Source organism: Endocarpon pusillum (genome assembly GCF_000464535.1).
Source record: "Endocarpon pusillum Z07020 unplaced genomic scaffold scaffold2751, whole genome shotgun sequence".
In the NCBI taxonomy this organism is placed as follows: domain Eukaryota; kingdom Fungi; phylum Ascomycota; class Eurotiomycetes; order Verrucariales; family Verrucariaceae; genus Endocarpon; species Endocarpon pusillum.
In genome coordinates this window covers 1-135329 of record NW_006916233.1, presented here as the reverse complement: position 1 = coordinate 135329, position 135329 = coordinate 1, and the positions used below count along the sequence as shown (strand labels likewise).

The 135329-nt window shown below is 48.3% G+C and overlaps 41 protein-coding genes across 41 annotated transcripts in view; 13 read left to right on the top strand and 28 right to left on the bottom strand.

Annotated features, from left to right (window-relative positions):
- EPUS_02926 (Urease) overlaps nt 1-1283 on the bottom strand; it is a gene marked incomplete at both ends in the record, with an annotated part of 2457 nt that extends 1174 nt beyond the window's left edge. The window contains 2 exons of the mRNA XM_007804013.1: nt 1-889; nt 942-1283. The exon at nt 1-889 is cut by the window's left edge and continues 788 nt beyond it. Of these exons, the coding sequence (XP_007802204.1) occupies nt 1-889; nt 942-1283 (1231 nt within the window). The remainder of the gene's footprint in view (nt 890-941) is intronic.
- An 825-nt stretch (nt 1284-2108) lies between these two features.
- Nucleotides 2109-3134, bottom strand: EPUS_02925 (uncharacterized protein; the record flags this gene model as incomplete). Its single annotated transcript, XM_007804012.1, has 2 exons — nt 2109-2528; nt 2577-3134. The coding sequence occupies 2 exons, from the start codon at nt 3132-3134 to the stop codon at nt 2109-2111; spliced, it is 978 nt and encodes a 325-aa protein (XP_007802203.1).
- Nucleotides 3135-5305: 2171 nt separating this feature from the next.
- Nucleotides 5306-6298, bottom strand: EPUS_02924 (uncharacterized protein; the record flags this gene model as incomplete). Its single annotated transcript, XM_007804011.1, has 1 exon — nt 5306-6298. The coding sequence occupies one exon, from the start codon at nt 6296-6298 to the stop codon at nt 5306-5308; it is 993 nt and encodes a 330-aa protein (XP_007802202.1).
- A 1012-nt stretch (nt 6299-7310) lies between these two features.
- On the top strand, nt 7311-9489 carry EPUS_02923 (uncharacterized protein; the record flags this gene model as incomplete). The annotated part of the gene is made up of 2 exons (XM_007804010.1): nt 7311-8012; nt 8062-9489. 2 exons carry the CDS (start codon nt 7311-7313, stop codon nt 9487-9489), a joined length of 2130 nt encoding a protein of 709 aa, XP_007802201.1.
- A 766-nt stretch (nt 9490-10255) lies between these two features.
- On the top strand, nt 10256-12013 carry EPUS_02922 (uncharacterized protein; the record flags this gene model as incomplete). Its single annotated transcript, XM_007804009.1, has 2 exons — nt 10256-10369; nt 10415-12013. The coding sequence occupies 2 exons, from the start codon at nt 10256-10258 to the stop codon at nt 12011-12013; spliced, it is 1713 nt and encodes a 570-aa protein (XP_007802200.1).
- Nucleotides 12014-12508: 495 nt separating this feature from the next.
- EPUS_02921 (uncharacterized protein) lies at nt 12509-13772 on the bottom strand (the record flags this gene model as incomplete). The annotated part of the gene is made up of 2 exons (XM_007804008.1): nt 12509-13661; nt 13717-13772. 2 exons carry the CDS (start codon nt 13770-13772, stop codon nt 12509-12511), a joined length of 1209 nt encoding a protein of 402 aa, XP_007802199.1.
- A 1584-nt stretch (nt 13773-15356) lies between these two features.
- On the top strand, nt 15357-16546 carry EPUS_02920 (uncharacterized protein; the record flags this gene model as incomplete). Its single annotated transcript, XM_007804007.1, has 2 exons — nt 15357-15379; nt 15547-16546. 2 exons carry the CDS (start codon nt 15357-15359, stop codon nt 16544-16546), a joined length of 1023 nt encoding a protein of 340 aa, XP_007802198.1.
- A 1465-nt stretch (nt 16547-18011) lies between these two features.
- EPUS_02919 (uncharacterized protein) lies at nt 18012-19082 on the bottom strand (the record flags this gene model as incomplete). Its single annotated transcript, XM_007804006.1, has 1 exon — nt 18012-19082. The coding sequence occupies one exon, from the start codon at nt 19080-19082 to the stop codon at nt 18012-18014; it is 1071 nt and encodes a 356-aa protein (XP_007802197.1).
- A 511-nt stretch (nt 19083-19593) lies between these two features.
- On the bottom strand, nt 19594-22278 carry EPUS_02918 (uncharacterized protein; the record flags this gene model as incomplete). Its single annotated transcript, XM_007804005.1, has 3 exons — nt 19594-19610; nt 20701-21325; nt 21463-22278. The coding sequence occupies 3 exons, from the start codon at nt 22276-22278 to the stop codon at nt 19594-19596; spliced, it is 1458 nt and encodes a 485-aa protein (XP_007802196.1).
- A 1601-nt stretch (nt 22279-23879) lies between these two features.
- EPUS_02917 (uncharacterized protein) lies at nt 23880-24829 on the top strand (the record flags this gene model as incomplete). Its single annotated transcript, XM_007804004.1, has 4 exons — nt 23880-23918; nt 23987-24059; nt 24127-24380; nt 24431-24829. 4 exons carry the CDS (start codon nt 23880-23882, stop codon nt 24827-24829), a joined length of 765 nt encoding a protein of 254 aa, XP_007802195.1.
- A 1039-nt stretch (nt 24830-25868) lies between these two features.
- On the bottom strand, nt 25869-27554 carry EPUS_02916 (uncharacterized protein; the record flags this gene model as incomplete). The annotated part of the gene is made up of 5 exons (XM_007804003.1): nt 25869-27076; nt 27129-27188; nt 27234-27291; nt 27346-27366; nt 27423-27554. The coding sequence occupies 5 exons, from the start codon at nt 27552-27554 to the stop codon at nt 25869-25871; spliced, it is 1479 nt and encodes a 492-aa protein (XP_007802194.1).
- Nucleotides 27555-28501: 947 nt separating this feature from the next.
- On the bottom strand, nt 28502-29239 carry EPUS_02915 (uncharacterized protein; the record flags this gene model as incomplete). Its single annotated transcript, XM_007804002.1, has 3 exons — nt 28502-28886; nt 28969-29072; nt 29129-29239. The coding sequence occupies 3 exons, from the start codon at nt 29237-29239 to the stop codon at nt 28502-28504; spliced, it is 600 nt and encodes a 199-aa protein (XP_007802193.1).
- A 1052-nt stretch (nt 29240-30291) lies between these two features.
- Nucleotides 30292-31179, top strand: EPUS_02914 (uncharacterized protein; the record flags this gene model as incomplete). The annotated part of the gene is made up of 1 exon (XM_007804001.1): nt 30292-31179. One exon carries the CDS (start codon nt 30292-30294, stop codon nt 31177-31179), a length of 888 nt encoding a protein of 295 aa, XP_007802192.1.
- A 979-nt stretch (nt 31180-32158) lies between these two features.
- Nucleotides 32159-33727, bottom strand: EPUS_02913 (uncharacterized protein; the record flags this gene model as incomplete). The annotated part of the gene is made up of 1 exon (XM_007804000.1): nt 32159-33727. One exon carries the CDS (start codon nt 33725-33727, stop codon nt 32159-32161), a length of 1569 nt encoding a protein of 522 aa, XP_007802191.1.
- A 1939-nt stretch (nt 33728-35666) lies between these two features.
- Nucleotides 35667-37668, top strand: EPUS_02912 (uncharacterized protein; the record flags this gene model as incomplete). The annotated part of the gene is made up of 3 exons (XM_007803999.1): nt 35667-35679; nt 35741-36188; nt 36291-37668. 3 exons carry the CDS (start codon nt 35667-35669, stop codon nt 37666-37668), a joined length of 1839 nt encoding a protein of 612 aa, XP_007802190.1.
- Nucleotides 37669-39527: 1859 nt separating this feature from the next.
- On the top strand, nt 39528-39947 carry EPUS_02911 (uncharacterized protein; the record flags this gene model as incomplete). The annotated part of the gene is made up of 1 exon (XM_007803998.1): nt 39528-39947. One exon carries the CDS (start codon nt 39528-39530, stop codon nt 39945-39947), a length of 420 nt encoding a protein of 139 aa, XP_007802189.1.
- A 6799-nt stretch (nt 39948-46746) lies between these two features.
- On the bottom strand, nt 46747-47895 carry EPUS_02910 (uncharacterized protein; the record flags this gene model as incomplete). Its single annotated transcript, XM_007803997.1, has 2 exons — nt 46747-47297; nt 47352-47895. 2 exons carry the CDS (start codon nt 47893-47895, stop codon nt 46747-46749), a joined length of 1095 nt encoding a protein of 364 aa, XP_007802188.1.
- A 4508-nt stretch (nt 47896-52403) lies between these two features.
- On the top strand, nt 52404-54502 carry EPUS_02909 (uncharacterized protein; the record flags this gene model as incomplete). Its single annotated transcript, XM_007803996.1, has 3 exons — nt 52404-52952; nt 53008-54076; nt 54129-54502. 3 exons carry the CDS (start codon nt 52404-52406, stop codon nt 54500-54502), a joined length of 1992 nt encoding a protein of 663 aa, XP_007802187.1.
- Nucleotides 54503-56579: 2077 nt separating this feature from the next.
- On the bottom strand, nt 56580-57521 carry EPUS_02908 (uncharacterized protein; the record flags this gene model as incomplete). The annotated part of the gene is made up of 2 exons (XM_007803995.1): nt 56580-57158; nt 57234-57521. The coding sequence occupies 2 exons, from the start codon at nt 57519-57521 to the stop codon at nt 56580-56582; spliced, it is 867 nt and encodes a 288-aa protein (XP_007802186.1).
- Nucleotides 57522-58977: 1456 nt separating this feature from the next.
- Nucleotides 58978-62111, bottom strand: EPUS_02907 (uncharacterized protein; the record flags this gene model as incomplete). Its single annotated transcript, XM_007803994.1, has 8 exons — nt 58978-59564; nt 59623-59785; nt 59834-60047; nt 60096-60426; nt 60478-60721; nt 61343-61555; nt 61606-61838; nt 61904-62111. The coding sequence occupies 8 exons, from the start codon at nt 62109-62111 to the stop codon at nt 58978-58980; spliced, it is 2193 nt and encodes a 730-aa protein (XP_007802185.1).
- Nucleotides 62112-64623: 2512 nt separating this feature from the next.
- Nucleotides 64624-66153, bottom strand: EPUS_02906 (uncharacterized protein; the record flags this gene model as incomplete). Its single annotated transcript, XM_007803993.1, has 8 exons — nt 64624-64988; nt 65042-65068; nt 65124-65176; nt 65244-65311; nt 65367-65681; nt 65735-65811; nt 65891-65927; nt 65989-66153. 8 exons carry the CDS (start codon nt 66151-66153, stop codon nt 64624-64626), a joined length of 1107 nt encoding a protein of 368 aa, XP_007802184.1.
- A 2377-nt stretch (nt 66154-68530) lies between these two features.
- EPUS_02905 (uncharacterized protein) lies at nt 68531-69700 on the bottom strand (the record flags this gene model as incomplete). Its single annotated transcript, XM_007803992.1, has 1 exon — nt 68531-69700. The coding sequence occupies one exon, from the start codon at nt 69698-69700 to the stop codon at nt 68531-68533; it is 1170 nt and encodes a 389-aa protein (XP_007802183.1).
- Nucleotides 69701-69807: 107 nt separating this feature from the next.
- EPUS_02904 (uncharacterized protein) lies at nt 69808-77048 on the bottom strand (the record flags this gene model as incomplete). Its single annotated transcript, XM_007803991.1, has 9 exons — nt 69808-70422; nt 70477-72457; nt 72511-72670; nt 72725-74760; nt 74818-75827; nt 75874-76105; nt 76155-76582; nt 76652-76852; nt 76905-77048. The coding sequence occupies 9 exons, from the start codon at nt 77046-77048 to the stop codon at nt 69808-69810; spliced, it is 6807 nt and encodes a 2268-aa protein (XP_007802182.1).
- A 1546-nt stretch (nt 77049-78594) lies between these two features.
- On the bottom strand, nt 78595-79058 carry EPUS_02903 (40S ribosomal protein S25; the record flags this gene model as incomplete). The annotated part of the gene is made up of 3 exons (XM_007803990.1): nt 78595-78830; nt 78945-79002; nt 79056-79058. 3 exons carry the CDS (start codon nt 79056-79058, stop codon nt 78595-78597), a joined length of 297 nt encoding a protein of 98 aa, XP_007802181.1.
- Nucleotides 79059-79502: 444 nt separating this feature from the next.
- Nucleotides 79503-80197, bottom strand: EPUS_02902 (40S ribosomal protein S22; the record flags this gene model as incomplete). The annotated part of the gene is made up of 2 exons (XM_007803989.1): nt 79503-79762; nt 80065-80197. The coding sequence occupies 2 exons, from the start codon at nt 80195-80197 to the stop codon at nt 79503-79505; spliced, it is 393 nt and encodes a 130-aa protein (XP_007802180.1).
- A 566-nt stretch (nt 80198-80763) lies between these two features.
- Nucleotides 80764-81640, top strand: EPUS_02901 (uncharacterized protein; the record flags this gene model as incomplete). Its single annotated transcript, XM_007803988.1, has 2 exons — nt 80764-81487; nt 81537-81640. The coding sequence occupies 2 exons, from the start codon at nt 80764-80766 to the stop codon at nt 81638-81640; spliced, it is 828 nt and encodes a 275-aa protein (XP_007802179.1).
- Nucleotides 81641-82847: 1207 nt separating this feature from the next.
- On the bottom strand, nt 82848-84396 carry EPUS_02900 (uncharacterized protein; the record flags this gene model as incomplete). The annotated part of the gene is made up of 2 exons (XM_007803987.1): nt 82848-83918; nt 83968-84396. The coding sequence occupies 2 exons, from the start codon at nt 84394-84396 to the stop codon at nt 82848-82850; spliced, it is 1500 nt and encodes a 499-aa protein (XP_007802178.1).
- Nucleotides 84397-84694: 298 nt separating this feature from the next.
- Nucleotides 84695-85279, bottom strand: EPUS_02899 (uncharacterized protein; the record flags this gene model as incomplete). The annotated part of the gene is made up of 1 exon (XM_007803986.1): nt 84695-85279. One exon carries the CDS (start codon nt 85277-85279, stop codon nt 84695-84697), a length of 585 nt encoding a protein of 194 aa, XP_007802177.1.
- A 900-nt stretch (nt 85280-86179) lies between these two features.
- EPUS_02898 (uncharacterized protein) lies at nt 86180-88032 on the top strand (the record flags this gene model as incomplete). Its single annotated transcript, XM_007803985.1, has 3 exons — nt 86180-86183; nt 86237-86316; nt 86377-88032. 3 exons carry the CDS (start codon nt 86180-86182, stop codon nt 88030-88032), a joined length of 1740 nt encoding a protein of 579 aa, XP_007802176.1.
- A 700-nt stretch (nt 88033-88732) lies between these two features.
- EPUS_02897 (uncharacterized protein) lies at nt 88733-91050 on the bottom strand (the record flags this gene model as incomplete). Its single annotated transcript, XM_007803984.1, has 3 exons — nt 88733-89975; nt 90094-90928; nt 90978-91050. 3 exons carry the CDS (start codon nt 91048-91050, stop codon nt 88733-88735), a joined length of 2151 nt encoding a protein of 716 aa, XP_007802175.1.
- Nucleotides 91051-93636: 2586 nt separating this feature from the next.
- On the bottom strand, nt 93637-95436 carry EPUS_02896 (uncharacterized protein; the record flags this gene model as incomplete). The annotated part of the gene is made up of 1 exon (XM_007803983.1): nt 93637-95436. The coding sequence occupies one exon, from the start codon at nt 95434-95436 to the stop codon at nt 93637-93639; it is 1800 nt and encodes a 599-aa protein (XP_007802174.1).
- A 4123-nt stretch (nt 95437-99559) lies between these two features.
- Nucleotides 99560-100468, bottom strand: EPUS_02895 (uncharacterized protein; the record flags this gene model as incomplete). Its single annotated transcript, XM_007803982.1, has 1 exon — nt 99560-100468. The coding sequence occupies one exon, from the start codon at nt 100466-100468 to the stop codon at nt 99560-99562; it is 909 nt and encodes a 302-aa protein (XP_007802173.1).
- A 2250-nt stretch (nt 100469-102718) lies between these two features.
- On the bottom strand, nt 102719-104996 carry EPUS_02894 (uncharacterized protein; the record flags this gene model as incomplete). The annotated part of the gene is made up of 4 exons (XM_007803981.1): nt 102719-103729; nt 103860-104014; nt 104255-104409; nt 104461-104996. The coding sequence occupies 4 exons, from the start codon at nt 104994-104996 to the stop codon at nt 102719-102721; spliced, it is 1857 nt and encodes a 618-aa protein (XP_007802172.1).
- Nucleotides 104997-107050: 2054 nt separating this feature from the next.
- On the top strand, nt 107051-108795 carry EPUS_02893 (uncharacterized protein; the record flags this gene model as incomplete). Its single annotated transcript, XM_007803980.1, has 2 exons — nt 107051-108146; nt 108215-108795. The coding sequence occupies 2 exons, from the start codon at nt 107051-107053 to the stop codon at nt 108793-108795; spliced, it is 1677 nt and encodes a 558-aa protein (XP_007802171.1).
- A 2316-nt stretch (nt 108796-111111) lies between these two features.
- Nucleotides 111112-113058, bottom strand: EPUS_02892 (uncharacterized protein; the record flags this gene model as incomplete). Its single annotated transcript, XM_007803979.1, has 4 exons — nt 111112-111324; nt 111378-111965; nt 112022-112304; nt 112376-113058. 4 exons carry the CDS (start codon nt 113056-113058, stop codon nt 111112-111114), a joined length of 1767 nt encoding a protein of 588 aa, XP_007802170.1.
- Nucleotides 113059-113624: 566 nt separating this feature from the next.
- EPUS_02891 (uncharacterized protein) lies at nt 113625-115268 on the top strand (the record flags this gene model as incomplete). Its single annotated transcript, XM_007803978.1, has 4 exons — nt 113625-113785; nt 113880-113961; nt 114842-115184; nt 115237-115268. The coding sequence occupies 4 exons, from the start codon at nt 113625-113627 to the stop codon at nt 115266-115268; spliced, it is 618 nt and encodes a 205-aa protein (XP_007802169.1).
- A 1249-nt stretch (nt 115269-116517) lies between these two features.
- Nucleotides 116518-118478, top strand: EPUS_02890 (uncharacterized protein; the record flags this gene model as incomplete). The annotated part of the gene is made up of 3 exons (XM_007803977.1): nt 116518-116733; nt 116791-117212; nt 117260-118478. The coding sequence occupies 3 exons, from the start codon at nt 116518-116520 to the stop codon at nt 118476-118478; spliced, it is 1857 nt and encodes a 618-aa protein (XP_007802168.1).
- A 6250-nt stretch (nt 118479-124728) lies between these two features.
- EPUS_02889 (uncharacterized protein) lies at nt 124729-126576 on the bottom strand (the record flags this gene model as incomplete). The annotated part of the gene is made up of 1 exon (XM_007803976.1): nt 124729-126576. The coding sequence occupies one exon, from the start codon at nt 126574-126576 to the stop codon at nt 124729-124731; it is 1848 nt and encodes a 615-aa protein (XP_007802167.1).
- Nucleotides 126577-128448: 1872 nt separating this feature from the next.
- EPUS_02888 (uncharacterized protein) lies at nt 128449-128775 on the bottom strand (the record flags this gene model as incomplete). The annotated part of the gene is made up of 1 exon (XM_007803975.1): nt 128449-128775. The coding sequence occupies one exon, from the start codon at nt 128773-128775 to the stop codon at nt 128449-128451; it is 327 nt and encodes a 108-aa protein (XP_007802166.1).
- A 1243-nt stretch (nt 128776-130018) lies between these two features.
- Nucleotides 130019-130975, bottom strand: EPUS_02887 (uncharacterized protein; the record flags this gene model as incomplete). The annotated part of the gene is made up of 1 exon (XM_007803974.1): nt 130019-130975. The coding sequence occupies one exon, from the start codon at nt 130973-130975 to the stop codon at nt 130019-130021; it is 957 nt and encodes a 318-aa protein (XP_007802165.1).
- A 57-nt stretch (nt 130976-131032) lies between these two features.
- EPUS_02886 (uncharacterized protein) lies at nt 131033-131478 on the bottom strand (the record flags this gene model as incomplete). The annotated part of the gene is made up of 2 exons (XM_007803973.1): nt 131033-131299; nt 131356-131478. The coding sequence occupies 2 exons, from the start codon at nt 131476-131478 to the stop codon at nt 131033-131035; spliced, it is 390 nt and encodes a 129-aa protein (XP_007802164.1).
- Nucleotides 131479-135329: the final 3851 nt, after the last annotated feature.

Genomic DNA, 135329 nt, shown 5'->3' with positions numbered 1-135329 from the left:
CCTTGCCAGTAATGCCAAAATTCAATGGCAAAGTGTCCACAGCTTGGAGCATCTGCCGCAGATGATTCTTTCCAGGCGTACAAGTTGTGGCACTTGTTCCTGCAGACGGGCCGGTTCCTCCACCCAGCATTGTTGTGATACCGGATGAAAGTGCCTCATAGGCTTGTTGAGGACAGATCATATGAATGTGAGTATCGGAGCCACCAGCTGTAACAATTTGTCGTTCCCCAGCTATCACATCTGTACAGCTACCAACTATCATGTTCGATGATACACCGTCCATAACATCCGGATTTCCTGCCTTGCCAATCCCAGCAATGACGCCGTCCTTAATGCCAATATCAGCCTTATAAATGCCAGACCAGTCAACGATTAGAGCATTCGTGATAAGAGTGTCAAGAGTCTCGTCATCGCTTCGACCACTTGCTTGTCCCATGCCTTCACGCAGAGATTTTCCACCCCCGAAAACACATTCGTCTCCATAAACAGTGAGGTCTTTCTCGACTTTGATCCAAAGGTCAGTAGACCCCAGTCTAACAAGGTCGCCTATTGTTGGACCAAACATGCCCACGTAATCTGTACGATTCATTATGAGCGGATCAATATAAGCACTATCGCCAGCAGGTTCAGGTACGTGCCCGAAACCACCTTCTTGAAGTCTTTTGACAATTTCCTCAACACGTGAAGCCTCGACATGGCCAGAAGCAATAGAGTTCCCTCCTTGAATGAAGCGGCGACCCCCAATCTCAACAAGGGTGACCGTTTTGGTATCACCTGGTTCAAAACGAACAGATGTTCCAGCTGCAAGGTCCAGCCGGTAGCCATAAGCTTTGACGCGATCAAAATATAATTGAGGATTCGTCTCAACAAAGTGATAATGCGATCCAACCTGTAAAGCGCTTCAGCACACGTACTGGCATGAGATATTGATGCCGCCTTACCTGTATTGGTCTGTCTCCTTTACTGACAACCTTGAGAGAGATTCGCTTGCGCCCTTGGTTCAGTGCAATCTTCCCATCTTTAACAGGAATGACAGCCCCTGGTGCTTTTTCGGGCTCGTACTCGCTCGGGTCCGGTAGCGTGAAAGCATCCCTCGACGGAATTGGCAAGAAGCTACCATAGAGTGCTTTTTCCAGGTCACCGTCCTCTGAGCTGATAGGATGGTGAACAGTTACAAGATATGTACCTGTCGGAAATGTCCCTTCAATCTGGATACTGGTAAGGGTCGAGACAACGGAGAGAAGAACATGACGGCGACCGAGCATGGTCTTGCCCAGGGACATGAGGTCTGCGACTGAGTGGTTGCCATCACGAACCAGCTATCACCTGCGTCAGCAAGGTGCGGGAATAGTTCTTGATATCCTAACCTCCTGAAGGTTGCTAGCGATCAGTGCCTATCAGAGTCAGAACCAGGGCGCTAGTACATTTTGGTGTTACATAACACACGCAAGCTTCGGAATGATTCAATTTCACTCCCCTGGCCAGTCGACGCTGGGCTAAAAGGCCTAATTGGGATATTACGAGCTTATCAAGCTGTGAGAGAATGTGTCAGCTCCAGTTACACTGCAGGGATGAGGAGAAGGGCAGGGGAATTTCGGCGTCCCACCTCCTTGGGAACAAGATGCATGCTGGGCGAACTCCTGAACGTGCTTATTTGCAATTGAAACCCGTAGACTAGTTCAAAAGTGTAGATAAGCTGACGAGAGGCTCATAAAAACTGCTTTGAGATGCCCGCATAATCACGTTTATAGCAAAAACGTCTGTTGTGGCCTCCTGAGTGGGGTGCGGCGTATCTGATAGCAGTCGGCGAGAAGATGATCAGCACGGGTGGGCTGGGCCTGAGCGAGATGCAGAAGACACTGGTGGAACAGCAAGCTAAACCTGCACGTTGTGGGGCTAGTTGGTCGAACAGAGCTTAAGAGAACAACAGGCAGTGACTGAATGTATTAACTTCGTTGCTGTTCTACATACACAGAGCTTAAGCGAACCTCAAAACCTCCGAGCAACCTTTACATAAGCCCTACCCGGACATAATGGTTGAAGAAAAAGACACCTTTCGAACAAGGCTGTCAGGTTCTACTGTATGAAAGACGACTTCCGACCCTTCCTCAAGCTGCTTTCCTGGACTTCTTCTTCTTCTCTCCCGTCTTAGATGCAGGCGGCGGTGTTGGTTCCTTTTTAGCTTTCTTGCTCCTCTTGTCTTTCTCCGCCGCAGCAGTGGGTTTGGGAGTCTCCTTAACTGGAGTCGCAGCCGGCTTATCGCTCGTCTTGCGCCTCTTCCCTGATTTTGGTGGAGAAGGCTCCCTGACTGGTTCTGGAGATGACTCGGAGTCACTTTCCTCCTCAACAGCCTCAGGCTCCTCTTCGACTTCTTCCTCTTCTTCTTCAACTGGGACAGCAGCGATCGTTGTATCGGTTTGGGCGATCTTCTCAGCCTCCTCATCACTGGGAACAGGTTTGCCCGCTTTGTAGGCAGCAGTCTTGACGCGATAGACGGCGAGGTTCCTCTGATATGCAGCATTCCAAACCTAAAAGAACGTCAGGATTACACGACAGGTAAGTGAGGACTGACACACATTTTTGTCGGCGTCTGGCATGATACTCCAACGTCTAGTTCCCTCATCAGCAACTTCTTTTGGTTTTGCGTTAGAACCTAGTTCCTGGGCGATCTGAGGACGAGCACTCTGCATGTACAGGAAGTATGGTGTCAAAGCTCTCTTGGGCGCGTTGGGATCGTGAGCTGCTCTCTTGCGCTTTTTCTTGGCTTCTGTAGGCGCCTCTGGCTTCATGCCAGGACTCGGTGCGCGGTGAGTCAACAAGCCGCTGTCAAGCAGCGTCGTTGTCAGGTTGAGATCAAGAGTCCCAGCACGGCCAGGATTGAGAACAGTATTGGCATGATTGATATATGCTTTGGAGAGATCTTGAACCGAGTTCTGGAGTGTTGCAAGGGCAACGATGACCTTTCCATATGTTTTAGCAAGTGAGTCATGATCAACTGAGCTTGAGACGACTGTGTCAATAAGACTCGCAAGCTGATCGGTGAGAATGTGTATCATTTCGACCGTACGTTGCTCATTGCTCACAACCATGGCAAGATGATCGCAGGAAAGGGTAACATAGCCACCTTTCTTCATCTTGACACCAGGTGAATGCAGGTGAGGTCAATGAGAACAAAGTTGTGACAAAGGTAAGCGTTGACAGTGGGCATAGAAGAGTAAGGTAAGGCTTGATGAATATGGTTTGTTTACAGGCGCGTAATGCAGGCAACCACGCGCAGGGTATGGGTGGAGGGCAGATAGAAGAAGAGAAACACACCGAATCTCGCGTGCGCTGGAAGTCAGCGATGTTGACTACAGTTGTATCTGAGTCAGGCTCTTGCGCCTTACGAGCCATCTTGGCGCAAGGAGGTTATGGTTGACGTTTATTATGCGAGGGATGGTAAAGATGCCCTATTCTGCTAACTGAAGGGCTGGAATTTGGGGCGGGCGACAGAAGGGAGGAGGGAGTAATTCAAGGGTTGGGTTTTGGGGGAGTCGGGGGGCTTTAAAAGGTGGGTTGTTGATCCCCACTAGCGCCCGTAACTTGGGCGCCGCCTTTAGCGACCGAGTGCTTCAAGTCAAAATCAAAACACAGGGCATCCGCAAAATTGACCGCCGCACCCCCAACTGTGAATTTCCGAAGCCTCAATTCAAGCCGCTTCTCTTCCACAATTTGAAAGTGACATGAACTGAGAGCACACGAGTGTTTTGTTCAACTAGGGCTGGACATCTCTGCGATAGTCTGTACTCGTTCAGCTCGAGATCAGATCTACGATTATCCTCGCTGCGTCTCTTGGAGCCTTGCCCCAACCACCCATTTCCATCCCTAGGCGCTGGCACGCATCCTTTTATGGGCTGTCATTGGGTCGTGCCTGAAGGAAGCTGCAGTGCCCCGCTTGGATTGATGATCCTCCGGACGTCTTGGTGAGCCTTTTTCCTCCATTGACGCTAAAAGATGCTTGAAGTCCCTTAAAGCAGCGGGCTTTCTATTAGTTATACCACCTTGAAAAATCACTGGGGGAGGGTGCTTGTCTGCGGTTAACCTTCCTTCACAGCCCAAGTGACAAGCTACCTAGACTTCTTGCTGCTTACCTGGAAGTCCAGCCTCCCCTGTACTCATAGCTACAATGACTCGTGGCTCAGGCCTGCATGCTTCGGAAAAGTGCCCCAAAACAGGCAATTTGTCCCTGATGGTAAGTCGGTTTTACCTGCCCACAGCTTTGGGGTTCGCATAAGCAATGGTCTCGAAAATTGGCTTCAATTGACGGGCACTCGCCAGCAAGGTGACCCTGCGCGTCCTCGCACCTAATGCTGGGTGACTTGGTCCCAAGCCTTCACGGAGGATAGGCACTCTTCGTCTAATTTAGATGTCCACAGAGATTGCACTAAGTTAGTTACTCATTGCTCCAGGCTCGCTGCCATAATCCTCACGGCTGGTCAAGGGCCGAAGTTGACAACAGGCTAACCTCTAAGCATTCATGGGTGTTCTACTATATCAGGCTGCTCCACATCGCCCTTCTGATCACTCCGCTTGTGACGGTGTTGATATATAAGTAGTTGGTAGTAGAAAGCTGTCAGCTTTCTACTTTGTGCCTTTTGGCCCGCGGGTGGCGCAGCAGCAAAAACCAACAGGCAGCAGCTCCATTCCACCGCTGTGCATTCTGATGATTTACTTGTTGCACCTGTCCGCCGTTGTTTCCTTCCACAGAGAACCTTCCCGTGAAGTGCCCCCATTTCCTTCTAATGGCGCCATAGGTTCTCTCTCCTTATTTTGCCACGCTCTAAATTCATACTCCATGTCCCATATCAATGACGTTCAATCTAGGCTCCTGTAACTCTGTCCAAATATCTTCTATTCTCCACTCTGTACAAACCTAAGATACCTTAATACAGGATACAATCATATATCCAGCCACAGCACCAGCATTTACGTAATGGTATAATTATACATTAGGTCTACCCTCACACTATGCTATTAGCTACTAAGCAATAATTAATACCATGAACTTGATTGATTGCACTTCCGTCATGCCTAGCTTCTAAATTCAGAGGGAGCGCAGATATAATAAGTGCGCGAACGACTTTTGAAGCAACCCCTCTCGCTTTCGCTGTATATTACGCATGACGCTTTTGGGGGTGAGAAGCGAGTAAATAGTCTTGTAACAGAGAAACACTTTGACCACCCACTGATTCCCTAAATGCCCCTTAACGCCATGAATTGCTTTTGGCTCAAGAGCATGTTCTTGATGGACCGTCCTCTCCCCAACCTAACTGATATTTGCGCAACGTTGTGGCGAAGGAGGTTGCACATAATCGAGAATCCTTATCTCGCTTCCCCAGCTGGCTGAGCACTCGCTGGCATTTCCCGCATTGACGTTCCTTACGATCTGGTTCCCAAGATTCCACACATTGGCTATTGCGATCTGCGTATCGTTCATCGCTGAGGCTGCCGTGGGCGCACTCGACCGGGTCTCCGAGACCGTGTTTGCAAGGCTTAAAACTGGTGGATGTACTGTAGCGTCGATGATGTGACTCGGACTGATGGCAAAAGGCCTTCCCTGCCTGATTGCTTCCAGCATACCGTCAACGCCTAATTCGTTCCTCTCCATTGCTTCTTTGAGCCATTGCTCCCATTGCTCATTTGGGACCACACCACCTTCGCCTCTGGCTCGAGCCTCCGCCGCGGAACGTAGGTGGGCGTTAAGGCTGTTGCCGTGGCTCGTAGAGAGAATGTCAATATCACCATCGGATTCTTGATTTGCTTCGACTTCATCCACATCTTCAACGAGTGGATGATCTCCCGGAGGGAGCCTTGCTGCCGCTCGCCAGCCTCTTAGATCGGGATTCATGTGGGCGACAGGCCTCCTGCTTGGAGCAGCCGGGGCAACGCCATCCATCGTTGTGTCTCTGATCAACCTTCCCACATCCGTCTCGTATTTTTCCTTTGCACTCTTTGTCCCTTCCCACTGACATAGACCTAATATCTCGTTTCTGGTCAGACATAACTCATCGAACACTCGGAAGAGTTTCTTGTGCCAGGGAAAGCGGGAAAGGCGTCTGCGATGTGGGGCGTGGGAATAGTCAAGACCTGGATATTGTGCTTCGATACAGTCAAGGGCGCCATAAAAGTTGGCTGTTTCGATTCGAACTTCAGGGACGAGATTGCGGTTTATGTGAGCGGAGAAGGTGGTCGGATCCCCTTGTCGTGGTCGGGGAAAGAGGGTCTTGTAGACAAGGTTTGAGATGGAGGGTTTGTGCATTGTGGAATACTGTGTGAAAACCAACGACTGGAGAAGGAAATAATCAGTGGTAAGGTGATGGGTCTGGGTCACAATCGTTTGCAACCACAAAGATGTTGTGATTCTCGGGATTGACTGATACGGAGGTGCATAAGTATGGTTGCTACCCTTTGGTTGAAAGAGATATGTGGGCAGGTGAACGGTGAAGGGTCATAGCATGGTGCAATACATGGCCTGGCAACGATTTTACTCCGAGAAACTACCAGATATGTATTGCGCGTTGAGCAAGATGAGGCAGGATACCCTTTGTCTTGCCACTTGCAAAGTTGTGTTTGGAACTTCTCCAGTCAAGCGGCGTTGTTAGAGGAAGCCAGCATCGGGGATCTGACACAGTGGGTCACTCCCGGTCGGCAAACGAAACGATGCAAGGTTAGTGATGTGCTGGTTTCCAGCGGGACTAGTTGAAGTGACTCTTGAAAACAAACTCCCCGTCGCCCTCGAGTAACGGCTGAGGATATCAGTTACACATGAGTTGACCTAAGTCCGAAAGTCCACAAACTCCCCAGGCAGCCAGAACTAGGAACTGAGGCCAGATACATTATCGTTTACTAACTTACTGCAGCTCAAACCACTTTCATCATCTCGGTTTACAAGGGATGAATCCTTGACAAATGCTCCATAAAGAACGTTGATAGCTCGTTTCTGTGGACCTGTATTTTGGTGAGATATGAAGCTCAAAGGCCCATTGTCGGTCAACTGCCTTACCGCACAGCAAGATCAAAAGGATTTTGTGAATCGTGCTGCGCCAACGAAAATGGTGATCAACACGTAAATTTCATATAATTGCTATGGATCTCACTAACTCTTCCTGCCTGACATACTTTACTACGAAAGGTGACTTTTCGCAGTTACGAAGAGCCCTCAACACCTCACTCCTGAAATCATGTCGCTCGGGTTGATTGCCTGCGATTCAACGATCTGGTAGACCTGAAGGAACTAACGTTCATATCGAGCCGGTAGCACCATCTCCGCCATGTCAACATTCAATGGCATAGTGAGCGAGTTTCCTCGCATTCGTATCGACTACTTCCGCATACATCCTTTGCAGCCACCTCCTCTGGCATGCTTCTTGTCCCACATTCACAGCGATCATCTCCAAGGCCTAGAGTCCTTGAAAGCGCCTTTTGTCTACTGCTCTGTGGGCACGCGGAACCTCCTTCTACAGCTTGAGAAATACGCGCATCGAATGAACTTTATGAGAGGCGTTCTGGAGAGCAGGAAGCAACATTACAAACATCTGAAACTGGTTCTCAAGGCTATTCCACTAGAGTGCCCAACTGAAATCGAGCTCAGTCCTCTGGAGAAGATCAGGGTGACACTGTTCGATGCCAACCACTGCCCTGGTGCAGTGATGTTTCTGCTCGAGTGTGACAGTACAGCAATCCTCTATACTGGGGATATCAGATCAGAGTCATGGTGGATCAATTCAATAATCCGTCATCCAGTACTGCTTCCTTATTCTACAGGCCTAAAGCAGCTAGATCGAATTTATCTTGATACAACCTTTGCTTTGAAGGCAAACATCTACAGGAGTTTCCCTTCCAAGGCTGAGGGTATCTGTGAGCTTCTCACCAAGGTACGTCAATATCCGCCAGAGACATTATTTCACCTCAACGCTTGGACATTGGGATACGAGGATGTGTGGGTTGCTCTGTCGACCTTTCTCAAGTCTAGTGTCAGTCACATCTTTCACCATATGGCGCATTCATGCTCACTTTTTGCAGGTGCACATCGATAGCTATCAATCACGTCTTTATGGTTCGCTATCCAGTGCTGATTTCGCAACCAGCATTGGTGAATACTCGGCACTCACTGGTTTCTATGTCGGTAATCATTGTAAACCAGGATGTCTAACCACTGAATCAACTACTAGGATTCACAGCTGTGAGCTCGGTACCCCATGTCATACTGAGTTACTGAAAGCGAAACATGTGCTGTGGATTATACCTATCATCACTCGATCGAAGGATGGTATTGAGGTCCCAGAGCTTGGTGCTGGAGGTGGCGGTGGAGATTTGCAGCAAACTCCAGTGCTGGAGTTGAGCAATATCAGCTCAATCTCAGAAATAGAGGAGTATTGCAAGCGGATTGTTAAAGATCCGGATGATATGAATCGACTGCTATCCCACATCGAGCTTGCACGATCATCGAGAAACGCGAAGATGTCGTTGCAAAGGCTCAACCTTGACATCGAAGACGAGATCACTTTGCAGGAGTTCGTGGAACGCCTGCTTGTGGTAGACAAGGTCCAGTTGACTAGTCACATGGAAGGCAATCCGGAGAGGCAATTCTCGAATGGCAGCCTCTCAAAAGACACGATACACTTCCCTTATTCTCGCCATTCCTCATACAGTGAGCTGTGTGAGTTGGTGGGTGCGTTCAATCCTGCTGATATTTACCCTTGCACCGTTGATGAACAGACATGGACAGAAGACGTTTCCATGAAGACGCTATTTGGTCACTTGTGCTCTGGTACAGACTTTGTTCATGATGGAGAGATGAGAATGCTTTTACACAAGAGACTCGAAACGCAAGGGGCTTCGAGAGAGAGGCTGAAGAGAAAGTTCGCCGAAGATTCTGAGACAAGGAGCTCATCCAATGTCACAAGTCAAGAATACAATACAGCCGCAACATCTGCTACACAGGCTCAGGCTCCAACTGCCACCGTGAGGCTTCCAAGCACGGAGGATACTAGTATTGACAACAAAGAGATGCCTCCATACCTCGCGGCAATCAAAGCTGTTTACGATGCCCGTATGGCAGAAGCTACCGCTGAACCACTGCTCTCATCTTTGTGCGCCGAAGAACTAGCGGAAGGAGATCTTCGAAGTCTGCCAGATATGAAGGAATTGTCTGATTCTCAACTATCAATCTCACAATCTGCATTTGACACTCAAGCACAAGATAGCGACCTCAACGCAGGCCTGCAACTCGACGGCACAGAGGATAAACAGCCTTCTACCATTGTGAAGGAGCTAATGCCCATCGCCTCACGTAATCCGTCTGATCAGCGCAGCCGGCGCAAGATGCGGGAACAGGCATACCAAGCGGCAAAGCTGACCCTGCAATCAAGTGATAGTGGAGCTTGGGACGACCTTGGCATCAGGAGTGTAGGAAGTAATGGACACTGCGAATCCGAAGACGAGCTCTGAACTTCTCAGACCAGCTTATTTATTACATGAATGATAAGGAGATTACAGCAAAACACATGTTTCTCTATCAAACCGCATACTAATTCAGCTTCCTGTAGCAGGAAGAAGAATTGGTAAAATTGCATGCTCTGATCAATCAATTTTGGTCCGGCACCAGAAAACGCTGGAGTCCTGCCCAAAGCATAATCGCAACGCATTACCGCGCTGCCCTCCCTCGTGCTCCATTTCGCAGTGTTGCCTGAACGGTATTGATGCAGATCACTTCTATGATTCATCACTGCCTAACTCTCTCGTGGTTGCCTTGCTGGTGCCTTATACAATAGCTCTCTGCGATGCAGTAATTTCTCTTGCCTCACTCGAAGCCATTAGATACTACGTAGATGAATGAGCAGAGAACCATTGTCCAGCTTGAAAATATACCAGGGGTGTGAGCTTGGGACAATAGACGCGGGGCGGGGCGCTAATTGTGGGGCTTGAGGCAGTTCCTGGCAAGGCAGCGGCTTGAAACTTTAGGGCCGGGAGGAATTGTTCATGAGATATCGTGAGACCGAAAACGTATGACCTGGAGGGCACACCGCCATCCACTCGCAGACCCCAGTGACCTCCAGAGGCGCAGTGTTCGTCTCCTGAGCACGCTTGGTGCTTCACTCAGGTCCAACCCAGGATGACTCTTGACGTCTCATCTGATTTATAGTGCTCTGCCTTTGTCAAATACCCATCTGCTATTGCAGTCCTCTACCCTCTCCGTGTCCACTAAATTACAATTATGTCGGCAACGCACAATAATGGAGGCAGCTATTGGGGATACTTGATCAATCATGAATCGAAGAGCGCAGCGCCTCTATTGTCTCAGCTATGCGATGGACTCACAAAGATAATTGTATGTTATTGCTGTCTAAGCCAGTAGACTGCTGATGTCTTGCAGGTGCAGCTGGTACCAGGCCCAGATACCGATCTCACTCCACAGCGATTGTCTGCTTTCTATCAATCGGTTGGAGGCAGTGACTATGTCTTCCGAGAATTAGGATATCCGGGTCTTTCACTGATGTACAAGACCCTTGGATGCTTCCATTCTTTACAACCTACAGCAAATCCTTTCGAGCCGCCTTCCGTGCCGTGCCTCTTACCAGCCGGTTTCGTGCGATGGCAGACGTTACAACTCCTTCTACATCCGGATGAACATGTCCAATGTTTGCAAAAAGCTGTGGAGATCTACGATATACCAAAGCCGAGTGGTGGGATCTTTCCGAAGACGATCCCACGGGAGTCATTTCCTTTGAAGCCAGACGAAGCAATGGAAAAATGGCATAATATTGTACTAGAGAAACTTGATGAAGGCCAACACCGTAGACTGAAGAACTCACCATATTGCTCTCCTTATGAAGCGCCAGATCGTGGTGATGGCTACTTCCCTCGCAGTCCTCACAGGAGACGAACTTCACGACCTCCACGAACAGAAAATCAAGATGCATCTCATGTGTTTCCTACATCTTCGCGTCGAAGAAGCAGTGTACCAGCCGCTCCGTCACCGCTTCATAATCCTGAGCACAACGACAATTACCATTGGAGCAGTGACCAGGCATATAGCGCTCCTAACTCGGCTATTCCTCAATCTCCGCGACATCGCCCTGCAAGCTCCTCAGCTTCTCAACGGCCTGTATCGCAATCACATCATCATGCTACCACTTCACATAACTCGAACACCCCATCGGCAAAGTCCTTCAGTCTGAACTTTGACAATTTCCACATCCCTTTCATTTCATCTCCGTTCAGTTCAAAGAAAAGTCGAGAAAGATCCTCAGCATCAGCTGCTCGTACTCGCGTCAGACCTCGATCGCCAAGTCGTTATGAGGCAGCTTCTACTGGAAGTGAAGCCAGTTCCGAGGACTCCATTCCTAGGGTCTCAAGATACGACAGAGAGCGTCGCAGAAGCTCCCTTGCTCCGCCAACAGACTACAATTCGTACCAGCGACGACATAGTCATGACACCAGTTACCAGGCCTCTCCAAAATACATGCCAGCCTTTCCGCCTCCATCGCCACGAGGCCAAGCAGACCAGAACCACAGTCGTCATTCACACGTGCCTGCGGCTGGTCCAGTGCCAGGTCCCTTTCGCGAGGATTTTTCTAACAATGGACCCGTAGCCTCATCTGGCCCAGAATTACCTAATAACGCATATGTGAATCCTAAACTCCGCATCATAGATCCAGTGGGGAGAGATCGCTCTGATGAACGCGGCCGCGTGCACCGAACTAGCGGAGGTGCTACTCTGCTTGAGAGACGAGCTGTCAGCGCCGAGAGACGGAGCAGGAGCAACGACAGAAGAGGCGGTGTAGGTATGGATCGGTACGGAAAAGTAGATCAGGACACGCTGACGTTGAGGGGAGAAGGCAGACCACTGCGTGTGAATACTGTAGCTGGATCCGGTAATAGGCGGGTGAGACATCCTGACGTGAGGAGCGCTGGAATGCCGAATCTGCGGAGAGCACCTCCTATGGGCCTGTCGGGAGGTGGAAGGAGATGAATTATCTGCAGTGGATCTACTCCGTACGGGAGGGAATGTTGGGCACGGCGAGAATTTCTCTATCTTAGGGGAGGCAACAAACTTGATGATATACGTTCAGGAAGAAAGCGCTTGACGTACGGAGTACCGCGCGGCTTGATGGCATGACATCAGAAACATGGGAGGAAACGCTCTTTAGCATTGACAGCCAGGCGGGCACTTACTCCCACTCACTTGTACTTGTTTAGCGATCTTCTCAAAGCTGGCGGATTTGAGGTATATAGAGCCCCTCTCCTTCGAACACAATATCATTACAGCTCTGGAACCTCGACGTTCAATATCCATGCCTTGGTATGGGAGCCATCTCAATTGAGGCCCTTTTTCTACCTCCCGAGCTTCGCGTTGTTGACGAGCAAGCCAGTTGTTACTAGTAGGACAAAGCTCCTTCTCTCCACTGCTGCTCCATCTCTAAGCTCTACGCTGCTCGACCATCCTCAACTTGACCCTAACAGCCGCCTAATGGTTCTCAGCAGCCGCCCGCAGATGCCGCACCACAGCTCCCCTTCCCTGCGGCTTAGCCATCACCTCCGTGTGCAGCGCGCCTGCAACAATCACCCTCTCTACCTCAATAGCGCTAGGTAAGTTCTCCCTGCATATCCTCTCCAGAGCTTCAGATTGCTCTGCTGGGACGATCTCATCTCTGCCGGCTTGGAGGATGAGGACCTTCCTTACGATCGGTGTCACAACCATGGCTGACGGTCCGTTGTGGGAACTGGGATTCGGCTTTGGGTGTGACGCGGCGGGGCCAGCAGCAGCAGCGGTGGCGGCTACAGCAATCTTCTTGACAGCGAGTCCGCTATCCCAGGTTGAGCGGAGGAACGGCCAGAGATAGCGGTAGGGGAGATATTTCTGAGGATAGAGGGCAGTAAGCATAGAGCGGATGGAAAGGAAAGGCGTTTCGAGGACGAGACTGTGGATATTAAGCAGCTTTTGGTGTTGTTGTCCAGCAGCATTCAGGTACTGCTGTGTAAGCAGCGTGGCAAGTGCTGTTGTGGCTACGCCGGCTCCGATTGATTGGCCCCAGAGGACGAACGTGGTGTCAATGTGCGGATCTTGGCGCACGTTTTGAATCAGCCAAGTCAAGGCTGCTTGAGCGTCCAGCTCAATGCCTGATTGAGACGCCCTGCCACGGGAGGTCCAGAAGCCGCGGTATGAGAGCGCGTAAATGCTGTAGCCTCTGTGCTCGCTGGTTTGGTCTCCAGCTGCGTCCAGAGCCTTGAGCACGGCAGAGAGATATGGCAGCCGAGGAGGCAGAGACGATGCATTCCCTTGAAAGTAGAGAACAGTTACACGCTTTCGATGCTTAGCAGCCAGGTCGACACCACCCTCAAGCAGCTTCAGTGCTGTGCCATCCGCTGCTCTCAGATCATGCTCTTTCCAGACAACAGGCCTGCATTGGTTGATATAGTCTGTCACTTTGTCGGACCTAGAGAATGGCGGTACAGAGGGCATATAAATGATCTTGTTTTGGAACACAACCATCATGATGCATTTGTATGTCCATAGCGTTAGGACGAGGCCGCCGAAGACGGCTGGTGGGAGCAAGATCGCCGATATGGAAGAAAGGGTCAACGTCCGGAGCTGTGAAGGGAGAGGAGGTGAGTTGCCTCTGATAGAAGGTATCTGATCATATCGGTTGGGCCTTGAAGTGTTGAGCAACCTACATCTTGACCCTGATACTGATCTCAAATATCGCATGGAGTTGTTGATGGCTGACCATGACGGTGCAATTATGTCCTCTTCGGCTAGTGTCTCAATGTTGATGCAATCGAGGATTTCATGGAAAGGCTGCCTGGATCAATCGGTCACGTCCTTAGCTATATGTTTCGACATAACTCCAGGCAATTCATGCGATTACTCTGACTAACTCAAAATACACTGGCAAAGAGAACTGGCACTACAAGCATCTGATAAGCAAAATGCTTGTTGATTTGGCTTGGCGTTCTGGTCCAGAGTTCGGGGTCCAACGCTAACCATATCTAGCGACTTTCGTCTTCCCTATCTTGAACTTTGTGTGGTGAAGCAGACACCACGCTAAGGGAGGGTGGGGATGTTGGTTTGGTGCTCAAAGTGTCTGGAGTAGCTGCCATCAGCAGAGATATCCATTTGTGACGTCTACTTCAGACACCTCACCACGCTCTTGGGTAGAAAGACAGAGATGGCTACCGCTCCTCCTCAAGTGGCCCATGATCCATCACTCCAAAAGGGATCATCAAGAGCTATCTCGGTGACTGCGCCTCTCCTCCACGATTTATCTCCATCGGAAAATGGCTAAAGTGGCATGACATGGCATTCACCTATGGATATCATTTTGTTCAGGTTACGTTCCCTCGAACAAATCTAAGATCGAATACTTCTTCGTGAAGTCCATGGCTCCCTTTGCCCTCGTTGGCCTCGAACATTGTCTTCGACTTGACCACTGCTTTTTATCCCTACTCCGATATCGCTGAATCCGGCTAGTGAGGTCTCATCACATTTCATATTTGATTAAGACCTTGATATACTTCTCCTTCCTTCTCATTCTCACACCCTTCTTTCTCCATATTACTTCGACTCATACTACCTTTGCTCATTACATCTCATCTTCTTCAGTATCTCTACTCGTCTCATACTTCAGTAAGTTATCTGTACTCCTCCAAGATTCGGTTCGTCTTATCTTCTCCTGTTCATCAACATACGCTTGATCTCCACTGAGCTGCCGTACTCGATCTGGCATTGCTTCATCATAAGCAGTTATCAAGAGAAACCGTCTCATCCAAACTATACTCCCAACAATTGAGGTGTGTTTCAACCATACCCCTCCTTTGGTGAATGAGCTTCCACCATCTCACCCAGTACTCAAAGCACAACTCTTCTGACCCATGCTACTATACTCAACTGCCTCAGCACATTCGCCTTTGTTTCACGTATGATTTCTTATTTCTACCTTGGAAACCACTTATCCTGTTGTCTATTGGTGGGTACTCATGATCACAGAATCTGGGGATGGCTACGACTCTCCCTATGTATCGTCTGGTGTACAAGGTATAGACGTGTAAGGCTGATATGATTGTCTTTTGGATCAGGCTGGGTCAAATAAACTTGAGACACCATCCAAATTCCGGACTTCATCACCAAATGGCAGCACCAGGTTCACACCATGGATTGACCCTCGCTGAAATACGGGCTATTTATGGAATACCGGCCAACGCTCATGACTCTGCCTTTGGAAGAATGGACTCAAAGACACGGAATGCGGCAAGATCTCGAAAACTAACCGATTTCTGCGGAGTTTCGAAGCCGAAACTACACTATCGTAGGCACAATGGCGAGCTTCTGCCGGCTGCCGTATGTATATGCGCGATCTCGACGAATTGCCCTTGCAAGCCCCCGGGCGAACAAGATTGCCGCTCGCTAGTTCCTGCACCAAAGCCAAGTCACGACAGTGCCTGGGGGCACATAGGGTTGCTTCACTTTCTTCGCCACGATCAGGATCGCTCGCTAACATATTTTAGGCCTCTCATCAACACACACATTTCGAAGGATATGCATGAGATCATCCTGACTGTGCAGTATTTCGAGAAACTTGCCCTGAGATTGCAGGACAGTCATGCAGACTTCCCCGACATCCATCAACATATGCGCAAATGGTTAAGCGATATGCGATGCTTCAGTATAGATGAAGGGATTCTAACATTGTCTAACATACTGGAGATCTTCTCGAATTTCTCCCGCTGGATTGTGAAGAACAATATCAGTTACCGCCGCGTACCTGAGGACATCCGGGCGGACGTCGTTTGGCTCAAGTCAAGATGGCAAATGGGTGACTGGAATCTGGCAGATCCACTTCGCGGGCTCAATATTGCTTACAAGAATGACTGTATCAGCAGAAGTCTGAACAAGAACTGGAAATTCTACAATCCTGCCTGGAATCGCTTCGGTCACAATGGCTTGGTACCTGGCGTCACCTGGCGTTACTATATCGCTATCATGCGTGACGGGGGCCATGGCTCTCCTGAGGCTGGAATATCGGGTATCGCGGGTCAAGGAGCAGTGTCTGTTGTTCTTAGCGTCCCTAATACCCAGGGTGAGTACGCAGATTGGGATGAGGGGAATAAGATTGGATACGTCAGCACGGTCGGCTCAAGAGACCAACCATCAACATACACTCAATTACTCCTCGACAGTCACGACTGGTACGTCAAGTCTAACAAGATTAAGATTGAAGGAGAAGACCAGCAAAGAGAAGAAGAGAGAAAGAAAGAGGATCGACCCGTCCGAGTCTTCCGGTCGTGGAAGCTGCCACCAAAGAACACGTGGCGGCCGAGAAATGGGTTCAGATACGATGGGCTATACGACGTGATCGACAAGGAGCTAATTGACCCGGATAGAGCCTTATACCGTTTCACTATGGAACGGCAATACGATCAGTGGGCGATCAGAGTCGATCAGCCTGACGATCAGACTTTATTGCTCTGGGACCAGTGCGCTATAACGCAGAAGACTGCAAAATAAGCCGCCTGTGAATCGGCCTTGGTGGAGGTAGAACGACGTCTCAATCCAAAGTAAGTTTAGGATGAAAATCTGGTCAGCAACTTTACAAGACGGAGCGATGTCAGATTGGCTGAGAGCAAGAATCTGAGCTGATTCCAAATCACTGCAAGCTTTTCTACACATTCTGAGTCATCTTCAGAGCTAAATCGGGGGAGCGTATGCGGGTTGCTTTTTGGCTGACATTTCTATTGGAACTCTTTGGGAGGGCTGGTCACCACCAGCTCCTTATTTTCTTATGTGCTCTTGGAACGATCTCAAGAAGACTTGTTGAACTCAAAAATACAGTTTGCGCTTATTTTGCTACGTGTGTCACTAGCGTTTTGTTACAGAATTGATACGTGCTTTGCCTCAGGCCCGCATGTATTTTTGGTATCCGCGTTTCGCGCTATTTCGCTTGATATAGCAACTCTGTACGTATAAATGCTCGCTCTGCGCACTGAATTAGATAGAACAACTTGCTATTTACACACTATCCACTTGATTAGTCAGCACAGTTCATCAAGACTTCACTACCACCTTGCTTTGCGGGACAAATGAGCTTTGGAGCGAGGGATTAGCGAATTTTTGGGCTTGCTTCATCCTCTGGCTTTCATTGGCCTGAGATCGAGAGCTTTGATTTGGCTCTATGTACATAGCTTCTCTTACCCATCTCTCAATCACTTCCACCAGTCTTGACCATCCGTTCATATAAGCCTTTGCCCAGCCTCGTGATCCCAACTCCAGATCTTCACGCGCACCAAAGTCAGGAGAGCTCAAGAATCACCGTCTGAAGAACGTTCGCTTTCAGATTCATACAAGCCGGAGGTCGTATCAGTGAGCCGTGGAAAGCTCAAGGGCATATCCTACGCATTTTTGGGGGGATCATACATCTCTATTACGTCAGCCCAATATCTGCCGCACGAGCTTTCGGAGTCCTTCCCAAGTCTTCGACACCCACATTCCCTCCACACAGGGTGTCCAGTTGAATCAATTTAATCAAATGAGCCAAATCCATGAATCAACATTCTGAGATTTGACAAATTAGTCAAATGGAAGTCTTATATGCGTGTAGACTCTCCCCCGACTCACATCGGGCTTACCCGAAGCTTAAATCAAGTTGTAAAGGCTACTTGTAAGAGTGCGCGAATGGCGACCAGGTTTGCATGGACAGACTGCCCATAGCATTGCCCATTGAATTATCAAGCAGCCATAGTAATCTCAGAAGAAATGGCTTGCGCTATGTACATCATAAGGAAATAAAACCTTATATCAGATTATGCTGCATCACCAGATGTATAACACAGCCCATGAACTTCTAAAGCAATGACGTACGCCCTGATATCGATATTTGCGTCCACAGATGTCCGATCCCTAGAGTCCAGTTGAGCCATGTCGAAAGAAGTGGAGGCGGAGCACTGTTCAATTGCCTGTAGAAAATCTGTTTGCTTTAGATTAGCCAGCCCACAGTTGCCAAGACTGCACAGAGGCTCATAGGCCACAACAACGGATCACTTCCGACCATGCTTGCTGCAGACTGCGCGTCGTTGTTGATCGACGCCGGCGCTCCACTGTCAGCAGGGCAGCTGAGATTGAACTTGGGGGTCGTCGACAAGTCATCTGTGATGGCAAATTTCTCCTTGTTGGCTGGATTGGAGTCGCGCAGAGTGTACCACCATACATTGGTCCTGCCGAACAGGCCGCAACCGATCTGATCCCAATATGTCTTTGCGTTTTCAATGGATGCCTCTGCCTGGCCAAACATGGGGCCTTCGGCTGGCCAGCCAGTCTCGGTGATCCAGACAGGCTTGTTCCCTGCAGCAGATAGTGTCTCGTTGTAGATGTATTCGAAGATGGTGGTGGCGTTGGAGAAGGTATTGCCCTTGTCCTTCTCGTAGTAGGGGTACAGATCAGTACCGATAAAGTCGGCCTCCTCGATGACAGCGGAGTTGGACGAATTTGCCCAAGCACTCCACGAATCAACATGACCAACAGGCTTCTGACTCAGCGCTGTATTGGCGATACTCGAGCGTACCTCCTGGATAAAGTCCACAATCTCGTCTGGTCCAGTACCGATACCCGCCTCGTTTTCTATTCCACTCTCGGAGATGCGGTAGAGGTCCTCGCTGCCGACTGAGATGCCGACGACTAGATCTGCGAATGGCTGCCCATGCTGCGAGATAGCTGATTGCAGAGCGGTCAACTCGTTCCTGATGCTTGTCGTCCCTGAACACCAGATGCCGAGAAGCATGGAAGTGTTGGTCGCGAGAGCAGCAGGAAACGCGGAAATAGGAGCGTCTGTCGTGCCGGATTGGACATTTGTGTAGAGTCTGACACTGTTGAAGCTGCCTGGAGATGATCGAAGTCCCTGCGCGGTGCGGAACTCCCTCTCAAAATCAGCCTGTTCCTTGGCCTTGCTACTGTCGAGGGTGGCACCAGAGTTGAAGCCTAGATAGCCCTGTTGTTGCGCAGTTACCAGTGCTATCCAGTTCGCCGTCACAAAAGAGCCGAGAAGATACATTTTTAAAAACGGTGAAGGAGCGATAAAAGATGGCTTGACTGATGAAAATGAACTTTTCGACGATCAAAATAAGAAGAGAGTGTGGAGTTCCAGTGGACGGCTGGTATGTTTATCATCGGAGGGGCTGCCGCCCCTGAGTGCTCGAGAAATCTGAAGCCGTGCTTGCATTGTCGTATTGTTCCCTGGCCAATGGAGGGACTCCAGCGAATCAACGGCTGTCACTTGCAAAGAAATATGCCTCGTTACTCATTAGCAGGAATTGTTGATCTGCGTTGTCCTAAAATGGGCGCATTTGAATACGAGAATACGCGAGAGTAGAACTGGACTGTAAGAAGCCAGTCAGGCCATCATCCTTCATTGGCTGAGCAATGCCCTTGAAGTCCATCAGCTAATCTTTGGATACACTACCGCTCTTGAAAGAAGGATGAAAGGCCCCTTGGACGCCTTCTTGGAAGTCTGAAGCTTGCTGCCCATTGGCAACAACCTTTGCTACTACGTAAAGGGGATCCCTTTAGCAGCGGAGCGGGTCTATAACGGTTACTGGGTTAAGTGTCGTTAGTTCGCGATCTGAATGCGCTATTACGTACTACCGTACCTGGCATAAGTATTCGTAGCATGGCGCTAGTATTAGGTGTCTAAAACAGCTAATATACTTTCATGCTAAACCGATAGTGGCCTAGCTGTACTGTATCAGGTCGATCGTGTGGACAGAATCAAGAGCAGCTTCGAGAAAGTGTGGTGGCGATGTATTTGATACTAGCTGTTCTTAGCACCGTGCTACGATTACCCGTGGCCCAATGGGTGATCTTACTTAATTAATATTCTATTATGACAGACACTCGAAGACAAAGCGATCAGTAGTATCTCAGATTACTTAACAGAAAAAGAGAATGATAGTGATAGTAATGCGCGAGTGTTACATATACTATATAAAGCGTGAGAGCTACTAGAGGAAGGAAGAGGGCAGGACGCCAGAGGCGCTTGAGATGAAGAGGGATCAACGAGATCTACTAAGGCGATCCTCCAAAGTATAAAGGACAGGCTAACAAAGATTAAGGAACAGAAATTACCTCAGGCGAACCTTTACTAGGAAGCACGCCCCCTAAAAGCGTCATACGCTGCAGCGGCGAAGCGAAACATAGCCGACGACAGGACATAGTGCTCCTTGAGACTTATTACCTCCTATCGCCTAGCACAGACAGGCAACGCCCTTAGAAAAGAGGAGAAGGAAATCATAATCAAGATATCTGATAAAATAGAGAAGCGTATAGTGTGCAAGGGGGAAGCAAAGAAACTAGTAGAAAGGATTAAGAAAAAGCAGCCCCTAGACTTATAAGGGTAAACAGAATAAGAAATAAGGACATTAAGGTTACCTGTGGCCCAATAGGTGGAGCAGTGGTAGGGCCCCACTTGCAGGGGGGGGGGCCCCCCTGGCAAGCCCGCGCGCAGCGCGTGGCCGACACCATAACGCATCAACACCCGTAACGCTCCTCAAAATGCGTACAATCAACGTAGAATGGGTATAGGCAGCATAGAATTCGCTCAATTAGGAAACTATTACTCGTCAAAACGAATGGGAAGCCATTTTCGACGCTCCACTGCAAATTTGAGAGCTTACGGCGCTCATCTTCTAACTCTTTTCGGAGGTCTTCTTCTCGCCATAGGGCCCTCTGGAGCTGTGTACCACCCTCTTCTACGCGCTGTGTGACCATATTTCGAGCCTGCGAAGCCAATAGAACTCCTCCTTTTTGTAGCTGACGTTGAGATTGAATTCTTCGTTCTCTTCGCTCTTTTTCAGCTGCTGTAGAGGCTGCTAAATCCTTCTTAATTTGTGTAGCAGTATTGACTTGAATTTGTGCCCCTTTGATGAATTTCTGTGCTATTAATTTATAGCGACTCGGAGTTGCGTTTTCTAAGCGAATAGCTTGCTTTTTAAGTGCTTGAGGCGTTAGAGGCGTTGTAGGAGGCTGAAATTCGGTTTCAGGAGGTGTAGAAGGTCGAGGAGGAGGAGGAGGCTGGTATTCCTTGACTTTTTCAAGCACAAGCTGTGGATTATATGGAATAAGTCCACATTCGCGAAATGACGAACGAATAGAGCTGTTTTTGAACGTTGATTGACGAATTCCATAGATAGCTGTAAGAAATTCAAGCTTATCAAATTTGCTGCATCCTGTACGAGTCGCTTGATTGACAGCTTGAGCATGCCAGTGCTTGTATGGCTGAAATAGCACTACATCAAGTGGCTGAAGAAAATGAGTAGTGTGTGGAGGGAACACAAAGAGATGGATATGCCAGAATTCGCAGAATTCGAGTATCTCTTGCGTTAAATGGCTCTTATAACCATCACAAAGTAGAATTCGATAAGCACCCTTTCTCGTACGTCGACTTTGGCGTTCAAAATGTTGAATATACGCAAGGGTAAGCTCGTCATTTGCGTATCCAGTATCTGACAATCCCACAAGCACTTCATCCTTTTGAGATCTCGATAGAAACGCTCCAAATGGACCTTCCCTGGCAGAATGAGCATCGGCTTAATGACAATGCCTGTAGCGCTCACAGCCTCAATAGCAGTTACGTATTCGCGGTTGTTATCCGAAACCAAGTAATGGCGTTTTGCATGCGAAGACGTTACTATCCATTGCGACTTCCCTACTCCTATTCGAAAGCCTGTTTCGTCGAAATTCCAAATATCATCATCAAATACGCCGTACGCCTCTCGAAGCGCTCGAAAACGCTCAAACCAGTTAGATATAAGATCAGGATCATGAGCAAGCTTTCTCTCAAGCTCTAGAGGCTTTTGCTTTGCTTTATGAAGCTCAGGATGTCGATTTAGAAAGCGTTTGACCCAATGTTCTCCTACAACAGGCGCTGTAGAATTCTCTGTATGATCCTCCTTGAGCATCTCATTTGCGACCTTATTAACATGATCATAGCGTATCGACTGGCCTATCTCATCCAATGATAAGATATATTGCAAAAGCGCTTGCTCCTGTATCTCTGACAGCTTATAGTTCTTCGGTTTTCGACTTATACGAGGTCCTATGCCCTTTAATCGACGTTGAACGCGAAATTTGCTCACTCGATATTCGCGCGCCTTTTCTGCAATAACAGGACGCTCCCCTGCCTCACGCTCTGCAAGAATATCTCGTACGGCATTTGCTACGCGCTCATCTATCTCCTCATTCGAATCAGGCATGTTGTGGTGGAGCTATACACAAAAGAATACACGCTATTTGGAAGAAAATCGAGAAGAGCGTTACGCGTGTTGATGCGTTATGGTGTCGGCCACGCGCTGCGCGCGGGCTTGCCAGGGGGGCCCCCCCCCCTGCAAGTGGGGCCCTACCAGGGCTCCACCCATTGGGCCACGGGTACTTACTACCTATGCCTCCCCCCGTAGTGGTCATAATACAGGGCGTGACGCTAAGTTCTGTATCATCGTCATGTCTATACAAGTATAATACTTGGTGTTTTGGGACATTTTGACCAATTTAGCCATCCTGCTCTGTTCATGCGTAGGAATCTGTGTATTAAGCCCTCTTCTACTATTGTGTATGCATCCTATCCGCGTCAGTGACTGCTTGACATGTATTGTGCAACAATGTTCGGTCGAAGATATCCGAGACATGTTTTTGTCTTGACCACAACAATTCTGTTTCGACGAGCGGGTCAAGATTGTCATACGTGACACGCGGGCATCGACAAAGAAGACCTCGTTTTCAAATAATGGCCAGACATTAAATGCATCGTGACTTGCCAAGGTTTTGTCAGCGATTCTTCAAACAATCAAGATACCAACGGTCAGGACACTCTTGTAGCAAGAATGTACCTTGGGGATCTACAGTACGATAGATCCATTGTCTTTGTAAGGTTGACAACCGAGTGTACCGCGGAGAATATTTCCACCCCGGGTAATATAGGTATAAACTGTCCCTTCTGGCAGAATTCTACCGTGGACAGGAAAAATATCTGGGTGGAGCGATGTTACAGCGTACTGTTGCGTGGAGGGGGGGGGGACTTTCCGATATGAGTCTTACCAGCTATCCGTGGGTGCCTGGATTCCAGGTTCGGGGCCAGGGTTTGGTTTCTCCTTCCTTGATGCAGAGAGTGGTAATGGATTTGAGCCTGGGTATGGGAAGAGGTTTGTTCTTTTTCCTTTCCCTCTGTTGGTCCATGAGGGTGGTTGAACACCGAGGAGCTTTGGGATGTGGTTTCGAGGAGAGGCCATGAGTAGCATGGGCGCCGGGACAGATTTCATAGTGTCGACTCCCCTCGATGGAGCTAAGTTATGCTATACGCAGAGGACGATGGTGAACCAAGGCAATGCCTGGAAACCATTCACCAGATCAACCACACATATACTAGGGACAAAACCAACAAGGGAGAACGATGCTCATCTTCTGTAGTAAGGTAATGTTCGTGTATATGCATTCTGCAGGCTCCACTTGATGAAACCTGCACCCAACGGTAGAATTGTGTTCTTCCAGCAACAGCCTATTTTGAAGGCCCTTATTGACGGATCTTGGCAATTGCAGGTGAAATTGGTAGCCTATAAGACAAATAATATTTCGCGTCTCTGGACCGGTGTTCACGTGAAATGCATACGACGGCTACCTTTCCTTTTAGGCTGGCTGATACTCCAGACATCGCACCGCGTCAAGACCATTCTGAATCTGTGAGCCCCATCTTGAACATTCCAGCCCAGCTCAGACAAGTTCTTTCGTCCAGTTTCCCACACCCACTATTCAATATCTGTGCCTGCTTCTTCTCTCTGCCAACGGATTGCGCTGGTATTTCGGCATGGCCACGCCAATAGCAAAGCTCGAGCGTAACAATCTGGTAAGAAACCGCCAGCTTCTCCATCTTGTGCATCGATCGACTGACGCGTCGTTTGACTCGTATTACAGCTGCTTCTCAAAGTGATCGAAGCCCAGCAATCTCTAAAATCACTTGATGCAGCCAAGACAGTTGAGGAATGGCGTATGACTCTCCCTTTCTCTCTCTCATCCTGATCTCATTCATGCTTCACTCTTTTAACATCACTTAGCTCCCTCAGTCGGTCCTTCTCCCTCGGCTCGCATGATAAGCGAACATCTCAGAGCCATTGCCAAGGACGCTGTCGAGAGAGGGTTGGTTCATCCTGACTTCAAAATCTCATGCTCCAACTACTATCCACCAAAGGGGCAAAAGACTGGTCGAGACCAGCGTTCTGCACCATTAGCCAAGAAGCGAGCTAGGAAAGAGGCAGATGAGGACGACATGATGCATACGACCGATGACGAAGTGGTCAAAACCAAGAAGGTACGGCCAGTCTTTCATCAAGCTGTTGGTCATCACTGATCCATATCTAGACCAAGAGAGGAGGAGCGACGAAGACCAATGACGGTTATCCCACCCCGCCCTCTATTACCAGGTTCAGATCCCGATCTACCATCGCTGATGTTGCTGGCGCCACGGGCGGACTCGACAAAAAAGCTGGCAATGATAGGAATGGTTCAGATTCAGACTCGGACTCAGACTCACTCGCCGACCTTGGTGACACACCTACCAAAGCAGGTGCAAACAAGCAGCGCATACAGCCGGAACGTCGTTCTCGAGCTGTGCGGAAAGACTACACCGATGACTGGGCCACGGGCGAGCTTGATGAAACCGATGAAGACTTTGATCCCTACAAGATGCGACAAGAACAGGAAAAGCAAGCAAAAAGGCATCGTGCACGTCGGTATGCCGATAATGACGACAGTGACTAACAGGGTGGAAAGGAGTGACTCTTGTTCCGCTCGCTTTTGTACTGGATGGTCTGGGTGAACAGCGAGAAGTCAGATATGATGTCGGTCGCTTGGAATTGGTCCGTACAGGGGTGTCGGAGCCTACGGTGTACTGCTTGATTGTGCCTCTTGCCGCAGATAATGGGGCATTCTCTGTGCATCCTGTGTTATGCTTTGTATATCGACTCAGTTTGGCAGAGCTGTGACCGTTACTGTTTTGCCACAAAGTCGGCAATATCAAGTCGAAGGCAAAAGGGATGGAGAAGTTAGCTGGGCCAAGAACTTGCTTCAATCGTCAATGATCATTCGATGCTTGCTCTCTGTTTGTCAGATGCTCATGCAAACACTGCAGTGTGCTCCGTGACACGATCTGCGTTGGTGCTTATCGCCTCTGTACCCAATGCCTCAACTAGCGTATTTAGCAAAATTGAAGGCAGATTGGGGTTGCCTACAGGAGCTCGCTCCTTCACACCAGCATTCAATGTACATGGATGTGAAACCGGTGATCAACAAAGCTGAAAAAGCCCTGCTACTAGGGATCTTCCTTCCCAAAGATGTGCTCAAACTACTCTGCTTGTGTAGAAGCTGTGGCAAGATCAAGTGACAAGATCGACCACGCTACTCGAGTAACCGAGGCATGCTGCACCCCCTACTGAGGGGATGGCTAGGATAAATACAGTGTGTTACGAAAGTCTTGCAAATCCTTGGCGTTATATCGAACATTGCCGCCACAGCGTTGTCAACACAGAAACAGCTCTTGAGGATCATCTATGGATTTGTATCAATATACCAAAATGATGCTGAGCTTCGTTTCATTCTTTTGATATGAATAGATAATAATATAGATTTTATTTGATAGAGTTACATAATATTAATCGATAAATGACCCTCATGGAGCTGTTTCTGTTTGACAATACTGTGGCGGCAACTGAATTGGCAGTTCGATATAACGCCAAGGATTCGCAAGACTTTCGCAATGCACAGTAGCATTCAAATAAGACGGTGACGTTTTCCCTCTTTGTTAACTACCAGCAACACCACCATCTGACACACCATCGACACGTTCCGTTTTCCTTCTCCAGATATAACCACCCGTGCAAAGAACTGTTGGAATCGTACTGACAACAGACGTGATGCCTAACACGAGAACCATATTGCTCCAACCAGCAGCCTCGTAGGTGAACCCTGTAAGAAGTGGACCCACAGTAAAACCAAGCGAGTAGAAGAAGTTTGACAGGCCATATGCCTGGCCAACAGCCCCACCGGCGCTATATTGACGAGGGTTGGCCATGGTCCAGATCTCTGTACACCTGAAGATCTCAGCCCAGATCGGAATCTCGAAAAGTGTGCCAAAAGCTCCAAGGAGGGCGAGAAGAGCACCAAGTAGTACTTTCTGCTGGGTACTGTCGTGATCGACCAATCGAAGCAATATCAGAGGGATTGCGCTGAGAAGATATCCAGCAGCGGTGTACCATCGGGGCCCATGCTTGTCGCTGAGCCAGCCAATGATTGGAGATATGCACGTGGGAACGACCAGGGCAAGAAAAATGAGACCGGCAGCCAGGGAATTCCAACCAAAGGTTCGGGAAACAAAGATGGGAATAGTGGCGTCAAAGCCTGACATGAATACAGCCTGCAGGAAACTACCCCAAAGAGCAACATCTAGGCGAAGATCAGCTAAGAGAGTAATGACCGGGGGGAGGCGCCGATGTACTCGGTGTGCATATCTTCGGAATGGCGATGCTTCTGATATTGAGGATCCCCGTCTCACTGGCTTGTTTGGTTCCTTCTTGGTAGTGGTCTCGGCTAGGTCTTCCGTGTTCTTGGTAGCCAACCATTTGCTTGCTGTGCGCGCCTCAATGAACGACAGTCGGAAGACGCCGTCAATTGCGAGGAATACGAATGAAAGGGCAAACACCGAGTAGTAGCCGGTCCGCTCATATAATACGCCACCTAGCAGAGGGCCCATGACAACGCCAAGACTCCTTGCGATGGCAACGTAGCCCAAGGCCTGTCCCAATCCAGCAGATTCGACCTTGTCTGTCATGATAGTCAAGGAGACTGTCCATACCACGCCTCCAGACGCGCCTTGGAGAATCCGAGCGGTCAGCAGTGCCGCTGTAGAAGTAGCCAGACATAACATCAACGTCGCTGCTCCTTGTATCAACAGCGCACCAAGAAATGGCCATTTCCGTAAATGGATCCTGTCACAAAGCCAGCCGCTGAAGACTGCATATTGATTAGTAGTTGAGCGGTAAGAATTTGATAAGACACTTCTTACCAGAACATACAAGCAGTGCACCTCCAAAGGTCGCGAGAAGAATTGATGTCCAGGCTTGCACTGCAACAGCATAAGCCTACATCTGGAGAAGGCGGTTAATCTTACCTCTTTCAGGTGGAATGCCAATCCTATGGTGTAACGCAAAAGGAATGACTGGTACAATCTGTCATGATGGTGAGCGCAGGTGCTCTGGCAAAGCATGCGACGGTGTACTTACCACGCCATACAGGAAGATATCCTGGGTGAGTCTGTCTTAGCCCATAGGTTGTACCAGAAAGCTCGGGTAGCACCTACGGTAAAAATTGAAAAGGCAACCGTGAGAACAATGAAAAATTTGGACGACCTCTGATATAGAGCTCTCGGTGGGCTAGGTGACGATCCAGTCTCACTCTTGTGAAAGCAGACCTGGGATAATTTAGGTGACATCTGCCAGTACAGTACAAGAGGTTGAAATGGCTAGTCAGAAAACTCGTAAAATGCAAACAACAAGATGAGACAAGAGCATGCAAACTTTCGAGGACAAAGGATGAGACGACGAACAGCACAATTTTCTATCGTGACACGGAAAGGGCATGATATTACCACATCTATTTACACTGGCTGGGCGGATGTAATGGTCCGTACATATTTCGGTTCCGAGAAGCAACCGCATTTTGGCGTTTAAGAACTTCTCGCAAGGTTCGTTCGGTTTGCCGTACGGTCCAGGCTTCAGAGAGAATGCGCGGTAGTATGAATGAATGCATCGGTGGCGATAGTTGCATTGCCAGAAGGTGTTCAATCCTGGATCCTTTTTTTGGCCGTCTGGGGAAATGCCAAGACATCGGGAAAGCTGCTGGGCTTGGCGCCTGAGACGAGAAAAGACTTGCGGATGATAGAGTATTTCCGCAGGTGTAGTAATAATTAGTTAAATTCGTCCCTCAAATGATTCCATTACCCACCCTGGCCAACAATCAGGATGCAAAGCTAAGGGTAAGGTCGAGGTAGAAGTTAGATGGTAATATCCTATCGTTCGAGGCACATGCAGCAACAGACACTGTGGACGAAGTACGTTGCGAATGGCATCATACTGGCGCATCGAGGCTTTTGTTGGAAGTCATTGATTGAGTCGTTAGAAGACCCCTAGTGTTTTGCGCATGGTAGTCATGCTTTTTAGTGACGTCTAATGCCTGGTACATCGCAATGTAGACCTTTAGAATCTCCGAGCAGTCCGTCCTAAGAAGCCTCCTTGCCTACCTATCCCAATCATCCGAGTGTACCGTTGGCCTACACATGTCAGGTTTCCTCAAAGCGACCGTGTCTATGTCGTAGAATGCGCAGAGCCAGTGTTTGATGGCCGAGCTCTCGAAACCTCTGCTCCGGGTTGGGTTGGCCCTTTACCTATCCTTCTTGGGTGTGTTGTTGTCCGGGTTCATTTGGTTGTACTTGACGCTTAGTTGGTCATACTCCTTTTGCAATCCTTCTGCCTGACTCTTCATAGCTTGCAACTCCTTATCTTTCTTGTGAAGATCCTTTTTGAGGCTGCCGATCTCACCAGATTCACCTGCGCGGTCTAGCTTCTCGGCACTCTTTCCACCAGCTCGTGGATCGCCCTCATACATCTTGAGCTTCTCTTCAAGGCGAAGCACGTTAAGGATCATGACATAAGTCTGGTTGAGGATGAGTGACAGGAACAGCGTGAAGCCGCAAAGGTACATGTTGCGTTGAGAATAGAACTTTCGAGCTTGCACTTCCATGCGTTCAGATCCGAGAGCAGCGGCCCTACGACTTAGGTGTTAGGCGATTAGACTCATCCTAATCGTCACAGGGAAGTGAAGCCGGGGAAAAGGAAGGTCTAGCTTACCCTGCGCCGCTTCCATCCTTTGAATAAGCTGCGAGTTCAACCTGAACTCGGTAGACTCGGTTTACACTGTCAAGAAACAGAATGAGAATGAAAATGAACGTGATCTGCGTGGGCGCGCTGTCAGTCTAGGTAAAAAACCGGATCTCGCTGGATCTCGCACCTTCATAGCATATTGAATTTTAGCCACTAGCGGGCTCTCAGAGATAAAGGTGAAGAGCCCCTTCTTCAATTTATAGGGTAGGGGGATGATGAGGCCAACAAAGACCACCATCTCTGCCACCAGTAGGAGGAAAACCTGCAAGTAGCACGGTCAGCGATGTGGAGAGACAAGTCTCGATGGGCACAACCGGCGAGTAAATAAGGGAAGGCATCCTTGTGAATGCCGAACAGTGCGTAGCTGGGGAGAAATGGGAAGTGTTACCAAACTGTAGTAGAGAGTCATTTTGGTGGTTTACAGTATGTGTGCCCTGAGTTGGCGAAATGATGATGCAAGGCCTTTCGATTGTTCAATGAAGGTAATCAACAATCTCACAGCTAGAATAAAGCTTGTGGGGAGGTTGAGAGCCTACTTTTTGAAGACACTGAGTGGAAGGTTGTAGATCCAATAATCGAATTTTAAGACGTGGCAGCAGGCTGGCGGCAGGCGGGCGGCAGGCTGGCATTCGAAGCTGCGGATTATTCACATGAAAGTGACGTAACGGGCCTGCCAAGTTTTGTCGTACGACACATCGCCAAGCTGGGAAATCCCATACTCAGCAATGTTGGCAACAGACTTTTGATTACATTATCCTGGTGTCCCTTTCATAATCATCATTATGATGTACGTTCTGCTCCCAGTTTCATTGGCTCGTTGAGGTCGTCCAAGCAATCCCATAACTCATTGTCATCAGAATATTCAGTAGATGTAGTGATCCACCCGTTGCAGACTGCCGTATATCGTCAGAACTCCATTCTTTCCAACGCCTCCAGAAGTTCAGCGAGAGCACCGGCCCAAGGACTCCTTTGAATGTCCAGCAAACGTCTAGATTGATTTTCAGTTGTGGTGGTAAAGGCGCGGTTAAGAACTGCGCGATTCGGGCAGTGACTATCCTCAACCAAGCGCATCAGAAGAAAGGAGGGACGATCAAGGTCTGTACTACGTATCAAGTGGACACGAGTGTGGATAGATTAGGATGATAAACAGAAGATATTTACATTAGACCGTATCAACTCCATCTAGTACCTTAGTAAAATAGATACAATTAGCCATAACTATCTGTGTTAACTGTGTTTATTGTGTGACACCCAACTAGCCCGACGTCATCCCTTCCCAATCTCGTTGCCATGCCCGGACGCCTTCACAACAAAACCGCTCTCATTACAGGCACCTCATCCGGCCTGGGCGCCGCCATAGCGACCGCCTACGCCCGTGAAGGGGCGAACGTCTGCTGCGTTGACCTGTACCCTACCCCGCGAAACCCGATTAACGCCTCAACCGGCAAAGCGGACTCATTCCACAACCGCCTATCAGACCAGCAATCGACGCACGAGCACCTTCAACAGACCTATGGTGGGAATATCGTACGCGCCATCTTTATTCGCGCCAATGTCACCCTTGCTGAAGATGTCGAAGCCGCTATTCAGGCATGCATCAAGCAATTCGGCAGGCTCGACATCATGGTCAACAATGCTGGGATATCGGTCGAGAGTACCCATACCAAGGTGATGAGGATACACGAGACCGAGGAAGAAGACTACGACAATACCATGGCAGTCAATGCCAAGGGCATATTTCTGGGGTGCAAATACGCCGTGAAGCAGATGTTAGAGCAGGACCCTCTGCAGAATTCATCTGCTGATGATACCTCTCCACCTTCTCGCGGCTGGATAATCAACACGGCCTCTGTCCAAGGCCTAGTTCCGTACTACGGCACCCCATCTTACTGTGCCAGCAAAGGCGCGGCGGTTATGTTGACCAAACAAGTCGCGCTGGATTATGCCCAGGATAGGATCCACTGCAATGCCCTTTGTCCCGGATTCTTGCATACTTCGATGACACAGAATCTGCAGAGTCAACCGGGGGTGGTGACGGAAATCTCGGGTAAGCATCCTTTTGGCGGGATGGGCAGAGTGGAGGATGTGGCGAGAATGGCGGTCGTACTGGCAAGTGAGGATGTTAGATGGATGACTGGCGTGCCGCTGCCTATCGAGGGAGGGTATTTGCTTCACTGAGTAAGTTTTTGTACGCCTCGGGATGTTTGTTGTTGCTGTGGCTGCTCTGGCATCATCACCCCCTCCGGTGGTGGACTTGGTCCTCAGCAGCCTGACCCGATTTTTGGACGAGCAAATGGCCAATCCTTGAAGGAAACACCCTCGTTTACCATCTTCCGAGCAATGACCTTTGGGGTGCTCGAGCCATGAGTAAGAGCTGAGACCAAGGTACCAACATGGTGTATGAGGTTCGAAGCCGACCACCTAGTATTGATATATAGACCTAATATACAGGCTTCAACGTATCACAACACATTTCTACTCCAGCTACGATACCTTCAGCCTTCTTGGATTGTGATCATAATCCACAACCTGTCGTGGACAGGCATCCTCAAGCCGTGTCAACATTCCCTCCCTTACGATATATATACCCCAATTCTCTCCCCCCTCGACATGGTTGGCCCCTACTTAGCTCAACATATAACATACTAGTCACACATTGTCGGTCCGAACTGAACAAAAGTCTATAGTGGGTGCTCTTACAAGATGTGGGTTTGATGTGCCCTACGGCGCGGACATGTCTCTCCTCTCAAGACACCTGAGGTCTAATGTCCAGATCAAAGACAGCGTACGCATACCCACATCCATCCCAGAACTATTCCGATGTGAGTATCATTGATCTTAAGGAGCACCAGGCTGCTACCAACCCCATCTTGCCGTGTATTCGAGCTCTACAAACCAGACTAGACACAAGCTCACTCCATCTATCGAGTCTATGCACTGACGACGGTAAAGCCTTTCCATCCCTCTAAAGTTCTCTCACATTCCTCCATGTACAACGGAAGCCCTCCCGTAAAGCTAAGCAATTCCCTCGCCTTCCCGGGCACATTATCTCCCATGTACCTTGAAAATGGAACGCTCGTTAGCCAGAAACCCCGTATTGAGAGCAAGCAGACAAAGAACATGATAGAGCGACCAAACAAACCCAGGAAAGGATAAGTCAAAAAGACGTAAGTCGGAGTACATACCAAGATTTCGCTTTGGGAAACAACGACTTGTCACCCAACTCCTTCACCTTCCTCTTCCACTCCTCCTCCGCCTCCCTCGTCGGATCAATACTCTTGATTCCCTCCTTGTCAATCTTCGCAATAGCGCTCCTGATCCAGTCGCCCTGAGCCTCGACACAGGTTGGACCGTTGGCGAAAGCGCTTGGCCCCTGGGGCCCGTAGAGGAAGAACATGTTCGGGTAGTTGTGGCAGGTCATGCCGAGGTAGGACCACGTCCCTGACTTCCAGGTGTCAGAAAGGGTCTCGCCTGAGGTGGAGCGGAGGCCCATGTTTTTCATTCCGCCGGTTAGGGCGTCGAAACCCGTGGCTAGGACAATGACATCGAATTCGTGCAGTTTGCCGTCCTCTGTAACGAGGCCTTCAGGGACGAATTCTTTGATCGGGTTGGGGCGCACATCCACAATGTCGACATTCGGCTTGTTGAATTGCTCGTAGTAGTCTTGTTCCAAGCTCGGTCGTTTGGTGCCAAAGGGGTGAATGGGTTCGAGCGGGGCAAGGAGGTCACGTTTCCGCGGGTCCTGGATGCGTGCCCGCGTCTTCTTGGCCCAGAAGTTGTAGGCTTCGCGGTTGGCCGCGTGGGAGAAGAGCATGTCCTGATAAGTGCCGAGCCAGAATCCGAAACCCCCGGCTTGCCAGAGTTTTTCGTAGAAGGCTTCGCGTTGTTCCGGGGTGTCATCTAGGGTGTTGCGTTTGACGAAGTCGAACGGGAATCCTGCGAAACCTTTCATGCGTTCGGAGAAGAGTTCCGGGTAACCTTTCTTTTCTTGCTGTTCCTTGGTGAGCGAGCGTTGCGCCATAGGTAGGGCTAGGTTGGGGGTCCTTTGGAACACGATCACTGAGGCGGCTTCCTTTGCCGTTGCTTGCGTAAGCTGTACACCTGATGAGCCTGTTCCGACGACGGCGACGCGCTTGCCATTGACGTCGACGCCCTCACTTGGCCAGAAGGACGAATGGTGCATTACGCCCTTGAATGTGTCCATGCCTTTCCAGCCAGGGAAATGACGCTTGGCAGCATAGCCTGTTGCAATGATAAGGAAACGGCTCCTTGCAGTGCGGCCGTCTTCAGTTCTCACAATCCATTTACCGGCTGACTGGTCGAAGTTTGCACCTACCACGCACGAGTCGAATGCAACATCCTTCTTGATATCGAGCACTTTGTCGACGTGTTTGAAGTATGCTCGCAGCTCATCCGAACCTGGGTACGCCTCAGACCACGTCCAGTCTTTCCACACTTCCGGCATGGAGTATTCGTAAATAGGTACTTGGGAATCAACGCGAGCTCCAGGATAGCAGTTCCAGTGCCAGATGCCACCTAGATCTTTACCCGCCTCGTATATCTTGCAGTCGTAGCCCATCTTGCGAAGATGATGAAGGAGATAGACGCCGCCGAAGCCGGCCCCAATGATCAGGCAGTCAACCTCAAGGTTGTCGGCATAGGAGTCTGTTGAGCCATTGATACCATTGATGCCATTGGTATCCTGCCGCGAGATTGTTTCTCGCATGCTGACTAGACGTAAACGAAACTATGTGCTAGGGCAAGAGCAGGAAAATTTGAAGACTCGGGGGAGAGGGGGAAGAGGGAGGTTTCCAACGAGATATGCCGACCTTGATGCTTACCGTGAACGACGTACAGCTCGCTTCTGAAAGAGAAACCTCTCATGTAAGCGAGGTGGCTCCTCTGATCATTGATAGTCTTGTTGGCCCGTGGAGGCAGGGTCTAGAATCTGCGAGTAATGTCATCTTTGCAGATATCAAGATCGACTCAATGCAAAATCTATCTTCTCAACAGATTGGATTGGAGCCACATATGTGGAAACCCTGGAGCTTGGTAATAAAAGGTGGGGCTGCTACTGGAGATCAGATGCCGAGATGCCCAATGTTCACGTATAGAACCAGGATAATGTGGCTCATCTAAACGATCTAGATGGTATCTGAAAACCAATAACAGGCAACACCTGGAAAAGGCTAAAACGAAATGGGTCCACTTCCTATTAGCGCTCTCATGGTCTCACTCTTCTTCGCAGAATAGTAGTCAAAACGAGAGGGCGCCAAGCACATGCAATAGTGAGTGGCAAACCACTCTTGATGTTCAATTTGTTCTTGCATGACGATATAATGAATAATGGCTGGCTCTTCATGGAGAAGCGGTTTGTGCATGCTGGCGTTGATAGATATGTTTCAGACCATGACAGTAACGCACTGCACAGCTTCCCTTGAACAGTGCCCTTCTTTGGCAATAGAGCGAAGAGCTGGATCGAGTCTCATTGCCCACAATGCCATCTCATCCACACTCGTTCGGTACCGAATTGACAGATGCATGAAGGAAGCTAGACAGAGCTAGGAGAGGACAGAAAGGACAAGCGAGTGCTTCTGGGTTCGGACCTTTCGTCAAACCAAAAGAGATAGAGCAATTGAGATAGTAGTTCATAGAATGAACAAATGAACTGTTGGGGAGAATGCGCCACCAGAAGCCATCTTGGAGTTGAAGAATTGAAAGAACCAGTCGTAGTCTGGTGCTACTTATTGTCATCTTAGATGGGTAGTGTCATTCTGCTTCGCAAATGCTGCTCGCAAGCATATGCGGTGCATGTTTAGAGCATATTGCTATTATTGGACTGCTTTCGGTGATTTGAAGCTGCACAAGTCTTGTTGATTTTCTCTCATTCCTCTCTCGTAAATCAATGACTCAGTAATACCAGCCAGCTCGTTTCTGACTGGAATATGGAGAAAGGAGTGTCCGTAAACCTTTAGAAAAGCTGTGCTAAATAATGCTATAGCTATCGCTGACTGACTATCAAGCTACTGCTTCGTAAATGTAAGGCATTTATGGGAGCGATGGGCGTGTTTTTATCTTGTTGCAATCGTTCCACGGGTAAGTCGGGCACAGGGAGGGCTGCAAGTATCTTCATTTAGCCGGATGCGGGGAGTGCTCGTGTCCAATTTTGCAGATTGCTGTAACTTAGAAGTGATGGTTACACAGTGTGGGCAAGAAATTTGGAGTCTGCCTTGCGCCTCCACGGAATATATGACTGCACTAGCACACTTTCATAGCCGGCGGATTATGCTGCAAGGTCGTCGAATAGCTTTCTTGGAATGTCAGAGCTGTCGTGTCAATGCATGTGGCGACTGCAAATAAGGATACAGGAAAAAGCGCACCAGCAGAGGGGGGCGCAGGGTGGAGGAGTTATGACCAATCTATTCTCTTCTTCTGCCCCAAGGCCGGCAGGGCTGTCCCCATCATAGCCATGCAGCTGGTGATGCGATCCATTGCCCGAGTCCAACCCCGTTCAATACTTCTTAACAGCTGGTTAGTTGTTTGTTGTCATGTCTTTCAAGAGCCTCATCAACAACTACCAGCTTGCCAGTATATTCAGGACTGCATACCACTCCCAAGCGGGTCGAAGAGTTCGCTCGTTCAATCCGAGATAGCCGTCTCCAAGTATGGCTGAAATAGGTATTGACGACTCCCCAAGCCATCCTTGCAAACCGCTGATGCTGATGCCTCGTTCCTCAAGGAATCGTCGCCTCTGTCTTTGGCGTTGCCGGCGTCGGATTCCGTCTGTCCCTCCTTCTAAATGCTGTTGGCTGCGAGATTGCGTCGGCGGGCATGGAGATACACAGCATATCGAAAAGCGTCACTCTCTTCTCCTTGATGCTCAAGCAAGTCGGACAGGCCTTACAAGCATCAGACTCCGTACACTCCTCGGAAGCCCTGGAAACTGCACAAGAGATTTCAATTGAATGTGAAAAGGTATTCGATGAGATACGGGAAATGCTAGATAAGGTCACCAGCCGGAAAAGTGATGGATCTTTATCACCATCAATACAACAGAGATTCAAGTGGTGCTTCAAGAAGGCCCGCGTGCAGTATTTGTTGGCGCAGTTGGAGTCTCTGAAAATGAGTCTTCTACTGATGCTGCAGATTCTGCAGCTGGGCAAGCTGATGGCCGCAACACCCCAAAGGTATGCGTGTCCCACCCATGCCTGTTTAAGTTGGACTTGTTCTACTGAATCGATGTTTGGAAATGTCACTTCTGATGTGCATATGGCTGATCTGATGTGCAGTGAGCAGAAAGAAGAAGTTGCTGTTAAAAATGATATAATTGCCCAAGAGCGAGCGGAAACGCAGAACTTGGTCATCGTTCGTTACTGGCAGATCAATCGCTTAGATCGTCTCTATACCGCAGCAGAACATGAGGAAGCCGAAGACCGCAAGAAGCAGATTGAAGGGAGAAACAATGGCAATGCCGAAAATTCGCAGCTCGCTATAGAGGCCCCGCCAGAATATAGCATATCCACAGCATTGATCAAGCTCCCTATTGTCTCACTGGGCGAGCTTGACGCCACCTTGAACCAGATTCGGGAATCTCCGAGGGAGATGTTGAGGGTCTCCGAGAGCGTCATCGACCCTCTTCTCGGGAGATGGACCAGGTGGCAGGAGGCTCGTGACCGACAAGGCGTTCGACTTGGTTCCCGTTATATGCCGTCTGTCCATAATCTCTACGAATCCGATGAAGAAAAAGCAAGACAATACAACGATTTTCATGACAGAGAAGACAGCTCCGGAGGGTACTATCTGGAGGGCACCACCACCGATTGGCGGAAGCCTCACTCGGCCGCTGCGAAGCAAGAAGCGGCCAAACTCAGGAAGAAGTATGCTGGGCTGCAACCGTCCATTAGTGTGGAAAGCAGTGATGCCGAGGACAATCAAGGACCTCGAAGGCCAAAGAAGCCTCCTCCAAGCCGACATGTGATTGATTCAAGCACGGAAACCTCAGACTCGGAACGCGATCAACCCCGTCAAAGACGAAGTAGTTATGCAGACAGCAGCAACGACAAGAGATCCCGCTATCTTGCTCAAAGACCAAATCCACCCCCTATGTACGGAAATGGTGGCGATGCCAGAGCAAATGCTGGTGGTAGAAATAATAGTTCCCCCAACGGCACGCCGCAGTCGCCACCTAGATCCTCCATATCCGCACCTCGATCGCCGGGAGCCCATCGACCGATGACCACTCCAGTGCAGACTCAATACTCTCATGCTTACACTTCCCCCCTACCACCAGTTCACACCTCTAACGCACCAAATCCATACGCGCCGCATAGCCCATACTCGCCCAATCCGAATTCATCCCTTCACCCTCCTGCGTACCAAGGTCACTACAACAACCCTCAACAATATCCTCCCAGGTACATGCCACCTCAGGGATATCGGGTGCCAGTGGCCCCTCAGCAGAGACCCTTCTCTCGGGAGGAAAAACGACCCCGATCGCCTTCTCGGCACTCTGGACATAGTGTCCACAGCCAGCGGTCGATCGAAGAGCTAAAGAAGGCGGAGCGCAATCGGAAGCACAAAAACCTGGGGCGTAGTGCCACAAAAGGCGTGCTTGGTGCTTTTGCCCTGGATGGATTCTTAGAAGCGCTGGAAGGATTGGAGCTCTGAACATGCCTTGACGACCCTCTCTGATTTCTCTATACATTGTTATTTTAAGTCTTTATAATGAGAACTTGATATGAGATATGAAATTGTATGACATTTTAATTTTTCCAGAACAGAATAGTCATCCATGTAGGATGTCATTTCGTCCCTCTATCAATGGACATGCCAATCATTGCCTCTGCCCGCTATATAGGCCCTCTCAGAAGATCAACATCTATTAATCGACAGTCCTTGGAGGTAGGCAGCCACCTCATCTTCGTCAGGTGTCAAGCACGCACGAGACCATAACATGATGACAGGAATCGTGATGGTATGGTGGTATGGAGGCTGCCTTTCCCACTCTGGAGGTCAACCAGCACCAGCAGCATCCAAATCCAATCTGCTGACCACCATCATAGTATCATTGACGATTCAATCCAGTACCTGCTCGTGTCATGTTATATTTGGCCCCCCACACCCTCCCGCTTACGCAGTACCCAATGGAGACAATAATACGCCCTCAACTTCTTTCCCGTCCGCTTGCTGCTCTCCACCCCCAAAACCCCGGGTCTCAGATGACATAACTGAATCTTCGACATCCATTTCCTACCTGATAACTTCATTTTACTATCACCATAAGTAAAGAATGTAGTCACTTTGCTGAGTATAGCCGCTCATCCACGGATTGCCTGGTGGTGGGGACCAAGACCAGAAGAGGCAAGTGCACCGGTTTCTGATAACTTGCCTTGGCACACTACCCCTTTCTTTACTAGTACTGGTATGGCGCATTACCCGCTTGGCCCCTTTGGGGCGGTCCGAAGGCACCCAGAACGGGTAAACGAAATCCGAGCAGAGGGCTGGGTGTCGAGACAAAGACAACAACTCTTCATCTGCCATAATCCTTTCCTATGCCCTCTACCAATATAGACGAGTCTCATTTCGTCTGAGGGTCCCTCGAGATCTATTCGGAATTCCATCTTCTCAGTGATTCTGAGTCATGCCTCGATCCCTGACACCAACAATTCACCCCAGCGCTACTTTGGTTTCATTGTGTTTTCTGATAACGGGCCAGATTGCAAGACATTCGACCATGACCAAGTTTCACGTCCCACGAATAAGTGGCCTGATGAGTTTCGTGGGCTAGATGAAGGAAGCCAATTGAGACTTTGTGGGTTTGTGCTTCACACAAAGAACGAATCTGCTTGACCAAAAGGGCCGCGGCCCTCACATGCCCGTAACCTAGCTTTTTGTCTGACAGAATCCTCCTTCGGCCTTATTCCTCCGACGGTTTTGCCTCTCATTTCATTGTGCGATGAATCAGCTTCCCCCTTGATGCCAGAGCATGGCACGGTATGAGCCGACAGGCCGAAAAGCCATCTCCTTTCAATTGGTGTTCGGCCTTCAATCCTTCAAAACGACTTCGCGTCGTTGAGCGTGTCATTGCCACCAGCCTTTCTCTCCTTTCGCAATCTTGATACTGCTCATGACCTGCTCGATCTGCCCCTGGTCCTCTTTTCTCGGTTGGATTTCATCTGTTTTCATCCTGAGCTTCTGAAACGGCTCACTGACGCAATTCCTCGTCCTGCCTGCTGCTTATTCCAATTCCTTGAATGGAAAGTCGAAGCTTTCCGAGTTTGATGTATCGGATGGATTGAAAGTGGCCTGATTCGGGGAGTGGACTGTGGCCACCGCCAGGGTGGATGATTATTCTATAAGAGTGAGCTACAGTCAGGTAAAAGTCTTTTCTTCATCGTCATAACATTGTCTCTTCTATCTACAGAACTTCTGCATTGTCCTCCTACAACTTCAAAGCTTCATCCGAAAGCCTTCTTCTTCAATCAATAAACACACTGACGCACAACCATCTCATTCGAAATCACAAGATGTACGCCACAAGCTTCCTCGTCCTCCCCCTCTCGGTCCTCGGCCTCCTTGCCCCCGCTGTGCTGGCGCAAAACCGCTGCCAACTATTCGTCACCGCCCCGACAGGAACCAGTCTCACAGGCACGAGACCTGGCTTCGGTGAAATTACCCGCGACTGCGCTGTCTCACCAGAAGGAAACAAAGGCTCAAGCCAGAATGATGATGCGTGCGCGACCCTCGGCTTCATGGACGAGTTTAACACCGACGAGTCAATCTTCGTCCCTGCCGGCTTGTCGGAGGATGTCGAGGTGCGCATGTTCAGGGACGATCTGTCCGAGGGATTCATGAAGTTTGCCGGTCAGGATTTGAATTTTGAGGGTGAGTGCGAACAGGTCGGGAGTGAAGTTAAAGCGGTGGTCAGGTGTGAGTTTGATTGCTAAGAGTTGGATCGAGGGATGATCTTGAGGTGCATAGAGTCTCTGGAATACTCGTGAGTGTTGCTTGGAATGTGTATTATATTAGTTTGTCTGAGCTCTTGCTCGACCGAAAACGAGCCTGTTTGCCGTCTGTGTAGTTCTTTGAATTAAACTGAGTCATTCTCTTGTTATCGAATCTGTCCCTATCATATGAAGTTGTCCTTGGCCTCTTTCCCTTTGCTTTTCCTATTCTTCCGAATATCTCCAAAAGCTTGATAGTAGTATCTCTCCAGGAAATTTTCTTAAGAACGAGCTTCTCAAAATCATAAACCACACCTACAGACTACCCAAGACTCTCCCCTCTCCCCTCTCCCAGTCCTAACATCCGCCCCGAACCGATATTCAAAATAATCCCATCTCCATGCCCGAGAACCTACAAACCCGCCGCTTACGGCTCGGCCCCTCGCGTTGGCAATGGCGTGAACGTTGGGCAAGATTCATGCAATCCTGCAATCCTGCAATCCTGCGCAGACAGAATCTCGAACCATCAACTACTACTACCATAAAAAAAACAACCTGGAACAAGAAAATACCCCAAAGCCTGCCATGATAAGATACTGGATACCCTCCCGACGTACAGACAAAAGTCGGAACATGTTTTCGTACAAAGAAAAGCAGTCAGTCACAAGGGACTGGGCTCAAGGGGAGGACGTTTTTTCCTGTCAGGACCTTTCAGCGCGGGGATCAATACGTCCAAGTTAAGTATAGAGAGTGCCAAGATTCTCAATTTTGGAGGGATATTTAAGTTCTGGCCAGAAGGGAGGGAAGGGGGGGAGCCAACCGGCTGGGCCGAGAAGTCAAGTCAGGAGTGACGAGGGGGAGGTGGAGCAGATTGGAGGAGCAGCAACGTACCCTTTTATCTGTAAAATCGTCGCCGCTGCGCTGCCTCTTCGGGTCTAGCCCTATCTGATCGGGCAAACGCGCCATTCTCACCGTTTGGCCCGGGCAAAAATGAATACAGAGTGTAAAGTCGGGTTACTTTTGTTAATAGTAATTGTCGATTGGGGATGTTACAGAAGCAGGGGCAAAAGGTTCTCTGAGAATACTATAAGTAAAGGTTCTGTGTCAAGTGTTGTGCAATACATGCATCGATCAAGCGAGCGGTCAGGGCTTCGCACTGGAAAGCCATGGCGATGAATTCCGTGCCATTTGGTATGCGGTAGTTAGATTTTTCCTGTTAATATTAGTCATATGGGTATTGTCTCCTGCCCAATGGCCAAGGCTTACGGCGGACTGTTATTGGGTTGACGACACATCAAAATTTTGAACTTCAAAATCAGTTTTGAGTTATTACGAGAGCTATGCAAGTCCATTCTCACAGTATGTATATATAGAAGGTATCTTAATTAGAGAGTGTGTTAAGAAGAGGATGCAGAAGAGGATGCAGAAGAGGATGCAGAAGAGGATGCAGAAGAGGATGTAGAAGAGAATGCAGAAGAGGACGCAGAAGAGGGCGTAACAAGAGGGTGCCTTAAGAGGGTGCCCCTAAGAGGACGCCCTTAAGAGAGTGCCCCTAAGGGAGTGCCCCTAAGAGGAAAGAAAAGGATGCCCTAAGAGGAGAGGGTACCGCTATCTCAAGAGGGTATCTCAAGAGGGTATCTTCTAGCTGGCTAATACTGCCCTTGTCCGTCTCTTCTAACCTATTACTAATCTCTCCTCTCTCAGGCCCTGCTCTTTAAGTCTCTTTAGTGCTCTTCTCTCTATCCCTATCCTAAGGGCCCTCAAACAGAATCATATAACCCTGTTGCTAGCTGAAAATTGATTTTGAGATTCAAAAATTTGATGTGTCGTCAACCCAATAACAGTCCGCCGTAAAGGCTATTGCTTAGCCAACGGTAGAGTCACGTGATATTACACTCCATCGGCCTCTAATGTGTCTCCGTTGCAAGTATGTACTTGGATTACGAGCAGCTCTAATTAACACATAAGTATTGGCATTGATCTGACTTCGACCGTTTGCTTTCTCTGTTGTCACTAAACGACTGTAGAAAGGAGGAGCCTTCTAGATTGGAAACAATCTCGAACGCTTTTGCCACTCTGAGATCTGCGACCTGCGACCTGGGGCCTGAGACTTGAGACCTGGATTTGGACGTGGAGAACTTAATGGTACCGAAAATACGATTTAACGATGCTAAGCATATTCGACATTTGATTCAGAATGATGATTTCTAGGTGTGGCTCTGCGATAAGAGCATGCATTTTCTACAGCTCACTCTCTTTGCATTTTCTGTCTACAAACTATTATCTGGCGTGCTCCAGTATCTCTACAGTCTAATAGTTCTGGTAGCTTGCCTTTACGCTCCCTGACCAGCTGCCGAGAGCATGCCCAATGAACCTGGTAGCCCTAACCTACCTTCACACTCATGTAACGCCCAGGACCACACCTCGCCAGCACCCATAACTATTTCTGTTCGGTCCTTCCCAGAATGCTCCCAGACAAAGAGGAGACCCAGGTGCAGAATCTAACAGCATCAATTCACGAACCGACCTCGACGCAATCCAAAATCATGAGTCAGCTCCCCACGTCAGTTCCGATGTACTCCAAGAGCAGATGGACTGCCTTCCAAGATATTGTATAGATCTTGGACATTGGGCTCCACCAACTGATAGATATGTCCATCCAGCGGATTGTGCAGGCCCTGGAAAGTCAACAACCGGCACATTAGACAGGTAGTAGGCCTCCAGAGGCACGGTTGAGTGAGGAAGATCGTCAATTAATAAGATGTAGTGGCGCATTGGGCGCCGGTGTGCGATCACTAAAATCCGGGCAGCCTGTAACAACTCGACAATCACCACGTCGGACATCCACTAGGCCTTTAGAGGCGTGCGTGAGCGATGAACACTGTCGACTTATAGATGTATCGGCACACCAGTGCCTGACGCACCATCAATATTCTCCATGCAGCCTGTACCACGTGGGATGGGTGAAAAAGCATTGCCGCACCGGTCCAGGCCCACGATTGCCGATTTACGCTTAAAAGATGGTCGGCCTGCTCAAAAGAGAATGACCCCCGAACTCAACGGGAGAGCACTTAGGGGGAAGCGAAGCCAGCACCAAGGGCTGCCGAAGTCTCTTGCATTGCAGGAGCTGTTTGATGCCTTAGAACCGCCCCGCATCAACAAGGGAGAAACTTTTGCTACGCAGGCTGTCGCCGAGCTCCTGGTCTGGAGGCAGCATCAGGTCACCAACGCGCGAAACAGCTCCTCAGAAGGAATTGAAAGCACTTTTGATTGCGAGATGTTGGCAAGATTTCAAACATCTTGTAATGATTCCACGGCAAAGCAGGAAAAAAGAGGAGTAAAATGACTGAGCCATCAGAGCGCGAACAAGAATTGAAACCGCTTTCATTATAAACCCCCGTATAGCAAGGAGTCAAGAACACGTTAAATAGCGCCGTTGACCTTAGTCATTTGATATTTGATGTTATTATGGTTTTACATGTCAAGGCCTTCGCCAGTCACCTTTGAGAAGGAAACATCATTAAGAACAGATAGTTCTAGACATCTTTGAAACACATATACTAAATGCTTGTCCGTCAAGAGATTGTTGCGAAAAGTTTTTAAGATCGCCCTAGCCATCGGAGCTTAATAACTGGATGATCTGCGTTAACTGAGGCACTGCCCATGCAGTGGATGGATCCGTCATGACCATTCCTAGGGACGGAAAGTAGTCGAGTATGTATAAGGAGGAACTGAAGAGAAAGGCAGTCCCAAGCCAGCTGTGCTAAGGCCAGTTTGAACACTCGTATAATCTACTGGAGTACGTTGCAATGATCTTATGACAGGGGAATTTGTCGAACGAGATTCGAAGAGGGTGGGAAGAGCAGTAGCTGACAGCTTGATTCTCTTGTCCCTCTTTAATTTCATATTTCTGTCTCTATTGGTCCCTCAGCGATCGCAATATGCGAAGAACTCTCATTGTGGTGGTGGGAGATACCAGCTGCCTCACATGAGTGAGAGCCATGGCTAAGGAGCGCCGTGTCAAGGAGTTGTCGATGGGAACACGGAATGGGCTGATCCGCTTTTCGTGCATCAGAACTGCACCCTCCCAACGTGATGCTCATGTGCAAGGTTGACCGAGCTAGGTAATCAACGCTTTCTTTTGCCAAGTATGGAGTATTGAGGAAGTCTTAGGTGAAGGTGTGGTGACACAACCGTTGGCGAAGCGGACCCTTAAAAGGCTACTTCTTTCCACGTAAACCTTCCGCCGCCTACTCTGCGGTCTGGAGCGGGCTGTGGGGCCCTTTCCTTTCAATCGGTAATCGGGATGGAAGAAGACTCGGCTGTTCTTGAAAATGCTCAATAGCGTAACTAAGGGATTTTAAAACACCTCATGGATGCTAGTCATCTCACGCACATAAGTCGCCGTCAATCACCTATCCTATTGCATTTTTCTATGCAAGCATTTATGGTGGCCCCTCGGCTCGAAATCGGAAAATGGTGCTCGATTAGAAGAGTAAGGAAATTCGGGTCGGAAAGGGTGGGGGAGTATAGAAGTGTGGTTGTTTGGATGCCTGCTAGACTGTGGATACAGAAATTTTCACCAACGTTGACCGATGCCACACCTCTTCTTAAAATTGTAGATCGGAGGCAAACTTCCTAGGGAAGCGATGGCCAGTTTTGATGGCTCACCCACGAGAAGAGCAACAATGGCAGAAGATTGACTTAAGGTTGCTGAACTCCGGAAAATCCTTGATCATCAGCTGGCTGCTTTTGGACACATGTTGCAGGTCAAAAGAGTACAGTTTGGAGATTGTTGTTTCTGTTTCCAGTATCACTGTATTGATAGTGTACTGAAATCTTCTCGTGCTCTGGTCTGTGGAGTCTGGACAGACATGCCTGATGCCTTCGAAGGGCACAAAAAATGTATTGCTGATGACATTAGACGCAGTACGGCCTCTGCACGCTAGATTCTGTCCGCATTCCATGTAAACGCACCGGGTCATACTAGTTATGTGAGCAAGATATGCAGCGAGAAGTAAATTTCATGGAATCATGATCTAGATTCCATCTTCAGTCGTGGAATATGTATAGGGAGATGAATGCAGGTGCAACCGTCTTAAATATTTGCGAAGTGACAAAGGGTCTCCTACGCTGAAGGATTAGCCGTATCATAGAGGAACATCTCCTACCCTTCGTGGCTGCATCAAATTTCGACTTTCAATCGACAATTTCTTGTATCTCAAGCACGATATTTGGCAACGTACGACACTATAGATTGAAGGCTAAGGGGCGGCGTTGGACCAAGCCAATAATAGAAATGACTGACATGAAGAAAAGGTAAGCATTGGAATTGCGGTACGGAGTACCAAGCTCGAATACGTCTATCTGGCTGACTCGCTTTACGAGCGATACAGACGAGTGAATCCTTTGAATGACTCAGAGCGCCTTGTGGCTCGCTGGAATGATTCGTGGAGAGCTTCGAAATGTGTCAAGCACGGATTTGACGAAGGTTGAAATGAATCAGCAGGCTTGCGGCTGACAGGGATTCGCCGTTCAGAGTAGTGATCGACATAGCGCTCTTTGGTAACACAGTCAAGACACAGTCAAGAGATAGAAATGATATGATCATCGATTCTTTTCTGAAGCAGGTTTCCAGCCGCTCGGCTGGAGATAACCCTACTGTCTTTCGTCTTGTTATCATGCGGCTGGCAGGGTTTTCGTGCGACACTGATGTTTACTTCGCAGTAGTGGTGTAACAGGAGGCAAGATCCACAGGGAATATATCTGTTGAACTGTTTGAGCGCTGTTTGACTATGCGTTTTATATACGTTTTGTAACAGATCTGATACGCATTTCGTATAAGATCTGCATGTATTTTTGGTATCTGCGTTTCACGTTACGCAGCATCTGTACGTATAAATGCGCACTCTGCGCGCTGATTTAGATAGAACAACTTGCTATTTCAACACTGATCCGTCGATTAGTCAGCAAGTTCGACAATATCTATGTCGCGAATGTGCGAAGGTGGCATCCTCGGGGCTGGGGCGATGATGATTACAGTGCAATACCCCGTACAGATTAAAGGCAGCATTTGACAAAAAGTGGCGTCAGAACAGTAGGGATAAGAGGTCCGCTTCGTTGATTGGAGTTGAAGATCAACCCTGGGGTCGGTCTGGTGTCAGTCGGGTTTGCTAAAATCGCAGCCCGTACTCCGTACCGCCACATGTATTGTCGAAGTCTGCTAATCTTTATGTATTATTTACTTGCAATAAAAGCACGTGACGGCTGCAGAATATGGATGACAAAGTCAAGCAAGTGCCACAATGCAAACAGGCCTATATTGGAGATAATGTTCGTCACTGTTGAGAATGCATGCCGATCAGCAGACTATAGTCTGCACTATTTGGCTGTACGTGTACAGCCAAATATTGCCTGACCAGGTTATTCCTAATCAGGTATAGTGCAGGATTTCCTGTGCCACCAGCACAGGAAATACCACGTGATCCGTGCGCTAGCAGGATCTGCACTTGGTGTGCAGATGCACTGTGATCTCACTCTGCATGCAAGTTGTGACCGTTAATAGTGTCGGTAGCTGTTCCAATCCGTATACCCGTTTAACAATCACGATGAAATTACTATACACACTTGCCTTCAGTACTCCATGCAGCATTAGGTGATTAGCCTTCCGCATATGATTGCTCCATCCCATCTAAGCCCATGATAAATCCTCGGTATGTATATAGAATGGCAACGTCTTGCCTCAATCACGCTGTACATCAGAACAACACCTCCGCCTTGAAATTTATCCAACCCCAGCTTCTCACTCATCCTTTGAACCGGCCTTCTGTAGCTGGTTAACAGTCGACACGACCGTCTCTTTAGCCGCTTCAAAAGCCTCCGACGCTCTTTCAGACGTCTCAGTAGCAGTTGGCACTTCTGTTCTGCTCATCTTGCTCATCGATTTTCTTGCGTTCTTCGACGCGGTCTTGCCCTTTTTGTACGTAGCTAAATAGAAAGAAACGAAGAGAACAAGGTAAGAGCTTAGAATACCACATCCCATAAAGGCAGCAAACTCCTTACCCGCACAAGAGCCGTAATTCGGAAGGCTTGGGAAATATGTGCTGGCAACATAGTTGTACGACGCAAAGTACACGAAGGCAAGGTCGAGGACGAATTGGATGATCTGAAGCCTGGTGATCCATTCTTTCCACCAAATCTTGACGCCACGAGCGGCTTGAAAGTAGTACCAGTACATTACGACATGTACAAACAAATTTAGGGTGATGGGAACCCAGGACACGGGAGTGTGTCCTAGAAGCTGAGAGAAGCACAGTGCTGCTGTAGCACCATGGTGATAAGTGTGAAGGAAGGCTGCCCGAAGATGTCAGTCCCTGCAGATGATATAAAGCATCTTGTTGGTCTTACTCAGCGGCTTCTTCTTTAACAAAAGGAAACAAGTGTCAATGAACTCGAGGTACTTGGTGAGGTAATTCAGATAGTAGAGGACGACGAGTTTGTCGGTCCAGCCGCCAGCACCACAGATGCCATCGTAGAGACCATGAGACCAAAGTCGGGGAACAAGTTGCTGAATGAAGAGAACCAAAAGACCGCCGCTGATTGCCGTGAGGTAGAAGTTGTGGATTAGGAAAAGAGTATTCAGCTTGAATGCTGGTCGGGTTCGCATCCATTCTCGACCGGCAAGAATGACGGAGTAATAGACAACGAGCATGGTGGTGGTCCCTTTCAAGGTCGAGAGAGGGGTCTGGCCCGGCGTGAACTGAAAGTCTTGAGCGTGATAGCCGAATATTGTCATCCATGCTTGATCAAGAAACTCCCAGGGGGAAGTAAATTGCAATACCGAGGTCGGAGTTAAGGTATGCTTTGTTGAGGAGAGCTCGGCCACTTTACCACCAGCCCCTACCATGAAGGCAGGAGGCATTTCAGTGCCATTCACAGAAAACATCTCCATTGTAGAACACAGCCTGCAATAGTAGAAATAGTATATCGACGTAAGAATCTCTCGTCCCTTGGTGATGGACACAATGAAGCTGCAGGACTCCCAATTGGAAGAAAGATAGATGAAGCTGACAAGGTTGAGGAAAGTACCAGTGCTATAAGTGAGTTTTTCACAGTGGGGAATGTTAATCTTTCCTGGTTTTGCCCTTGGAAAACCTCATACCAGAGTAAGCCACCAGTGATCAGCTTTGGGTATTTGTCGTGGAACTAACGTGCGCCGATCGACGCCACCATCTTGTTGGTGGTACCGGAGGTCTGGAAGACGGGCGATTGACCATGTTGTAGAATCAGCCAAGAAGTAGAAAAGCCGGTGAATTCGTAGTGGATAGGAGAGCTTTGTCTGAATTCAGACATAGACCTGAGTTGACATGTGCAGGGAGTAAAAAAGTCGCCAACAGGGCTCCTCATTGTTTACGACCAGCCCTGAAAGGAATAGCAAGGGTCACTGTGTTGGTAATGGGTTATTGGTAATTGTGTCGCTCCGTATATGTAGTATCATCCTGTGAATGGTTCACAGAGCAGTACAGCGTACGAGGCTGCTCAGTACCAGTACCTGTACCTGTACCTGTACCTGTACCTGTACGGAGTAGTAGTCACTACTACGTAGTAGGTGCCTAATAGCGCTATAGGAAGATATACTTTCAGTGACACAAGAAGAAACTTCTCAGCAGTCAGTCAGAGTGGGGCCCCTGGCCACTAGCCACAGACCCTATTCCAGTGGCTCAAATTCTAATATCTTCCCCCGGCGCCAAAATAAAAAAGCCACCAACCTTTCCCGCTTCGCTAATCTCTTTGCATGCGCTCAGATTCAGTAAATAGTTTCAGGTTATTAATGGTACAGTACTAGTTTAAAAGTATCCGACCAACCCCACTTTCGCACCCCACCAACGTTTCTCACCTCCTTCATACAAATTACTATAGCAACTCTCAGAATTTACGGATTTTGCTGAAAAATAGCTCAAACTGTGTGCTAATACCTAGGGAATGAAGCTAACCAATTTTCCCGAATAGGAAGTCAGATATCAGTATCTGGTGTACCAACCCTTTGCTGATATCACTGTATTAATGCGAGTATCCATGCTCTTAATCAAATTGCGTACAACTTCTTCGCCAATTGAGTCCCATGCATCATGAATAGCGCTAAACAAACGTTGATAGTCCTGTTCCGATTTGCCCATATTAATTAGCTCTGGGTAATGCTTGTTAATCCATTGCTTGAGTTGCGCCCAGAGGTGTTCAATTGGGTTGAGATCAGGACTATAGGCCGGCCATTCCATCACTTCTATTCCCTCCTCTTCAAACCAATTAATAATCTTTTTAGCAGTATGAATTCAGGCGTTATCCTGCATGAATTTGCGACCTGGCTTATAGATCCGAGGGATCTGCTCATGGAGAACAGTTAGATATGAGTTGGCGGTATATCCAGATTTCTCTGAATCAGGATCACGCTCCAAAAGAACGATATCCGAACGACCTTCTCCATGAATAGCACCCCATATCATAACACTGATGTCTTTGCCTTTCTTATCCAAGCTAGGCGTTTAGCAGCCAATTGAGGAGTTAATAGAGGTCTCTTTTTGCTGATCCAATTGGTAATACCCTCATTTTTGAGTGTTTGATAAAGGGTAGATCGAGAAACCTTCACCCCAAGTTCAAGGGCTAATACGTGATAGGTAATCTTTGGATTAGTTCGTACAATACATAGAATATTGCGTTTTTGAACGCGATTCAAGGCAGGGGGTTGTCCTTTTCAAGGCAAGCTTTTGCCGTTATGGCGCAGTGGATTTTGTACAAGATTATCGAAAACAGTGGTTTTGCTGCAATGCAAGTTCTCGCTTATTTGCTGATTTGTCAGCCCTTGAGCTTTGTACGCTGAAATTTGACCCCGTTGGTATGGAGATAACTCCTTTCCATAGCTTCTGTTAATTTCTAGAGGCGCCAAAGCCCTGCGTTGATTCATGGTTGTTGTTGGCAAAAGGAGTAGAAAAACGCGTGTGTAGAAAAAACGCGGTTTTGGTCGGATACTTTTCGGCGTAACTGTACTAAGTACGGAGTACCACCGCAGCATTAATCACGAGTTTCAGGGCTATTCCGAGCCTCCGATTTATTAGTACTGTCGACCATGCCGAAACACTCCCCTGGATGGTCAGCCCGAACACAGTCTGAGAAACCCAAGCACGTTGATTGGCACATGATAAGTCCCGGGCGGACGTCCCCAGAAAGAAAGCTTGTACAATGATCATTTCCCATCTCAGCGATTGCAGGGTTCTCTCCCCTACGCCGAAACCAACCTCTGGATTGACGTATGTGGTATTGATTATGTGGGAAGTGTAGCTGTCGGGCCAAGATCGCATATCTCCTTGATGGACCATCTTGTTGTTAGAGGATGTAGCAAATAGCGTACGGAGATACCAATTGAATTGATTGAGTTACTCCTATCAAGAGGAGTATTTGCTCGTACTAATAGCTATAGAAGCGCATTACTGTAACAGCTCAGAAACAGCATTTGGCGTTCAATTCGTATAGCAATGCTCACTGCCATAAATAACAGGGCGTAACAGTTACAAGAGCGTTTCGTGCGTTTTGCATGCGGGGACCTTGTACCATCATGCTAGTACGTAACAGATACGTATCATAAACGCAGGGATTCTAACAACGACTACGTGGCTTGGAAATTGCAAACCATCTAGCCCAACAGGAAACATTGGAGGATCACTTCAATTCGGACACTGATGCCTTGGGCAGACATACTGATGGGACTGGTATCACTGGAGTGGTGACTACGTTGGCGCAGCTTGGAAAACTCAGCAGCACGCAATTTCTGTGACTGTCGTTTACTAGTTTCTGACATTTTACATGATACCTACAAGACTTAGTGTACGGTTTACTACATTGTTGTCCGTAACAAATCAGAAATACTATTCCCTGTTAAATTTATGCTTCTTTCGCAAGCAGTTGTTCTACTCGCCATGTATCTCTAAGCGATGTACATGTTCTGTGGATGCGGGCGAGTCAATCCGTTATCAGATCTCGTTATCGCGGCTGAAGGCCTTTAACTACTAACTTAAAATAATGCTAGGGGAGCCATCAAAATGCGCTTAGATATGCCTAATCGTAAGATTGCTTAAAGAGTACAAGGACATACAGCTTAGTCGTCTGTGATCCAATAAAATCTTACTATCTACAACGTATTTTACTGAAAATATGGTCACAGTATGGTCATAGTACAGTCAAAATATGCTTCTCTTATCATATTATGTCAGAGAAAAGCTAGTTTACTGTCCTCTAAGGGCCGCGGTTCTTTTGGTCCAACAGTTATGAGCCTTATAATCCGCATTCAGAGCGCTAGCCATTTTGAGACACTAAACTCAACTACCTGCAAGAGGCCCCAGCGTTCGAGTCCGCGTCCCGGATAGAAGGGAAGTGAAGCGAAGCGTACAACGCGTAGTTACAGCAGCGTACAACAGTAGCTTCCTCTTCCTCTGGTGGGCCGTTGCGTGCTTGATGGGACAAACACTGTTCTATGGACACGAAGATTCTAAGAGGAACCATAAATTGGTGAGCATGAGAGCGTCTAGAACTCCCAATGATTAGCATGTCCTAGCATGATACCTGTCGGGGTTCCTGTCAATTAAGCTGCTAGAAGCCATTTTTTGCTCATGCATCGACGCATCTTTTCAAATACCTGTAACTTGGCCAATGAAGCGACCTCGGTGCAATTACTCCCCCACATTAGTATGGTGGTTATTTGACAGAATAGCTGTCATTTCCACTAATGGACTTAGCTCATGTTTTTAGCTACCCCTTCTCCTGGTACTATAGTACGTCAGTGTCACTGCCAGGCCTTAATGAGATCAACACGCTGTCTGGGGCGTCTTTGTGCTACATAGGAGGTATCAATCAGGTACGTAGTAAGTCTTCCCCCAACAACTTCCCTAAGCTAATTTCAGCCTTAGTACTATGTAAGCCCACATTCAGTCCGGTGTTCCGCATGATCTACTCGCCCCTGGTCGATCAACATGCTAGGATTTCTTCATACTAAGATATGGTAAGATATGGTGATCTTACTACGTACAACGTCTGTGCCGATCAGCCGGCCTTGGGATTTCAAAGCTTGCTGGGCCCTAAGTAAAACAAGGCTCAGCTGCGGCCGAAAGAATCTCGAGTAAACCTTCTGCACCGCTGGTACTTTTGATAATGGACGATCAATATTCCAAATCGCCTGTCGCGTCACATTGGGAATTGAGCTGGAGTGGACTTCTACTACACCCTCTCCTATCTGGGCAACGATGAACTCGTGCTCGTGCTAAAGCTCGTGCTAAGATTGGTCTGTCCGAGCAAGGTGAGTTTAGTCGTCCGCTTGCTACCTTATTCCAAGGCCGGTCGCTTGAACGCGAATCCAGGGTTTGTCCAGCTCATGGCTCTGGTGCCTGCAAGGCTTCTCCTCACCTCAATGCTGCTATGACCACGACTGACCGTTCTCTGCTTCCGGTGCACTACAATTTCAAATTCTCACTCTCCTTGTTCTTCACTGTTATTCCCGTGCTCTCTGTGAATCACAGGGTCCTTGACGATCAAGCCATCATGTTCAGCTCCAAGAAAGCCACGGAGACCAATGTCCTGGATTCTGTCTTACAAGATATCATGGTCTCTACGGGATCTCCCTTTGCACAACCGCCGGCTGTTGAAGAGGGATGGGATGAATATACTAGGACGATGTCGGCTCATAGAAATGGCACTGGGGCCAGCGGCTTCCGGGAATTTTTAGGTAAAGGGAATTCTGAACTTTTGGATTGGGAAAAATACTATGGAGAAGCTTCGTCTCGATGCAGTACAGCACGAGTGTTGTCATCACCCCCAAGAGCAGAGACAAGCCGGCTGTCAAAGCGCGAGGGTGGGCAAAAGGAGAGCTTAGAAGAGTACCCGCAAGGACTGCAGTTGGCACTGATTATCCTCGGAGTGTGCTTGTCTGTCTACATTATCGCCCTCAACCGAGGGATTGTCAGCACGGTATGATTGAGAGGGTCACTGTTCTCCCTCCTATCTATCATCTAATTCGTCCCAGGCAATTCCTCGTATCACCGACCAGTTCCGCTCCTACGATGATGTTGGCTGGTACGGTAGTGCATATCTGCTGACAGCTTGTGCTTTCCAACCATTATATGGACGAATCTTCATGTCATTTCATGTCAAGATTTCCTACCTGCTGGCCCTCGTCGTTTTTGAATTAGGATCTCTCGTCTGCGGACTAGCACCGAACTCGGCAGTGCTCATAATCGGCAGAGCCGTTCAGGGTCTCGGCAGTGCTGGCATTGTCACTGGCTCCTTCGTCATTATCGGACATTGTGTACCGATGGTCAAGAGACCTGTATACTTCGCTTCTGTCGGTTTGATGTTTGGACTTGGATCTATGACCGGTCCAATCTTCGGTGGTATTTTTACTGATCTCGTGACTTGGCGGTGGTGCTTCTTTTTCAACCTTCCAATTGGCGGTGCCACCATCGCTGTGCTTCTATTCTTCGTCAACGCAAAGGAGCAGTGCATCAATCGTCAACCATTCTTGCAAAGAGCTGCGGCGCTTGACCACATGGGGACCTTTATCCTGCTTTGTGGATTTGTGATGTTCTTCCTGGCACTTCAATTAGGCGAAGAGGTCATCGGGTGGAACTCGGCGAGAGTGATTGGACTGCTTGTTGGAGCTGGGGTGGCATTCGCTCTGTTTGCTTTCTGGGAGTGGTGGAAGAAAGATGCTGCTCTGATTCCTGTTCGCATCGCAACACAGAGAACCGTCATTGCAAGCTGTCTCTCCGCAATCTTCATTTACGGAGTCATGACGATCCATGGCTACTGCCTTCCCATCTGGTTTCAGGCAGTTAGGGGCACAAGTGCATTGGAGTCTGGTGTTAACATGATTCCTTACATGATCGCTAATGCTCTCTGCAGCCTCTCGGCCGGCATTGTCGTATCCAAGACTGGCTATTTTACCCCTCCTGCTATTATTGGATGTGCCATTGCCACTATCGGGTGTGGATTCGTCAGTACCTTGAACGTTGACATCTCCACCGCTAAATGGATCGGATATGAAATTTTGGCTGCGGGAGGCCTTGGTATAGCCGTACAGATTGGCTTTACTGGTAAGTTGAGTGGTTTGCAAGCGCTGGCTCATAGGTCTAACTTTATTCACAGCTGTGCAAACTGTGGTCAAGCCAGAAGAGATTCCCATCGCCACATCCGCAATCGTTGCTTGCCAGAGTTTAGGCGGCGCCGTCTTCGTCTCTGTTGGGAATACCATCCTTCAGAACCAACTTGTTAATGGTGGCACAACTGGAGTTCTTGCACAGATCAATGTTGGTGAAGTCATCAATGCAGGTGCTACGAGGTTTCAAACCATTGTTCCGGAGGAATTATTACCTGCATTTCTTGTTCTGTACAATGCCGCCCTGCAGAAAGTCTTCTACCTTGCCATTGGCTCGGCGGGGATGGCACTGTTGGCCAGTCTGCCTATGGAATGGAATAGTGTTAAAGAGAACAAGGAAGACGAACCACAAATAACTGTTTGATGTGTCGGAGAAGGTGTGACAGGCAGGCTTTGTATCCCATCATCATGGTTATCATCACAACAAATTATGCCGTTGCTGTTAAGACATCATCTTCAGTACGAACAAGAAGGGTCATATGAGGCAATGGGAAAGCGCTTCGTCGAGCACATCATAAGCAATGCGACACGGGAACCATGTCGGCTTGTCAGACACTGTCCACAAACAAGGAAGACTCAATAATTCCCACCCAAGAGCAAAGAAAGGTCGATTCGATCTCAAGCCGATCTGGTAGCCACTCTATCAACATCCGAATTCATAGGCGGCGAGTTGAAGCAGCCTAACTTCACGGATTCAAAGAGGACTTTCTATGACACAATGAATCAGGACGCCAACCAAGCAGTCCACCTCTTCATAAGATCTTCTCGAATCCGGTGACTAGAGGGACATTGGGACCGGCTGAGATCTTCGCGGAAACCTTCGCTACTCCATAGCCTGAAGCAATGGACACAAGCATCGTGTTATTCGTCGTCATCGTCCGCCTAGCCACATGAGATGCTGGCCGAGTCAGGTCACGGTTCTACACTAAAAAGACAGCGGTTTGATTCAACAACTAAGAATAACCTCGCTGCCGCTGTTCATTCATACCAGGCGCAACCACTGGGTCGGAGGCTACCTAGCGCTGTGCGATACATACCGCTGATCGTCTCTGTCTTAGTAGAGAACAACCCGTTCCTTGTAAACGGACAACGAATGAATCCACCTAGGAAATACTCACACTCCGGTATTGATGGTATCGTCTACAGCAATAGCATCAACCACAGCAATAGCAATAGCAAGAGGCCGCAGGGAAAAGACTAACCTAGCACGAACTCCCCATGTGACCCAGAGCAAAATGATTGATCCATGCCGCCAGTTTTTCTTTTCTGACCCTTTGAGCCAGTGGGTCAAGTACAGCAAAGCAAGGGTCTCTCGCCAGCTAAGCTTCGCGCCGATGACTTGCATCAAGGCAGATTTCCCTAGCATTGGCATTTCCCTCCCATCTAGCCCGTCTTTTTTTAAACCTGTTGATCATATACGTAAGAATGAATGAATGCAAGAGCAAACCAGCGGATGCGGCCCCAGTTTTTCATACCGTGTGCCCTGTTCGATTTTCTTACCCCCCCCCCCCCCCACAAGGCCTGCATGCGACCTAATCATGCCCAACCGTGTCGCACTTTAGTCACCTCCTTCCAGTGAGTAAGTAAGCAAGCTCGTAAAATCTTCGTACTGCTACTTTGATATACCTTGTGTTATCCCCACAGACAAACCAAGCACTAGTGCGTCCCCTTTCTCTTCCTCCTCAGGAATGGAATGCCCCTCTCGTCTTGCTTTGCCTCGCTTTGCCTGCCTGCCAGCCCGGCCATGCCCCCACCCCAATATAGGCAGGCGGGTAGGTAGCTTGATCGTCCACCCCATGGTCATGGTCATGGCCATGGTAAGGGTATGGGTGTCCTCTCTCTCTCACCTCCTTGAGGAGGGCAACCTAGCAGCAGCTCGAATCCGGTCGTCCTCCGGCCTTTGGGGGGTTTCTCCTCTCTCTTCTAGCGGGCAGAGCGGAACAGCGTAGAGGGAGAGAGGGATGTGTGATGTGTAATGTGTAATGTTGTGATCGATAGAGGAGAAGAAGTAGAGAAGATGAGTGGGAGTGGGTGAAGGGCAGTTTGGCGGGTTTTGTCCCGTGATATAGGAGAGGTCTGATCTGATCAGGTCAGATGAGGTGAGATAGTTATTCTTTGCGTTCCAGGGGGACGCAAAAACTGTCCTTTCCTTTTTTTTTCTTGTTTTCTTGAAAGTCGGGGCATCTTCGTGGGTTTCTGGGGGGCCGCCTTGCGTGCTCCTGGTCCATGTATCCGGACAATATGGCCGGCCATACCTTGAAGTCTACACGTTCCCTTTTCTTCTTCTTTATTATTTTCTTGAAGTCTTCTGCACGGGCAGAAGCTTGGGATGGTTTTCATGTCCTCAACCCCCTTTTTCAGCCCCGCTTCGGCGCCTTCACGCATTTTTTTGGCGCTTCGCTTCGCTTCTCTTCTCTTCTCCTCTGCCCTTTCCCTCAACTTTAAACCGGTTTTCCATTCTTCGGCTTGAATACCGGCTTTCCACTTCCCTTCCCAGCTTCAGCCCTCTGCTTATTTAACTGACTCCTCTTCGGCCTAGCCTTCTCCGCCGCCTCACACAGGTTCGGCACCTCCCCCTCAGCTTTACTGTTCGTGTCGACCACAACCCTCCCGACCTTAAAATATTTCTCACTGTTCGCGTAGAAGCTGCTCCACCTCTCCACCTCAGCTCTGACCTTCCTCCGCGCCTCCCTCAGCTCCTGCTCCCTCCTCACCTTCTTTTGCCCCCGAGTCAACTGTTGACCCTCCCCCTCCTCCTCCTCCAGATCTTCAACAGGGATATACATCCTCTCCACCCCCTTTACCTCCCCCCTCAAATGCTGCAGATCAAAACACCCCGTCACAAACGCCCTCGTCGCATCCCGTCCGGCAAAGACATGATAACTTCCCCCCGGTCCGTAGGTCTGCGGTGCAACGGAGACGTCGTAGATCGTCCCGTTTAGAGCCAGGTAGATCGGTAGGAGCGGATCGGTCCCGTTGTAGAGTGTCAGCTCCGAGGGGGTCAGGAGTAGAGGACCGCGCTGTACGAAAAAAAAAAGTGTTAGGATCGGAGAAGAAGTGAGATTGTTTAAAGGAGGGCAAATAGGGGAACCTACAATCCATGCTTTTAATTGAGTGGGCTTGGTGAACCAGGGACGGTAGTGAAAGGTCAGTGAGTCGCCGGAGGTGAGGTAGTAGGAGAGTGAGAGGGAGACGGCGAGGAGGGTGGTTAGGGTGCGGACGAGGTCCGTAAGACTGATACCAGCCCTGGTCTTGCTTTCTTTGCTGGTGGTTTTGTCCTGGTTGGCGGAAGCTGAAGAGGGGGTAGGGGAATTGCCCGAGGTGGTAGATTTCGTGGTGGATCTCTGTCGTGGGAAGGTCAGATTGGATTTGGACCTAGACATTATCACGGCGGAAAGCGGAAAGCAGAAAGCGCTGGGTGAGAGAACGGTAGACGGACTCTACGCCATCGCCGACCGTAGGTCTCCGGAAGCAGGATAAATCAGAGTTAAAGGGAATGGCTCGTACATAGAATTAGGAAATTTTTAAAGTAAAGACAATCAGTTAAGGAGATTATCAGAAATGTATTATAACTTTATTATTTTTTCTTTAAGTTAAATTAATATTTGACTAAAAAATTTAATCTTTAAGTTTGAAAATAAATATTTAATTATAAAATGTTAAAAGTAACGCTAAAACTGCTTCTGCTATCTATGGATGTCTGCACTCAATCAAAATGATTGATTTGGTAACTTGTGCAGAAGTTGTATCCAACTCCTGTCCAAAGTTCAAGTGCAATCTTACTCTGGTGGCTGATGGCGCTATGCCTGTTCCGGCATAGCCCTAGGTCATGTGACGACTACTGAGCTAGCGGCTTGGCAGCAATTCAACATAAAATACTAATTTAATAAATAATCTTATCAATTAAAATAACTAAAGATAATTTTTAATTTCTAATATGTTATAAATCATCTTATATTTTAAAATATAATCTATGTAGGTTATTATTTTAGAATCTTAGGAGTATAAGGGCAATAGAATAGTAGAGAGTTGATAGATTAACCTATTGAGCGCAGAGAACTAGAATCTATCCAGAAAAGAGAGAGATCTAAGTATTGTACTAAATACTACTTAAAGCCCTTTGATGCGTAGCACAACGAATCTCCTGCGTAGAATGATGCAGAATCTACCAGAGCCCTTATGGCCCTTATACGTGCGCAGGGTACGCGCTTCGTACGCGCTTGGCATGCTTAGCGCGCATCATAACTTGAAGTTGCTTTTATTGTTGAAGTTCTCACTCTGTGGTGTTGTGCATACATCTATCTAGGCTGTACATGTACAGCCAACTTCTCTTGGCAGTTGCGGCAGCTTGTGCTGCCCTGCAAGGAGGTTGCTGGCCATATGGCCGTACCAGCGTTAAGCTGTATTACTCGACATTTATTTATTACTTTTACTCTCTAGCTCTTTGGTTAGAGAAATTTATTACTTGAGCTTGGCGGTGCTTTGACATTAGATAAATAATAAATGATCAATGAAATTTCAAGGGTTTAATATTTCTTTTGTCAAGACTTATATCTAACTATCAAATTCCATTAATATGCGGCCCTTCTTGACTCCTTTTTGTTGCAAATTAAACCCTCCCTGAACACTCACAAAGCTTCCCGTTCCCGTGGCCTTAGCCTCCTCATTCTACCACATACTTCTACATCCAACTAGCTTGTGTAGCGTGAGGATGATATGGATTGCAAGAGAAGAACGATCTATAATTCAAAAGCTTTTGCACAATCTCCATGATGAACGCCGCAAATTGCAGCCACTCCTCTAAGGAACGAAACTACGCATACAACTTTATGCCTTGGATTAGCCATCATGCTTTCCCTGCACCTTTGCTCTGATGCCCTTCGAATCTAGCTTGGGAAATCCCACATGATAATCGTGCTCGAATTGGACGTCACTGATATCGGTTTCGAACAGCTTCATGTCATAGCGCATCATAGCCGCGATAACGAGGAACAGCTCTGCATGAGCAAGATTGATGCCAATACAGATGCGGCTTCCTTTGTTGAACGCCATGTGATACTTTCGTTTCCGTGGCCCATCCGGACCCAGCCACCGATCCGGATTGAAAGTCCACGGATCGGGAAAATTAGTCTCATTTGTATGTGCACAAAGAGTTGTCATGCTCACGGGCGTGCCAGCAGGTATGCAGTACCCTTTGTACATAAGAATTTCCTCTGGGGCGATGCGGCAAAGTCTTGCAGTGACTCCGAAAGATAAACGGTTGGCCTCAGCAACGACAGCGTTGAAGTACGGAAGTTGCTCAAGCTCTGCCCAAGACGGGGCGGCGGACAACGTTTGAAGTTCGGCTCGAAGGCGAGTCATGACCTGGGGATTGGCCAGAAGGTAGAAATGCGCAACAGCCATGGATTTGGCGGTAGAATCCGTTCCTGTGTAGATTCGAAGTCATCAGCTTCAGCCCAACAGACCCAGCTCCGATGGATATACCGGCCATGACTAAGAGAACTGCCTCGTGCTCCAACCGTAGTAAGCTTTTCTCTGCTGATGGCAAAGTGGGATGATCACGCAGCTCATAGAAAATGGATCGCTTGATGCCTTTCCTGGCGTTCTCTTTGTCCTCAAGTACTTGCTGGATCTCGCCACGAATTTTCTAGCCTTGATGTCAATTGTGGGGCAAGCAGCAGGTAGTAGGACCTACGGTGGAAAAGTCTACCATGTCTCTGACGCCAGGTGGCATGATTTTCTTCGCTATCGTCGTTGGAAGCATGTTCAATGCGTCAACGATCCATGGGAAGTGCTGATTGAACTTGATTCCCAACAGTAGCTCTGAATTATTACGTCGCATGGTAGATGCCTGCACTTCGTCTGCCAGAATGTTGTCATCGTGTCCAAAGCTGTAGTGGGAGACAACACTGGTTGAGGTGAGCAAGTTCCATGAGCGTTTCTATGCTTCGGCTTACTCTAAGGCAAACCCGTAATAGACATCAGACAGATTCACTGGTGTATTCTTTTTCTGGCGATCTTCCATGAGACGGCAAAGCTGTTCCACCTTTTCATTGATCGACGACTCGAGGCTCATAACACTGTTTTTGCTGAAGAACGGATTCAACGCCTCGCGTCGCCTTCGATGGAGGTCGTGTGTTCTGGTTCCCCCAATCGACAGCGAGACCGGTAGTGTTCTGAGCTGGAACGCATACTTGTCTCGTTTGCGGTGAGATGGTGCGTAAATATCATCGAGGAAGTCAACATCGTTGATATGCACCTCCCAAGGCGTAACTCGTATGATCGGTCCTGGATTTGAGAATCGGCAATCGAACGATGGAGTGGGTCTCATACACGTACCGTACTGCTCGTGTAGGTCCTTTATCTTCCACACAAACTTTCCCGGCTGGATGACGTCGAAGTAAAACTCATACCAGGAGGTCAAAGCAGCAAGCTTTGGACCGGGAAGCTTGGCGAGTGGACTAAGAAAGAGCCTATACACCACGCCATATAGGAGCCATCCAAGCTGGAGGATACATACGGCAGCAACTATCTCAGCCCAAGACGCCAGCATCCCGTTTGTTGAGGCTGCGAGAAGTGAGGCCTGGAGGCGGAATCAGCGATAAGAGGAGATTTGTTGCTTCAATGGGTGACTGGAAGTGAATAGAGAGAGGGTTACTTAGACAAGAACGTCGATGTGAGCAAAGCCAGGGTCCACTGGTTGAGGATTTTACACGACGGTCTACAGAAGAGTGGTAAATCTTTGTCTCAAATATTTGACAATGAGAACAAGAATCATGGAACGATGTTTGTTCTACCAGGTACATACTAGTGTCGGAAGCAGCAGGGACGCTTACGAATAATCTTGAAAAGTGTTCGATTGCAAGGGTGCTACAAGTATACTAGTTACGTTAAAGAACCGACAACTGACTAACCTGAATAGTGACCTTAGCTTTTGGCCCCATATCACTCGGTGGGGTGTTCATCAGATGTCCGGCAGCTAAATTTTAGGCACCCAGTGCGTCTTATCACTCTTTAGTTCCCGGCTCCCGACATGCACATCTCTCTATCACGCCAGACAGTGATTCAATTAAGAAAGTCCGATCCACGATCACATCCTGACCGCATTCGTCCAATCAATTGTTCTTCATCAATGGCCAAAGCTCTATGACTACTTTTAGACTCCGCATTTCACGGTGTTATAGCAAGCAGTATGCTGAATGACCCATTCTTGTAGGGTATTCCAGTTCTTGCAACGGCGCTGCTGTCCATCGCCAGCAAAGAAGGTGTCCAATGGAACATAAAGGGGCGTATCGTCGGCTCTACAAATGATGGCTTGCCGAAGAGCATCGTAGCAATGGTTGAGATGGCGTACCACGTGAGTACGATTCTCAATCTTTCCGTCCAGAAGATCCGCCACGGTATCCCGTATCGTAATCTGTGCAACATCAATGAAGGATAGATTGCAGTTGTCAATGACGAGCTCACCAAGCAATGAAGTTGATGAAAGCCGTCAACGACGTAGATACCCTTGTCTGTATCATCTGGCATGTCTCTGGCAATGGGCCACTGGCGATCCGCTGTCCAAGCCTTGGGAAGAGCAACAAAGCCATTGATTTTGTACCTATCCCAAGCAGAGTTCGCAGTGGCAAGATCACTGGAGCTGTACTCGGTCAAGGTTTGTAGCGTTTGCCAGGTCTCTTGCATTGACTCGAGCCCCACTGTAACTGTTTCAGCCAGTGCTTTGAGCGGCTGAAGGATCATATCGCACTGTAAGCGTTCTTACCCAAACTCTGTTTCAAGTCGACCAGTCGTATAATCATCGCAACGTTCGACAAGCCAAGGAAAACAAATAACAATGTGATGGCTCCAAGAAAGAGATACCAGCTCTTCTTGAAATGCAAGACGGCTGACGACTCCTTCCAGCTGGAAGACTCCAGAAGACGACTCTCATCGCTTTCTGTGTCGATGTCTCCCAATTGCTTATATGCCATAGTGGGCTCTCGGGTACAGAGAACAACCGATGTGGAAGGCGATGTATGTGGAGGAAGAAATTGAACTTGAATTCAGCGCTTTGTAAACTTGTTACAAGTTGGAGTAGCATGTTGCGTCTGTTCCGAGATCGATGGTCCTTTCTTGGTAGCTGCAGATCCCAAAGAACATGCTCTCAATCGAATGGCTCAGAGAGGAAGCTTCGGAGGCCCTGCGGCCCCCACATTTCATGCATAAAAGCTGCATATTTAGGCTCCCGGCATGTCCATCCCGCAGGTCCATGGTTTAAGATTAGCGCGCAGTCCCTAACGGGGGGGCGACACTTGGCGAGTCAGTAGATGAAACATCACGTACTTGTAGCTAGGTCGTAGATGTAGATCCGAGGTTAGGGTTTAATGAACAGAATTAATTGCAAAAGCTGAATAAAAGAGTATAACACGAATGCAAAGCAAATCAGTAGATGTACTTGGCTTTGCTAAGACAAGTAAAACAATCAAAGTGAAGTATTTACAGTTGTGAAAGTATTTATTAAGTATGAGAGTAATGATAAACTTGTATAAACACTATATATTATTTTAATATCTTTTATCTTTGATAATATATAGATATAAGTTAGTTAATAAACGTATTTATCAAATACTAAAGAAGTTCTAGTTGATTTAAGAAAGACAGTCTTCCCTTAAAAACTGACTCGTCCGCTGTCCTGACTCGTCCGCTGTCCTGACTCGTCCGCTGTCCTGACTTGTCAAGTGTCTCCCTCATTAGTTCTAAACTATTGATCCTACGAAAGTATCAGCCTATTGAGTAGACATATCACGATAGAACTCCAACAAAGAAGTCCCCTTTTGCACGCTATCACATGTCGATTTCGACATGCAATGCGACCTGAACTTCAAATGCGCCGAGCACGCTACTCGATCCATCGCCTATAACAGGGATAGGGCCAGCCGATCTGCAAGGCGGAAGGACCGTGCTACTACATTGCGTAATATCGGTATTTCGTGCATTAAAACTATCAAAGGTAGGCAGATCATATTCGCGTTCCAACATGGGGCGAAATTTGCCACAATGTTGGAAGCGATCGAGTGTATCTGATTAGGTTGTTGGTCTCCGGGACTTTTCCGGAAAATTGCAAGCACCCCATGATCCGGACCCCGCGGTCTAGAATTGAGAGTTCTCTATTTGATGTGCGAATTTCACATCAGGCAGCTGAGCGTCGTCTTGAAAGCGGGCTTGTGTTGTACAGGATTTTCGTTGAACATAGGGTGACGATCCATCATATCAATTGTGGTGCACATGCATCCTTGTCACAATGATGTTAAAAGTCGTACGGATTCAGCTTCCGAGACCGTGCCCACCAAAAGAATGGCGGCGTCATTATGCATATCTATCAGTTTGTGAGCACTTGGATATGATAATTAAAGAGCGAGCCCACCATTCTCTTCGAACAGCAAGGCTCGTCCAACATCAAGCTTCGCCAATAATATCTCTTGATCTCCCAGTCAAGAAAAATTCCATCTCACTTCTAGCATATTATGATGCTACCTCATTACCTACTTGCGTTGGTCATTGCCATCATGCCCTTTGGTGCTTTGGCGGGCCCAGGTCAGTTTCTTGCCGCTAGCTCCGGCAGGAGAAATCGGCTCATACTTTCTAGTTGCTCGACCTGGAGACGCTGTCGAAATTCCGAGGACTGATGGTTCAGTCGATGTTGCAGAGCTATGGAAGCGCTCTGCTGGTGTTGGGATTGAAGTAGAAATCCCAAGAAGTGATGGTTCGGTGGACGTTGCAGAAGTGTGGTGAATCAGTTTAAATTTGCTCATAGTCTTATGGACTGTGGATGAATACCAAAGGCACACTTATATGTGAATGTCTTATAAGATACCATTTTAACCAACCTGCGTAACGGCCAGATCTGGCTGATACCATTCTGGCAACAGGAGGGTTTCTAAAAAATGGACTTATTTCAGTAGTTTTTCTCATCAGGACATCCTTTGAGATGGCGGCTCTCCGAACATTGGGTAGAACTCGAGCGATATAGCTCAAGATGATCCTCTACAGCTGGATATCCTAGACGTAATTCGGAACATTATGTCTCTCATTTGAGAAAGATGTTGAATTGATACGCAACCTTGATTGAGAAACTCCACTGTTAGGACGAAAGTGTTAGGGACGTGGCTCACTCTAATTTCTATCTTATGTACACCAACATCGTTGTCTTAGCTGAGCTCGCCATCTCGAAGTCTATTGATGAAAGTTACCAAAGTACTCGGCGAGAGACGGGACTAAGGATCTTAAGTAGTATGGCTCGACTAAGCTACTCGAATCATTGCAGGTATTCTGTTCATGTCGGTGGCGCCTACATACTAACAGATTAGACTGAAAAATTCAGCTGAAGGTCATCCAGATAGGTATCTTTCAACACAGCTCAAATCTGCGAATCATCCTCGTGAGCTCTGTTATGCGAGGCCCCCGCTTTTCACGGCGGTAATGCTGCTATAATCCCGTCTTCTTCTAGCGGGCTGTAGAAGTATGAGATACGTCGTTTTTAATAATGATTCCTCTTGGATGTGTATGTTTCTGCGCCTCAATGTCATCCATAGCATAAACTTCGGTGGCGACCTTATGATCCTTCTGCTGGGCAAATTCAGTCTGTGACAAATTCGTAGTGTTTTCAGACTCCTTCCGCAACTTCCAGTTCTTGGGTCGGAAAGACCCATCGGATGGAAATGATCGCAGTGACAAAAAATTCCTGAAAATTTTCGATATATCGCCCGGTACTATTTCGCCAAACAGGGGCCGCAACGTTGGTAAGCAGGCTGCGATGATGGTCAATCCCATCTCAACCATGGACCAATACATATAGGTAGACATAAGGACTGCCGAAATCCGTGAGTACGCACAACTGGCAACATGGCGTTTGTAAACTCACGGATTCCTTGCGAAACAGAATAGCTATCTACAATGTCAGTCAGCATTAAACCGTCAATACTTTAAATGATTTCAGGTCATACCGTTCAGCTGTTGAAAAAATATCACAAGACGGGTCACTCCCGCCGCAATGGCTCTGTTCTAGTGTGTTACTTTCCACCACATCACAGAAACATAGCAGTGGAGGGACCAGCAAGACTTACAGTGCGCCCAGGAAGAAGACTGCTGTAACAGCCAGCTTGCGAGCTGGAGACATCTTCAGCTTCCAGACCTGACGCACAAATCAGCAAGATGATATCTCCCCCCATATCTCGTTCGGAGCTTACCATTGGTACCGGTAATGCCAGTATGAGACCGTCGGTGACTACGTCCGAGATCGAGAGCGCTTTCAAGAACATCACTTCGTTGGAACAATGCGTCAAGAAATCATTTAGAGTTGACCAAACAGCCCACGGATTGGTTCCGCATTGGAAAAGGACGGTAAAGAAGAAAGACACTGTCCAGGCACAGACAATGGCTATCAAGGTTTTTGAGCAGACATCAAAACCCACCCCTCGAAAGATTCTTCTATAGAAAAAGATCACGGAGAGCTTGACTGTGCCGAATACAAAAACTTGCATTAAATTGAAGGCCCATTTCATCTTGAAATTCGATCAGTCTGAATATTTGAAACAAAGCTCTCAAATCCACTGACCTTCTCTGTGATGATAATGGCTCGATTGAGAACAAACATGAAGCCCATAGGGCCATCACCCAGTGGCGTGGGTTGACCTAAGGCATCAACAGCGGAGCCTGTGGTGATCGAGATGTGAGAAGAAACAGTACTAAGAATAATGCAAAGGCCACTCACCAACAATCAACATTACACCGAGCCCAATAGTAAGTACCTACCAGGCGCCGAGTCAGCAATGAACTGATGAATACGCAAGGAAACGAAGAAAAGCTTACGAGAGAAGCCAACACCAACCAATCATCCGCGCAGATTTTGGTTGGCCTTGAGAGCCTGACGTAGAATCGAAGGGAGACCGCAATAGCAGCCAGTGAGGGTAGGACTGCGCCCACGGCAAGAATAGATCGAGGCGACACCGGCGAAAAGTTCGGAATTGGAGTCATGATGTTTGACAGTTTTGAATTGACTATTTGGTTTGAAAAGTAAAATCCCCAAGGATTACTATGGAGGCCTGAGTGAGAGAATTTGAAAAAAGCTATCATGGGATGTGTGAAAAGAAAAATATTGGAGCGACGTGCAACTTGCCTCGAAACATCGCTCGGGATCTGCAGTAGGTCCAGCATGACGATACAGCCATCCAGAGCCTTGCCAGGCACATGAAAGCAAGCTAGGCAAGCTACCACAATTGAGAAGCAGTAAGCAGATGTCGTCCCCATGATAACGCATGCAATAGCCCCGTGATGGCAGAATCATGCATACTAACTAGTAGATGTGATGGATGATGCCATTCCGTCAGGCATGGGGCCGAAGGGCCGGCATTGTCCCTTGTGGCTGCAAAGTCCGTGGGGGCCGAACCGCCGTTGGTGTAACTTACACATACGTAGTAGCAAGGAAGATGACGAGAATTCTGCGGGTGCATGGGTGAGTTTGGGAACACAATGGTGGCCTGACGTCTGAATACCACTGTAAGTACACAAGAAGGTGTGCATCAAAAGTCAACATCATTGGTGTAAGTATCTAAATAGTGCGGGAAAGTTAGTAATTAAGTCACTTCTCCAACCTGCACCTTCTCTGATTCTCCGACCACTTACAGAATGACTTCCTGCAAGACGATACGTTCCATGGCGATGCATGCTGGGATGGCTCAGGCCTCGGCCTTGTCACGCAACTCTGCTTCTTGAGGACTCCGATGTAACTCCTTGTTGCGATTTCAGCGCCGGTGTAAGATATTGACCTCGTTCTAATATCAGTACAATGCTCTTTATTGCATCTTGCTTGGTTGTGATCTTGGTTGGCAGTGATTTTGGCATGGTCTAGCAGGTTCGCTCTGCTATTGTCACTCAAACACCGTTGTCAGACGTAACAGAATTCCCTATCACCGAGAAGCAAGAAACGTGAATCTCTGATCTCTCTGCATCGCCATAATGGCGCTCTCCGATGCTTCTTACTCTCCGTTACAATGGAATGACGGTAACAGGAAGACAAACAGACTGCACACATCTCTGTATGCCCTTCATTCCTGTTGGAAGGAGACTCTTTTGTTTGTTCTAGCTATATCGACCACCCTACTCTCGATAGCGGTTTTCGATCGGCGAGTCAAGCTTGAAGCTCCCAAATCTGAATACAGTATGTGACCAGCCTCTGAGATTTTGCGAGTTCCTAAAATCCACCAGCTTCTCAGGAATTCTCATGGACTCAATTCACATGGTGGTCAAGATACAGTTCATCAAGACCTGAAGATGCCCCAGTGGTTGATCAAGCTTGGGACAATATCATCCCAGCCCATGGCATTGTCGCTGTCGACCACACTTGGGCTGCTGAAAGACATCTTCCAGCATCGCTAAGCCTACCGAGTGACGCAACCAAAGGAGTCTACATAATCGATGCCTATCACCAACTTCACTGCCTGGTACGTTGGTTTCCAGGTTTCAGAAAACGGCTGACAAGGTGTAGACGATAATCAGAAAAACATTCTATCAGCTGGCCCGTCGCGAGCCTCTGAGTTATCCGCTTGGCCATTCAACACATTGCTTCGACAGCATCCGTCAATACGTGGTGTGCACAGCTGGAGATACTTTGTTGTATTCGTGGGGTCGAAACTCGACTGGTGATGGTCAGCTGAGGAAGTGCAAAAGCTGGAAGGCACTTCGCAATTGGGCCGCTCAAAATACTGCCTGCTACCGTGATGGTACTGAGCCAGTTCCTCTCAACGAGCATTTTGGACACTGTGATGGTGGGAACGACGGTCTGGTTCTCGACAATGAATAGCGAACCATATATACGTCATGATATGTGCTGCATCAGAGGGTCGTGCAAAAGGACGTCCGTCCGCGCAGAGCCTGTTCCGCTGCTTCAGACTCTATGGTTGTGAGACTGAGTAATAAATTCCCCACTGTACTTTTTTACACTGCTCTTCGCATGCGATCCGCATGCGTATCATCTGCTTAGTATATTCAATTGGAATACATCTACTTGATCGAAGTCTCTCCACTGCTCGCCTGTCCCCAGGTTGCTCTCTGACAAAATGCTACAGGGAGAACCAGGCTCCTAGGAGAGTCAGGCTACGCAGGGGGAGAACAGTGAATAGCTCTGCTGCGTGGTCGCAATTACGAAAGATAGACGGCTTGATGATTTAAAGACGTTTACGAAGACAGAAAAGGTGTATGAGGCATTAGCCATATGTGTCAGTTGGTTTTTGAGCTATCGTCCAAGAAGCAGACAGACAAAGCAGAGGAAGCTCCCTATTGACCTTCGAGAGCACACACCTCGTTATCTAGGCTTCCTTGGCCTTCAGTGCTTGTCCATGGCGTCTCGTCGTGTTCATGTATTGGATGATTTATCCGCCTCGGTGGCGAACAAGACGGTCTCAGCATTTCGAAGGCGGTATTCCTCGCAATAATTCCTCAGGTCATGTGCGTTTGTGTCCTCGGCGATCTTGCTGAAGTCCTCCACGTTGTCAGGCCGAATGAAGCATCTGATCCCGGGAATCAGATGACGCTGCACGTCAGTGTGCAAGTCTTCCATCAACCATCTGTCTGCAGCCTCCAGAGTTGCACCGAGCGAGGCAAGCTTGTCCTCAATCACTGAAAAGTCATCGTTCTCCTTGACACGCATGTCAGCAGCCCAGTCGTGTTCTTCGTAGTAACAGAAGTCAATCAAAATCTTGAGAGTGGTGTACGTCATTTCCTTAATAGGAATGACTTCAGTTGACCCCTTGCTTTCAGATCTTGACGCCCAGGGCCCGTGGAACTGCGTCCTGCAATACATTGACCGGCTAGCCAAGATGAGTTTGTGAGCAGAAATCGTGCTCCCTTCGGCCTCGAATTCTACATCCGTCAGGATGTTCTCTTGCCATAGCTCTCGTAGCAGGCCAAACGTACTCTTTGCCGCACCAGAAGAGGGGGGCGTGATTGGTGGATAATAGAGTGATTTGCAACCAAGATCTTTGAGCAGTGACAAAAAGCGGCCTAGAAAGGGTTGGACCGTCATCAGTGGTGGTGCGTCGCACGGACTGTCCAGTAGCAACTTCTCGAGGCTGGTCCACGATGTTCTGAGAACTTCGAGAGGAATGGAGCTTGCAACTGTCGCCTCTATGTTGAGCCACATTGCAGTCGCCGGCTGGTTGAACGTTGCTTTACTTTGTTGTAAATTGGTTTGAAGAAATTCATAGGTTCTGCGCAGATCTTCGATGAAGCTTCCAACGGTAGCATCATCTATGAATCGGGCAGACTCGGCAAGGAACGCCAAGTGCTGCCACACCGTAGCGCAATTTGGTTGGCCATTCAACCCAATTTTTACAAGCGAAATCGTTGAGGGTTCAGGAAGTGCAAACGGAATCTGGCTCCAGCAGACCGCAGCGTATTCTCGACTAACAATGTCCCTAAGGCTGAGAATCCGTTTCTGGGACGCCAGTATTCCCATTCGAAGTCTTCGGAATTGTGGCTCACGTTCTGACACCGGACTCACAGGGAATATAAGCAGGCTGGCCATACTTTTCCATGCAAACGGATCCAAATCAGTCAAGGTTCCTGTGTTCGTGCAAAGAGGTTGAAGAACTGTTTCAATATCATGTGTCGATGTTTGGTCATAGGAACCGCTTAACCTGCCCTGTAGAGCAGTAGACAGGCGAGATAGTCTCTGCCTTTAAACCTGCCCTGTTCACGACAGCGGATACCAAGCTCCTTCCAGGGGGACAAATGGTGTTCGACCCCGGTCATCAAGAATTTGTCTGTGGCCTCAGCACCGAAAGCGGCGGAAAAGACAGGATCAGTGTGATCGAAGAGTTCGGAAGCCAAACATAGTCTGCCATCCCTCCTGGCAGCGAGGCGGTAGGCGGCTAAAGGTACCAACAGAGATCCTTTTTTGTTTCTGTTGCCTGTCTTACCCTTCAACGAAGTGCTATTCATTATGGCGTCCACCAATCTAGTGTATGGCTCTTTGTTCTTCCCACCTATGGAATCTGGAAGGTTCAGAAGAACAAACCGTTCAAGCATTCCGACATCGTCAATGCTGGCGTGTTGGTGATATCGATTAAACATCGTAAATTGATGGTATTCTTTGATCCACGGGACAACAAAAGCGGAGTTCTGTGCTAGAAAGGCCTCTCTCGCGGTTAGGTACCCTGATTTGGAGGAGATACGCGGCCACACAGGAAGATCTCTCGCACTTTCATCCAGCAGCTGAGGATGGCTTGCAATGATGTTCCGGAAGGTCTTGTTGAGATTATTAGTAAAGTGCTTATTATATCAGAGTTATGATTGTTTTACCTTGATGTTTTCTTCCTTCACAGTTGCCCTGACAAATTCCTTCAAGGTTTTGCCCTCTTTTCCTGCTAGCAACTTCAAGCTTCGTATCAACCGATTTATCGAAGCTAGATCAAGCAAAGACTTCTCGGCACGGCGAGTAGATGCAGGCAGGGTCCTTGAGTCGACAATACCTAGACCTTTAAAATCTGCAAGAAGATTGACCTGTTCACGAATCGCAGACTGCACAACACAGGCGTTGTTCCAAAAATAGTGGAGGCTGTTTATTGCTGCTTTGCCGCCATGAGTACGAACCAATAGAAGAGGAAATTGTTGAAGAGAGTTCAAATATGCCTCTTTCGGCTCGATGGCTGCTTCCATAGATACGGTGATCGAGTTTATGTAGTCCCAGAAGTATACAAGCCACTTTTCTGACGCTGGACCGGGTGCCCATGATCCCTTGAGACCCAACACCGTACTAACATCGCCTTCCGCCAGGGTCTTTAGATTGAGCAAGCCAGAGTCCAAGATCTTGCCCACAAAGCTTGCGTATCTTGTTTCATTGCCACAGAACAGGGAAGCAGCGAACGAAAACAGTCTTTGGCATTCAGCGTCCGCGACAAAATACACCTTGTCGCTGCTCATCCTTGACCTCAACGAAAGTGTGCCTAATCCTCCGTCCGCAAGGGGGAGAATTGGGCAACCATCAAGTTCGACAACTTCGTCTGTAGTCGTAGGCACGATGTAAGATAATAACACATCTAGAAAATCTTTGTCCATTTGCTTCGTTTTCTCAACAAGCTCCCTCGCTCGAGTAGATCTGAGAACACCTCGGACAATGGCAGGAGTCAAGACTTTGATCTGAGGGCCTTCTGGTGTAGTTTTGAAATGCCCCCGTAATCGCCAAGGTGGACATACCAAATTGTTGAGACAATTAGAAAGGATCGGCCGAAGAGCATTGGACTTCTGGGTGTCCAAGGTATCGAACAGTGCAGCCTCAAATGTGACTAAATTAGGGGGTATACGATTGCTTCGACCTCTGCTTCTGAGTTTGGTAACTTCCTCAGCCGCATTTACAACGGGAAACAGTCGATAGCTAGACGATCTTATCTCTTTCCAGAAAGAAACGCGGATGAGATCGGACAGCTGTTCTCTGCCGCTGGTTCCAGTCGGAAAATAGTTGTAGACGTCATGGCCAATCTTTCTTCCAATATCTTCGAGGAATTGGAGATAGACGCGCGGCAGTCTTTTCTCGAGGAGCCATTTGTTCCATTTCGAACCAGAATCCTGTGAGCTCTCCTCGATTGTGATGTTCTGACGGTCGCCTGAGAGCAAGAATGTGGCGTGGATATGTACTGGTAAGTTCGACTCAAATTTGAGTGGAAGGCAATTGAAGAACCGTGACGCCAAAGGTTGTAGAGGAGATATGGCTTTGTCTGCTGAAGGTACAAGTTCGGCAATGCCACATTCAACATATTTCATCCTACGTTTATGGCGGTCTTGCAGGTCTTCTTGAGGGTCGAGCACATCAACTATTACGCGCCACCACTGCTCGGTCGTGGAGATAAGTTTTCCATGCGGACTATGCTGCTCTACCAGGACATGGGCCCAGTCTGAAAAGGCACCGCTCTGCGGCCAAGTCTGACGTCCAACTCTCCATTCGAAGTCGGCGCCACCCTTGATACTGAAGTCGATGGTTTCGAGGTTTCGTAGGAACAGGAGGGCCAAGCGAGCTTCATCAAAACACTTGTGAAAGATTCCAATTGTCGTTGACACATCGGGGGGTCGCCGTGATTCTAGTAATTCAGAACCCTGACCTTCTTTACGCAGTGGGAAGCGGAATATTGTGCCGTTGTAGGAATCTTGATCGCTGTTGAAGCCCCATAGACCCTCGAATGGAGCTAGCTGGTCATAGCAGGCTGATTTGATCTTAGCATATTCCAAGAGTATACCAGGTTTCTTCTGCTTAGTGAGGTAATTGAAAGGTAAGCGAGTCTGTAGGGGGCTGGTGGAATGGTCAGTACAGCGACCAATCAAACGTCTCGGAAGTGCACTTACTCCAGGATCAGAAGGAATCTCCCGGATAGAATCATCGGTACGTCGGTCCAATGATACATTGTCTGAGACCCTCGTCCAAACTTACCAATGGAGTTTGGGTCATCTCGCTTACTTCCACGTCCCACACGCTTCAGGCCTTCAAAGTTCTCTTCTGTGAAGACTGCCATCAATTGTGTCAGTATCTATAGAGAGTGTAAGTACAGAGCTTACTTACCCCCATTGTTGTGGATCAGTAGCGAAGGTCCCTGGAGGTCCCCCAGCTCCTTGGTGAGCAAGTACTTCGTATCATAAGTATTCGGGTCAATCAAGAAGTTGGTCTCGGACGCGGTACCGCAGTCATCGGCGTTAGCAAGATATTCATGAAAGGTGGATTCTCTTGTATAACGCTCCAGAGTATCCCTAATGCCGTCCGCAACCTCCTCACGCTGACAGAACTCATCATCGTCAAGATCTGTGATACCAAGAACTCCGTTCATCAACAAGACGCTCAGCGGTTCTACCATCAATCGGTCTGCGACGCTTCGAGAGACCTTAGGATGCACTATGGCGCGTTCTCCCGCCGAGAGCCAAGGTGTGTCGTTGAAAACCAAATCACTGGTATCACGAAGCATACCATGAGTGTCAGGCATCTTCAACCCCTCGAGACGACTACAGTATAGCAAACTCCATATACGGGTCACTTCGACAGCTACATCGAGCTCTCCTTCATTCAAAGCCTTCTCAGAACCAAGAGCGTTTAGCACACTCATAAGCTGTTCAACGCTGGGATATTTGTAGATATTCATCATCTTCATAATATCTGTGTGAACATCCCAGAATCGTGGTTCCACTGTGTAGAGATACGGCCTCAGCTTTTCGCCACCTCGTCGGCACGCTCTGTCAGCACGGACCAGCTCCCCAGTACTGCTTCGGATAAAGCTCAGCTTGAGCAGGCGTTCTGCGCAACGTTCCAGCAAGTGATGTTGACGGATGTAACAGAGAGTTTGTTCGAGTGATTCGAGATCAAAGGCAGCTATACTTGCAACGAGCTGACGCATCAGCACATCAACGTCGATCTCACACTGCCAGCCTAATATTGGCCTCCAACTTTCATGAATCTGAAATGGCAAAACATGCCATACATGGCCGACGATGAGCTTCTCGTCGATGTCTCGGCACTCCGAGGGAGTTGTGAAGGAATTAGATTTTGCAGGGCTTTGTGCTGGCAGCCATTTGGTACTTCGAGCGACGTTAGCGAGGTCAAGGGCCTCTCCAGTATTAAGCAACGGCATTGTGAGAAGACTCTTGGCCCGAGAGGCGACCGCAGCAAACTCCTGCCCTGTTCTCCCAAAACATGATATGCGATCGGTTATGACTCTTTGATCCAAGGACCGCATAATCCCGCACTGTGCCAGAACTGGCCCAAACCGAGTGTAGAATTGTTTCTCGGGTAGACATATCTCATCTTCAAAGTAGAGACTTCTAAGCGCAGGTTGCTGGGGATCCAGAACATCCGTTGGGCGACCGAAATTTAGGTTTCCATCATTACTTCGTGGCGTTAATGGAACGACTTCAAGTTTTGATAAGCAGTTTCGCGCATGGGCCGAGATGTGGTAGTAGTTTTGGAAGAGCCTATTGACGGCTTCGAGGCGAAGTGCTGAACTCAGGCAGTCGTAACTGCCACTATGCAAAGCCGGTATGACCACTTCCTCCAGTATTTGTCCATCGTTCAAGCATTTCAATAGACCTAGGCCTTCGAAAAGTGTACTGAAGACCTCCTTAGTCATGTCTATAAAGACATCATTTGGTGACGATGGTATCGGCACAAGCGTTTTAAGTCCAATGAAAGTGACATTGTTGATATTCATGTTCGTCCACCACCTCATTAAGGACGTGTCGGCACCGTCCGCTGGCCACTCAACCGCTTGAAAGATCCAAAGGCTTTTTAGCACCTTTCGGTCTTGCTCGGTACTCGTGTAACCTGGGGACCAGTACAATTGCTTCAGTAAACGAAGGACGGCATATTTGATTTCTTCCGCTTCATTTCGCAGTAAGGTACCCCGTTGGGCGAGAAACTGGAGAAAGTTTCCAAATTTGTTTCCGTCCTTGATACCTAGTGATTGCTCCTTCTCCGCATAGCCAAGTAAGCGTTGTTGGATGTCAACATCGAGAAAATCGTCTGCTAGAATGTTTGGGGCGTTCTTTGGATTTGAAGCAAAGATTTTTACGGAAATGTTGTTTACCTCGCCAGGACGGAACCACGTCACAAAACTCGACGCTTGCGCAGGAACCAGTTTTCAAAAACGGGATCCTCGAAGCGGTACTAACCAGAGAGACCCAAGGGCCGCCAGGGGCAATTCGTTCAGGTGGTACTGTAGCATCCACCTCCAGACCAGATTTAGCTTTGATCTCCCGTTCTCATCAAGTACGACACTATCGCCAGATCCATTGGCAATATGTTTCAAGTAGTAGTCGCGAAGATCTTCAGGCTTCCGATAGCGAACCATCCGGTCATCCTTTCTCACTTGATCATGCATGATTTCCGACGCGGTTGCGGACAGTTGGTCTGTGTCAATGGTAGCCCCTGTTTGTTGTGTGAACAGTGTCTTCTCGAGATTATTTTTATGTAAGAAGACCGTCGACTGGTTCAGTGAACGAAATCTTCCGTCTTCAAAAGGAAATATCTCCAGAGTCCCAAGTTCTGTGATAGGAATATCGCAAACAAGGTATTCCAAAAGCACAAGTCTGGAGGGTCTGGATAGCCTGTCTACCTTCTTCGTCTGCTGAAGCAACTGGTAAAGCGTACGAGGACAAAGTGTTCGACTTCCTGGTAAACAGCGAGCCTCTTCGAAAACGTGGAGCTCCGCGAAAATGATGGGAAGATCTGCTTCACGAAAAGCTGTTCTCTCCTTCAAATGGGTTGAATTCAATGCCAGGAGCCCATCCTCGAGGGCCACGTGGCCGGCACTAGTGTACCAAACACGGAATTGGTTTTCAAACACTTGATTCACAACGGCTGGACACATGCCATCCCAAAGTTGTTGAGCATCGGACCTACTCGAAGGCCACAAGTGCGAATGGTCTTGCCTCGGGGTATTTTGGCATATATTCTGAAGGAGTTTCGCCCATGCCATTGGAATTAGTTGATCGAAGAGGAATTTGTTCCATTCTTTCGGCCTATGGTCCTGCACTCCACCATCATCAAGTCCATGCAGTCTGGAACGATCGGCAGAGATGCTAAACAACCCATGAATCTGGATAGGCATACCCGTCAAGCATGGAAGAGGCAAAGTAGAGAACAGACGTCCATCCTTGCTGTTGCTGGTGCTGCTGCAATCCTAGTAGCTGTGAGCTTCAGTTGTAAATAATGAAAGAAACACGAACCCTGAGGGGCGCCGCCACCGCAACCCAAGGAAACAATTTTTCTGAGGCGGCCCAGCTGTCAAGTGAAGGAACATTACTAGATCTTGTTACTAGGTTCAGCACGCCAAACTTTTTCTCGATTTTTCCTCCTGCGACTTCGTGTGAAAGATCCACCTCGTGGTAGATTTCGCCACCAGCTTTGTCTTCGTCGTTTATGATGCTTCTGAGAATAGTCCGGAGACGTCCTTCAGGCCTTTGGGGGATTAGCGTAAAGGCAAAATCAAACATGAAACGAGACCTACTCGGCTAAGCTATCTTTACTGGTAATTTTGACCTCAGTCATTAGCTGGTCATTGATAGACAAGACAATCCGGCGGACAGATTTCAAGAAAAGCAAGCCATTCGAACCCATATCGTCGGCGAAGCTGTCAAGCGCGTCTCTGACATCATCTGTAGTAGTCTCCTTGTTAGAGATCTCACTTACGGCAGCCTGAGAAGCAGTTCTGAGAGGTATTCGAATGATAGTCCCCATGAAAGGACGATCCCATTCAGTGTTTACTAGTGAAAAGCCATCGAGCTGGGTTATCATGGATTCATCCTCCGTGGAAGCTGATATGTCATAGAAGGGGCCTCCAGGAGGCTCAAAACTTCGTGACCAAGACTGATGCGGGTCAAAGAACAACAGATCACTTCCGGATAGAATCGAAGGACAGTCAGTCCAGTTAAAGACCTATAAATAGTTAGCATAGGAGAATCTACCTGAAAGATGCATCAAAGGCTCTCAAAAGTAAGAGCGTACTGAGCTGAACCCAAGACCAAATTTTCCAGTTGCAACCTTGTCCTGCAACTTTTTGGAGTCTCCCAGAGATGTGAGAGATTGAAAATCTTCCTCGGTGAAAAGCGCATTGTTGAACGCCAGCAAAGCCGGACCTTGGTACTCGGCAAGACCTTCATGAAGCAAGGGCGAAGTGTCATGAAAATGTGTGTCCAGGGTGAATTTCTAAACATGTTAGCATCGTGATACAACTTGGTGGGCGCCAGGTCCAACATACGACAGTCGAGGCACCAGCGTCATCGGCGTTTTGTAGCAACTCCTTGAGGATACCAGCGCCAGCCGGATAATCACGACATATCTTCCGCAAGGCCACAGTCAACGGCTGACGTTGAGGCGCCTGCTTTTTTGGCTGCGGTACCATTATGATGATGGCAGGTCTTTGAGGTGACGAGGTGGGCGAGCTGTTAGAAAGAAAGCTATACAGCTACCGCTAAAATCGAGTGGGTTGTAAAGAGGCAGGCCGATGAGGACTTCTGAAGATGGGAAGAGGTGTGACTCAAGAAAAGATTCAAGGGAATGGAAGGAAAGAGAGTGTCAAAAAAAACACCCATCAAATGGTCCAGTTAGACGTTATTCTGACGGGTACTACAAGATGGCCGACAGGGACTTCGCAGGGGAACTAGCGGACTGAAACGGTAGAAGAAGGTGGCGGAGCGTTGTTGCGGGTTGAATGTGTGCTCATTATGCCGGTGGATGTACAGTGCAATCAACCGCAGCTGTGACCAAAGAAGTTGAGGCACCTCGACCTGGGGCATCTTCGCCTGGAGTGCCATCCTTGTTCCCAGCAACACATGATATGTTAGCAAACACTCACACTGAAACACCGCCAGCAGGAAGGAAAGTTACAGTAGGCGACAAAATCACGAGCCAACATATTATAGTCGAATATCAAGATAAAGATCTCAACCTTTGACTTAAAACAGGATTGGTTCAATGTTTTCTTGTCAGTCATTTCGTCGAGGAAAAGGTCAGAACAGTCTTCCCGGTGGACGATTGCCGACAACTGAATGCCAGGAATAACTGCGCACGTGCCACTGTCAGGGAAAGGGGGGCGCGGGGGCGGAGTACTGCAGCGGCCTCATTGCCCCTCCCTGTTCCAATCACTTTCTATCAGAGGAAGATGCCTAATATGCCGTCCTGCGGCAAATGATTGACTCGTCACTACTAGGACACTTCTTTCTAATACGACGGATGGAAAGCTGGACAATCTGTCTGCTCTTGGGAAGGAGTCTGGAGCATCAAAAAGGTGCTTCTCAGTTCCCCTCCGTCCTTCAAAACTGATGGGCACGGTATTGAATTGGTCAAAGACTATGAATGCCCTCGTGCAAGTAGCACATAACAGTGAGATGTGCTCCGGACGCATAATCGTGCAGAAAGTGTGATAAATAGATGGATGCTCCGTACAGCGAGCGGACGCATACATGGCGGCATACATCTTACTACCAATCAACACGAGCTCCCAAAGCAATGCCAGGATTGACAGGTTCAGAGTATTGTGCAACCTAGGAAACGGACTTGGGATGTCCCCGAAGGGTGGAATAAGAAGGGAAAAGTGAAGTGAAGCCGTACGTGCATTGAGTTTGCAGTTGTTGTCAATTGCGCTGGAGAGGAGCGGCAGGCTATAATCCGTTTGCCGACTGTTGGACAAAGCAATGCCTTGTGTGTGCCTTGCACTCCCGTGGTCAAAGTTCTCATAATTCCGGATTTTGGAAGAGGCACCTAGAATCAAAATCACCCAATATTTCGAATAATGGATGTCATTCACCAAACTGAGCGGGACTATGCAGTACAACCCTTGAGGAGCAGGCTGATAGCCTTTTCCTCTCTGAGGACCTCCTTGTAATTGTCATGTCTTCGGTTGCTCTATGCCGTAAATACGCAACACCCGCCACTCTGTAGAGAAATCCTCAATCCCCACCAGCAGCCGCCCTTGTGTAAATGCTTCCTCTCGAATGTCCCACAACTTTCTTGATAACACCTCTTTCCTCCAGATCACTCAGTGCCTTTCTCGCTAGGCTGCCATTGATCTTTAATCTGTCGACAAGAACAGCCACTGTGATGAGTCGATATGATTGGACGTCTTTGTTCAATTTGTCTGAAGTGGCTTTGTCGAGGACGACGGCGTGGTTGGCTTTATCCTTAACTGATAGAGTGTTAGTAATGCGAGTTTTGCGAACAACCGAAGGACTCGATGATAGTCATGCGATGCACACTTGGTCAAGATGAGCATCGACGGATGGGATAATGCTTGACGTACCTTTTCCTTTAGACCACTTCTTCTTCTGCTTCTTGCCCGCGGAGGCTGCTGCTGGCGCCTACGCAGAGTATTAGCGAGATACGGAGGAATATATGAAGGCTGAAAGCTTACCATTGTTGTAATGTGGTAAACGTTGGTTCGTGATACAGTTGTTGCACCCAACACGACCTGTCTTCAAATACGGAGTGGAAAATGCCAAGCACTACGGATGGCAATGAACCCTGAGCCCTAAGACCCAATCTTGCAAAATGTGTATCACAGAAGTGTTCAGAGCTGGCTGGCTGGCAAGAGCACTGAAAATGATGAAGCTACAGCAGCCTATCACTTTCCACTAAGAATTCTACACTCCATTCTATACTGCTTTGTCCATTCTATACTGCTTTGGCATACATGTGACAGCTCGCGGACTGGGTAGAGGTAGTGGGAGTTTGGGCTTGAAAAAAGGATCACTATTCTCTTAAATGACAGGGATCGAGGCTTTCATGGAAGCACCATGCAACAATGCTAACAAGATACGTTCTTCCGATTTATCGTCCCTCCTTATGTAGGAGAAGTCATCTAGTAGAAGAACCCAATGATCTTCCCAGCAACATGTTTCCTTCTTGCCTCCTCGTGGTCCATAATGCCAGCACTCGTTGTCAAGACAATGTAACCGAATTGTCGACTTGGCAACAGCTTCACCACCCACTTTTCCAGATCCCGAAGTTGAACGTTGTACCGTGGAGAAATCACACCAGTTTTGTTGAGGCGGCCATTGAGCTGGATGACGATCTTGCCACTTCGGTGGTCGTCCACTTCCTCAAACTCGCCAATATAACCTGAGCAATGACGCGATTAGTGATGACCTTCTTCTCTAAGGGGGAGTGTAGCGGTCGAATAAACGTTTGAAAACATGAGACCTAGAAGATAACGTGTAAGATCGGCCGCTGGATGTGGAAACATTCATCAATCTTTCGGATTCTTAAAGGGCAAAGGTCGTCGAGCGCTTTGTAGACCACCACCTAGTTATATAACCCGATGTCTCCCACCTTTCAACGTTGTCTGCTGACCAGTTGCGTAGAAAGAAACTGATCCAAGGCTGATGCAGCGCTACATACTGAAACGAAAGATGTTGACTAACCGTGTTTTTGCATAACGCTCAGGAACTTGACAATAACCTTCGAGCTCGGTCTGATCAGCACCTGGCGCTTTCCGGCTTTTTCGGCATTGTTAATGCTTTTCAGCGCATCGTTGAGGACGGAGGTTTTGACCATATTGGTAGGTACGAAGGTGGTTGATGTGAATCGACGGTAGATGAGATTCTCAAGTCACGAGCGCAAGGACTTGAGGTATCTGCATAACCAGTATGAATTAGTCCTCAGTAGCCTCGAGCGCAAAGAGTGCCCAGCAAAGGGTTCTTCAGCTCGTGTCGTAAGGAGAGCACATCCGAACAATAACCGCATTCACGGTATTACGAGACATATTGCCTCAGGCTGGGCTGAGCTGAGCTTGGAACTCTACATACCTCTGGAGATTGTAGATGTCGAGTTGGATTTGCGATTTCAAGTTGATACGAAATATTGACGATGTGATAGACGACTTAAGAAAGTTTTGAGCAACGTGCACGCCAAGCACAGAATCTCGGCTAACCCTTATCTAAGGTCAGTGCTTACATACTAGATAAGATCTTAGATAAGATTCTACGGATCGTCAGCGTCATCCAAATTGCCATTCAATAGTCAGCCACGTTGTCCATTGATCCTCTTCCTCCAATCCCTTCTTCATTACATCTTCTGCGGTAGACTCATAGACTAATTCCTTATCTTTTTTTCAAAGCGCTATGTCTCCAGCCGCAGCTTGCTGCACATGCGCCACCCTGCTTTCAGATACCAAGATTCCATATTCTCTCGATTCAGAAAAGCCTTTGACCTTTGATAGAAGTCTCGAATGCTGTGGCCGGACGATTTGTGCGTCTTGTCAGTACGACAATCCTCGCTTCCAGACTTATTGTCCTTTTTGCCAAATATCCTGTGGTCCTAATCCACTCCCTTCAAATGGCTTGCGGTTGCCACCGTCATATTCAACGTCTTCAAACAGCAACGCACATCAACCAGTGGATCTACCTCCTCCGTACACATCGATCAGAGCAACAACAGCCGCTGGAAGCCAGCCACCTGAGACAGATGATGTTATTCACTACCTGACTGCGGATGACTCTATTCTCTCCCTCTCTCTGGCGTATCAAGTACCTGCAGCCGTCCTTCGGACACATAATGGTGTATATAACGACAACCTGATGGCGGCACGGAAGTGGGTTTTAATACCGCGCTCTTATTATCAAGGTCCGCCTCTGTCATCGCCTCCGGATCCAGAGGAGGAAGAGCGAAAGAACAAAGTTCGGAGGTGGATGGTTGCCACGAAATGTCCAGACTACGATGTTGCCAAACTATACCTGAAGGGTAGCGAGTACGATTTGGAAGTAGCGGTGGAAGCTTTCAAAGCTGATGAGCAATGGGAAAAGGAGCATCCTATGAAGGGAAAGCAAAGAGCTCGTCCAGGGCGACGTACGTCATGTGGATTGATAGGACAGCTGTGAATATCATTTTAAAACAGTGCGGCAGAAAATGCAAGTCGACGGAAACGGTGGAGATCCTAACAAGCAGGTTTATTGCAAGAAGTCATCAGCCAAGGCATCCTACAGAACAGGGACTCCCTAAGGGGCGTCTTCCTTTGTTGCGTGTTTGCATGAAGAAAGCAGAGGTAGAACATCGAGATGAAGTCCATGCAGACTATCAAGGAGAACCATAGCATCTACCGCTTGGGCACACTCTTCCAAGCACTACGTTGTAACAGACATACGCGGCATCTACGAAGCTCTAGCGGCCTAATATGGCGTCTGCTACTTGTGTCCGTGCCTATCTCTATTTCCTGGCACATATTTCGAATCCACATTCAGCAATCAGTACCAGTAATCGGGTTTCAAGACAGAGATATCATCACTGTTTGCACGTGCGGCCGGCTGAATGCCCATCAAGATCCTTATACAAAGAGCATATTGTCACATTGGCCGCAGGTATTTGGGTCTTTCACAGCTTTTGCAGTCCTCGCTAAATCTCACACCACCCCTAACAGTGATGACCCTGGTGATCTCTTCGAGGAGGAAAGGTTCGACCGGGATCAACGAAACGGCCAAGGACAAAAGAATGACAACGACGAAGTAATCGCTCATGATGACGGACGTGGTACCAAGATAATCACTTCTTCTCAATAACCGTTCAACTACGACCTCGGCGCCATCACAGGGAGCGTGGGGTTTGCAAATGGCTCAGACATCCGCACTTGGATTTCTGGAACGACATGCATTCTAGAGGTTGTTTATGGAAATCGAACAGGCTGGAACTTGCGAAGGCTATCCTTTAAGGAGTTTGACTATCGTTTGGCTGGCTCAATTCTCTGTTGAGAGGATCAGCATTGCTCAGAGAATGGCGGTCGCCCTGCGCGCGATAGACTGGAGGGAGCTTGTTCTTTCACTGATTGAATGCATTTACGGATACGGGGCCAGAAAGTCATTGGTAGCTCATCGGCGTTCGTTGCTGTAATATATGTAGATAGGTGGAGGCAATGCGATAGAGGTACTAGCAGCTAGTTGTTATTGATTGCTCTATTTGCCATAGACTGTTAAGCCAGGGCTCTTGTTAGCCTGATACCTACCTGCTCATGCAATACTTGATAGAGCTTAGAGCATAAGCTGTTCCCAGTCAACCATCAGCGAGCGCCATCACTAAGTTTCAATGCCTGCCCTGACTGAGTCCTAAGTTGACTGCCTTACCAAGCGCCATTCCGTACTGGATCCACGCACCCTTCTCACCCACCAGCCATTCAGAACCTCCCATTTTCACGCTCAGCTCCCTTCTCTCATCCAATTCATCCATCTGTCTCATCCTCCAACCCCTCCCTCTCCGCCTTCTCATACCTCTCCATGACCCTCTCATCCCACAACGTCTCCCCACCAGCCTCGACACTCTTAGGAACGCCCTGCCTCATCCCCTCAAAGACAGGCCCAATACAATCCTCCCAGCGCTTGCGTCGATCCATCAACATGCGTGCCGAATCACCGATATCCCTCTGTCTCGCCAGGCCTGCACCCACCTGTCCGCCAGCAACACTACCATTAACAGCATTGCCGGGTCTCGGTCGCCCCACGCCCCCACCTGTGCCTCCTTGTCCATGATGGCCCTTCTTGCTCTTCCCCAGTGTCCTCGTCCGCTTCAAATACGCCTGCTGCACCTGGCTATCCAGATCTTCGTGTATGGTGCTGTATTCCTGGTATGCCAGTCGCTCACGAGCAATATCTAGGAGTCTGGCTTTGCGTGCACCATTGGTGATCATGACTTTCTTGAGTTCGGATTGTAGGAGGCGGAGACGAACGGAGATGTCGTCGTCGTGGTGGCCGGCGAAATCGGGTTCTTCGTCGACGCCGAGGAAGCCGAGGTGGCGGAGCTCGAGTTTGATGCGGTCGTCGGGTGGGGGATGGCCGGTTCCGGTGCCGTTTGTAGAGGTACTGGCGCCGTTTGAGGTGTTGTTGCTGGATTTAGGGGCATGTTGCTCGGCGACTGAGGAGGCGGAAGGAAGGGGTTTGGGGTCGGGAAGGTCGAGGTGGCCGTTTGTCAAGGGATCGAGATCCATGCTCGTGTCATTGCCGAAGAGGTTCGTGTCGCTGGGACCTGCGCCGTTTGTTGTGATGCCGTTTTCGGTGGGTGAGCTGCGGTGTTCGAAACGAAGGAGGGAGAGAAGGCGATTGGCTAGTGGTCCACCAGAGATTTTGTCAGTGCCGACTGTGTCATCGTTGATGTCTTCAATGCTGCCATTAGGTTTGTTGACTGAATTCATGTCATTGGAAGAAACAAGCGCAGTGTTGGTATCTTCAGCAGCCCAGATCTCAGAGTAGTGACGCTCTCCACGAGAGGGAATGACAAATGGGGTTGTACGGTCACCCTAGGTATTGTCAGCAGTGTCTTACTTCGATACCATCTACTTGACCCACTCTTTCACGTAGAAAGGCAATATCTTCCTCTGTCAGTGGACGGACATAGGTTTCAACATAGCTCAAGAAAGTATTTGGTGCAACTTGATTGGTAGGCTTTGCATTACTAAAGTCTTTGTCGGGTGGGGTGCCTGCGATCTGATCACTAAGATCTTGGGTCGGAAATGCAGTGACGCTATAGATCTCTTTCTTTTCTTCATCAGTCATTCCCGGGGTCACTTCTCGTATATGGTAGATGACTGGGTCTGGGGCGAGAGGGTCAGGAAAGAATGCATGTTGAGTTACTGGCGGAGCTGGAGGTGGCTGGCGCTCATCCTCGGAGGTTTCTGCTGAAGGCTCTACCTTCTTCGGAGTTGATTTGTCGTTGACGGCAATGGTAACATCAGGTGATTGTGCCATTTCCGATAGCGACGAAGAGCCAGGACTCATTTTTGCTCTCTTAGACGGAGATGGATGATCTATAGGCGTTGGGGATGATATTGCACGAACAGCTCTCGTTTTCTCCGCCTCGTCTGTCACTGCGTCAGCTCCTCGATACGATTTCCGGCCATTCACCTTTTCTGGCCGCCGGAAACGGTTGTCGATAACAAGCCTCATGATTGCGATGGAGTACGTAAAGCATAATACGGAGAATTTGTAGTACTACAAAAGGTGTAATTTGAAGAACATGGTGGACTGTGTGGTGGAAAAGATAGCGCGGCAGCCCAGACAACAAACACAATGCGTATTACGGTACAAGGAAAGTGAACTGACCCTCTTGCTTCACATCAACCCCATCTTGTCGTGCAATTTGATGCGCCCCATGTGCCATTGGTCTTTCTTCTTTGACACTTGGCCGATCTTTTCGCTTCTTCACCTTCCCTGCCTTTCTGACAATAGCATCTTCGTCGGCCTCTTCTGCTTCCTTTCTTATTCGTGCACGCCGTGACTCTGCTTCCCGTTCCAGTCTCTCTCTTTCTCTCTCTTGTTCTGCAATATCTTTACGTTTGACTGACAGGGCGGTCATGGCAAGATAACATGCTTGCGAACGGGCCTCTGCGGCATCACTAAGTTGTCTGAGCTGCTCAACAAGTATATCTAAATGTTTTGGCTCTGGCATTCCCTGCTTCAACTCCAACTTTTCTATCATGTCTGCATATTGAGGACTTGAAGGCACGAGCAGGAGCGCCGTGCCAATGCCTAGGTAGGCTGTCGAGGTGGGTGCTGAGGGAAGTGCGCTGCTACTAATAGCGGAATTAGGAGTGGTATTGCGACTTCTTGAACGCCGAGCATCGCGCCCTTTCCCCTTGCCCTTGGTCGCAAGAGGCGGCATTTTGAGACCACTTCAACAAGATGGGGTGAGAAACGGGACAGCCAGGGTTATACTATCTCAACAGCCCAGTTGGAATAGCTGCACTTCATGGTTTGAGGTCTGAATATCGGACTTGGCATTCAGAGCCAAGATCTACTACTATAACTACGGTACGGAGTACTCCGTGCTACTAGTCACTTAGTAGTACATAGTACTACGGGGCGCCTGAAGTAATGTTGGTCTACGTACTAGTACGTAGTAGAGCTAAGAGCAGTTAGTTCTTAATACGACAACATAATGTCATTATTCATCTAACTTCTTTTGAGCATAGCTGTTCTGTACAGAGAGGGTTTACAAGTAAAGATACTAGCGCTGAGCTGCCATTACTTGAGACCCTACCCGTAGTACTACGTAAGTACTACGTATTGATGCTGATCCAGGCGATCGATCAGGCGCCAGATCGTCTTGGGCCTCTGTCCACCAGGCCTAACTGATAGACCTTGATAGCAACTGCTACTATCGTAGTAGTAGGTTGCCGATAGCGCCGAGCTGTTGTCCTTGTTGTCCCCTGTTGTCCCCGTTATCTCCGCTCCCCCCGGATGAATAAGCACTCTTGCAGTGTCACTGCACGGCCGAAGGCAACGCCGGGATCGCTTGGAGAAACTGGATTTGGCAGTCAGGACATGGTTCGTCATGCACTTTGCTCGACTCGCCTTCGTATCCCTTTCCATCGAGAACTACTCAGCCTCAATGTCCTGATTCCAAATCCCTACCTTTTCAGTCTATTGCCTATCATTCCAGTCTGCTAATATATATTCTCTTCTTTCTTGTTATCAGCTATTTACATCTTATGTTCCCTGATGCCGCATACATCCCTCGCAGCTACCCGCGCTTGATTCGTTCTTAGCCGGCCAAGTCACCATGAGTACGCATTCAGTCAGATCGTGGGTGCTCGAACGCTCTACTAACGAGCTCCAGCTGCAATGTATTGGGATGCATTCACCGTTGTGCTCCCGCAGCCCGTACAGGTCTATGCACAAAGTGCCGATCTTGTTCCAGTAAGGGCGCCCATCTTGAGTACAAGCTCCTGAATCAAGTATCTAACATATCTTCTGCAGTCCAACATATCCTTTCGAGTCGATGGCAACTCCACCATCAGTACACTATCAGATCGAGGCGCTCAAATATCTCCCGAGGGCATGGTTCAGGGACTCCTTTACGTGCCCAATCTGAATGCTTCGGACCCATGCGCCGATCTTTCATCGCAGTTTCTGCCTCAAAACGTTACGCGAAGAGCAAACATACCGAGTGTTGAGCGATATGCGCTGGTTGCAGTCGCACCATGGGTGTCGGACCATCCTGAATGTGCGTTGGCCTACATGCGCGCCACACAGGCGGACTCAAGCGCTGGACTCTTCTTTTTTCCAACACGCCCCAACGCAGCCTTCGCTGCACCCGTATGGGATACGCCAGACTGGGGAGTAAACGCATCAACGTGGAATGACTGGGTGCTTGGCGCTGAATTTCCGATATGGGCAATACCTCCGGACAGCGGAGCGACTTTGGTTCAAGAATTAGGCAAGTATTCTGGCAATGTTTCTGATGCTCCGTTCAGTTCGGAACTGGCTCGAGTTCATCCGCCAACCGACGCAGCGCGGTTACTCGCGCGGGTAGCCCTCAACACCTCCAGAGACAGCAATCCAGTTCTTGGCAGACTGTGGGTTTTCGCCATTCTCGTCCTTGCCATACTTTGTGTTGTCACAGGTTTGACGTCTCTCATCATGCACATCAATCAAAGAAGGATGCGCCGCGACCTCCGCAGGAGAATAGGAAATGGCGAAGTCGATTTAGAGATCCTGGGAATCAAACGGCAAAAAGTTCCTCAAAAACTTCTCGATAAAATGCCACTGTATGTATACACCTCAAAGCTTGCTCCAACCACCTCGCCTACCAAAGAAACAACACCCACCTCTACCCAAGGCTCGTCCCTTACCCAACGCAAAAATCTACCCAAGCGAGACGTCCCCTTTTCCCAAACCACCTGCCCAATCTGCCTCGACGACTTTGAACACGACGAAACCGTCGTCCGCGAATTGCCCTGCCAACACATCTTCCATCCGGAATGTGTCGACGAGTTCCTCCGGACCAACTCGTCACTCTGTCCCATGTGCAAGAAATCCGCCCTACCTACCGGCTATTGCCCCGAAAACATCACTACCTCCATGGTGCGAAGGGAACGCGCTTTGCGACGCATGCGCGAGCTAGGCACTGATTCTTCACCCCTATCCTCCATGCTTCCGGCATCAGTCCAGCGATTCCTACCGGGCTGGCTCCTGAGAGCACGGCTCCGTCCCCGGCAGGGCGCGGAAAGGAGAGATCGACAAGGATACCGGCCCAATAGACTAACCCGTCCAGATCGACCACAGCGAGGAACACCCACGATCGATACGCCGTTGCCAACCTCGCTAGGCCCGGCACACACTACAGATACCGCTGCATCACCCTCACCAGCAGCAGGCGTAGGGGCCGATCTCGAAATGGGCACTCTGACTTCCAATTCCAATCCCACAACAAGCCCAGACCCTCTTCCGCTACCCACACTAGAAGACCTCCCGCCAGAAATCCAGGCCCTCTCCCCCGAAGAACGTAGGGAGTGGGGCCGACAGCGTCTCGCTGCCACTCTGCCTCCTACGGCGGAGCCGGCTGTAGAGGAGATACCCGCAACGAGTATGGGGTGGTTCAGGAGGGGGTGGAAGAGGTTGTTTCCTAGCTAGTTGGAATAGCTTTCGCCAGACGAAAAGAGGCGGGGAATTCGGTTGTGGGTTTGTATCTCTTTATTGATCCATGTGATTGTTTGAGTGTCGGGTCAAGCGATGGAGTTCAGGATTATGCCATGCTTGCATCTATGAATATATGCAGGTTGGAAAGCGAGGTTGGCAGCAAGAGGCAAGAAGTGAAGTGAGCGTACATCTGCAGTAGCGATGCTATATATTCATCATGAATGACTTATCTACATGTATAAATGTACACTTTATTTCTTGACGTGGTGTGAAATGGATGACATGCATCCATCTTTTCTACGCAGCTTACATAACTTATGGTTCGAACCCATTTCCAGACCGATCGTCAGCGATGCCTTCTGTACCACTCACCATTCTCAAGCCTTGCGAGCTGCGATGGTGATCTTCTGTTATTTGTCCCGCCAGTGGCGAAGCCGACATAGTATGGGTCGATGATTTGGAGAGGCTGCGGTGTGCTGTGAGCTTTATATCCTTGCAGTAGACCTAGGACTAAGAGCAGGAGCCGTACATAGGATGGCCATGGTGCTCTGAACACCGAGCGAGTAACAGATGCACTGGAGGAGCAGTGAAAATCAAGCAGCTGACATCACTCTGTTTTCCATGGCTGCGGTCCTTCCACCATTACTGTGCATAGGCGGGCATGTACTTTGGACGAGACCTCTCCCAAAGCAGTCTAAGAGTAAGCCTCCTCCTTGTCCGAGACATCAACGTCATCTAGGCTGGGATGTTCACCACTCTCGGAGTTTTCAGAGCTTTCAGAGCTGCTTGGCCAAAATTCGTCATCCAGCTCATCCAGCACTTGTATGACATGATCTGTTACCACGCTGCCCTCCCTGCCAGTATCTGAGGCCTGTGCCATATTTTGGCAAAACGACTGCAGTGTCGAGTGCAGCTTTTTATATGCACGCTTCAGTTTCTGATGCTTTACAGCCTGGATCGGGCGCGCAACGAAATCTTTGTGTGTTACGCTTATATGGCGAGCCAATAAAGCACGAGAATAGAACTTCTGAGACGTTGAGCAGAAAGGACAGCTGTGGCCAAGATGGCTTTGGTCTTGCGTCAAAGGTGGAGCGAATTTGCCCTGAGTAATTTCTTTGGATGGTGCATTTTTCGCTGCGTTCAATACCTGTTTGGTGTGTGGTCGGGGACTTGAACGATGTCGCTCCAACGATGGCGCTGCAGCATCTGCGACAGAAGTATACGAGTCCGTGATAGTACGTTTCAGGAGATTGCCTTGTGCATCATACTCGGATATGTCAGAGTGAACGCGGTGCATAGATTCCGTCCCGTTAAAAGTTGATGATGGTCTTTGCATTACCTCGGCATTACTTGGGTTGGGAAGATCTTGATGATGAGTGGAAGATTGTGCACGCAAACGAGACCTGGTACTGCCTTGAGGGGGTGAGGGATGGTTGGAAGCATCAGTAGTTTGAGGTCGGTGAACCTTGCGTCTTGCACTGCGTTCTAGCGTCTGAGACCACCAACCTGGCACTGCATAATGAGTATGCTTAAGGTGTCGACGGAAGTCATCCGCTCGATAGAATAGCTGGTCACGATTGCAGGTATGCCATTTGTGGATATTGCTCAAATGCTTTTTTCGCTGCGTCACATCTGGTGATTTACGAACCAACTCCCCACACAGACCACATACACTCACCGATAAGTTGTATATACTGTCGAAGAATGCAGCTTCGTCTGGGTAAATTGCAGCGCAGGACCAAACAACGATGGTGTCATGATGCTCCGACATTACGCCATCAAGAGCGACCTCATGAGAAGCAGAAGATTGATGTTTGTGTGAAGAGAGCGTTGGTTGTGGCATAGGAGTGATCATTTTAGTCGTGGATCGTGGACTCGATGGACCAGAGGCATGGCGCTCTTTACTAAAATGCAAGACTTCAGATTCCGAATCTGTGCTGCAGGAATATCAGCAAGAAAAAGGGCAGAGGAAGTGAGGCCGTAGGCACCTATCACCAATATAAAACATTCCTTGTTGCTGTTAGCAGTGTGTGGGAGGCAGGCAGGGTAGATTACTCGCCTTCAGACTTATTAAGTGTGGAAGCTGGTTGGGTATTAGGGGTGCGGGTCAACAAATGTTCGTTGTCCTTGGTCAGAAGTGGTCTATTGGTCGACCCGTTCCTTGCATTAGGCGCAACGCCCAGGGAGAAGGATGTAGAAGCACCAGAATGGGCATGCTGATCCTGATCCTGATCGACCTGATCACTGTATCTACCTTTTCCCGATGCGCTATACTCTGGTTGAGAGACTCTCTGCAGCACGTTCTCGTGCGAGCCTGCTGATGTGTCACAAGAATTATCGGTCTCCAGAAGACCAGGTCCCGAAGGCAAGTCATGATATGAAGGCAATCTTTCTCGTAGGAGTGCTCGAATAGAGGTAGTGTGGGCCTCAATGTCAGTATCTGTGATGCCGTCTTCAATTAGCCTGAGTCTCAGCAGCGACCATTGTGCATCAACCTCGGAGCCCTGATGGACCGCTTGCAGTGTATCAGTGGCCTCTTGGGCTGGGCCGGGTTTAATCGTCGCCGTGAGAGTTGAGAGATATAAATTGATGGTTTGGGTTTGAAATTGGAGTTCTCTGTGGAAGCGGTCAAGTACAGCTGAGTTGGGCTTGTGACTTCTCCATATCCGCTTCTTCTTGAAACCCTGATCTTTCGTAGCAAACTGATGTAATTGATGCAGAAGAGGCCGGTAGCTCTTAACAATGGTAGCTAGAGCCTCCTGTCTCGCTTGTTCCGCACTCCTTATCTTGGAAACCGGCTTGGACAACTCGTGTTTAATCTCTTTGAGCGTGAAACGAAGACAAGTGATGTCCCACTCGACCGTGTCAAAGTCTGAGGAGGCATGTCTGCCTTTACGTTCAGTCAGTCATGTTGGGAAGTGGATTTCGTCTGGACTTACATCGATCGTGGGCTAGCAAGGCATGCGCCTCGATCTCGTCGACCAAGATGCCCAGAGATGTCTCTGAAGACATCTTAACGTAGAAGGAAGCATTTTCACCTGTTAATTCCTGGTGTAATAAATCCCAAGATGGTTCGACCGCAGCCTCGAGGCTGTGAGGAAGCTAATGCTGCATGACCGGGCCCTGGCAAAAACGATGAGATATAATACTTGTTTACTCAACCACAGCACACTTTGATAGACGTGACGATACAATCATTCCGACGGGCGTGATTAGCCACGTCCTATGGACGAAAAGACATGCTACTTAGTATCAATCAAGCACGACATCCTATATCAGCTCCTTTCCCTATTGGGTCACATGCAATGTCTCTGACGGGCGGGATCTCCATGTAGTCCAGAAAGGACCAGTGGTTATGCACCGAACACCAACAGAAATTGAACCCTGATTCGTTTTATCCCCTCTCCTTGTTCAGTCACCTTTTCCTTCCGTTCTTACAAGCCAGTCATGCATCGTGATCTCAGCGTCATGTTATGTCTTTCTGTCAATGATACCTAAGGGGCCTAGTTCATGAACTTGGGGCCCTAAATTTGTCTTATCATCCAAAAATGACCATGAGACGCCTCCACTTGTCAGTATTAACGATGAATCTTTGAGAGATAAAAGATTCTCTCGTTATTCAGTAACTCCTTCTTTAAAATGTTTTTCTTTCTCTTTACAATTTTACTTGGGTTTCAGTAATACCTCTTTTCCTTAGTTGAACATTTGCTCCTTGTCGATTCCGTGGTAAAGTCAAAACCTGCTTGATGGTATTGATTGCTGCTGCCTTCACCACTTCTTCAGTGATCCGAAATTCTCCACGTCGATCCAATAAAAGCGACATCGCCTTTTTATTGAATTGATTGCTGCTGCCTTCACTATTTCTTCGGTACTCTGAACATCGACTCCTCGTCGATCGACCAGTAGCGTCATCGCCTCTTTGTCGTTTCTCAAATTTATGGCCGCTATCTTTACCACTTCTCCGGTGATTTGAACACCCACTCCAGTCGGTCTAGTAACAACGTCATCATCTCTTTCCCAATTCCTCAATTACCTGCTACTACCTCCACCACTTCCTCAGTAATCTGGACATCGGCTCCTTATCGATCAAGTAAATGTGTCACCATCGTGTAAGATGGTCGGCTATCACGGATGATCGGGTAAATTGGACCAGTTGAAGATGGCGAGTCCCATCATCCGACAACGCTATCTGATTTAGCTCTTGGATCGGCGTGTCGAGCTCGAAGACGAGTGCAAGGTCGAGAACCGGGCTCAGAGATCATCGCACAGCATGGGATGGTTAAGTAGGACTTAAGGCGAGTGTAAACAAGCTCAACAAGCCTCAACGAGAATATTGCCTCTCAGCACTTGGACAAGCCAGACAGCCATGGTCTGACGCAGCTGATGGCAGAATGCTACCCGCGACTGCGGCCACCGATGAAAGGCCGACCCCAAGCCACCGACAAAGATTACATCGAATGTAAGACGCGGCTCCAGAATCGTCTGAAGGCAGCACGAAACTGGCGATCGCTGACGCAAGCATTTGGGATCGGATGTTGCTCCTGGTCCCCTATGATACTCCGACCAACAGGGTAGGTTTCCCACCGTCGGCCTTGTCGTCCCGTTGATCGAGAACAGTTTTGAGCGGTTGCCGTCGGAGATCGTCTTCATCTTTTGTGGCCGCATTCAATCAATATCGAGGTGAATTCCTCCGTGAGGCCAACTAGGCGTTGTCTGAACAATTTAATGGAATCCTCTACCAGGGGAGCTTCCGGCTGAAGGCTTCTCGGGAAATGATGACTTTCCAGGTTCCGGATGGAAGCCGGCCAAGTAGATACGGTTTTCTCCATACGACTGTGGAGTTCACCTGACTCAGCAATGATCCCCACCTCCTATCCGAAATAGCAGCGTCCCTCATACACATAAGAAAGAATATTTCAAGAAGCAGACGCTGCGATACGACGAGGAAGACCGCTGTCACCGTGAGGCATTGGTGGACGCCCCTCAGATCGACACTAATTTCAGCCTCCACCACGTCTGCGTCTACCCCCCTTCTGCGCTCTCTCCAGCAACTTCACCTTCCTCTCCTTCCCTTGCTCCAGCGTCAACGGCGCCACCAGCGCTCGATGAAGCTCCCTTTCACGCTTTACAGTTTTGTAGAGCTCGACGACACCTCTTACGGCAACAGTCATACTGTGAGCGTTGTCGGTCTGCGACATCAAGTGCTCAGAAACTGAAAGTGTCCGGTAGGTTGCGATGGAAAAGAGGTATTATAGACGCTGCCGGTGAGCGGATCGAGCCTGTTGAGCTGCTCATCCGTAAATGAGAATCGCCGGAATCCAACGGAGTAATCTGGCTGTGTCCGTGGACCTTCCACTGGTATGGTCCCTGTCCAGCCTTCATTGACATTCTCGATTGACCCACCCAGCTGAGTAACGAAGAAAGTGCCGGATGGCGCTCCTTAAGCCTGGCCCCCTATCTGAGATGTGGTATGGGTCGACAAGAGATCGTGTTCTGGCCTGGCTGATACATGCCGCGTGGTCACGACAGGGACCTCCGTGTGGCTGCGCTGAGGCGGAATAATGGTTGGTCCGGATCCGGTTTGGGATCCTGGCAGGATCAGGGAGATGCAGTTCGCTCTGACACCACATGCTCAAAAAAGTGAGCCACCCGATGACGACTCGAAGCATGGTGGCCAGCCTCGAAAGATGATACAATGTCAGCAAGACGCTCGATGCGTTCCAACATGACTTCTTTCTCCTGTTCTATGAGGATGTCAGCAAGAGTGGAACTATCTGGACTGCAGTTTGGCAGCAAAAATTCGAGGAAGCGAAGTTCGTCTTGCAGCGCCTTCTTGGAGACCCTCACTGGTTGGGCTAACTGGAAAAAAGGTGATATACAGGGCGGAGAAAGTACTGCAGTGCCAATAATTCGAAAAATATCCTCACGGTCGACACGTAAAACCAGTTTTTTCCCGCTGGAAAAGCCGCTAAGAACATCCCCAGCTCTTGCGTTCGAGCATGACACCCCCATGCTGCCATTATTGGAGACAAAAATTCTTGGACTTTCTCGTCCGGGACCAATATGCACTTCTTGGCGGCGTCTTTTGGTTTTCTCGTTACTGAGTTCCCCGTAATCAGTCTCCTCTAACTCGCTTCCAAGTCTGCTCTTTCCGTCCACAGCCTCTTCAAAGTTTGCAACAATTTGCTTTCTATCTGACACACCAACCTCGCAAAGACTCACTTGAATGCTGCAGAACAATATTTTATGACCGATGAAACGATTCTCTTCCAGATGTAGGGGTAAGGGTGCAGTGCCGTCAAGTTTGTTTTGTCCTTCGCCTATTCTGACTTTGTATGGAAATTCAATGCTCTGCAAAGCCTTCGCCAAGATCTGTAACTCAATATCCTTAGACCAGTCTCCTTGCACAATCACTCTGTACAGCAGGGTCTGTGGTAAACAACTATAATCGACGGGTATCCTGCTGGCATCACTTGCGAGACTTAGCAGCGAGTAGACCTTGTCATGCAGCACCTCGCAATTGGTATCCTGAAACGCAAGGAACAGCTGGCGTAAAGTATGCTGATGCATTCCTTCGCGCCAAAAGCAGCTCATCACAAACGGTATCGTCTCCGCCAATTTCCTCCTCACACCTTCACACCTGGAGCCCCTCACCTTAATCGTCACATACTCTTCCACCGTCCGCGGCACATACAGAACACCTAAATCAGCGGATTGCTGAACAAAAGCGTACATTGAAGCCCATGAGAGCTCATCTTCACCGCACATAATGCTAACCTTGTTGGCCAGCAAAATTTCCTGCACAATCCATCTTCTTGACCAATATCGACACATACACATCTGAAAAACCATACGTAACATCTCGATGTACGTCCGTCCCCCGAACCTTTCCTCAGTCTCAACTGAGCGCTGTCCAGCTTCCGCACTATTACAGTTCCTGATGAAGTTAAAGGTCATTGTAGGATCCCAGCCTTGAGGCCAACCCAACCACGCAAGGACGCAGGTTGCTTGTTTGTATATATTCCCCATCATGGACACTTGAGCATTCCGCTCGGGCACGTCCTGCTGGTTTATGCAAATGGCGTCGATCCAGAACCGTAAGTCGGTTAGTGATATATCAGAGTTCTGCTTCGATTTAATGACACTGAGAAAGAGCCATAGGTTATGCCTGATCAGGAACAACCGGCCATTGATCTTGATTTCAACCTGGGGATCTTCCTCGCCCCATTCATAAGATAAGGCGACATAACTCCCACAGGCTTTCAGGTTGTGAGATGTTATTGTGCCGCTCAACAAATAACTATCGTCCACCGGGTTAAGGCTAAAGAGCCTGATAGCGAATTCTGAAGATTGGAGCGGCTGATGGTAGTATCTATGTGATTCGCGTACTTTACTCATCTTGTGCAGAGGCTAGGTCAAGGAGGTCGCCAGTGATCCATAGGAAGAGAATCATTAAACAACAAAATAGTTACAGTAAGCTCAAAATGTTACTTCTGTCCCGGATTTGGAGGTCCTTGTGGGATTTCATACTCTATAGATGATGCTTGGAACAAGGCTGATTGCGTTTTCCGCCTTGCGAGGCTGACAACTTGGCGGCGAATTTTCGGGACTCAACGTGATGTGCAGAATAATAAGTAGATTGCTGTGGCAGTATGAACAACAGGAGCAGAGGAGTCACAATATTGCACGTGTAAAGCTTAATACAGTACTACACCAAAAGTATTGGGACACCCCGCATTTTTACCCCTTCAACATTTTCCACTCTTCCCATACAAATTACTACTGTACGCCCGGTATTTATTGAAATCCTATAAGAATCAATTAAATGGTGCGCCAAAATCTGCTCTTTCGAATAGTACTAATTTCCTAAATAGGCAGCTAGATATCAGAAGCGGGTATACCATCCTTTGGCCCTAATCACTGCATTTATACAGGTATCCATGCTCTTGATTAGGGCATCAATAGCTTCTTACCTAATAGCGTCCTAACCCTTATGAATAGTGGTAAACAGACGTTGATAATTAGCCTGAGGTTTGCTTATTTAGATTAAGTTTAGGTAGTAGTCATTAATTCATTACTTAAGTTGCGCTTAAAGGTATTTAATTAGGTTCAGATCCGGACTATAGGGGGGCTAATCAAGCAGAGATATACCCTCCTCCTCAAACCAGGCTATAACCTTTTTTGCAGTATAAATTCAGGCGTTATCTTACATGAAAATCCGGCCAGGTTCGTACGTTTAAGGGATTTGCTTATAGAGAATAGTGAGATATGAGTTAGCAGTATATCCTGACTTCTCTAAATCAGGATCACGTTCTAAAAGAATAATATCTAAATGCCTATTTTTATAAATAGCACCCTATATCATGACGCTAATATCCTTGCCTTTCTTAAATAGTTAAACTATATCCTTATCCTACTTTTGTTATAGTGTATAAAAGTTCCAAACTCACTAGGCTTTAGAGCCTCTTTTAAGAGAACATTTATTACTAAATATTATTCTGTACTAGTCATCCTACATCTAATCTTTTTGTTCTAAATATTAAGCAAAGTATTTAGCAACTACTTTAGAAGTTAAAAGAGGTCTTTTTTTAACAAGCTAATTAGTAATGCCCTTATCTTTAAGTATTTAGTAAAGGGCATTGTAATGAATAGTTACCCTAGCTTCAAGTTAAAGAGCTGCATAGGTAATTCTCGGATTGGCTTAAATAATACGTAGAATGTTTCATTTTTGAACGCAATTTAATGCAGGGGGTCTGCCAGAACGTGGCAAGCTTTTGCCTTCGTTGCGGAGTGGATTTCGTACGAGGGTGTTGAAAACAGTAGATCTAGTGTAATCTACTTTTTTGCTAATTTTCCTAATTAATAGGCCTACCTCATAGTAGGCTGTAATTTGACCGCGCTGATATGGAGATAGCTCCTGGCCATAGCTCCTGTTGATTTCTAGAGGCGCCAAAGCCTTGCGTTGATTCATGGTGGTTGATTGAAAAAGGCGATAAAAAACGCGTGTAGAAAAAAAAGCGCGTTTTGTCCCAATACTTTTGGTGGGGTACTGTAATACAAAAACGTGATCCCTTACAGTTAAGCCTTTTATTAATTAGAGTATAAAGGATCTATATTAAAGAGACGAATCATCTATCATCTATCATATGTGAACCCACCACCAAGCTCAATCAATTGACTGCAAAGTACAGTAAGCTGGAAAATCCGGGCGGTAGAAATCATCTTTTTGATTGGATAAAGTTCCCCTTTCCAGCCTTCTTGAGTTTATGGCGGAAAATAAGCAGTGTTTTAGGGTGCTACTTAAGGCTGCAGAATCTTGCCAAGCCGCACCCCATCAAAAATCAGAATGCACACATAGATGCGCACACAGAATGCGCAGAAAGAGGGCACAGAATTCGCACGCAGAATGCGCAGAAAAGGGGCAGAGAATTTATACGCATAACGCGCAAAAGAAATATCCTCCTATCCTCCTATCCTCCTATCCTCCTATGCTTCTATTCTTCTATCTTCTAAAAAAAGTTCCATCTAGTTGTTATGCCGGTGGCATAGTACTGAAAAGAGACCTCTCAAGCGGAAGTGTTGTGTAAGTCTGATTGATACTCTCGGTGGCCTATCGCCAATTAACCGATTGACTAGTGCTTTGCTATCGTTGCTGGGGTGCCGGTAGTAGGCCGGCAGAAGAGCCATCTCCAAGTGAGCCTGACCCTAGTAAATTAATTAAAGTGATTTAAGTCTCTTTTTTTAAAGCTGCTTTAAAAAGTCGCTTATACGTCTTTATAGTTCATTAAAGATAGTTAAATGTTTTAAACTTTTTTTTAACAAAGTCGCTGCACGGTGAAACTGTCACTGCACACAATGGTCATACTGAACGAATTGTGGTTGCAATCATGACTTACAGATGGTGGTTCATGAAGGATTTCATCCCCGATCCCAATTAGCAACCAAATCGTTTTAGGTCAGCTTGCATTGAAATACAGCACATCGTAATATTGCGATACCTCTCCTGTGGTGGACAGGTGACGCAAAGCATTTATTTACCAGAAGGTTGGCACTGAGTCCATTCAAGGTTAAGGCGGCTTCCAAACCACTGCATGGGATTCTCTTTGCATGCTTCAGTGTTTGACTATCGTCCAGGTTACTCTAGTTAGCTTGATCGACGGGCAGGACCTCCCGTACCACGTACAAGACACACTGGTGCGACAGGACATTTTGTGATTCAGAAACGCCTGGGGTCCCTTACGTTGGCATCCATTCAGCGTGTTTCAAGAGAATAATTGACCTCGCCAGTGTAGCGGCTGTGGCTGTTACACTCTTGGTGTATATCATGCCGGTGTATTCCGTATCATCAGTCAATTTCTCAAGATGATCTTCAGAGATCACTTCGTTGGAATTGATTCTTGTCCCTTCAAGACCGCAATCAATCTGTATATCGGCTCCTCAGGTTAGATTATCCCTTTCGTCTGTACAGTCAGATAGGTCTGCGAGCTCGGGTTGTGGGCGCCCACAACGCTCGAGCGCCGATACGAAAAACTCTGAGACTGGCTTGAGCGAATGCCCTAATCCGGCTTTGGGTGAAGGCGCCTGGTTCATAGAACTAAAGCTGACCGCCCATCCACACACAAATAACTTAGCCCACATTCGGAAACTGATCGATATGTATGGCACCAAGATCAAGTACTTGCAAGACACTCTGCCATCCCGGGCCCAGGGCGGAATGCCTGAACTGGAGACAGCATGTTCATATCTTGAAATAAATGATGATGAATACAGAAAAACGGTTAGAGCCATGTACCGACTAAAGGGGGAGCAGAGGGGCCAACTGCAGGAGCATATTACCAGGCTTCAAGACAGAAAGAGGAAACTCGAGGAGGCCTTGAGTTACAGTAGACATCATGCGATGTTTCGAGCAAAGATGGAACCTCTCATCAATGATTACGGTAAATTCTCGTTGTAGCGGATGCATGTTACCCGCATATCGCCCGATCACGGAAGCCTCAAGCCAGCCGTAGAATCTTACTGTCGCCTTTCCGCTTCGATAGCACTTTTCACAACACCTAAGGCCTCGCTCATATTCCGCAACGGAGAGGTGGAGAAGCTGCTGCCTTCTAGCAGAGACTATACACTACCACCTTGCTGTGTAAGGTGATTGATCAGTTTCGATCATCGTGATCACGCCACGTGCGCAACAGAAAAGCTCGGATGATTACCCAACCCACCCTTCCACAAGGATGAAAGGGCAATTGGCCATTCCGCCTTGATATGGAGTGTGCAAAATGCTGTTCTGAACTTCGGGTTGCCAGGTCCGGACTTGGAAGAGCGTGCAGTATTGAGAGAGCAGCACCGCTGTGAGAGTAGTGCACGAATATTATGAATGGCGTGTTGTCTTTCAGATGGTCGACTTTGACCGTACCGTGACCGAGTCAATTCTGCTGTTTTGGACACAAAGCAGAGGACCTCCTGTCTGCAAGAGCGAATTGTATAGGGCAGAGCTGAGGTGTTGTGACGACAGTAATAGCTTTCATCAGCTGGCAAACTTGTCATGTTTCCCCTTCACCCGGACATCCAGCACTTCCTCGTGATAGGTTCCATTTCTCCTGGCCTTTTTAAGCCTCTTCACTTCATCATCTTCTAACCTCCTTCCGACGGCCGTCTCCAACTCCCTCCTGCTAATCTTCTCCTTCGCCTTCATTTCCTTGTTGGCCTTTAACCTCGGCTTGAATCGAGCTTGCATCCGTATCCGTAGCATTGAAGCATCAGTAATCCCTTCTCCATCACCTCTGATCTCCCAAGCTTTTTGACTGCCCTCCCTCCTCTCTTCGACAAAGACATACCTAATCTTCTGCTCTTTCTCCTTCCCCTCCCCAGTGCCAGCATCAGTCCCAACCAGGAACCTGCCCTTCCCAACATTCTCTTCAGCATCTGCTACCGAGACCCTAAAGCCCTCACCGACCCCTACCGCAACAGCGTCCGCCCTAAGAAAGCCACCTCGGTCACACCCCAAATATCTCCCACCGGACCCCTTGAAACTCACCAACACATTCCCTCCTCCTGCTCCTGGAATCTGCGTAGCGATCCACACCTGCCTCACGTCATGCGGCTCTGCCGTCGCAGGATCACCCTCGATCAGATTCTCTAGTTGTGAAGTGAAGACCGAGCCCGCGTCGTCGCAGGCAAGTGCACAGGGAGTAGGTTGGGTAGGTAGTACGAAGATAATGGGCCCAGTGAGATCTGTTGGCGCGTCGGCGGTGACCCAAGTGTCGTCTTCCACTGGGGCGTTGACATCTGCTGGAGTTGACGGTGCGGACGTGGTTAGGGTGGTTGAAGGAGGGCCATCTAGGGCGTCATGGTGAAGGCCGGCGGCAGCGGCTTTGCGCTTCTTAGAGGACGAGGACTTCTTGTCGCCCTTGAAGGCTAGGGGCTTGATAGGCATTTTTGCTCAACTGGTGTGCGGCGAGTGTGCCTGAACATAAAGTACATAATAGTGATTGGACCGCGAAACATGTTCACATCTTCCGCACTGTAGGGCTGACTGTATGGCTAAGCCAGATCTGGTAGTAGCCGGAAGCAGTTCTTGGCCTGCATGGTGGTGGCGCCAAGGATATTTCTTGCTTGTCGCTCTTCAGCCGCCAGTAATATCACCATTGCAGCCTGTTCTTCAGATTTCACAATGCTTCAGACCACTCAATAATGTCCTGATAGTATCCAGTCATATCTTTCATCATGTGGCTGTTACTGAACTCGATTCACACAGAACCGTGCTCCGATGAACCCTCTTGCTTCGTGGGCAAGACTTGTTGCCGTCGCGAGAGGCTGGGCGGGCTGCCAATATCCATGAACATGCTCCGCCCAACCCAATGCGGTATAAAGAGAGGGATCAAGCACAGAATTATTTGGAGACTGAACATTCGGAGGGAGAAGCAACACGCCCAGATGCCGCAAACATGCATGATGACTATGAAAGCCCTCCACCAGTGAGGTCTCCGCAGCAGGAGTGGCTTGCTCAACGATCAGTCCATGCCGGTGCTCGACAGTCAAGCTTCTGGAGAACCACTCATTCGGTCTCCAGACTCTGATCGACAGAGAGCTTGCCTTCATCATCGACATTGGTTGAATCTGGTCGCCAAATTCCCCCTTCCTTGTTTAGAAATCTACTTGCTGAGGAAATTGGAGCTAACTAATCAGTAGCCAAGTGTTACCCGCTTTGCAGAATGATCGTGAACCTTTGCTTCATATAGTTGCCAGTCTCTGCTAGTGTTGCTTTTCCGCTGTTTTGTTCCACTTGCTTGTCATACGCTCACTTCCCAATTTTCATACCGTTTGACCGTCTAACTGCCAGTTATCTCGAATAATCTCATAAACCTTCTAGCTTCGCGCACTGTGAGTTTCGAGAAGTGAGAAGCCTCTAGCTGACGAAAGTATGGGGCGATGAAACTGATGAGGAACCAGGGCCCTCAACCAAAACGTCATACCCAAATGGAGGTCCAAATACGTTGACTACAGAGGCAAGTGCTTTGCCGTTGTCGATGATGCGGCCTTACTGACCACCAACAGCTCAGCTTGAGGAAACTGAAAGCTATTCGTCCAGCGCATCAGTCAATCCCCGCTAGTTAACTATTTGCTCATAATCGATCAAACCATTCTTAGCGTATCGGAGCCAGCGGCTGTAGACTCGTCGCATCTCGAATCTACGCAGCTGAGCAATATTCGCAGAAAATCGGCCTATACTCTCTCAAACACTCAGCAGCTCCCGCAGTATCACCAGACCAGCATTCGGATGATGCAGCTGGTCAAGGCTCCCAAGATTCTAACGCCGCTTCAGTCCGAGCTGGCACCAGTTCCACAGGACCAGAACATGGCTGAGGCAACAATGGTATATATCTGGTTGAAGTCGAAATCAACCGAAATCAACCGAAATCAACCGAAATCGGCTCGAACAGAAATCTTATGCTGATCATCGAGACCGTGAGGCAAGGAAATTATGTGATGATGGAACAGGCAGGCCGGGCTAAAGAGCACCTATCTCTGAGACACCCAAAACGGAAGCTTTCTCAATCGAGGACATTACTGCGCCAGCACTGATATCAACGATAGAGCGGAGGTCAAAAGGTAGATACTAACACTTTCCTACCAGAAGGTGGCGTATGCGCTGTGTTTTGCCACACTCTCTGGCGCTGTAAGGTCCTTCTTACCTGGATCCTCCCTTCTTCTCGCTTCTTCAAAATCACCTAAAATACCGGTGAGGCTCCGTACAACTCTACATATCAACAACAGTCTCCCAGTTAAAGTGAAGAACATGTCCGGGACGACGCTGGCAGTTGAGTGGGACTTTATGAATGAACAGAAGGCAAGCTGTCCTTTAACGTACTAAGAGCAAGCCTGTAGAATTCTCAGTTGGGAAAACGGATATAACAGGCCTTGGATGACGAGTGTGAGCGGCATAGGGAAGGCTTTGTTTGCATCATCACTCATTTGGGAAGCATCGCTCGGCGCTCCGTGTACTTAGTTCTTGGACATTGAGACATCCTCCCGAGGACTCTCCTCGATAACCTCCCGAGATGTCTCTAACCCATCCTCTCCGCGTGGTTGAGATCGCCGCGAACCGGGGAGGATACCAGGCACCACTACCTGATCGTTCCACTAACGCGGTCTCCTGTTCCTAATTTTCCTTGGCGGCTCGTTGTCACTTCGAGGCCTGGGTCCTGAGGGCGAGCAAGGCTCGGTCAACCGAGTCCAATCGTCTCCCCTGTGGCTGCTGCCTAGCTTCATGCTCCGCGCGTTGGCCACGGTTGGTATTAACAGCCATGAAGCCGCCTTGTCGTCGAGTTGGCGGTTTTCGTGTAAACTTATCTCTGTTAGGGGCCAGCTTTCCCCTGGCCGGCTTGCTTTGCCCGTATGGATTCTTTGGTCTCTGCGCCGGCTCGGAAAGCTTCTTCCTTTTTGGTGGGGCCGCATCCACCGCGGTCGGGTCCATTGTGTTCTGAACCCTCTTGCGGTTGGCATTCTGCTTCTTCTCCTCTTTCTGTTGCATCAGTTCTTTATAGTAACGCGCAAATGCAGGACGATTCGGATGCTGTATTGGTCCCCAGACAGGTGCAGCGTATCGGTCCTCGTCGAAGGCAAAAAGTGCTAGGTATCGATCGTCCCACCCGAACTCCTGCATGTGAGGCCCAAGCGGCATATTATTGATTTCGTTCTCCTTGAAAAACAGCTTGGGCAATTGATAGGTATTTTTCGCGTGCGTCACGGGATCAGTCGCCCCGCGAGTAATCTTAGCAACCTCAGTCTCATACTCTTTTATCTTTGCTCCAGTCACTTCCAGTATCTGCTCCACGGTTGGTCGGAGGCTAGGTTTCAAGTTCAAGCATCGCCGAACAAGGTGCCTAAGCTCATAGCTATACTCTGGATCCTTCTTGGTCACCAAATTGGGTATTGTGTTTCGACCCCAAGCGTTGTACTCGTCTTCTGTCACTGCATTCACGTGATCAGAAAAGACTTTAGCCTCCTGATGCGTCAGCAGTTCGTGCATCGTCAACCCAAAACCCCAAACGTTGTGCGAAGAGTCGACCTTCCGATTGCTGTAGTCGGGCTTGCCTTCAGCATCTTTGTAGTCGCTGCTTGTAGCGCCATCAATATCAAAAGGGGGATCTTCCCACTCCTTGTACTTATCTCTATATTCTTTAGCACGGGATTCCTGGAAGAGTCAGTGACACTAAACTAGAAAGATGATCTTGGGACGGATTGAACGTAGCAGAAGCCCGAATCCGGCTGACGCTCCTTTCGTTCTGGGCAGATATCAGACTCTGGGCTGGAGGTTCACTTACGGGAGGAAGGTACCATGCTGTACCGTTCTTCACAAAACTCTGAGGATTTCTAGGGTCGAGGTGATTCGTCAGACTAGCCAGTCCAAAGTCCCCAACCTTCACGACAGGATACACGTGCCATGGAGATTTAGGGTGTGCGTGATACCCGAGGAATACTGGTATGGGACGTGTTAGTGGGGTGTAACGTATGAAAATATGGGTTAAAATAAGATAAGTCCGCGAGGCGCCATCTTGCAGTCCATTACTCAACATTGCCAGTGCAGCTCCTTGGACAGCTGGCACAATCTCAGCATCATGAAGCTGATTCGTCGCCATCGGAAGTCTCCGAAGTTTTTGATGATATCCATCGTATCGCATCTCTTACACACGGAATCAAGAGATAGGGAGGTACTTACTGTTGGGCGGTTTGATATCCGAATGTATGAGAACGCAAGGAATTGTAGGAGCGGATTCCATGTTGAGTTCTCTGAATTTCCCATTTTTCATAAGCCTAGCAACCTCCGCCATTGAATGGAATGTTCTCCATAAGAATGCTTCAGGAAGGTAGGTGCTATACAAGATGTCAGCATTTCTACGAGACAGGAGGTTGAGGTGTACACACCCCCATGCTTTATATCGACTCTTCAGGCGACCAAGATCCCCGTAGGGACAATATTCGAAATAGAATCTCCAGGTCGCCCCCGTGTTTTCCGGGTCGATCAGACACCTGAAGGCCTTCATGAAGACTATATAATCTGAGTTCATGTGATTCAGCTGATACATGATGGCACCTTCTCTTGCATTGTGTTGCTGGTCCGGCAATGCCAATGAGAGGTCCCACTTTGACTGTTTCAGAGCAGTTTCCTCCACCACGTTGCCGAGGGAATCTCGTTTCTCCCACACTGCAACTCCTCCAAAGCCACCCTTTCCCAGAGGCCGCACAGGGAACCATTGATGGTCGGTTTCTCGTGAAAGCCCGAAGCGAGACCGGAGGAAATTGCTCATCTCAGGGAAGAGCGAAATACGTGTCTGCGTCGTCTGGTCAAGATGACTTGCTGGTTCCATAGGATCTCTGGTCTGGACTCTCTCTCCGGGGAGAGTTGCTTGCCACCACATCTCCCAACGCTCACGAAAGGTCTTTGGGAGTCTGGGAGGCATTCTGCTTGTACGTCAGACATGGACAATTGCGGACAGGCAACTATAAGAAACGACAAGATTCTGCTACCCGAGCTTAGATGCAATAAGATTGACTTGGGGGGCATCAGCATACAGGGAAGTAGCGATAGGGGACAATTGAGTGGGAAAACCCAGATTACGATGAACAGACAAAGCGTCTAATAGGTGCTTTGTTCGGAAATGGACAGAGTGTCAGTGCTGCCATATTGGCACATAGCACCATTCCATCCCAGGCACTGCTTCGCGCGAGATCTCGCTCCGGCAATTGCAGTCCAAGAACCCATTACGAGTTCCGTTCAAGCAGAAGACATCCAAGCTTGATGAAGAATCACTTGGACAATCCAGGCAGGTATCAGAAGCAAGTTTTTCACAGCAGGTACTTAGACACACTAAGCGACACCTTGGGTCCGATGGTCCTTGGGTCTGTGCAGTTGGCCGCATTTGGCCCACCTGGCAGAGTCAGAGCAAGGAGGCCGCAATAATGAGGACAATGATGATGACAGGATTTTACCCATCCATCCTTTCTTGGCCGCATTGGGAGACTCGGAGCACAATCATCAACCATCAATCATCAATTTGAACTGTAGCCACGCCGGAAACGAATCATCCATTCTTTCGTGATTTGGGAAAGCTATTCCTGTTAGGAAAATCATGGCGCCGATGGAAAATCAAGATTGTCTACAGAGTCGTGCCCCAAAAGTAGTGAAATACGCTAAGGATACTGTATGTGTCAAGAGGTACACTCTTGGCAATAATGTCATTTGACTCCTCTGTAAGCTGTGACCCCTGGAATGCTTAGAATGAGACAGCGTATTCCAACTACCTTTGGGGCACCACTCTGTAGTCAATGCGCTTTGGAGGTGTACGCACGTGCCTTGAGATCTTACCTAAAGGCGGCCGCTCTAAACTGTGATGAAATCAATGTCACAACGTAACACACTTCGGAAACACCTCTACATCTCAAATGCTATCGGTCACTCAATTGAATTCTTACGAGTGGGTACTAGGCAGAATCATTACCTAACCAAGTCGCTTTGTCCGCTGCTGTCTTGTACTCTGCCACAGTATTTCTGACTTTCTGTCCTGTTCTCAATGTGATTTGCACCTGGACACACTTCTCCTTCTTTATTCTAGCCTGGCGACAGATACTGGCAGCATTATCCGCGCTCCAACTATATTGCGATCTATCCGCTGTCCTTGATATCATGATATCTACAAGGGACAAATTCTGCTATGCTGATACCTCGTTTGTAAAGGAACGGGGCCACGCATGATGCTCAGACCACAATAGAGAGCTAATCACCCGTGGAACTGTTGCTTACACAAATCGTATTTGGTGACCTAGGTCTGTCAAGGTGCTACATATCAAGCCATGCTTATGCGCTATCAAGATCTGATAGAGTAGCCGAGATGCATGCGACCTTGAAAACAGACATTGGTATCTCTCATCACAACAAAGGATCACGAGTAACAAGAGACTGATGCACACTCATTGCCCTGAAAGATGGTTAACATTACACCCAAGGGCAGCTATCCACCAAGGGACTCTTTTATTTACCAAAGACGTTCCCGACTACCAGGTGATTGGTCTCTGAGGCGCTTGATCTCTTTCGTACAGAATAGGTCGGACAGCACATTTTGATCCTTCAATCCATGGAGTCATTTCGTCGCATTCCCCCTTGTGAGCTCGAACGCTCGAGAGAGACAGGATCTGAATACAGTCGTCTGAATCCAACCACATATTATGGGTCTACTCGTGTACTTTGTGAGTACGAAGTCAAACTCGGTCATAATTATGCTGGAATTCTGGGCCCTGCTCATTCCCTCTGAATGTCTTACCGTAGAATGTGTGGAATGTGCAAGTCTCAACCTTAAGCCAGCCTTTCCTTGGTCTATCCTCCCTTGCATTATGTACCGAAGTACGGATCTCGAACTGGAGGCTCGAATTCCAGCACGAAAAGGCTACCAGCCATTGCGGGAGGTATAAGTCTCCTTGGAGGCAGTGTCGAGGAATCTGGTGAGCTGAACACCAGAAAATGGCTCACTTACGCTCAGTCTCGGTCCTGATATTCTTATTCCTACAGTTTACATTGTGCACGTCTCATGCATACCAACACCGTCATTTGCGGCGCACACTGCTCCATCAGAATCAAAGGCATTCGGTCGGCGGTGACAAGTCCCAGCACTCCAACACGCAGCAACAGCGCATCATAAATCTACAAGCACAGATTGACGCAAAGCTCACCGTGAGAGATTCTGCAATCCGGTTACTAGATGGGGAAGGCTCAGCGAGAAAGAAGAGATGGGGGCACCGCCACCATCATCGTGACCACCACAGTGGCAATTCCACCAGTGATTCAGTTGGCTTCACCCTTGAACAACTACAGCAGACGCTCGAGGATCTCAATGAAACAATACAGTCGCTTTATGAACTTCTGTCGTCGAGCCTTGGAGGACAATCCCAAACTACGACCTTACCTGCCACAGCCATCTCAACATCAACGCAATACTACACAATCCCCACTCCAGCAGGTCCATCTACTACGATTTACCCTATACCAGCAAGCTCGAGCGGAAATGCAACCTCATCTTCCAGCTTCAACGATGCTGCTGCTTCAGCCTCTTCCACTTTTATATCCACCACTTCCACCGCCACTCGTTACTCTTTTGACCCGATGTCAACTTCCAATGTAGCTGTTTACTATGGTCAAACCGATCAGACCTCCAGGGTCCCACTCTCAACCGTCTGCGATGACCCCGATGTCGATATAATCATCCTGGCTTTCGTCAACAAGCTGTCCACCGGCCCGGCTAGCTATCCAACCCTCAACATGGGGCCTCGTTGCTGGGCAGCCAGCTCTGCTCAAGTAAATGAGGGTGCCACTGGTCTCATCGATTGCGTCAGTGATGGCTTTGCACGACAGGTCAAGACCTGTCAAGAAAGTGGGAAGAAGGTGTTATTGAGTATTGGTGGTGCGGTAGACTATAGTGAAACGACGATCGATAGCGAAGAGGACGCCGTGAGAATCGCAGACAACATTTGGAATCTCTTCGGAGCAGGAGGAATGGACAACGAGACCATCATGGCTATACGACCATTTGGTGATGTTATCCTTGACGGCTTTGACATTGGTAAGCACAGCTCATCGCCCAATTTCTTATTCTCGAGACCTTCTCTGATCCTTCCTCCACATCCACAGACAACGAAGACGGCTCCACCCTGTACTGGCCAACCCTGATCTCCACCCTCCGAACCTATTTTGAAACCTCGCAACCCTCCTACCCGAAGCCCTACTACCTATCCGCAGCCCCTCAATGTCCCCGCCCCGACGCTTCCATCCCTCTCTCCTCTATGCGCACCGCCATCGACTTTATCTTCGTCCAATTCTACAACAACCCTTCTTGCAACCTCAATTCGCCCGGTTTCCTCGCGGCCCTGCAAGCCTGGTCTGATGACCTCTCTGCAACCAATCTCTCCTCCTCCTCTCACTCATCCTCCTCCTACTCCTCCGGATTCATCGATGCCGGGAACGGTGTCACCAGTCCGAGGATGTACGTGGGTGCGCCGGCGTTCCCCGCCGCGGGAAGTGGTTGGGTCGGCGGACAGCAGTTCAGCGAGCTGATGGAGGAGGTGAAGGAGGTTGGGTTGGGCAATCTGGGTGGAGTCATGTTCTGGGACGGCGCGTATGGGGTGTTGAGCGCGAGGGACGATGGCGTGTATGGTCGGAGTGGGGTTGGGGAGAGTTATATGGCTTTGGTCAAGGATGCCTTGGAGCAATGACTCTTAGCAGGGATTTGGCTTGGACGGGATGGATGCGCAATGAATGGAGTTTCTTCGGGTCTCAAATGGATCCATGCGGGTGCAGAGGATGTTCTATCATCTTGCACACATTGGAGGGGAGGAATCATCCGCTGCGCATTCTGATATCGAAATGAATGAAGAACTTGATCGCCTTCCTACTGCTACTGTACTGCATAGACGCCTCTGTGAGCCAAGCCGGGTGGAGAAATTTCACCAGCTCGAAATGCCCATCATTTCATTTGCTCAACTCCTTGCTTATCATATCGTCCTCACTTTCTCGACCCCCATTTCTCCTGTACCACACCCGACCCCGGACAGGATCCAGTACAGCAGAGCACACTCTTATATTCGGTTGTCCTTCATCGTCATCATTTAACCTTTCTTCCTTCCTTCCTTCCTTCCTTCCTCCCTTCCTCCCTTCCTCCCTTCCTCCCTTCCTCCCTTCCTCCCTTCCTCCCTTCCTCCCTTCCTCCCTTCCTCCCTTCCTCCCTTCCTCCCTTCCTCCCTTCCTCCCTTCCTTCAGTCGCAGATCAGCACAGCCCTGTTGAGCCCGCTGAGGGGGTACCAAGGAATCCGAAAACCCAATGCGTACTAGTATTTACCGCTCAAGATCTACCCCGGCTCAGCTAACGTCCATCACACGTATGTCCAGATGATAATTGTTCGCTACCCGGGAAGGAGGTAGTTCATCCCTCCACCTTGTCTTCTGATAAATTACGGATCGATGTGGTGCGCCTGCAAATTGAGTCATCTTCTCTCGGGTTTCGTATGAGGGTTTATATATTCGGAGGGCCTCGAGCGCCTGCGGGTACTGGTGGCAGTTGGTACAGTCTGTGATATTTTCGATAAAGAACTGGATATCAGCGGATTTGGGGATGGAGAGCTGGTTAGTTGAGAGAGAGAGCGAGCGAGAGAGAGAGAGAGAGAGAGAGAGAGAGAGAGAGAGAGAGAGAGAGAGAGAGAGAGAGAGAGAGAGAGAGAGAGAGAGAGAGAGAGAGAGAGAGAGAGAGAGAGAGAGAGAGAGAGAGAGAGAGAGAGAGAGAGAGAGAGAGAGAGAGAGAGAGAGAGAGAGAGAGAGAGAGAGAGAGAGAGAGAGAGAGAGAGAGAGAGAGAGAGAGAGAGAGAGAGAGAGAGAGAGAGAGAGAGAGAGAGAGAGAGAGAGAGAGAGAGAGAGAGAGAGAGAGAGAGAGAGAGAGAGAGAGAGAGAGAGAGAGAGAGAGAGAGAGAGAGAGAGAGAGAGAGAGAGAGAGAGAGAGAGAGAGAGAGAGAGAGAGAGAGAGAGAGAGAGAGAGAGAGAGAGAGAGAGAGAGAGAGAGAGAGAGAGAGAGAGAGAGAGAGAGAGAGAGAGAGAGAGAGAGAGAGAGAGAGAGAGAGAGAGAGAGAGAGAGAGAGAGAGGTCTATAGCGCACGTCCGTGACGCGGCCAGAGGAGGGCAGAGTATGGTAGAGGTAGGGAAAGAAGAGCCGCGTATGTACGCTCCTAAGATCAGAAACGGGGTACAGAGCGTCCTGTTTGCAAGAAACAAGAAAGAAGAGGCAGCAGCAGCAGCAGCAGCAGTAGTGGTGGTGGTCAACAGAGACGGAATGATGAACACGGACTAGATCCGTCCGACTTCTTCTTTCCCTGCAAAGAAAAGAAAAGGTACAATTAATCCTTCGAATAATTACGATTTCCCACCTAACAGTGGCATTCGCCCCATCGCTATCCGCACATGCCGTCCTTTTTTACTTCTTTCTTTCTATCTTTATCTCACGCCGTCTGCTTGCCCAGGATTCACAATACATAAAAAGACCCGCAGGGTTTGTAATCTGAGAAGAGAAAAGGAGGATGAGCCTGCGTTGTTCTTCCAAAAAAAAAAACACGACAGCACAAACATCCTTCGGGGTATGGTCTCGACGAAAATGTAAAATTGATAGTGTTCCAAAGGACGTGACAACGCCCTGGATATGCAACAACATGTGGAAAGAGTCAACTCGCCACGAGCTGCTTGAACCTTCCAGGCGAGAAGGATCCATACAATGTATGCCAGCCTAGAAAACAAAGGCGCTGTCCATGCTAATTAGGTCTTCGACGGGTATCGCTAGGAAATTCCAGGCTAGAGTTTCGCTGCTTCCTTCTTTCCATGTGTACGAATCCAGTGCGCGATGTATTGAGCTCCATTGATGCTTGACGATCACGAGCTGAGCCGTCATCCATGTCCCTTGTTTGAGCCTTTAGATGAGATGCTTTTAATACCAACAAAGAATCGAACAAAAGCCTTGGCTGCCAGCGCAAAAGGCCATGATGCCGCCTAGACTATAATGCAACATCCAGCACCAGGCTCACGTCGCGGACTTGAGCTCCAGCAAGATCTTCGAGGACAGGTATTAAGTCCAACAGCTCGTTGTCGTGCGCATCGGAGAACCAGCTGCTGATAGGAACAGCATGTTGAGGATGGAAGATATATGATGTTGGTGAGTTGTCAATAATGATTGTTTCGCGAAGGTCGCGCCCGACTTGAGAGAGGTCCTGCCCTTGTATTAGCAAACGACAGCCCTATAACATGCTAGGCTTCACCCTACCTTGACATAATTGCCTTGATGATTGTAGCAGCTCTCCCGAAAGAGTCGGTGATGCACAACATGATGGATATCGAGTTGATCTAGTAAGGGATCGCCGTATTTGGAGACGGACGCAGTGAACACGACCACTTCGTAGAGTTCTCCAACTCTCTTCATGAAAGCATCCACACCTGGTCTCTTTATGACGTACACATTATGGTATTGCCCTTCAATCTCAACGGGAATGGTAAAGTCGGCCTGATTTAGGATTTTGAAGCTGCTGTGTACTAGTGTTTCATCCAGATCAAGGACTAGACATTTGCGTCCCTGTAGATGTGGCTGTATTGGTGGGAGAAGCCAGATTTCCTTCTCCTGTGACGAGCTGGGCACTGCTGGCGCTTCTCTATTGATCACCTGGGATTGTCGCTGTTCCAAAGGAGGAGGTGGGGGTAGCTCGGTTTTCTGTGCTTCGACCTTTGGCAGAGCTGGAGATGTTGTGGTTTCATGCTCAGCTACCTCTTTCTCTTGTGATGGCGCGTCCGGCATATCAACGTCACTATTTCTTTTACTCTGGTCCGGTGTCCAGTCCGGAGTCGGACTTACTTCCTCCTGGCCAACTATAGGGGTTGGTGCTTGCACGTTCACAGCAGGAGCTTTTGGAGCACCTGGGTCGAGATGAGAGGGACCGGAGAAGGCTGGGCATCAGGAACAGGGGCTGATAATGGTTGATCTCGTAAGTTGCCAGAAGTGTCCACAGTTTCGGTCGCGACGACTGGTCCGGACGGAACGATCGGTTTCTCTCGAGAGCTCTCGCTCGGACTTATCCGTGGCGGGTTGCCATCACATTGCTTCTTCTCCTCTGCGACCGGGATTTCCTGCTTCTCAGTTTCTTCTCTGCTGCTTTGCTTCTCCTCAGAAGTGTCTTTGGCCACATTTTCCCTGAATTCTCTGTATTGTTCATAGCGCTCGTTTTCTCGGCTTGGCTGTCTGGTCTCTGCCGCACAGGCTGTAATTTGGACTTCTTGGCCGGTAATGCTTGATCATCGATATCCATGGTATTTGTGTTATGATGGCCGCTGCAGCAATTGAGGAATGATAAGAAACCAAAGGTGCCCTTCTTTTCTACGCCCGTAGCCCCATCTGACTGTGCAACGGCTGGCGCTGGCGGAGCTCCCCTGCCAGCATCGAGACTCCTCTGCTCCTTTGATGCCCGCCGGCTGCTGGACTTGCTCACATCCCTTTTCTTGCCCAATATGCTCCTTTTTGAATTACGTCCAACGCTTGTGGAGTCATCTGTGACAGTCGCACCGGTTAATGGAGGAGAGGTAGATGAAGGCTCCTGCTTTGTCTGAGAGGTTGTCCTCGATGGAACATTCAGAAGAGAGTTTTTCTTCTGGGCCTTCTCGGACACCTGGGCCCCTGGCTGCGCGATGTTCTCCTTAGTAAATGAAGCTGACGGTCCCTCATTAGATGATACTTGTTGAGCGGGATCGGAGGTAGTTATCGCGGACTGTACATTATCTGGGTAAACGTCATATATCAGCAACAAAGCCAGAAGCCCAGATCCGTCTGCAGCAAGGACAGCGACGTCTAATGGCCGACGGAAATACGTACCAGGTAAGACAGGGGTAGAAGAGGTAGTGGCAGATGTTTCCTGAGCAGCCGGCAGACCAGGTTCTTTACCGGACGTCGCGGCGCTCATGAGGGGCAGTTATTGGCCTCAGAGAGGCCGTCGTATATCGTTATGCACGCTGGCGGTGTTGTAGATGATCAATGCAACTGTCCTCGAGTGGTGTGATAGACAATCGAGTATCCAAGTTGGAACGGGCTGGGATGGTCGCCAAGGAACGTGGGCTGCTCGCGCAGGAAGCGTGGCTGTGGGTTATGACTGTCGCATGAATGATGTTGTCATCCAGCATCCAAGAAGTATAAGAGATGCAGCGCCTGCGGGATCGAGGGAGGGCAATGAAAGGCCGGGGGCTGAGTTGTGGTGGTGGTTGTAGTAGTGAGTGCGAGTTTGGGTAGATGAGCCTGGGACTTGGGATACAGCCACTAAGTTGGCGGAGTCCTTTCCGAAGTTGGCAGTAGCAGTCGTGAGGCGTGGATTTGGGATGGGGCGGGTGGGAGGAAGCAAGTCGCTTGCCTCGTTACCGCTTAGCGCTGCTTAGGGCCACTTCGCCTCGGCGCAAAAGGAAATTACCCTCTACATAGCTTGGTACTTGGGGTAGGAAATTACTCTGTACTACTCCGTACCTGCTACCTTCAACCATGGATGAGGCTGAGCTGCCCTGGGCTCCTCAGGAGGATGGCGTCCTCATCACAACACTACTACCGAGTACTCGGGTGCCAATTGACTGCGAATTAGAGCCAGATCTTGCTTGTCCCGCAACGACTCTTGACTCGAGAAAAGCAGCTCTTTCGGGTCCAAGGTACTCCGTAGTTATATTTCATTAACAACCCTCGGCCCCAACCGACGGAAGAGCTCCTGTCATGGACCAGAGGACCCAGATCTAACCCGAATAGCCGTCGTTGTGTGACAAAGCTGCATGTGTTTGCTTCATCTGCGGTCAGAATACGACGACCTAGGTGTCCCCAGAACAACCCGGTAAGCTGATGGTGAATTATGCATGTAAACTTTACCATTTGCGCATCACCTCTTTCCAGATTACCAAGGCAAAGTAACGGCTTGAATAATGATAGCCGAGCAGACCGACGTTCATGATATCTCTCCTCTTCACTGTAAGCCAGCCCCCCCAACCTCCTTCTTTGATGGTCCCCGCTGTGGCGCTTAGTTTGAGCTCCTCCCTAGGGACTCCAGATTCTGAAGTGTGGCATGGTCACACATACGCCACAAGGATTGCCGCCCGAGCATTTGGAAGGCTTGCAAACCTGGGGCCGATTCTGTTTGTAGGCTTGGCCTACATTGCAATATCGTGCATGCTAAATTAAATGCATAACGGGCCTCAGAACGAGCTCACACACCATCAACCATGACAGCGTAACCGAAGAGATGCCTCTTCATCGCTTCGCGTCAGACTCAATAGGCGTCCCTCCCAAGGGTGATAAGCTTTAACTACAGAAAACAGTAATTCAAGATGGTGGTAGCAATAGCTCTAATCCACCACAGGTAAGGCGCTCTTGTTGCCAAGGTACAGGGGTCTGAGAACGTCCTGGTTATGCCAAATTCCAATCGTGTCCTCTGAGCGAGGATTGGGACCGCAGACAAGATCGTGCTTCAACACGAAAAGCTCCTAAATAGCAGAACTCCGTCCTCCTCATCCATTCTACTTTTAATTCCACTTAGACCTTACTGCTTACTTGAGTTGCCTACAGAGCAGCTTGATAGCACGTCCAAAAATGGTGTGCACCCTTTTGCTGCTCGCCCTTATGCAACACAATTCTGCCGCATTTCGAGGAATAGCACCTTTACAATTTTGCATCAGTTGCATATCTCGTAATTAGTCTAACATGTGTCTCACGTACAGGCCTCTCCCCGACCAGCATCACCTCTGACCTCCGGTCCCGATTCAGGCCCTGATACCCCATCCTCAAAACCCTCATCGAATGCCGCAGCCTCGGGATCAAGCATAGCCCGACCACTTTCGCCGCCAGGAGGACCTCGCGCTGCCATTCGTCGACGTGCCGCAGCAGATCACAAGGACAGTATCAAGAATGCGCGCCCTTCATCGACAAGAGCCGCAGGCGCAGGAGGCAGCTCGGGCACAATGCTGAGGTTATACACCGATGAGAGCCAGGGCTTCCGAGTAGACCCAGTGGTTGTGTTGGTACTGAGCCTGGGTTTTATTATGAGCGTGGTTGCATTACACAGTAAGAGTGCAAGGCCTGCAACTTTGATAAGGAGCTGACCATAGCCCAATAGTCATTGCCAAGATCACGAAGAGATTTTCGTAACCATGTCTAGCCATTTTCTTCGCAAGTTGGGCGGGATAAGAAGCCAAATGGTCAGACGACAAGGGGAAATTTTGTGGCGGTATGGACTTGGGACTGGCTGGAACCAGAAAGGCATGCATTTGTGAGCGTGTAGAGGATCATGGATCAGAGCGCTTTCGATTGGTATGTGGATGGAACTCGGTCTCCATAACATAAGCTTCGTGGCACAACCATGTTGGCTAAGGGCACGCCTTCTCAGGCATTTACCACTAGGCAAGACGACTTCGCGCCAGAAATCGAATCCTAGGCAGCCCTTTTCCTCATAGTACACTTTCAACTATTGCTCTAGGAGCCTGTTCCCTCTGAAAGCCATACGCCGTTCGTATGTAGGGTGCTGCTCTTTCGTCCTGGCCAAGAAGGGGCCGAACGCAATTCTAATCGCTTGTACCGTTCACCCTATTGGCGAATCTCTCCATGTCTCAGCCCCATCTTCTCCTCTGCGGCTGTCTCTAGGCCAGCGTACGTCAGTGGATTGTTTTCGAGAGCTGGCGTAGCTCCTCATTCTATGAACCACAATTGTTCAGACAGAATAACGGTGAGGCACTAGGTTAGGCAACCTAATAAGGATCAGTGTGGTAATCATTAAACCTTGACCTGCATAGGAACTAGTAGCACTCTAATGTCAATTGAAAACGCTGAAGCTTGGTGATAGTGGTGCTAGAATAGTCCCTTAACCGCCGTCGGAATCAATACCCATCTCGTTTCACCTTTCAATGGAATTATAATCTACAGTGCGGCGTGCCAACTGAGGAATACTTACATGACTTCGAATCTGAACTCCACTAGAAAAGGTCTCGGCTAGAGATTGATGCAGGGTCAATTTGGGGTTGTGGTTTCAGGGACTTGCATCCAAGCTAGACTGTATAAATATTTGCCAATTGTACGGAGCAGTTGCAAGTACGTGGCCGAGGCGCAGCAGGTAATGGCGGTGCGATCCAATTTGACGAAAGCGCCCTTCACGGTACCCACGATCAACAATGTTTCCAGAAGTGACTGCTGCAGGGCCAGATATAAGAGAATGATTCCTAGGCCACCGCGATCGTCCTCTACATTGCCATGTGATATGTTTATACGTCTATGCCATAGATTCACATCTGTGCCGCTGCCCCACGTCATCCCCGCCCTTCGCATCGCTTTGGGTAGTAGTCGGCCATAGGTAGACACTTGGTACCAGTCTTGCTCATGAACCAACCTGCACTACTCCAGCATCATGTCAGTCAGGATACAGCTGGACAGACCACAAGTACTTTTCACGAATCTTGATTTCCTCACTGGGAAGGTCATCGTCCAGCTGGTTGCAGATGCAGCCTTATCCGCTGTCACCGTCAAGCTTGAGGGCGAGAGTCGCACTCGTCTTTCGGGGCCCAAGTTGACATATAATAATGAGAGGTCAGATAAACGGAGGACAGAGCTGGAGTGGCACAAGGTGAGTGAGTGCCTCCCTGCGACTCCAAAGAGCGTCATTATGCTGACATGCTCTAAGCTGCTCTACAAGGTCGAGACCCTTTTTCCCACTCGAGATGTTCAGCAGCAGACAGGGAATGCCACGAGTAGTTACATGCTGTTAGCCGGTCACTATGAATACCCATTTCGATTCAAATTTCCATTCAACAACAACTGTCAAAACAATAGCATGATGCGAGGTCTGGGAGTTGGGAGTATGGGCATTGCTTTCAACCCAGACTTGAATGTCAAGCATGTCAAGAAGACCCTTCCGCCTTCTCTCAGTGGCTTTTCCAGAGAAGCCGAAATCAGGTACTATGTCAAGGCAACAGTGGTTCGGCCAAAGTTCTACCAGGAAAACATTCGATCACAGTTGGACATTAAATTTCTGCCTATTGAGCCTCCCAGGCCGCCGCATCTACTGGAAGAGACATTCGCACGCCGTACGCAGCAATTCGCAAAGTGAGTCAGTCTCTGGCGGATACGGGCCCCTTCTAACATCGTTTCAGAACATTTCCTGCATCTGAGAAGGCTGCCCTCTTCCAAAGTAGCGAACCACCTATCTTCCAAGTAGATGCACGCTTACCCAATCCCTCGATCTTGACCTGCAATGAGCGTTTACCCTTGCGAATACTAGTTCAGAAGCTTAGCGAAAGCACCGAGACCGTCTTCCTCAGTATGCTTCACATAGAGCTGATAGGCTACACCCACGTCCGAGCGCACGACCTCACCAGATCAGAGAGCCAAAGCTGGGTAATAATGAGCCAGTCCAACATGAACATCCCACTGGGCGAGCCCTCAGATCCTGTCGGCAAAGAATGGAAAGTCCCGTCGAGATACTGGGAAAATAAACCTCTTCCTAATACCGTTTGCCCTTCCTTCGACACTTGCAACATCTCCCGCACCTACCAGCTTGAAGTCCGTGTCGGTCTATCCCATGGCGGCGGCAGTGACTCGTTAAAACCAGAATTGATTGTCCTTCCTTTACGTCTAGCAGTAAAAGTCTACTCTGGAATAGCTCCTCCAGCAGCTCTACTCCAAAGAATTGCTACGCCACACTCCAAATCACCCAGAACCCAGTTCGCAGCCACACCCTTAGCAACACCGGCCTCCAATCAACTCAGCCCATCATCATTCTACCCACCAACGCCCATCACGCCCTCCTATGCCCAGCACCAACCTCCGGCTCCACCAGGCAACACAGCTTCATACTTCCCGCCCCCTCGTCCCTCCCAGCTACCAGACGGCGTAGACGACGACGAAGCCCCACCGAGCTACGAAGACGCCATGGCAGACGAGATCGCACCAGTGGACGGGCCGAGACGCGAATACAGTATCCCAATTCCACCAGACAGGAGCGATAGTGGGTTTAGTTCAGACTTGAAAGGTGGCGGCGGCGCTCACAGCGGAAGCGGTATTGGCGGCTTGGGTCGAAGGGTCAGCGAGCGGCTATTTCCTCAGAACGGAGCAACAGCCTCGATAAGACGTGCAAATGGCAGTGGGAACGGAAACCGGAATGGGATTAGAAGCAGTTCAAGACAGAGCTCTAGTGATGACGAGGAGTTTGGTGCCGGCGCCGCAACGGCAGCGGATGGTCACACTGCCGCTGCTGGGCAAGGAGCTCATCCGCCCGCACAAACGTCGCCACAGGCACGAGTTGCGAGGGGACCGACTCTACCACCGAGTTTGGAGGAGTCAACTAATGGCAACGAGGGAGGTGGGCGATGAGCGAACGACGTAATAATATTACAACCGATTGCAGGCAAGGATAAGGATATCCGTGCAGATGTTTCTTCCAGTGGGGTTTAAAATGCTCGTAGTTTCTATTCGGCGGCATTGGTTTTCATAAACTTTCAAGCAGGCAAGCAAGCGAGCAAGCGAGCGAGCGAGCGGATGGAGAAATAGTCAAGTTTGTGTACCTTGATGACCCGTCTCAGTTGATACAAGATCAATGATCTCATCAAGTCCTTCTTACCGTGCCCTGTTACCTGAAGGGGAAGCATATGGATACTCTATTCTCTCCAGAATGTTTGTTTGCTGTTCATATCAACCCCCCCGGCTCTTCTCATAGATAAAGACGAGTACTCAAGTCAGTCGGGGTAGGGGTGGGCCTTTTACCCACCGTGGAGGGAGGGAGTTATCCGGCCAGACAGAACTCAGAATAGGAAAATTTGGGATTCTTATTCCAGGGTTGGTACGATGTGATAGGGTAGCAGAAGTAGCAGGGAATCTGGGGATTTGTGGATATGGGTTCGTGGTGTTGTTGGAGTGGTAGGTAGATAGATGATCTGTTTGCGGTGATAAGCATGGAAAGGGAAAAGGTGGGGGAAAGAGATCTCTAGAATTTCTTGACTTTACACTTCATAGCGCGTGATCAGGTTGCAGTTCTCCTAGATATTGGGTATTGGTTTTTGCAGCATCCTCTGGGTCTTTGATTTGCTTTGAGTTGTTGGCTCGAGGCACTCCGCCGTTCTGGTAGGATAGTGCTAAGTTCGGACGGGCGAGACAGATGGTCAGAATGTGAAGATTGTTAGTCCCTTAGATATATTTTAAGAGATGTACATTGTAGATCGTTCGAGAGGAGAATGTAGAGTGAACGGCAAAAGAAAAGGAATGAGTACACAAAGCCAGTAACTTACTTCCTAGTGTTAAAAAGCAACCCCTTATTTATTCTGATTAGATGGGCTGATGCCCGGAGGAATGGCAAGCTACTGATTGCCAGCAGGTAAGGAAGATGGATAGTGATTTTCCAGCGTGGAAGTTAATCTCATGAAAGATTATAAATGTGTCGGCAAGAAGATAGATGCAGGTAAGATGTTAGAGCTGTAGATGATGGTCTTATTGTCAAGTCAAAGAAGCATAGGGTGATCCTGAACACGGAAAAAGTCTGAAAGCTTTCATCGATGAAGAGGAGGATGGAGGATAAAATTTCACGTGCAGCATACTTGATGGAACAAAGATGGGAACGTGAAACAAAAGATGATAGTGGGAGCAACCATCAGACTCTGAACGCGACTGTAGTATATACCATAGGAGAGGAGAGCAAGAAGATTAGATTACCAAGAAAGACAAGAAATGACATGAAGCAAAAGATGAGGTGCAACACTAACAGAAAGCACAGGCTAACTTGAATTGAGACTGGGTAGCGTTTAGCTTGTCAGACAAGACGCTTGAGAGGTCCTATGCCAGGTATTGAAGAAGGTTGGTAGGCACATATGCTAATACACAGAAGGATGAACTGCCATTAGAGAGCTTTCCAAGAATGTCGAACCCAGTGGCTGGAAAACATGAAATGAGAGTGAGACGGAGAGACACAACCAATTCTGGGTTTTCCACAGGAGATACACCTTTTGCGTGGCGATACAGATGGCTGTTGTTGAAATATGTGAAATGACCAGGTAATTGATGCAGTGACAGGCTAGTTGACTTTCAAAATGGAAACCTGGAAGAGAAGTAGGTGACAATATCAAAAGAGAAAAGGTTCACAAAGAAGCGCAGAAGGCGAGTTCTCACATCGTTGGTAATGCCTTGTGATTGAGCCGGACTGTTCCTGACTGCTCTGATCACTAACGTGATAACATTTTATGCCAATCTTAATATTACAGACCTATACCAGCAAGGCCATATGCAGATAGTCTTTCTGCCCTGATCATTCTGCCTCTATGTCATGTTGTGTCGTGCTCCGCCGAATAATGATGATTCCACCCACAACTGCTTGTGTGTTGTGAAGGCTATGCTCGCTGTGAAGGGTATTGATTAAATAGCAATGATTGTGGTTGTTGTTTGGAGGCGCCATTTGTGACGCATATGATGCCTATAAGGCAGTTATTGCTGATCTTGGTCGGTTTGTTGCAAGCCTGCGAAGACCAACTAAACGCTGTTGCGGTAGGGTGTGTGGCAAATGTTATTTCTTTCCCTTGAAACCCGACGTCGACTGTATGTCGCTTTTGGACATCGTCCTTGTCAAACCGCCGATGTAGTCCTGGAGAAACCTGTTTTCGCTCTCTAGCTTGTCGTGATCTGACTTGACCTCATCTATCTTTTCAGCTAGTGCCTGCAGCGATGATTGCAACGTTTGTGCTTGACTAGAAATCATTAATTTGAGATCAACAGCAGAGAACCACCTGTGCCTTACATTTTTAGTGACGTTCTTGCCTCCTGTCCTAATCTTTCCAAGTCCGCCGAGTTTCGTCTTGGGCTCATAGCTCTGGCATCATCTGGTGGATATTCGACGAACTGCTGTTGAATTTCTCTCCCTTTGGGAATGATGATAGACGCACTTGGTATGCGAGCGCTGAGCTTAGGGCGTTCCAGTCGCTGTCTTCGAAATGGTTCCTGCTCTGATTCTGAGGTTGAGGCGGAGGAGGAGACGGACGAGGTTGGTGACCTTGCGCCTGTTGAGATGGTTGAGCTTGGATGAGGAGATGTAACGTTTACGGAAGAATCGAACAGCCCCATACCGCCAGCAAGGCGAGGAAGCTCGAGGCCGTCAGTCTGCACTCGAGATCCTGCAGACGCGCAGAGCAAGTAACTCGTGACCAGTATGTCATAACCAGAGGCTGAAGAGGGGGCGTACTGTTGGATGGCCGAAAAAAAGGGTCTGGTCAGTCTATCCAGCAGAGATGCCCTGGACGCGGTACATCAAGATCTGCTAGTGAACTCGATGTCGTTGGATCTTGGGGTTTCGTCTTTTGCAGCATTAGACGGGGCTGGAAGTGCAGGTGGGCTTTTCAGTACTGGAGTATAGCAGAAGTTAGTGTGATGCAGAGAGGTGTGAAGTGGACCCTGAATTTCTTAGAGCAGCGCCACCCACAAGTGGGACCTGCAGGGAAATGACGATGTACCACAGACTACAGTAACGACCCACTCTAACTGACCAAGCATTTCCAGCAACTCACCTAAGCCTGCCGAAGTCCAAGGCTTTTCTTGCCTTGCAACAACTTGAACTACAGCTGGATAATCCTCTGGCACAAACTGCGTCGGCCTAAGTCACGCAGACATGGCTGGGCGGTTGGGAAGGGATCCAGTTGTTTGACTTGATGTTTGCAGAAGCGGCTTTGCTGGTCAATGCGTTTGCATCGTGTCAGTCGCGTGCACTTGAACTGGAATGTGATCTGGCATTTTCATTATTATTGTTGTTGCAAGTATCCATTACTGTTCGTGTTGCAGGCATGAGCTTAACTCAAGCAGTGCTATACTATCACGTTTTGTGGTGGTCTCGGGTTTCTTTAACCAGGGTTGATCAACCCCACAGGGTCAGACTATGACGCATGGACTGGGGGCGGTCAGCGGCACCACAATCTGGATTAGGCAGACAGTCGGGCAGATCGCCCGCTTAAACATTCGTGTAGTACAAATAGAACTGCGGTACTACTGTACGTGAAAGGAGTAGTAGCTATTGGCTACCTTGGCTACCTTGGCTGCCTACTAGGACGTAGTAGGTAGCATTACTTTCACTCACAGCAAAACGTTTGAGGTCTCACCAACCACCCATAACCACCAGCTGCTCCATGACTGCAGTATCAAATGTGCTGACCCATCTGTCTGAAAGTGATTCCTTCAGCCTTGGGTACAGAATGCCAGAATAGTACGAGGTACTGGTGACTGATCACGTACGAGCACCACAGGCAAGCACCCGTCAATGCATGATGTCAACGTTAGTTATGCCATGAATTGAAATCGGGACCAGGTTCGACCGGAAGTTCACTTCCACTGCTTGGCCCATCAATCAAGAACAGTATCTTAGTCCGTGAAGATCTTAGCCCTTCTCTGACTTACTCAACCTTGTTGCTGGATCCCTTTCCTGGTCCGTCCCTGTCCTCGGATAGGGTAACAGAATTCGCGGCGGCCCCTCAAGGTTACTCTGCTCCATTCCATTCGCAATCAACGAGGCCTAGTCATTCGGATTTGGGGAGGCTAGTCAGAGTTGATCACAATGATCATCTTTATCACAAGCCCTTTTGCGTCTGTGCAAGATGTCCTCTGAGCTGCTGGATCAGGCAGCGGCTCTCCTAGCAGAATTCTCAGCCGTACATTTTGCTACTGTCCAGGGCTAACGCCCGTCAGCATGAGACTGCGGCCTTCCAGTAGACGGCGCCCTTGCTGCTCCCTTCGCTGAAAAGAGCTGTGTGACAGGGATAGTGAGAATCGGGTACGAGAACAACTGAACAGAATGTCACCAGTGGTTGTCATCAGCCTGGTCACCAGATGCCGAACTTATCCGTACATTATTGATGCAAGAGTCACCACAGAAGCACCTTGTGGGCCCAAGCAGCTAAAATGCCGGTTTCAGTAGTAGGTGCTGTTCGTATAATCCTCTGTCGATCAAATTTTTTGGGACCAGCACCACCAGTATCCCGAGATTGATGGCCAAGAGATGAGGTCAGTTTTCTGTTCAAAAAGTACTCCTTTGACATTACAACCGTGGTTTAGGAGGAAGAGCCAAGCATGAAAAGATGTACCTTCCTGGTCTTGAACCATCCTTTGTGCCTTGTTATACTTGATTAGACCAAAGAACAGAAACTCTGAGGAGACGATCCAATCAAAGATAACTTTCTGGGTTCTTTTCAAGCAAGGTTGATCTGGCATGTTGGGCTCAAGGAACGAGGCTTGGCCTGATAAGGTGTCATAAGTTGTTATTCACGTCTACCGTTCGATCACTAATCTCTGAGCTCAACACTGACAAGATCAACATAGCATTGCATGGCATGAGCTCCAGCACTGACTGTTGGCGGCTGTGACTGCTTCTTCAGCTACTCAAGTCAGACTTGTGACTTTTGTAGTTGAGGTACGCTGAATACTGATCATATCATTGCAGTACTCTGCTGGGAGGAAGATCTTCGCCCGGTATGTGGACAAAACAGATGTATGAACGAAGATCGTGTGTTTCTACCTTCCAAAAGCGAGTTCACCATACGAGCAAGTCAATTTCTCCAAATTTATCTGGAAGCTTCGTGACAAGTGGCTGCATGATCATTGCATTAGAGAAAAACCAGTTCATAGATGCGCTCCTCGTTCTCCAAAGAAGATGATGTGGAAGGCAACGCTTGTTACCGAAGATCATTTCTCCTCGGAAGACCTCATTCATATGCTCACGACACAGTGAGTTCTTTATCCCTTTCTCACACTCAAACCTGTATGATATGAGAGATCCCTCGTCAAACATTTCCCTTTCTACGCTTCCTCTCCTCCGGCTTCTTTCTTGACTCCATTCTCCAACACCAACAGAACCTATATCCGCCTCTGCCTAGCAAGCCAGAGATTTCCTCAAAGCTGTCAAAGTCCATCCAAAACATCCAACAATTCAAACCGCAGGACCCACGACCCAGCAACAAACGAGCCGTTCCCAGCAGAGCGCCTAAAGCCACCCCCTCCTCAAGTCTGAGGGCTTTCAGTCGCTGGCCCACAATGAATGGTCGCTTCTTGTAACCACGTTGCGAGATCAAAGAGATTACAGGGTAAGAGAGGTTCGCAACAAACGTAAGAAAGCCAATCAAGTCGCTATGTCACACAGGTAGCTCAAGGGCATCTTTGTGGTGAAGTCGAAGACCGCCTGAGCTTTTTGCACGACTTAAGTCAGGTAGTATCAGATTGATCACGCACGATGTTGATCATGAACGTACAACGGCTAAATCTCTGCCCGTGTTTCCCTCTTCCCGGGTATTGGAGATAAGATGTCGCTCAGTGCACAGGTACTCATAGGCCGAATGCATCATTCAGTTCCCACCAAGCTCTTCAAATAGTATCATGATTGCAGCATGGATTGGTTTATAGCTTGCACAGGTTACCTGTGTGGCTCATCTATGCCATTGATCTACAAGGCCTTCGGGTGCCTCATCTACCCTTATATACGTACATATAGACGGATAAGTATACCCATATACGACATGCTCCAGATCTCAACATAATCGTCAACCCCTAAAATTCCAATATCGTCAATGTCCCAAATGTATACAAAACACATGGTAGAGCACGCATCTCATAACTCAGCTTCCGACTCCATGTCCTCCTTTTTCTCCGTCTTGACATGCGCACTTTCCCACTGCCACAGCGCCCTCAGGACAGCCACTCCTCCACTTTGAGTCTCGACGGTACGGCCGCGTCCGCGGTCATTGAGATCTCGCCTCTCGCTCGCGCCACCATCCCCAGCCACAGCTTTTCGGAAGTTGCGAGCAGCTAAACCAGACACATCTGAACGCTCTGCCGCCAGTGCACCATCATCATTGGCATAATCCAACGCCCCGGCTGGAAGTAGAGAAGATTTGATTCCCAACTCTTCAATGCCAGTACCGTCATCCGGGTAAGCTCTTCCCCACCACATGCCAAACCTCCCCTCTTCATCTCTTGTCATCGCCGCCGCGTGCGCATTATGTTCAACCCACTCGTGATAGCGCTTGCAGCGGTGGAGATGGTGTTGCCAGGTCTGGTCGGACCCAGCACTACTGCCATGACCATGCATCGACTCATCAGCGCCGTTGATGTCCGAAACAATCCCCTCCTCTACCGCTGACAAATCCCTACAAAACTCCGCCAGATGTCCGAAAAAGATACCCTTGAACGTGTGTCCATTCTGGCTACAGCTTCCACTACTGTCACAGTATTCCTCCAACACGCCTCCTCTTCCTAATCCGCTCCAAGCCATGTTTTCAGTATCAGCCCACCCCGTCGCAGCCAACACGCTCTCAATCAGTGCATGTCCGTCTGCGAGATAGCTGCGCTCGCCGGTAGCGAGGTATAGACCGCGGAGACCCGTCAACACGACGCCCTGGTTGTAGGTATACACCATCGTGTTCAGGTCGTCACATTTGCCTGTGCCGGGATTGATGCGGCCATCTGGTGTGCGGTGCCAGCCTGAGATGTGGTAGCCGTCTGCGTAGAGGCCGGGGTGGGTGGGATTGGTCATGTTGGAGGACTTGAGCCAGGCATAGGCTTTTATGGCGTTTTGAAGGTGGGTGGGGTTGTGTGGTGCTTCGGACTCAGGGGGTTGCTGCTTGCTGGTGGTAGTGAAGAATGGAGAGTCGTTGTCATCGCCTGGAAAATAGAGATACATGCTTATACTTGCCGATATGAAGAGTTCGTTCGTGATCGAGTTCTTGTAGGGCCGCAGGTTTTGGTTCCAAACCATGCCGCCGTTGCAGAGGGAGGTGTCCCACCCACGAACGGCGATGTTGTAGAAGACGTGAGCACGATGTGCGACTGCGGGTTTAAATTGCATGCCGTGCCAGGGTTTTTGGAGGGCTGGGTCGGTATCAGCTTGATTTGAGCGCATAGAGGAGTAGAGGTCAATGAATTTGATGTTTTCCAGCCAGCCCAGAACAACCCAGAGCATGTCATCGTAGGCTTGGTTGCGAATGCTGAGTGCATTTTCACCAAAATAGAAGACGGAGGTATGACTGAAGTAGCGGTTGATGAGATTGTTCCATGCAAGTATGTTGCTGCAGGTGGAGGTACCCAGGTCAGTTGACGAGATCAACGTGGAGAGAGTGGCAGAGACATGAGTGCCTAAGACTGCGGCTGTCCAGTCTATTGACTCCGGCCATGTACCAGTGCTTATATCAAAGTATTTCTCTTGCATCACACCAATGGCATCCAGCAAGGCATTCAGAGTGCTGGGAAGGCTACTACTAGTATCATTTTCACTGCGTGCCAGATATGGTACAATCTTTCCAACAACCTCGTTCGAGCTGATCGCAGTCTGCTGTCGCGATGGGGCCAATTGTGCCAATGCTGCAGGAAGTTGCCATGAGTAGACAGCGCAGAATGTTGCGAGCACGAATATGAATGGTGCCTTTAAGCATGGCAGTTTCGAAGCGATTGGTGAGATCATCGTGTCAGTTTCTGTCCGGTGTGCGTTTTCTCCATCAGCAGCAGTAGATTTTACAGAACGCTCCTGGTATTCGTAGACACGTGGTAGGATATATATGGCCTGGTATAAGCTGGATGGATGTGTCAATCATGCGACCTGCGCTTGGGTATGGGTAGATGCATGTCCCGGGATCTGATGATGCGGACCTGCAGCAATTGGAGAAGCCTGCAATTCAGCCGCCGCCGCCTCCTCCTGCCCCCCTTCCCATCTAATCCCCTCACCAGCTTGTCAGGAAGCCGGTGTCTAGCCCTCCGGCCCTTAGACCCTACAGCCTTGAGTCCTAGTGCTTCAACCTTTCTGAATGCAATGAGCTGTGGCCAATTGACTCAACCACACGATGCCCTACTCTCATTATTGCAGTATAACTCCATCAAAACCTCTCCTTCTCCTGCAAAAATTGCACATAGCCTATAGTCGCTTCCCGTCTATATCGTCCATATCGTCCTTAGAATGCAACTACATCGCGGTGCAGCGATGAGCATTCAGAGAGCAAGCAAAAAGGTTAAATTTATGACAACTGTGAGACTCGAACTCACGCGGATCGCTCCACTAGTAGACATAGAAGATTTTACTTCTCTAAACTGTCTTTCTGTTTCAGTACCTGAAACTAGCGCCATAACCACTCGGCCAAGTTGCCCTTAACCTGACAAGGTGGACGATAGTTGATCATATTGTATTCATAGCGCAAGATATTTCATGTTGGTAGAGCAAAGTTTTGATGTGTACGGAGCAGTCAAATCTTAACTAGAGGTTCAAGTAGAAACTCATCTCAACTCTAATGATTAAGACTTGATTTGCAACTACATAGACTTTCAGAGATAAGATACATAAGAGATTAGAAGTTGGTCTATTTTCCACTTAGAGTTTCATTAGTAATGGTCACCCAAGATGCATCCTCATCCCCTTTCATGTCCTCTTGAAACTGATATATCATCCCCCGCAGCAGTCTAACAGCCCTCATGCAGAGACCCTCTGTATTGTCCCTAACGGTCCAGTCCGCATCCTAGCGCAGTCCACTTATCACGACTCGAGCAATAAATCGAATGACGTGCCAGTCAAAGTGGCTTTTACACACTGCGAGATTGACATTATCCCTTACGTAATATGTTTCATCCTTATCAACGGCCCATGTGGCATCTCGGACGACCTTGGGGGTGCTGAACGGAAATCTCTTCTTACTGGCTATGCCTGGAAGGACTGTAGAGCGAATCCTGCCGATCTCATGGGCGATGTATGGTCTTTGTCTCGGCTGACGGCCTTATCATCATCTCTTTACCTCTTCTGTTGCTGCAGGAGAAGAAATGAAGACCCACTCCACTCTGAAAATAAAGAGAGGATCCAGCCAGATGCTCTTGACGCCAAGCACCATCTGTGCTTACCTCCGACGTGAAAGAAGATACTCTCTCCCTGTCTTATGCCTCTTTCGGTTCATGACTGTCTTCCTCCATCACTATGAGCTATTACATCTCAGATGGCCAAGTAGCACAGGAATAGAGCAAAGCTGGAATCAGATCGGATTACCATAATAAGGTGCTTGTATCATTCAGGGTATCGATCATGAATCAGAAGAGTCTTAGAAGTGATCTAGTCTTGCCAGTCGTAAGCAGGCATCTAACAAAAAGACTTCTACAACACAAAGCGGCCTTCAAAGGACATATGAGAGAACTGGATGTGGATCATGAAATGAACGAGCAGATGAAAGACTAAGCTAAACGCACACGAGGTAAGGAACGTTTGAGGCGTAAATCCACGCTGAGGTATCCGTTGTCGGCAAGCCATCTCGAGCCAGGACCAGCAATGGAGCGGACAGACCAGCACATGGCTTCCAACCGCTCAGCGTAACAGGGTACCCACAGCAAGAAGGTCAAGAGCCGTGTCTGCGCGCAAAAGTGAAGCAGAAGAGTCCTTCCTGACGGACCGTATATTTCTCACGCTGCCAGAAGCCTGTCTTTCGACTGGCGTGGGCTTCAGGGCTTCACTGGACATCTGAGACTGGCCCTTGAGGTTCAGTCCTTCAATATCAGTGCGGACGAAACCCTCGGCTGGGACCCTGCCTATGATCTTCCTGATCTTGGTGTTCTCGGTGGGCTTGGCCTGCTTGTTGTGCCACCGAAGGAACTTGGGTATAGCAATGTGGAATTGTTTGAGGATGACTTCCATCGAATGATCCTTCTTGTGGGCGTGGTATAGATGGCTCAGGAAGTACTTCAGTTCGGAGAAATTGAACGGACTAGTACACTACGGACAACTAAAAGTTGGCTGTCCCACTAGTGCTGTCTGCCTCTGCTCCTTTGTAATGAGGTCTTCTGGTAGAAGATTTACACCCAGACTGAAGTGGGGACCTTTAAGTGGCAGGGATATCTCGAGGGTCAGGTATCTTTCGTTTGGCATTCTTTGTGTTGAGAACATGGGCGTGGATGTCTTAGGCTCGAGCACATGACTTTGAATTGGATCCAGTGGACTTCAATGTTCTCAATCGCTGCGGGTTGCACCTTGCAAGGAGGCTTCTGTTGTCCACATCCCTCTGGGGTTAGCTGTCCGTTGTCGCGAAACCAGCGTGCGCTCACCGAGCACAGGAGCCTGCCCAGAATGGAGAGACTTGGGTTCCCATACAATATGACGATGGTCGATAGAGTACCCGTAATGACAGAGATGAGATGAATCCATCTTCTGTCCTGAAAAGCCCATCAAACGATCAAAGCGAGCCTCATTTGGTGGTCACATCTCCTTGCGTCACTAGCATATGGCCTGGGCAAATGTGCACCCGTAATCACCGTCGTGACATCTCAATCTGGTGTGATTGCCGGTCGCTAGGATTATTTGACGGTGATATATGAGATCTGTTTTTGTATCTGTAAGGCCAAACTATTCTGGCCACCCCTTTGGACAGTTGCGGTAGGAGTAGTCCTTGATAAGCTCGAGGGGGTCAGACTGTTTCTATGCCTCGGATATGAGAACGCACGTCCCGGCGTGCTTTCGTTGACCCCCAGCGGGCAAGATACTTTGTGAGCATGCTCAGTGAATCGTTCGTAAATGATCACTCCAAGCCAGCCTAGGCATGTCATTTATGACACGCCTGATGTAAGCTGTGTGTTCAACTTCGACTTCGAGACAGCAAGGGTCAACAAGTCATCTAGATCACATGTTAGCCAATAAAGATAGTTATTAATAAACTTTGTATTATTTTGAAAACATATTGATTTTTGAATCTTTTGGAGTCAAAAGTTTTATCTTGAAAGGAATATACAATAAATATTGTTAAAAACAACGTTTTATGTCATGCGATTGCTGCGCGCCTGCTGTGCGCCGAATAGAAGCCCTATCCACCTTTCTCTCGTAAAATTTGCCATTTTTTTCATTGGTTGATAGAGCCGCTAGCGTTTACTCAAAGTCGTGACGGTTTTCAAGAGGTGTCCACGGCAAATTCGCTGGCAACACGTATGTTTGGCATCTCGAATGACATTGAATTGTTATGCAACTTTAAGTTCAATGACAGCCTTGGTCCATTTATTGTTTCGAAAGAAGTCACTTGCGGAAGTTGATCTATCTGAAGATCCAATGCATCAAAATTGTACCACCCTTGCTCGTCGAGTACGCCGAAATTTTGCTGCACGTTGCGTTCAACATTCCCTATGACCGCCTCTAACCCGGGCGCGTCTGGAGCGACAACCGCAGCTGCTCTTTGAAGGATTTCCAAGCATGTGCTGAGGCTTCGTCTTGCAGCTTCTGCGACCCACACTTCCGGCTTCTCCATACTCTCAAGTGCTCGCACATGCGCGAGTGCGCATGAAAATATCAGGTGGGAAGCGATATCGGTACTTCCTTCCTCGATGCGGCCAGCGCACAGGTCGATATTGTGCTGAATCGTGTCGAATACCGCTTGGCGGTTAAAGAGCTCATTGGACAGAAATGACTCTTCTGTAGCTTGGGAATGCACTCGCTCGAACAAGCCAGAAGCGTGAAGACGCAGCCGGTAGTAGATATCCTGAGCGGGCGCAATGCAAGACTGTTGCCATGGTGCCATGGATCGAGATGCCAGCGTCCACGCCGCTTTGAAACAGACTTTCTGGGAAAAGTAAAAGGCTGGATTGCCCCGTGCGCGAAGCGCAAAAGGGCTATGTAGGGCCATGAGGGACCCGAGGGTCAGAACGTCGAGCAATCTGATGTGAAAGCCAGTTATTGCATTGCTCTGGGACGTAGAAGAGTGAGACAGTAGAGAATGCAGGATCTTGGCATTCGAGCGACACTTCTCACCAAGCTCTCTGCTTAGCTGTAAGGTCTTCTCGTACGAACCGTCCGCGCTGAAACCATAAAGATGGTGCGCAATCTTGAGTCGCACAGATGAAGTTCCGGACAGCATGATTTGAATTGTGGTGTCAGTCGGATGTGCCAAGGATCCAGGAGATTCGAGCGACTCTCAGCGATATTTCGCAAGCTGGGCATCGTTGACATTCAGAGGCAGGTCAAGCTGCAAGTCCGCAGGGATGATAGACGAAGGAAGACCGGAATCTAGACTGGACTGAACCGACAACTCCACGACTGTGCTCCACAGCTTCTTCCTAAGCTGCACGTCTGCAGCTGTCATGTCGGAACCAATCAGTTGCTCCGTATGGTGAAGTCTAAGACGCATCGCAACACGAGCTAGAGCATCGGTCGAGATCCAGATGGTATTTGGCCCAAGGCACTAGTCTGGTGGGCGATGAGAAGAAGACAGTAGCTTTGCAGCATCGCAAGGCTAACGTCGGCCTCTTCGAGTATCGATCCGATCCATTTCTGAGCGTCGAGAACAAACTTTAGAGCATACAGACGCAGAGAAAACTGTAAGCCCTTGAAGTCTGGGTGAATGGATGCTCCTATGGCCATGACGACGTGCAGAGTGCGGAAGAAAACTCCGCTTGCTGAGCTTTAGGGGCATTCCCAGTACCGCCCGTACTGGTCTTGAAAGGAAGGCACGTGGAAAACCCTGAAGACTTTCTCGAAAGAAGAAAGATATAAATTGACAAGTTCATCGCACATTGGCCGTGGCGGGTGGCCTATCCCGGAATGCCAAGAAGATCCTCGGTAGAGCTCGTGCCTCGACTGTTCTTCTAACAGAGCCAGGCGGGCGCACTTCTTCTGGAGATCCCCAGTGCCTGTACTGGCATTTATCACGACTCGCATTGCAAATGGACAATGCGTGACTAGCTTCGCCAAGCTGCGAAAAGGTCAGGTCTTTGCGATGGTCTAGCTTGGAAAGGGGGCTTGCCTGATTGAGAACCGCTCTCCAGGGGCGCGATCTGTCATGGTAATCATGCGCGTTAATTAACTGCTCGCCTGATCCCATTGGGGAAGCAGAGCGGCTCGAAGCGAGTACGGGTCCAAATCTCTGTGAGGCACCGCTTGCGACAATGTCCGTGAGCGCTGAGCCGCTGGTCGGCGTGGTCAGGGGCATGGCGTTGATCGTGTCACGAGATGGGGGTTCGCTCCATCCTGTAACGAGACCATTGTGTGCTGACATTGATTGATTGATTGATTGATTTCCTCATACCCGTGTCCAGGCCTCAAAAGACCTATGCGGGGACTATTTAACTAACTAAATAGAGTGCTGGGCGCCCTTTCGCCTTCGCCGTCTTCCGAGCTCGCCGCCCCCATTTCCCTTTGCTAGTTTTATTCGGGTAACTTCTGCTTATAATGTAGACAAGTTATAGCTGTGATTATTTCTCTTATCGCTTGTAATTAATAAGGAGATTACTATTAATAATTAGTCTTTATCTTAAGTAATTTAGTTTTTTTATTCTTTTAAGATCTTTTAAGCTTATTAATTAATCTTGTTTATAGATTTTACTAGTTAGCATAAGATTATATATATAATTATGAAGTTTAGCTTAATCATTTTCTTAATAAGAGTGCTTTTTACATATAAATAAAAATAAATAAAGTAATTAAATATTTTATTTTTGACAAATTATTTATAGTTAATACTTAAAAAATTAATTTTGTTAACGTGGTTTATAAGCAACCCGCGCATACAAGCGACCCGCGCACTTTTCTTCTATCTTACAACTTTATAATAATTTTACACAGCCACAATATAAATCTTGTCTCTTTCTTAGTTCTAGACTATATATATCTATTTAATAAGGAGCTCTAGCGCTACCTTAGTTAAGTAATTGCTCTTTACTCTTATCTACGTCTTTAGGAGAACATTATATTACTTAGCTAAGAAGATAATTTATTATGTTATAATAGACTCTAGCGTCTTGCCTATTATATTAAGTAAGGCTATTAGTCTATAGGCCTTAGGAGATAAGTAGTCTAATTTATTAGGTTTTCTTAGATACATAATCCTTAGATTATATACTAATTAAAATAACTCTAAAGCTTTAGATACAACTAGTTATAATATAGCATAAAAGATATTAGAAGAGGTTAAACGTAATTAAATTATATAAGATATTATCAGAGTTATATCTTCTAGCTAATACCCTTATATTAGAGTTATAAATAGATAATTATATTTATAAGCTAATATATATAATTATAAGCAGTATTAAGGCGAGTATCTTATAATAAAATAACTTATAATTTATAAAAAGTTACTAGTCCTTTAAATATATATAAGTAATATAAGAAACATAAATAAGGTATTATAATTATCTATAATCTAATACGCCTAAGTCTAAAGAACTATATTAGAAAGTAAGGCATTATAAAGTAGCTATTATCTGCAAAGCCAAACAGACAGAATTTTGAGAGTTTATTACTAAAGCTACTAATTCTCCTTAAGGAGCGTTCTAACTCGCTAAATAAGCAAGACTCTAATATAACTATAGTTATAAGAGTTTTCTTAAAGAGTTTATAAAGACAAATATAATAATTTATATTAATAATACTAATAAAATATAAATAATTATTAAATAAGATTTTATTAATAATTATAATTATATTTATTAACTATTATTTATTTTAACCTTAATTTTTTATATTATAATTAAGTTCTTTTAAAAGTCTTTAACTTAAGATAAGTAAATTTTTGGTCAGAAAAGAAGACAAACCTGATTCTCAGTTAAGATACAAACTACTATAGTCACCTACACTCAGCTACACTTACTTACGGCACATGTAGACACGGTGTAGGTGGAAGCGAAGGTATGGACTCTAATGAGGCCAGGGGACGCGGGCTCCGCTCCCCTGACCAACAGGAACCCTTAATACTGAAGAATCTGCTCTCAGCCATCATCAAAGAGATACAACTGGTTACAAGTGGAAGCGAAGAGACAATAAGAGGAGGGATCAGCATGAGAGAGGTAGAAACCTCAACCTTAGAAAAATGGAGCACAAAACTCCAAGCAGTCTATGACGCGCCACTGAACGCGCTAAAAACAATGCTATCAAGAATCCTTGCAAATACTAAAGATATTATGAAACAAGTCTATACAAAGCCGTAACTAGCTGTAACCAGCTAGAGCCAAGTCGCTGCATCCTCCCTATCCTTGTTGCCTCTTATTATATATATAATTAATTAGTTATAAATAATCAAAACCAAATATAAGAAACTAAAAATATTTATAAAGAATTAATAGGAAAAAGAGAATATTAAAAAGAGAAGTATATAAGATATAATAACGGTTATTAAGTTTAGAGAACTAAAAGAGACTACAAAAGAGATTATTATAGTAAGACGCCTCTCTAGCAAAGATCTTTTAATATCTACCCTTACTAAATCTTTAAGGATTGCCCTTAAGAAGAATAAAGACTAGTTATAAGTAATTACATCTTTTGCTAAAGTTCTTAGCACTACTTTCTCTATTTTTATATATAAGGTAAGAGTTTAATAAGTAAACACAAATAATTAGGTGTAAATAATTACAGAGATCTATAAAGATAACTAATAACTATACCTTCCTCTTTTTTGATCCCTTCTTAACTTCTTCGGCCTCTCTATATTAATATTCTGATTTGAATCAAATCGAAATACAGAAATAGAGAGGTCTTCTTCTCTTAAATCCTGCCTGTTTGATGAGTTTGTTGATTTTAGTGCATAAAACCTAAAGAAGCCTTTTTTTGATATCTTAGAATGAGTATGATGCTTATATAAAGGCTCTAGTGCTTCTGGGGAGGGGGTTGACTGATTAATAGAGTTCCGAACTCTATTATCTGTTTTTGAACCAAGTTTTCGTCCGGCTTAATGAGGCTGAGATTAATATTTTGGATTAGGTTTTCTAGTGATTTTCTGAGCGAAATCCTCTGAATTCACACAAAATAGAAGATTAACAAGATCTTCTATATAGTTTTGATGCTGATTTGTGTCTTGATTGCCAGTTGGAGTCGTTTTAGAGCCGTTAATAGCTAAATAGAGTTTATAGCTATTTGTAACAGCTAAATTAAGGCACTAAAAAACTCCTGGAAAGAATTCCTTAAGATTTCGACGAAAATGAGTAGTAAAGGCGGCTCGGAGCTGATTTACTTAATCTACTCCCCCTATATAATGATTATAACAATCAATAAATAAGGGAATAAGAAGAATTTTGCTCGATTAATCTCTAAAGGGTTTTGGAGTAATTGTTAAATTTGACGCTGATTTTCAGGGTCTTTTGCGTTCGCGATTAATTAATTCGGGTAAGTGAAATCCGCTGGTCATTCCTATTCAAAAATTAATTTAATAGCTTGAAAATTGGGTGAGATATTAAATAAAAAAGAAATAAAAAAAAGGAAAACTTACTTATAACTGTATT